Source organism: Coffea arabica, chromosome 4e, assembly GCF_036785885.1.
Source record: "Coffea arabica cultivar ET-39 chromosome 4e, Coffea Arabica ET-39 HiFi, whole genome shotgun sequence".
Classification (NCBI taxonomy): Eukaryota; Viridiplantae; Streptophyta; class Magnoliopsida; order Gentianales; family Rubiaceae; genus Coffea; species Coffea arabica.
In genome coordinates this window covers 39,894,048-40,038,226 of record NC_092317.1, presented here as the reverse complement: position 1 = coordinate 40,038,226, position 144,179 = coordinate 39,894,048, and the positions used below count along the sequence as shown (strand labels likewise).

General features: G+C 36.0%; 5 protein-coding genes, 2 long non-coding RNA genes and 2 pseudogenes across 15 annotated transcripts; 3 read left to right on the top strand and 6 right to left on the bottom strand.

Annotated features, from left to right (window-relative positions):
* Window positions 1-17,641: 17,641 nt before the first annotated feature.
* LOC113740980 (flavonoid 3'-monooxygenase-like) lies at window positions 17,642-26,823 on the bottom strand (annotated as a pseudogene).
* Window positions 26,824-32,891: 6,068 nt separating this feature from the next.
* Window positions 32,892-37,065, top strand: LOC113741665 (flavonoid 3'-monooxygenase-like). Its single transcript, XM_027269249.2, has 3 exons — window positions 32,892-33,373; window positions 34,672-35,127; window positions 36,272-37,065. Exons 1-3 carry the CDS (start codon window positions 32,930-32,932, stop codon window positions 36,920-36,922), a joined length of 1,551 nt encoding a protein of 516 aa, XP_027125050.2. The 5' UTR covers window positions 32,892-32,929; the 3' UTR covers window positions 36,923-37,065.
* A 22,141-nt stretch (window positions 37,066-59,206) lies between these two features.
* On the top strand, window positions 59,207-60,019 carry LOC140005783 (uncharacterized). Its single transcript, XR_011813350.1, has 2 exons — window positions 59,207-59,386; window positions 59,477-60,019. It is a non-coding gene; the product is annotated as an uncharacterized lncRNA (long non-coding RNA).
* Window positions 60,020-61,641: 1,622 nt separating this feature from the next.
* On the top strand, window positions 61,642-62,553 carry LOC140005616 (uncharacterized). The gene is made up of 2 exons (XM_072046628.1): window positions 61,642-62,013; window positions 62,500-62,553. Exons 1-2 carry the CDS (start codon window positions 61,642-61,644, stop codon window positions 62,551-62,553), a joined length of 426 nt encoding a protein of 141 aa, XP_071902729.1.
* Window positions 62,554-65,543: 2,990 nt separating this feature from the next.
* On the bottom strand, window positions 65,544-71,108 carry LOC113740978 (uncharacterized). Its single transcript, XM_072046627.1, has 3 exons — window positions 69,708-71,108; window positions 68,864-69,442; window positions 65,544-68,810 (listed from the first exon to the last, which is right to left on the bottom strand). Exons 1-3 carry the CDS (start codon window positions 71,106-71,108, stop codon window positions 65,544-65,546), a joined length of 5,247 nt encoding a protein of 1,748 aa, XP_071902728.1.
* A 9,301-nt stretch (window positions 71,109-80,409) lies between these two features.
* Window positions 80,410-83,577, bottom strand: LOC113741778 (uncharacterized). The gene is made up of 2 exons (XM_027269397.2): window positions 83,345-83,577; window positions 80,410-81,949 (listed from the first exon to the last, which is right to left on the bottom strand). Exon 2 carries the CDS (start codon window positions 81,942-81,944, stop codon window positions 80,739-80,741), a length of 1,206 nt encoding a protein of 401 aa, XP_027125198.2. The 5' UTR covers window positions 81,945-81,949; window positions 83,345-83,577; the 3' UTR covers window positions 80,410-80,738.
* Window positions 80,625-91,948, bottom strand: LOC113741779 (F-box/kelch-repeat protein At3g06240-like). 7 transcript variants are annotated; one of them, XM_072047863.1, is made up of 4 exons: window positions 90,580-91,948; window positions 86,728-88,459; window positions 85,358-85,684; window positions 80,625-85,166 (listed from the first exon to the last, which is right to left on the bottom strand). In XM_072047863.1, exons 3-4 carry the CDS (start codon window positions 85,364-85,366, stop codon window positions 83,604-83,606), a joined length of 1,572 nt encoding a protein of 523 aa, XP_071903964.1. In that variant the 5' UTR covers window positions 85,367-85,684; window positions 86,728-88,459; window positions 90,580-91,948; the 3' UTR covers window positions 80,625-83,603. The 7 variants fall into 7 exon arrangements, 6 of the variants coding, with proteins under 6 accessions (XP_071903964.1, XP_071903961.1, XP_071903962.1 ...); XM_072047860.1 differs by having other exon boundaries at window positions 80,625-85,684; XM_072047861.1 differs by having other exon boundaries at window positions 80,625-85,684; window positions 86,728-87,578.
* A 4,139-nt stretch (window positions 91,949-96,087) lies between these two features.
* LOC113740975 (C2 and GRAM domain-containing protein At5g50170-like) lies at window positions 96,088-104,469 on the bottom strand (annotated as a pseudogene).
* A 29,290-nt stretch (window positions 104,470-133,759) lies between these two features.
* LOC113743021 (uncharacterized) lies at window positions 133,760-137,868 on the bottom strand. 3 transcript variants are annotated; one of them, XR_003460945.2, is made up of 5 exons: window positions 137,550-137,868; window positions 136,045-136,168; window positions 135,908-135,966; window positions 135,380-135,432; window positions 133,760-134,036 (listed from the first exon to the last, which is right to left on the bottom strand). It is a non-coding gene; the product is annotated as an uncharacterized lncRNA (long non-coding RNA). The 3 variants fall into 3 exon arrangements; XR_011813717.1 differs by having other exon boundaries at window positions 136,045-136,113; window positions 137,550-137,860; XR_003460944.2 differs by having other exon boundaries at window positions 136,045-137,853.
* Between the last annotated feature and the right edge of the window lie 6,311 nt (window positions 137,869-144,179).

Sequence of the window (144,179 nt, the reverse complement as noted above, 5' to 3'; positions counted from 1 at the left end):
AGGAAGTTACAAGCTTCTTTCATTCAAATTCACCTCCTACTAACATGAAGATGTAATCTAGAGTTCATATACTTCGAACTACATATGCAAGGCAAATTAATAGCTCAAACACATGCTTGATGATCTATAGTTGGTGATCAAACAACTATACATATTAGATGCAAATATAAGAACCAACAAGTTCACAAACTGGCCAAGAATCAAGTCAAGTAATCACGTATTTATGAAACTACAAGTTCATCCTACCCCTTGGATAGAAGAGTTTAGCTAAACATGTAGTTAAATACAATAAAGCTCTTAAAATGAAATATGAGTCAAACAAAGAAGTAAAAGGTAAAGATAGAAGAAATTTTATTCAAGTGAATGAAACAAACTCCTCAAGCTTTTCTTTTACAACCTTGATCTTTAAGTTTCCCACAACAACATTGTTGTGTTTTTAAAAAAAACAGAAGGCCTTTTGCTTACTCCTTTTACTCACACAACAAGTTCTTGTTCTAAAACTATTCTAAACTACCTCATAAGACTCCTCTTCCCTTTCTAATCAATAAGATATAATGTGACAGACTCAACTTCCCCTAGGGCGTACCCCAAGGGTTAGCGAACTACCTGCCCAACTCACACTAGGACTACTAAGTCAAAACACACGTAAACCCTACCAAACGCGCAATAGAACTTCGACATACCTTCCAATGGATACAAGAAAAGTACACATAGCCATAGAAACATGCATTTTCAACTAATATACATAACCATACACTTGCATAAATATATATACATTGGAGTTTTCAACAAGTTAACTTGAAGTACAAGCCAGAATAGCCATAAGGTATCAAAGTACACTTCGGGTTTACTATTACAAAGGAGCTTAATCAAAAGAATATCTAGAACTACCTCCACTCTTTTCTCCAAAATCACGATTAAAATATTGTCCCCTGTAAGGAAAACAAAGGTAACGAGGGTGAGCTTTCGCCCAATGAGGTACCAAAAGTTCAAGCAGTCGAGAATCATGGAACTCCACTTTTATGCAATCAAATATAAACACCAACTAGGGAGATGAACAAACACCTCAGTTAGACATAGTAATTCAAATAGAAAGGATACAGATGGCTCTCAAGAGCCAAATTCCCGTTGCAGTATTTGATCCAAACTCGTTGACTCTCCGTCAACGTTTAGAGAAACAACCATGATCGTAAACCCCACTTTACACCAAATTCCGTCCACCAAACATACCCCTTACCGGGCCCGAACGCCAAACAGAAACAGAGGTGATAATACTCAAGTATACCGATTAGTCGAGAAGACAACACTCCATTCGACAAAACTAGAGACCCATGGTTCGTTATCTAATCGATCAGGCCCTTGCCGGCTCGATTCGATTAACTACCAATGAGGTTTGAGCTCAGATGTCACAGTAGAGTCGTTGGATACAAACCTCCAAACGACATCAAATCATGCACAAGCAACAGATTCAAACACTAACCAGTCAAACAGACAAGAGAAATGAGTGTGATAAAGTATATCCTCGTTTCGCCTAGAATAAACAGAAGTCACAGTTATTCAAGTCACAAATTGCAAGTACAAGTAAACCAGTTAAGCAACAAGTCATACGAGTGGTACACTCACCAATCAAATGCAACCCTTCACTTGAACCCTGGTTCGTCCTCTTGAACCATCTCGAGTCCTGTGGTCACATACTATATTAAAAGACTAGCAAAACGAAGCTAAAATACATGAAGAACTTAAGGTTTCTAAGACTTCATTTTCTCTCACTTAAACCTCACTTCCACTCATAAACCATACCCAAAATAATTTACCAACTCCAAACTTAAAGTGGGAAATGAAACTAAGGACGGTTCTAAGAGAACAGAATTTTCCAGTTTTGTGCAGTATTATTTGAAAAATCATATCTCAAGCTTCCTTAGTCCAAAACTGATAAACTTTATACCATCGGAAAACCCATTCAAAGGGTTACAATTTCTCAGAAGACACATTTGTAAGATTCTGTGCCTAAATCAATCAAATTCGAGCCTTAAATTGCTACTTCATCCAGTAAAAGACAGAACAGGTATGCAGTCAAATTTGAAAAATCATAGATATTCATAAAAATTGAGAAAAAGGTTGAAATTTTTACGGTTGATAATACTCTGACTCTAGTTTCAAACGCAAAAAACAGAACTCAATTTTGATTTTTCTACAACAAGATATAGCAGATTTCCTAAGATTGCCCAAGGGTTCCTGCGGACAAATTTTCAGCAGCACTTCCTTTGTGTTTACTAATTTTTCCAGCCAATTCAAGGTTTCATTCTTACCACAAAACAACCTTAACTCAAGCATATATATATAGCATATAACCATCACCTACTCAAGCTAGAAAATGAAACCCTAAGCTGAAATTCCTACTCACAAGCTGAAATTTTCTTTAGGTAAGTCAAACTAACATATAAAAGCTAGATATTTCACATAGCAAAGCTACCAAACCATGGCCAACACTTAAGCATCATATATGGGCAGAAAATTACCATAAAAACTGAAAATTACCACAACACTACTTTAACCATGAAACTTTCTCATAAAACTACCAATTTTGCAACCCTAATCCACTAATATGCAAGTAGTAGAAGTAAAGAGGAGTTTCTTGCCAAAGTTACCTTAGAACCTCAAGAAAGATGGAAGCTTAGTGCTTTTCCTCCAAAAGTCTCTCCACTCAATCCCTTAATCTTCCCTAGTGAACCACTTTTATGGAGTATTTAGCATGAAGTTGAGGTTGAAGATGAAGTTGTTCCCTTGGTTTTTCCTCTCTCATTTTTGGCCAAGAGGTAAGAAAAGGAATGAAATGTGTTGGTCAATTTTGCTTCCAAGATGAAGACTAAAACTAGTCTTGGTCAAAAGTACAACTTCTAACGGTTTTGCGACAAATGGCGCCTTAGGGTTTTGTTCTCATTTTCTTGTCTTTCAAAGCTACTTTATCTAACTAACCTCTAATTATACCCTAGCACCTTGTAAAATAATATCTCTTTATGCAAAAATCCATCTAGTCGTCAAAATTTTATCGCACTTACCGTATTAGCGGGTCCCATGTCCATAATGAGCTAGGAACTTAACATGTACTAACTTATATCAAGTAAATGATTTAAAAACTTGACTCACTTATAAAAATATGGAGGAAATTAAGGCAATAATTTAAAGTAAAGAAAATCCGTTCAAAGAAATAAAATAAAATACAACCTAATTTTCCGAGTCCTCACACTCTCTCCCCCTTAACAGAATTTCTTCCTCAAAATTTTCTTCTTTGCTCACAAAACTCAATTCTATAATATTTTCTTCTACTTCTCAAGAGCTTCTCCTCACTCATGCCGCTACCAGAATCGAACCTAGATAAAAACTTAACAATCGCAATGGCTAAATTAACATGCTAAGAAAGATCAATGAAAGTACCAAAAGGCGAAAAGTAACACAAACTTCAAATTTGATGAGAAGAAGAGTTAAAACTTGGCTACTATTCTTGCTAATTCTAAAACTTATACACTGTATGTTGACAACCACTGATAACGTAAGGCCCCTTTCATCTTTACAAGTGTACCACGAGACCCGTATCACCCTTTCAAACCAAAATTTCTTCCTTTCGAACCACAAAAGAAAAATTCTTGCTTAACTTCAAGACTAAATTATAGTAATAGATTCATGGATAAGGATCCAATACTACCCAACCACCAATATTTAATATCACTCATTAAAACAGCAGGTACCAAGTCCACTGTTTCTCACAGGGATACAACTTACTACATAAAAATTTCACCACGCATAATCCAATGATTACAACTATTTCAGGCAAAACCTCACTAATGACTAACTTTGACTAGGAATGTCTTGAGAGGCTATTCGACTAGGTAAATGCACTAATTCAAACTTATTCCGCACCTCTTCTGGAATCCCTTCGTATTTCTTTTTCAATTCTAGGTTCTTATGCAGTAGCTCAATTTTCTCCGAATAGTCCTGTTTCCATCGCCCTTCCTAGTGCTCAGCTAATTTTTTTTAGAACTCTACTTCCTTTCGAATAATCTCTATTTTCTTATGCAGATCAGTCATATTTGTCATCTCGCCGATTCACTTAACTCGATGATAGCTTGCCAGGTAAATCAAAGGAGCAGAATAAGTAACTAATTACAATTGAAAACTCTAAGCCTATAACTTTTACGTTCATTCACTTCCAATCCAACCACGAGAGATTAAACTTAGCTATTTTCAAATGAAATAGACAAGAAAGTAGAATACAGGTAGGGCAATATCTCAAAATGCTATGCCACTTATTCTTATTTTGGGATTTTAACACAAGAAATATCCTTATCACTTATGTACATAATGAAATCCTAAAGCATATTTCGTATCTCAAAATTTTCACACCCTATCTCAAGTTTTTGCATACAGGTATAGAACTCAAATCTTTTTTTTTTTTAAATCCCTATACCAATTTCTTTTCCACAGAATCTTCACACATGATCCAAAACTCTCAATCTCAGAAAATATACAATTTTACATGTTTATCAAAGTACGAATCACTAACACAAAAATGTCATGTAATTTACAGCCTTCACTACTTGGTCCCTTATTTCGGCCCTGGGTTCTTAATTTGGTCAGTCGCAAATTTTCAATCACCCTTCTTGAATCCCGAGGTTATCTAAACCTATACAGATGCCCAAATATCATTTCCCTAGCTTTCTTTTCCATAAGTCCATATATATATACATAAGAGGATAGGATTCAGTTAGGCATGTAGACAAAGGTAGTCAATCAAGAGTCCAAAATACATTTATCTGATATGTCACAAAATAATTACATATGTAGTTTAAGTTAGTCCATGTCAAAATCAAGTAAACACATAACAAATTTGCACATTCATAGGAGAAATAAAATAGGTTTGCAAAGTTAACACTTTAAACATTCACAGCAACTATTAAAGTCCAAATCTAACCACAATCTATCAAAACCCTAGCCAACCATTTATTGGACTAGTCCAAGATAGCATTCGTCGTTCCAATCTCCTCAGTCGGATAAATTTCAAGTCCAATACAAGAATCCTCCGTACTCTGACCTTTGCCATTATAACTTATCTCAAATTCACTTATGATTTCTAGTCACATCATAATGCACAAGACTATATTCCTTCCGAATTCACAAGTATTCCCTCAGGAAAAGTATTTAGTACTCAAGTACAAGAATCCAAAACTAGGAGAATTTATGACTCAGGTCGTACGCTCCCAAGTGCAAATCAACAAAGTTTAAGATTCCTACCTGACGTACATATCTACCTACCTAAAGTATCATGGTAAAGATTTTACGCTTACCACTTTCATAATTCACAACTTACGCTCAAGAAAAGCACTTAGTCCTTTATACATATTCACATAATTGGGACCATATCACCACTTGGTCCAAACTCACTCCGCGCAGAGACCATACGAAGCAGCGCTGATACCACCTGTGACAGCCCCACCTTCCCCTGGGGCGTATCCCAAGGGTTAGCGAACTGCCTGCCCAACTCTCGTCAGGACTACTAAGTCAAAACACATGTAAACCCTACCGAACGCGCAATAGAACTTCAACATACCTTCCAACGGATACAAGAAAAGTACACATAGCCATAGAAACATGTATTTTCAACTAATATACGTAACCATATACTTGCATAAATATATACATTGGAGTTTTCAACAAGTTAACTTGAAGTACAAGCCACAATAGCCATAAGGTATCAAAGTACACTTAAGGTTTACTATTACAGAGGAGTTTAATGAAAAGATTATCTATAACTAGCTCTACTCTTTTCTTCAAAATCACGGTTCCAAAATATTGTCAGCTGTAAGGAAAACAAAAGTAACGGGGGTGAGTTTTTGCCCAATGAGATACCAAAAGTTCAAGCAGTCGAGAATCATGGAACTCCACTTTTATGCAATCAAATATAAACACCAAATAGGGAGATGAACAAACACCTCAGTCAGACATAGTAATTCAAATAGAAAGGATACAGATGGCTCTCAAGAGCCAAATTCCCGTTGCAGTACTGGATCCAAACTCGTTGACTCTCCGTCAACATTTAGAGAAATAACCATGACCGTAGACCCCACTTTACACCAAATTCCATCCACCAAATATACCCCTTACCGGGCCCGAACACCAAACAGAAATAGAGGTGGTAATACTCGAGTATACCGATTAGTCGAGGAGATAACACTCCACTCGACAAAACTAGAGACCCATGGTTCGTTATCTAATTGACCAGGCGCTTGCCGGCTCAATTCGATTGACTACCAATGAGGTTTGAACTCAGATGTCATAGTAGGGTCGTTGGATACAAGCCTCCAAACGACATCAAATCATATACAAGTAACAGATTCAAATTTATACAGTAACCAGTCAAACAGACAAGAGAAATGAGTGTGATAAAGTACATCCTCGTTTCGCCTAGAATAAACAGAAGTCACAGTTTTTCAAGTCACAAATTGCAAGTACAAGTAAATCAGTTAAGCAACAAGTCATACGAGTGGTACACTCACCAATCAAATGCAACCCTTCACTTTAACCCTGGTTCGTCCTCTTGAACCATCTCGAGTCCAGTGGTCACATACTATATTAAAAGACTAGTAAAACGAAGCTAAAATACATGAAAACTTAGGTTTCTAAGACTTCATTTCCTCTCACTTAAACCTCACTTCCATTCATAAACCATACCCAAAATGATTTACCAACTCCAAACTTAAAGTGGGAAATGAAACTAAGGACGATTCTAAGAGAACAGAATTTTCCAGTTTTGTGCAGTATTATTTGAAAAATCATATCTCAAGCTTCTTTAGTCCAAAATTGATAAATTTTATACCCTCGAAAAATATATTCAAAGGGCTACAATTTCTCAGAAGACACATTTGTAAGATTCTATGCCTAAGTCAATCAAATTCGAGCCTCAAATTGCTGCTTCATCCAGTAAAAGACAGAACAGGTATGCAATTTCAGTCAATTTTGAAAAATCATAGATATTCATAGAAATTGAGAAAAAGGCTAAAATTTTCACGGCTGATAGTACTCTGACTCTAGTTTCAAACACAACAAACAAAACTCAATTCTGGCTTTTCTACAACAAGATATAGCAGATTTCCTAAGATTGCCCAAGGGTTCCTGCGGACAAATTTTCAGCAGCACTTCCTTTGTGTTTACTAATTTTTCCAGCCAATTCAAGGTTTCATTCTTACCACAAAACAACCTTAACTCAAGCATATATATATAGCATATAACCATCACCTACTCAAGCTAGAAAATGAAACCCTAAGCTGAAATTCCTACTCACAAGCTGAAATTTTCTTTAGGTAAGTCAAACTAACATATAAAAGCTAGATATTTCACATAGCAAAGCTACCAAACCATGGCCAACACTTAAGCATCATATATGGGCAGAAAATTACCATAAAAACTGAAAATTACCACAACACTACTTTAACCATGAAACTTTCTCATAAAACTACCAATTTTGCAACCCTAATCCACTAATATGCAAGTAGTAGAAGTAAAGAGGAGTTTCTTGCCAAAGTTACCTTAGAACCTCAAGAAAGATGGAAGCTTAGTGCTTTTCCTCCAAAAGTCTCTCCACTCAATCCCTTAATCTTCCCTAGTGAACCACTTTTATGGAGTATTTAGCATGAAGTTGAGGTTGAAGATGAAGTTGTTCCCTTGGTTTTTCCTCTCTCATTTTTGGCCAAGAGGTAAGAAAAGGAATGAAATGTGTTGGTCAATTTTGCTTCCAAGATGAAGACTAAAACTAGTCTTGGTCAAAGGTATAACTTCTAACGGTTTTGCGACAAATGGCGCCTTAGGGTTTTGTTCTCATTTTCTTGTCTTTCAAAGCTACTTTATCTAACTAACCTCTAATTATACCCTAGCACCTTGTAAAATAATATCCCTTTATGTAAAACTCCATCTAGTCGTTAAAATTTTATAGCACTTACCGTACTAGCGAGTCCCACGTCCATAATGCGCTATGAATTTAACATGTACTAACTTGTATCAAATAAATGTTTTAAAAACTTGACTCACTTATAAAAATATTGAGGAAATTAAGGCAATAATTTAAAGTAAAGAAAATGCGTTCAAAGAAATAAAATAAAATACAACCTAATTTTCCGGGTCCTCACATACAAGGGGTATTTACAGATGTTGTTGAAAGAGAAAATGTGTTAAAAATGTGGTCATAAAGTTGCCATTGACTTTTCCAACTCAAACTAAGTTGGTTCCAGTCGATTTCTGCAAAAAAAAAAGTGTCCAGAAAAGTAGTGTGAAATGAGTGCAAGTTGCAAAACAACTTGCGGAAATGACACAGTGATCCGCGAGGCTATTGATGATCCATGAGGTATTTCAGGCTGTTCAGCTCATGTATCAAGACCTTTTACACTTGATTCATGACTTTGCATTCTCTTTTCCTTATAATTGAATCCCCTTATATGTTTTTCTTTTCATTGCCAATGCTAGAGTGACTTCAAGTACATTTGATTTTAGTCAATTACTTGAATTCCTACAAAAATCATATCAATTGCATGTAAGTGATACAAAATGAAGCTTATAGAAATTAGGAACTTAAAGAGCAAGTTTCATTCTTGAAAACCCTAATGTCCTAACAAAATCAAGCAAATCATTATACTTTAACACATGCAAAGTGAACACTTATCAAATTCCCCCACACTTAAATCATTACTTGTTGTCAAACAATTGGAAAAACCATACCACAATGATTTAAGAGTTGAAATAATAATGTGAACCTGAAAATGCAATATTGCATCATAACTTTGTAAACTATCATTATGCCATTATTCAAATTACCTTAAATACTCATAATTTCACGTAAAAGAAAAATAATTATGCCCTAATCTTATACCAAACTCAATCTCTTGACCTATCTAAATTGTACAAGTAAATGAATCATATAGTTACTTGATTGGCTGATGAATCATATAGTTACAAGTAAATTGTACGAGTAAATGAATCATATGCCCTAAGCTTTATGATTTTCTCATGGTTCACCAAGTTTCTCGACCAATCCCATGCCGGCTCGAGTCACAAAGTTAGCCAATGAGTTTGGGCGTTCCCCACGAGTACAAATATAATAGTTGATGAGCTTCACTCCAATCGACATCCAAGTTCAAGTTTAATATAAATCAAGTTCAAGTAAGTCAAGTAACAAGTTAAATAAAGGAGAGCGAGTGCGATAGGTACACACTCGCTTCACCAATTTATGTTCACATATATAAGTGAGATTAATCAAGTAGAAACAACAATTCATGCACTTGACACTCACCAATTCAAAAGCAAGTGAGCAAATAAGTCCTTTAGTGTTCCTCGCCGGAATTCCTTTCGAATCCCTCTTGAGCACCTGAAGAAATAGTGATCATCCATCACTCACGTATACTCTAGACCACTTAGCATTCAAAGAAGAAAGTCTGTTTACCTAGAACTAGAATAACGCATCAAAAGGTTTATTTCATTGAAAACTAAGATTCACAAATGAATGTTTAAGGTCACAAGTTCGAATCAAGTTAAAGGAGTTTTTCTCGTTAAAACGTTGGAATAATGCTTAAAGAGAGCTCGAGGGTCGTTTTTGATTCAAGTCATGGTAAGTAAATCTTAATCCAAGAGAAAGTACCATTTTCACCCTTGGCACAAAGATCGAGAAAAGGGTAAATGGTTTTCATTTCCTAAAACTTTAAATCTCACGTCCAAACTTTAGAAGGTAAAGAGCATTCATATTTTTTCAAACTAATGGAGTTAAACATATCCAAAACTCCACTCATTTCATAGAAAATTATCAAGCTAAGGTTCCAAGATTCAAGTATAAAATAAGGTCTCATTAACCAAGAAAGTGGAATAACCAAAAAAATGCATTAAGAGAGGTTTAACCTTCGGAAATCAAGATTTGAAATGAAAGTTTAAAGTTCTAAAGGAACCGAGTATTCCATCATGAAATTACACCTAAAACAGTACAACAATTGCAAAGGAGGATGGAAAGTTCTTGAAAGGAATATTTGTTTGAAAACAGGAAATTTCCAGGTTAGTTTGACACTATTTTGAAAAATCGTATCTCGAGTTTCGTAAGTCCAAAAATGGAAAACTTTATACCGTTGAAAACTAGATTCAAAGTATTAAAACTTTACAGAAGACATTTTTCCAAGATTCCAACCAGAAATCATTTGAATTTCAGCTCAAAGTTACAGTTTCATAAAGACAGGACAGAACCAGTCTTGGTTTTTCAGCAATGTTTGGAAATTCGGTAAAATTCACATGAAGTGAATCAGCCTCTGAAATTTATAACACAGCAAGATTCCAAATCAAATTTCAAACACAACAAGCAGAACTAAATTTGGAGTTTTGAGCAACAAGATCTAACAGTTTGAAAACAGCTAGTTTTCGCAACCTGTTCAGAAGATTTCTAGTCACCAAGCTTCAACACAGTTTTGAAATCAGACCATATCTAACTCTATACAAGTCCAAATTGAGAATAGTCTATGGAGTTAGAAACTAGATCCAAAATGCTACAATTCATCAGAAGAAATCATTTTCAAAATTCTTTCACAAAAGGGACAAAATGGAGCCACAAAATGCAGCTTCCCAGTTTCTTTCGAACAAACAGATAAAACAGGTCAGTCCACTTTGCCGATTCGCTACGGTTTAGTCAAAATGAATTAGCAGGGAAATTTTATACTGTTGGAAAGATCTTGATGTCTAGTTTTGAATGCCATAAACGGCACTCAATTTTGACTTTTGTACAAAGAGTTATATTCAGACAAAGTACCCCTGTCCGGCTACCCTGGTAACCAGTTTCCAGATTTCGAACTTCCTCCAAAACTCAAGTTTTATATAACCATTTGAAATGATTTTTGAAAGACACTTTCTACACACATAATACAACATATATCCATCAATTTAGCAGCCAAATAAGTAACAAAATTTTGAATTTAAAGCAGGACATCAAAACAGAAATTTCGGCCAGCTCCCTCTCACGGCTTCTTTCAAATTTCTCTCCACTATCAAACCATAATCAAGCTATAATTCACATAAACAACAACAATCAAGAAATATCCTCAAGTCAGCTATCTCATAGGCCACCTCAAGACCACTAGCTTAGAATATAAAGCAAGATAAAAGTTTCCTCAAGTCCTCTAGCCTAATATCTTGATTAGGGTTTCAAACCCATGAAAACTAACCATCAATCTTTGTATAAATTGAAAGATTAAAGGAGAGATGAAGGGTTACCTTCCAAGAAACTAAACCCTAGGTGTAAGTGATAGTTTCCTCCAAGATATCACCAAGAAACTCCACAAGGTGGCACCTTTCTTCAAGCTAGAGTGAAATTCCAAGTGGTTTGTGAGTTAGATGATGAAAAGCAAGCAAACTTTGAGCTAGAAGATGAAGTTTCTTTCTTCCCTTTTCTTTCCTTTGGTCGGCCGAGAGAGAGAGATATGGTGAGGGTTTCTTGGTTTTGAATTTTTGTGGAAGAAATGTGTTGAGGAAGCTAACTTAAAATTGTACCAAAAGTCAACTCTTAATAGTGCGAAATAGTGCATTATACTACCACTTTCTCCCTTGTTTGTTACACTTATATACTAATCCTCCAAGGTAACTCCTCTAACACTGTAATTACTCACACTTACTACTCTAGTATTAAATTCTCAAATCTCCAATTAGTCGTACCAACGCGACTTTCGAGAAACTATCGACATGCGCGTGGTAAAAGCTTAATTTAACTCACTCATATCTAATCCCTCAATTAACTTTTCTTAGTCTACTATTGAGTATTCTTAATTCTCCAAGATTATTGCACTCTCGGACCAAATATCGCCTTAGAAAAAAATGTGTATTCACTATTCCTTACTAAACGAGTCGCAGAAAAATTAAATTTGCTAACGGGATGTTTTAAAAATATGAGTGAGACATTGTTCCATGAAAATGGATTTAAAATGGTTGAAATAAATTGTTCGGAGAAAACGGGTAAATAAATAATTAAATAAGCCAGTAAGATAAAATAAAAGTAGGTAAAATTTCACATGTATTTCTTTTATACTTATCATAGCTCTTTCACATTATGCAATGCCTTTTGACGTGAAGATCAACATTTTTAGATGAAAATTCCCGATTACTCAACACTTCACTTATTCGAGCTATTATATACTCTTAACCTAAATACCTTTTGACGTGAAAGTTAACATTTATAGATGCTAACCACCGGTTACTCAGTACTTAAATCATAGGAGTAACACAACTTCTTCTTCTCTTTTTTTTAAAAGGGTAAAGATAGATGAATTCCCTCAAGAAATTAAAGTATAGGAAATGAATAACTCTGTTAACTATATCAATCATTTACTTATAAAATCTAGTAAAGCAAGAAATTTTATTTAACCACAAAATTTTAGACATAATTTTTCCTATTTTAACAGATATACTTTCTTAAACATGCAAAAAGTCTAATTTCATAATAATACTTTCCAAGTCAAATGGGAAATTGAATGCCTTAGCCACATAAATCCAATTCAAAGTATAGGAAAAATTGAAGTCTAATAGTAGGAATTAGTGAAATGTTGGGGGTAATTTTTCAATTTGGCACAAGATTTTGAAATATTTTGGCAAAGTTTCGCCTTATATTTGGACGAAACTCCCTGCCAGCAAACCCAAGTTTTTGACAAATAACATGTCCAATATCAAGGCCAACAATAATTCATGAAATAGAGATATCTCCTCCCCTACATTTAGAATACACAGTGTCCTCAATGTGTGGGAAAGATAAAACAACAAAAGGAAAGAAATACTCCCCAAAGGCAAAGCATGAATTCCAGTGCAACCATGATTTCATGAATATCCAGTCTACTACTTAATAAATACTACAGATAGTTCAGAAGTAGCACAGCATGAGTTCCTACTATCATTAGTCCATAAAGCAAAAGAAATATGAGTAAGAGTTAAACAAGGATAAGAGCAAATGAGAGAGGGCAAAGTCGAGGCAAATGTCTCCAGAAGGGGTTGGGATGTCTTGACATTCCTTCAATCCTCACTAGAAGGTGCGCGAGTGGATGGTTGTTATTGAAAAATACCCAATTGATCTTCGATGCGGCATACTCGAATGTCTTGACGTTCCATACTGGCATCGATCTGATCAAAGCGTTCCTCCACTCGAGTTTGGCAATAATTAATCATATCAAAGAGGCACTGCCAATTTGATTAGGAAGATGGTGGTGCAGATGTTAAAGGGCCAGCTTCATCTTCATTTCTTGGAGTAGGCAATGAAGATTGTTGATCTCTAGCTTGGCCAACTCCTCTAGACCACGGTGGACAAGGAATATTAGCAACCCTTATGCTCAATTCATGTAGAGTATACTCATTAAATTCATAAATTGCCTTCACTTGCACCCTTTCCATGTCTTCTAGATTAACTCCATCATGTTCAATTAGCAATGATAAGAGACGAGGGAATCCAAACCTACACTTGGCAGTATGATGTCTTATGCCGTCCTTATATAGCTAATAATTATATTTGGGAGTGGAATCTGAGCATATGGAGAAGTCCTATTATGGAACATTTGGTCCAAGAAGTAAAGATCACTATTTAAGGCTGCTCTTCTTGGGGATCACATTCCTCGAAAACAAATATAAGATCAGTCGGTGGCATGGTTCGAATGCACTAGCTTTTAGTGTAGATCTCTGGGAAGTTCTAGTATAATCCAAACCTTGATTAAAGCTCACCATGGCTAAAGCAGGATCCCAATGTTCATCCAGTGAGTGAAACTCTCTTTTCAAGTCAATGAACGGACCTTCATCATTGCACCCAAGATGAGCCACCAAAGTATCACGAGTGTTGTTAATTGCTTGCCACAGACATAAGACTTGATGACTTCTCCACTATGTCCATCTTTGTTCACTATATTGGCATAGAACTCTTTGACCAACGTGGGATAGATATGACCCGGAAAAGATAAATTAAAGTATAGGAAGAGAATAACTCTATTAACTACATCAATCATTTACTTATAAAATCTAATAAAGCAAGAAATCTTATTTAACCACTAAATTTTAGGCATAATTTTTCCTATTTTACCAGATATACTTTCTTAAACATGCAAAAAGTCTAACTTCATAATAATTCTTTCCAAGTCAAATGGGAAATTGAATGCCAAGTGGCTGACATTTTCTCCAAGGCATTAAAGATGGAGATTTTTGTCAAGTTGAAGAAGAAGTTAGGTATGTCCAGGTTAGAGGAGCTTGGTTTAAGGGATGCAATGTAGAAATACAAACCAAGCCTTTATAATTTTTTATGTTACCATGTGACGTTAGTGGATTGGTAGTAGTATTGTTGGCTGGTGGGGTGGTCACATGGGATTCAATCTCTTATGACCAATAGAGTTAGTAATAGAAGTTAGCCGCTAAGGGGTTTTGATATATAGCCTATGCATCTGTCTTTTAGTCTTAAAAAGTAGTAGTAGCATCTATTGTGTTTTGTATGGTGTATCTAGAGTTTCATTTGATTAATAGAAAATTTCCCTTTGCCTCAATATCATTTTTTTCTTGATTGTTCCTGTGGGTTTATGTATAATTACCAATTTGGGTCTATCAAGAAAGGATAAACTGGTTAAAACTAAACTATCCTACACTACCTAAACTAAAGGGTTAAGACACTACATTTTTGTGGTGTTTCTTCACCCCTCTCTCAGTCTCCAAAATGAAGACACAAGCTCCTATTTATAGAGAAATTTTCAAGTCCTTCACTTGCATCTTCAATGTGAACACAACTCCATAAAAGTAATTTTGGCTCCAAGTTATATCCCATTATTATAGAAGAAACGAAGTCAATAATTGATGGTAGAATCTTTATTTTACAGCTGCAAATCTTGTACAATTTGTCCCTCAAAAGTTGTGAAAGAATGGAGTAGAAAACAAGTTGCGCAAGTGGAAGCTGTCAAGTTTGATCGGAATCCCTCCAGGCAATTCCTCCAGGTAATTCCTCCAAGTTTCGGCTGGATTCCTTGAAGGGATTCATCCCCTGCTTCACCAAAAATTCTCTGCCTCGAATCCCTCCGTTTTTGACAAGTTTCTTCATTTTCTTCTTCTAGCGAGTCGAACCACTTTTGAAACTCATCATCCTTGCGAATTTTAGGACTTCAATCATCATATTGTAACCCTATTTCTTGTCCAAGATGAAGTCCATTTTCAACTCCTACCAAAATAACCAAAAATATGCAAATAAAAGGGACAAATATCTCATTTAAGCATTGGATTGCACTTAAAACCAATTCTAGCAAATATTGACCATTTTCTTTCTATAATATCGCAAAAGTGACTAAAAGTAGAATAAAATATCATCCAAATATAGCACAAAATAGTCACTTATCACTTATGATGTAAGTTCCAAATAGTTGTAGTTAAAAGATGTGTTTAAAATCATAACTAGTGAAGGTAAGCACCAATACTAAGTGCTTTCTAGAGATTTTTGAAAAAAAAAATAATTTCCTTTTTCTTTTCTTGTCTTTCCTTTCTATTAAAACATAATGTTCTAGATAAACTTTTAAAGCAATTATTTTAATGTTCATATTCGTTTACAATTTTATTGAATAATCCAAATAGGTTTAAAAGATTCCTTTTTCATTTGAAACTTAATTGATAATATGTTGAAATGTAGAAAGCAAAAATAAATAAAAAAATTTTAGATTATCGACTTAATTACTATATAATATATATATATTGTTAAAGGAATATTTATTTGAGTGTTTAATAACCAATATAAGTGAAAAATGATAGAAGTCATGATCAATCAATTACTCGTAGTGACAAGTAATAAATACATATAGAATGCCCAGGACCAACTATACATCCAAAAGAGAAGAAAGACATGAAAAACTAATGGCATAAATAAATGAAATGAAGAAAATAAAAAAATAAAGTTTAGTTAGAATTTCTAATACAGATATAAAGTAATTTCGAGCTAATACGTATGTCATGTTATTCTAAAACCCTCAATAATAATTACTTGAAATTTAAGAAACTACAATGATTCAAAATCCAAATAATGGGGATACAAAATGCAAAGTCAAATCTATTGGATAACGACAATTTGATTTTAACCATTAGAATTATTAAATTTTCATCAATTATCCGATATTTAAACAATATGAAAAACTTTGGGAGTCAAATTTGTTTTGATTGAAATATCAAGAATCAATTTGACACAAAGACCAAATATTAGGAGTAAAACTACAGTAAAATCTCTATAAATTAATACCCTTGAGACCATACAAATTTTACATCTTGCCCATATTTTTGTGGTATGATCCCTTCTGGCTGCTGGGATAAATTAATTCTATTTACATTAATAAATTATTAATTTATTGAGTGTACTTAAAATTCTATTTAAGGAATATAAACCAATCCATATCTACTTGATTTGTAAGTATAATTTAATTCTATTAATATCTTCAATTACGTAGTAATTGATATCATTTTGCTGTTATCAAGATGTCAACAAAATTTAGGAATAATAAATGATAGATATAAAAAAGATAGATGTCAATATGCGTGTGGGATGTTTTCTATTATACTCACTCACATAATGTTTTGTGCATTTGTGATCAGTCATAATTGATTTTGGATGAAATTCAGTTAGATTTAAGTTTTAAGAAAAACAAACAACAATAAACTCATATTTTAGAAAAATATAATATGTAATTTTAGTGAATTAATTTATTATATGAATGGGACCAAAGGACTATATAAAGTTTTTTTAAAAAATTATTATCTCATTATTTTATCAAAATTATTAATTTAACTCGTTAATCCAAGTCAGAACTAGAAAAAAAATTATTATTTAATGGAAGTTATTAATTTATTGAGGTTTTACTATACAGTTCTTTCAGCAAAAGAACTTCTTGAGTTATAGCGGCTGCTTCATATTTAGTTGTTGTCATGAAGGTAATATTTGATTCGTAAAAGACCTGTCCAACACTAGTCAGCCACAAAGATGCTATTATTACAATTTTGAAGCTAATGCCGGTGGATTAATCTAGTTGACCATCTGGCTCTCTATAGCTTTTCTTTCTTCCTTTTTCCTGGGAGGATTTCTAAGGAATGTCAACTAGTCTGGTAGCTTGCAATGGACAGGATGTGGACATGATACATAAGTCAAATTAATTTAAAAAAGGCGAATAATTATGTGCCCTTTAATAATCGAACTCTTTTTTTTTTTCTATTTTTACAAAATGACAGCAACTACTAACTCACTCTTATCTTATACAACACGTGAATGAAAAATCTAATTGTACCATTTGAAATTAGAGTTTGAGAGTTCACCTTTAGGCCAAATGGGTGCAACATTGCACCGTAGAAATTTTATCCACAGGTAAACAGGATTCCAACTTTGACATAGTTCAAGGTTTAGGATATAGAGACCCTCCATGACCATCGGAACAAAAGCCCTTTGATGATTGAACATCTATCACATATTTTTTATACTTCAAAGGTTCTTATTAAAATAATAAAACAAGAAATTACCAATGATACGTAAAACAACACCTAACTCCACGCGAGACCCAACATCTTATTTTGCAGGCTCTTCAGCCATATGATTTATTCAAATACAGTACACAGAGGGTGCAAGTTTGGGCTTTGGATGACCGTTAGGAGTGAGGCCCGTTGTTAAGTGAGCCTATAAGCTTCTTCCATATTGAGTTTCTCGGCAGCTTGTCCATTGGGCAAATCCCAATCCAATGCATGGATCAAACTTGCAGTCAATAACTGAACCAATACCCAAACTCATTCCAGCGCAAACTCTGCACCCAGCACCAAATGGTATGACCTCAAAATCATTTCCCCTAAAATCACTATTGGGCTTTTCTCCTCCTGGTAAAAATCTTTCAGGTCTGAACTCCAGTGGATCAGCCCATACATCTGGATCCCGAGCTATAGCCCAAACATTAACCAAAGAGTTGAACCTTTAGGAATGAAGTATCCATTGATTTCACAATTCTCAGTTGCCATTCTTGGCAGAGACAGTGGAGTAGATGGGTGAAGCCTAAGGTCTCCTTGACGATAGCTTGGACAAAGGTTAATTTGGGCAGATCAGCATCGGCTATGAGCCAATTTGATCTGATAACTGTGTCAAGTTCTTGTTGGGCTTGGGCCAACAATTTCGGATTGCGAATAAGTTCTGCAATGACCCATTCCACAGTAATTGATGATATGTCTATCCCAACTGTAAACAAATGATATTTCTAATTTAACTCTTAGCAATCCTTTTGTCTTTTCTTTTTTGAAGTTTAGAATCTCTCTTGAATTGAAAAAAGAGAAAACAAACAAGAAAAGTAAATTACGAGGGTGCAACCAATAATTACACTTTTGCATTAAGGTCCAACCACGTACCGAAAAAGTAGAGGTATCTATATCTATATCTATATGTATTAGAGGGTAGGTTTTTGATGAGGAGCTTCCAAAAGCGTTAGAAATCCAAATCGTTTTTAATACAATTTTAGATTTTTTAGTTTAGTAATCTTTATCCTATAATTAACGGATAATAATCACAACTACAAATCACGTTTGCAAATCACAAGCCACATCTCACACTCACAAACCATGTCTCACACTTTTTTTTTACTACAATTTTAGATTTTTTAATTTAGTAATCTTTATCCTTAACTAACGGGTAATAACCACCCCTACGAATAATGTCCCTTGCAAATCGTGTTTGCAAATTACAAATCATGTCTGACACTTTATCACACAACTAATAGTAACAACTAACTAATAAGAAATTCACCACTACCAAAATCACATATCAAAAATTGAGGAGCCCATTTGAATTACAATTTCCATAATTCCCACAATTCTACTTATATGACATATCTTACTTTCATAATTATTCACCAAAATTGACGATTGCTAACACATTTTATTTTCATTTTTCATCCACACAAACCAAATACAATAAGAAAAAACACTACCTATCATACTCTCATCATGGACGAATCTCACCTACAAACACTTCAACGGCACATAAATTCAAAATCATGCCTATGGTAAAATTATTCCACTTTAAATAATTACTGAACAAATTTGTCAATTCATAATTATAACCTATATCTTCTTTCATTCTTACTAGGTTAAATATTTCTGAATACTTGCTTACATTCAGAGTATTAACATAGAAAATATGTTCTATGAGCTATGCAAAAATTGTGGACAACCATGTGAGGGTCATTCTGCAAAAAATAATGTATATGCATTGTAATGATGTGGTCGAAACTATTGTCAGGTAATTAATTTCATGTACCTTTAATTTCAAGATGTTTTTCTATACTGTATATAACATTTTCTTTTCAAATAGGTACAATATTAATATACAAATCCGAGATTCCAGTGGTAACTTGCATCTTAATCTACAAGACAAACATGCACAATTCGTATTTTGTAGTGATGTTTTTTATTTTAGAGAATTGCAAAGAATGGTAGTATTTCTTGATACATATTTATTTTTTTATAATACTATTTATAAACTATGTAAAAAATACACTAATTTCATATTCCATATGCTCTTAATTCTCAGGAAAATAGAGGTGGGCTATTCAACCAATGGATCAATTCATGCAAAGACCGTGCCTTCTTATTTATAGTACAAACTCCACAAAATTCAATAGAGTTAATTAAACCACCAATATTGATTTTCATACTAAAGGTTAATTGGTGTGAAAAATGTTCACACTTTCATACAAGATTATCAAATTGAATGCATAATGTTTGTAAGTATTTCATTTTGAAATCAAACAAACCATGCGATTACATTCATTTCTATTCATATATTATTCATTTTCTAATATAAAATTCTATTATTCTTTCAGGATCCATCTTCTGAAAGAAGGCAATTCCTGACTGATGCACACATTTTATCATATTTCAAACTATTGCTAGAGAAATCTTACATTTTAATTTTATTGGTACGATTTTTTTAATTTTTTTAATTTACTCTTTCTTAATTTCCTTCAATGATGTCAATATCATGCGTAACACGGATATTCACACTAGTACATTTTGTATCTGAGAGGCCTTGTTAATGACATTCTACTTTATCCCTTTTGTAATGTTTGCAAAAGCACATAAACTAATAAAGCTTCATTAATAAAAAGTAAAGTGTCAATAAAATTAGTTATGAATAGGCGACTCTTATATATTTTGTCCAAACACAAGGCTTCCCTAGAACCTGATATATTTCTCCCTCACACGTGTTACTGGATGCGCCGGTTTTTTCTTTTTCTTCTTTTTTATGATTACACTTTTTAAGTATAAGTATGAAGACTTTAAATTGGGCGTTTCTAACATACATTCCCCTTCCCAAACCACTCAATCTGTCCCATGTCCCCCTTTTGCTGATTACTTAATGCATTGTTACATGCGACTACATCCTCATGTTGTCATCTAAGCCATCGGATAGTGACTGAGGTTATATTGGACATTTCCGGATATCTCAAGTCTTAAAAATATGGACGACTAGGCCATCAAACTCGAGGATGTAACTAAGGTCTTGTTTGAATTATTTTTTGGAGATCATATTTTTCCTTTTCTGTAAATATTCCTTTTATGTATCTTTTGATTATATTTTTATCTCATATACATCACATGTTCAAGCAGTGTTCAAGTAATTTTTTCTAAAAATTCTCTAGAAAATGCAATCCAAATGAGCTCTAAGGTTTTAGACTTAGTGGGGGATACTTTTAAGAACTCCAGTCCCCATGAATAACATGCGAACGACAACTTTTATTCTGACATAGAATTGAGTGCGATTTGATGAGGTACATCAAGTATGTAGATAATTAGCTAATCTAACATACACACAATTAAGTTAATTAAAGAATGAGTTATTCTTTAATTGTTTTTTCTTAATTCACAAGGTAAGGTGGACAAAGGTGTTTTAAGAGTCGAATAAAAGATCTTATAATTATCTAATTAAAATCTCTACAATGGGACAATTATAATGTATTCTACTAGTGTTCAATTCCACTAAATCAAGAAAAACCTAAATTCAAATAAAAAAATGAAAAGCTCAAAGATAAAAATGATAACTAAAAAAAAAGACACAAGGTAAAATCGAAAAACAATTTAAACGTATCTCATACCTAAAAATATTAAGAAATAGTGTAATGGTAACCAATGGTTAAGAGAGGCTACAGATGCTAATTTGTTTAAAAAATAAAATTAAATGGAAAAAATATTTAAATGTGACAGGGACAATATGTGTGAGATTAACATTTAATTAATAAATTGGGTATTATATATTTAAATGGAAAAAATATTTAAATGTGACAGGATATTAGTAGTGCCAGTAAGAGGGCTCATTACTCAAAATATAGCCGAAAAAATAAAAATTCTGAATAGTGTTGGCTTTGTTTGAAAGGTGAGTTTTTTGGGTGTTTGTCTAAAACTCTACCGTAACTTATTGTAGAAGTTTTTAAAAAAAATTTTGAAGTGTGTTTTTTTTTTTAGAATATTTTGAAGTGTATAGTTTAAAAATTTTGAAAATTTTTTTGAGATTACTGTAATTAAAATTTTTTAAAAACTTGTAGCAGATAAACTTGATAAAAAATTTGCCTTTCAAACAAGGCCGTTGTTCTGACAGGGTATAAGAACAAAACTAGTCAGCCGGGCAGAAAAAAATTATTTATTTTTTTAAAACAAATGCGTCGGCTGCCAGCGTCAAGTCTGATGCTGCCGGGCTAAGCGTCAGGAAAAAGTAAAAAAAAAAAAAAAAAAAAAATTGCCCGGCACAAGTAAAAAACAAAGGCTGCCAATGGGCAAATTGGTAGATTCCAACTTTCTGGTCACAATACCTCAGTCACAGAGGGAAAACAAAGGGTTCTTTGGGTTTTTCATTTTGAACATCGCCTTGAAAAAAGGTTGGAAAAAAAGGCTTATAAAAAATCATTTTTAAGTATATAATTGCTGCTAATATATTTATTTATAAATATATTGTCAAAAATGGAGTATAACTATGTGATGTGATGGTGTAACTAGAGATTGCCTTTTAGGTGGTGATTTTTTTTTTTCTGGAGTAAACAAGTGGTTTAGGAACATTTTTATTTAGCAAAATGAGCAAAGGGGTTGTTTGGAATTTTTATTAATTTTGTTACTCAAATAACAAAAATAAGGAAGATAAGCGATATTAAGAGAAATCTCAAAGGAGGTTTATGATATTATCCCTTATACTTAACTTTGAATGGCAAGACAATTGTAAAAGCAAGCTGGCCGGATGTAACAGGTTGAGATATAAAATGGATGTCCCCTAAAATATGGGCGAATTACTCAAATTATTGGGAAAAAAAAGAGTCGGAAGAATGTTAGTTTGACAAGGGTTGGGTATAAAACTATTGCTGCCGAGCCGACTAAACCCATTGCGTATATTTATTGGCGTTCTCTTTTTTAATGAAGCATCAGCCTGCATTATTGGAAAGTTAGAGAATTTAGACTTCTGAAGGAAGGTTTCTGATATTATTATCCTTTTTTCTTTAATTTTTTAGAGGTAAAATTTTTTGTTTAATTAAAAACTTAAGATTTCAGCTTGGCTGACTAAGCTCGACAGTCTTTTTGATTAAAAATTATTTCAAAGTTGAAACGCAAAAAAAAAAGATCAAGACAGATTTGGTAAATCAATTATTTTTAGCTTATGTTAAACCCGAAAAAAAAGGTTTTTTAAACAAAAAAGCTCATTCAATTTACAATAAGATGCATTGTCCAAATCATTGAAAAATAATAGTTGAAATTATTATGTATAAGATATGATTTTAAATTTTTTATAAAATGTATATAAAATTGATATTTATATAAATAAAATATACCAATAAATTATAATTTCATAGTGAATTTTTAAAAGAATAGAAGTAGAAGTATATATGACAATGGGTAGTTAAACATAAAAGAATTATTTAAGGATGGGTCACATCTTGTAGTTTTCTTGTAGTTTTGAGATTCCAGTCAAAGCAGAAATCTACCAATTTGACCGCTGGCAGCCTTTTTTTTCTCTTTTTTTACTTCTGCCAGGCAGCATTTTTTTTTTCTTATATGATAGCATTTTTTTCTGGTAGCATTTTTCTTATAAGCCTTATTTTTTTTTTTCAACCTTTTTTCAAGGCGATGTTCAAAATGAAAAACCCAAAGAACCCTTTATTTTCCCTTTGTGAATGAGGCATTGTGACCAGAAAGTTGGAATCTACCAATTTGACCATTGGCAGCCTTTGTTTTTTGCTTGTGCCGGGCAACTTTTTTTTTTTTTACTTTTTCCTGAAAAAATATATATAATTTTTTTCTGTTGAAGTTAGTCAGCCCGAGCACCAATAATTTTATATTTGTACCCGGTCATACTGTTCCGAAGTTTTATTTTTTCGACTATATTCCTAGTAATTAGCCCAGTAAGAGGAGAGACATACCAAAAGCAAAGCTTTGATTTCTGTATCCGATACGGTACCTCCGTCGCCATCAATGTTGTCCTTGAGCGAGATCAACGTACTCAACAAGTCCACGTGTTTTTTCATTCCACTAGAGCCGTTGATCTTATGCTCCTCAAGGGTTGTGTTCCAGCACGAGTCGAAACGCGCGTGGAATTTCTTCATCTTCCCAGCCACGCCTTGCAAATCTAGCCAATCAAGAACGGGGATAAATAAAAACAAAAAGAACGGGGATAAAATCAACCAGGTTAAAAACACCAGCCAACACCGTCAGCTAAACCACCATTGATTTGAACTCGTCGGCTTTCGGATCACCGCCGCCGCTTCCATCACCGAAAGCTCTCCTTTCAAGCATCACTCGCCCTAGCGTATTCGTGGTCCACGCTCAATAACTGCCCAAAATTTACTGGAGTCTTCCCTGCACTTGCTAATAGAGCGCGTGTGAGAGTTCCCACCTCTTCCCGTAAAAGTAATTCCTGTTAAAGTACCTAAAATATATTTTAGGAAAATAATTTTTTTGAGGAGTGCTAGTATTATTTTCCTTATTTTATATTAGTTTAGAAATTTACTGACACATAATTAGGGTAAAAGTTTTTGTATTAGTAGGTTAGATGCACAAAGCACAAAAATTATTAAATTTCTTTGTTATATATGCAGTATATATCTAAATCTGTTGATGTAAAATAAAAAAATTCCTTACATAACTAATGGATAAAAGATTAATCTTAAGAAAAATAGACTATCTATTTGCCTTTGTTCTTCTGATAAAAATTACCAATTTTTACAAAAGAAACAAGAGCAACTGCGAAATGAATTTTCTTGGCTTCTACCGCAAGATATTTGCAGATGTGCACGCATGTTAATTGAAGAATCATTTTACAACACTAGCAATGAATGTTACTCGCCCATGTTTAAAGTTGAAACTACAAAAAAAAAAAAAAAGAATTGCAGTACTAAGCACATTTTACAGTACCCTGTTCCCAATTTTCTGAAGTTTGTTGTATGGCTGGATATTTTGTAGTAATAATGGTACTCAATTTTTTTTTCTTTTCACGGATATCTTTCTTTTTTTCATATTCATGTACATAAAATTCCTTAGATAATAGAGTGTCCATCACATAAAATAGGCCAATCTCCCCAGTTTCTACAAAGTCCGGCAACCACATACATAACCTCACCACGGACCTTTCCATCTTAGAAAAGTGCTTTTAAGCGTACTATTTCTAGTATATTGATTTTTGGGAGATTTTTTATGGCTTGGTTTGAGATTTTCTGGAGACCGCTATATATATATATATATATATATCTTACATATATAAAGCGTCCAACGCCTTGTGAACAGTGCAGGATGAGCCGTTATGCCGTGATTTGTCTGGCTTTGAGGGGCCTTTTGGTCCTTTGATGATGGGTGTCAGTGGCTCTGTTGGCATTTTGCTTCTGTCCGCTGGCTCTTTTCGATTGTAACTTTGCAAGTCCACGTGGCTTTCGATTTTGGTAGTCAGCAATTACTATTAGTTAGAGCATCTCCAATGGGGGTGTAATGGCTCCCCATTACACCCCTCCATGACACGGCTCCCCATTGGAGCCGTGTCATGCGGATTACACGCATCATACATATGATGCGTGTAATCCGTTGATTTTTCTTCCCATGGCAAATATTTGAAGTATCAAATATTTGTTTAATTTCCTACATAATTATTTTTTAAAAAATAACAATATATTATTTTTGAAACATAGAAAAATATATATTATTCAAACTTAAAAATTAATAATATCATTTTTAGAAAATAAAAAAATTCAAAATGTACAAAATTTAACGAAAGTTAGTACTTTATTTTTTAAAAATAACAAAATTAGTTTTAAAAATTACTTTATTTATTTATGGGATATGAGTTATGCATTATTAAAATAAATATTTGATTAATTGTGGACCCATGCTATTACACCTTGTGGAGTGTAATCCATTGTGAGTGAAAGTGTAATAAAAGAGGAGAAAGTGGAATGCTGACGTGGCATGTGGATTACACTCCACAAAGTGTAATCCATTGTGGATGCTTGCGGTCAGCAATATGCTTTCTTTTCTCTTAGCTTTTTTCTTCTTCTTAGTTTTCTTTGGCAGCTTAAGAAATGTCTTGAAAAGTTTCTTTCTCAAAAAAAAAAATGCAATTTAAAAAATGGATTATAATTTTTGAACTTTTACAGTAGGTCCAATTTTTTTTCTTTTGAGCATGAAAAAAATGATTCAATAAATACAAATTATCAAAACCAAAATCATCAAAATCTCCAAAAAAAAAAAAAGAAATAGACAGCCTAAAAAAGGGAAGAAAGAAAGAAAAATAAGAAAATATGTATATTCACCCTTGCAAGTTATACTTGTTCAATATTGAGAGTTAAGAAATGGATTATAATTTTTGAACTTTTACAGTAGGTCCAATTTTTTTTCTTTTGAGCATGAAAAAAAAGATTCAATAAATACAAATTATCAAAACCAAAATCATTAAAATCTCAAAAAAAAAAAAAAGGAAATAGACAGCCTAAAAAAGGGAAGAAAGAAGAAAAATAAAAAAATATGTATATTCACCCTTGCAAGTTAAACTTGTTCAATATTGAGAGTCCTATGCTCATTTTCAATAGATGATGTCTTGTCCAAAAAAACCATTGTCGCTCCCTCCACTCTTAAACACTTTTAATCTATTAATCAAACAATCATCTGAATTGCAACAAAAAGAATAAGATCCAATATGAAACCCTGATTAGGAGACATGGTAGTATATATAAACCGAGATCATGGAGGGATAGAGTTGAATAAAAATTATGTGTCATGAATATAGACCTATTAATGTAAAAGAAAAAAGCCACTGAATATACAAAAAATATTAATTCAATTTTACATTGGTGTGAAAATATTTTTAAATATGTTTGAATGCTCATTCAAGTCTAGCAAACAAAAGAAAATGACAAACCCATTTTATAATTGCCTTGCTTTATTTCTTTCTTCTAAAAGATTGTTAAATGTGAAGTACTAACAAATAGAAAGTGTCAAAAAAAATGGAAATTGTCAAATTGCTTGTCGTAGAGAAGCAACGTAACTAATAAGCAAGGCTACACATTACATGTATAGTCATATGCCTTTTAGTTCTACCTAATATTAGGCATTACTTACTGATTAATGCTATATTAAGAATGTTAGATAACCTGATTTCAAAGCCATATTTATTTGTGTAATTAGGAAAAAACATACACTCACACACATGACTATTGTATCTAACAAATAAAAAAAACACACAAACATAACAGTAAAATAATGAGTCTCAGCTACCTGACGCATGGCGTCAGGGCTAAAAAACTAGTATATATATAAGAGAGGAAAGCTGATTCATTGCATGGTACATAATTTAACCGGCAGGATTAGTGTTGAAGACTTTTTTTTTGTTGGTGTTTGTTAGTATATTGTGGGGGTGGTAGTCAGGTAGGTGTGTGCTGAAGGGAAAAGATTGATTGGCTGACGATTTTGAACGTTTGGTAGCAAGCACATGCAGCAAGAAATGTGCCGCTACAAGTAATTTGTAATACAAAAGTGATACAACGTTCCACAATTAGGGCCATATATACAACTCAGGTTCAAAAAGTTGGAGCACTTTATTCTTTATAGACATATTAGATAATCCATCCTAAAAGTTGAATTTCTGATGGTAAGCGATGGCCAAGTTTTTGCCGTTAAGTATGAATGGAGGGCATTACATATTTTAAGCTGAACGAAAGAGAGGTATGGTAGTATCAAATATATTTGCTGTAAACCTAAACTTAGTGGGTTTAGTGCATGTCAGCATGGACAGGGGCAGGACCAGGAACGCAAGGCATTGAAATTCAAACAGTTTATTGACCCGTAAAAATTATTGTGTTGAGGGTCAATAATTATTCAATCATGGAATTAATTATAATCAACCTATGTTTTTAAATTCGGATCGGTCTGACCGATCGAACCAGTAACCGGCCAACCATCCAGTCCGAATCTCTTTAATAAACCGCTAATCCAAGACTCTGTCAAACTTGGTCAAAGTTGGGTTTGACCAAAAACCGTTAAAACCGGTTAAAATCGATTTTTTTCTCAAATTTTCCATTCTAATTTTTTTTTTAAATAACAACCACCACCAAATAACAAAGTAGAATCCAGTCAATAAGAAAGCATTGTGTTTTTGTCAGAATCTCATGCAACATCCTTTATACTAAATTGAGGGAATTTTTCTTAAAAAAGGTAGTATAACTTAAAATATCCAAACTTAAAAAAAGAAAAGAAAAGAAGAAACCGGACTCATTGCCATTGTGATGGCTTCTTCTTCTTCTTCCCTTTTTTCCAACTCCTTTGATCTGTGAATAGCACCAAGAATTACTGTCTAACAAAGTTAGAAATCTAGATTAGGAGAAAATTTTCATTCTCTAAATTCACTAAACCCCATTTCATGCAACTAAGTTTTCAAAGATTTGAAATCAAATTGGAGGAAAACAAAAAAGGAAAAGAGCAAAGAAGGGAAGAGAACAGATAAGAGGGAAAAAGGAAAATAATGAAGAAAAGGAAAGTTTGCATATGTGTTTGATGTGTTTAGTTTGTGTGGGATAAAAGAAAAGGAGAGAATTACTGGCCTTATGGTGGAGAGACAAGAAGGAACAAAGAAGAAGAAACAAAAACAAGATGAGAAGGAAAGGAAGAGGCGGCTGACAAAAATGAAGCATTTGGTTTAGCATTTATTAGATTTAGATGCCCCCAAAATTTTTTATAATTTTATTTTGACTCCATATTGTTTTAGTAAAGTATAAAATTAACCTATTACGTTTTTTAAATTACACTTTTCACCTATAGCTTTAAAATTTTTTAAGTGGAATCCTTTTGGGTTAAATCTAAACTCATCAAATATGTATGTAAAGTTATAAACCACCAATTTCAGGGGAGTTTTTATATATTATATTGATTATATATTATTTATATATATTTATGGCGTCATCTAATTTAACCCTCAGGCTAATCGATTGAACCCATCGACTCCTGACCCCTGACCTCTACCGAGTCACTACCTCATCCAAGTTTTAAAATATAGCAATCAACCCGTGACATCATAAACACTTAACAAATAATAGTAATAATTATCAAATATTTCAAATATGCACATACTTGTAGAAATTTCTCTCTAATGCTAAAAATAATCGCTTTAATCCTCATACTAATCTTCTCAGTGTAGCTTGTTTTAGAGACCAAAATTACTTTTTCTATATACAAGTATATATTTACTACATTCCTGGTTTGTTACATTTGAAAGTTTCAAAAATTGTTATGAATTGTAATTTATAAGATTGGTACTACATTCCTGGCTGCTGCCCCTTTTGTAATTAATCCTTGTTTTATCAAGTGTTAATATTTATAAAGCTAATATCGTTTGTTGAAAAAAAAAAGATAGGTATGAAAGAAAATAAAAGGCAATGACAAAGAAAATTAAAGTACATTAAAGAGTTCAAAAAATTACAATATATACTCCATGTTATACGTGTTGGACAAGATTTAAGATGTAAATATAACAGAGAGAGAGGATTGGAATTAGATCGCAAATGGGATTGTCTAATTAGTAGAGATAAAAAAGCATTGGTAATTGATAAAGATTTAAATTGCTATGTCATATAATTAAATTAGTTAACCAATTTTAAAAATGTTTAGGCTTTATTGTAGTTGCTCAATGAACTGGTCGGTTCAGTGAAAACCGTTGTTCTGTGGTATGTCAATATGAAGTGCTTTACGGGATTTTTACAGAGATATAGGGATACATTTTTCATATAATTAGTTCAGTTCACGTTTATTTCATTTTAAAACCCCAATAATAACAATTTGAAATCTAAGTGGCTATATTGATCAAAATTTTAAACATTAAGAACAAAAAATGAAAATTTAAAATTTTTGACAAAAACCAATTTGATTTTGAGTGTCACTTAATATGATTTTTCATTGGTTTTTCTACAATTTCCTAAAATCAAAAGATTTCAAAGACTACGTTTGTTTGAGTCAAAAAATTAGGAATTAATTTGACACAGGCACATTATGGACCAAAATAGTATTTCAACCATTGTAAAACTAATTATGGACAAACGCTTCTCAAAAATTTCTTGTTTTAACAAGACAGTAATATATCTGTTAGTATGTGCCACAAATACATATCCTACTTTTTTTAGTAGTTGTACTTTTAAAAGTGCGGCTTAGCTCAAAAGTTGAAATCCATTCTGTTTCTTTTTTTGGTGAGTGAGAGATCTTGAACCAAAACCTCTTATTTCCAATTAATTCCATTTTATCACGCAATCCAACCCTTCCCCAATCCATCATGCTTAATGCGTCAATGTTATGTACTTATAATTTAAATAACATTGACTTTATAACAAAATCAACTCTATATTCCCAATGATTGTACAATTTATCCACATGAAAACTCATATACCAGTGTTTCTGCTCCATCATCTTTTTTAGTGCAATATTTTTTTTATTTTGTTTTTGGTGCAATATTAAATGACCTCAACATGTAAATCAGACTTTGCTAGTGTACTTTTTTTTTTTTTTTTTGTCAGCAACGATAGATTTGTATAACCTACTCTATCCTAATCTAGGGGGGAGGGAGCCTAAGGAGGCTGTGGTAGGGGACTAGTGGGTATACAGACCCAACTAGATCAAGGAAATGTTATGACACAAGTTTTAGATTTTTTTTTGCTGCAGGTGAGGGTTCAGGTGAGGTTTGAATCCTCACCTACAACCCAAAGAGGAACTTAAACCCCTTCCTGGTGGCCACCGAGCCATTGGCCCAGTGGTTGACTTTGCTAGTGTACTTATTCTGGGAGTCCCGAGAATAAGTACACTAGAAACCAGAAAGGGCAAAGCAAAGTCTGACTTACATGTTGTGCAATAGTGATTCCCAACTGTATATAATGTTTTAATCACAGGTTGTAATTCATGTTTTAATCATAGGTTGTAATTCATTATCAATTATTTGTATGATCTTGGAATATAAATGTGAGACTAATTATTGTTCCTACAGAACTGGAACATCTCAATTTTGTCAAAATTACATGTGATCGGGTCTTAATTTATCAATTTTTTTTTTTTTTGGGTTCGTGGCCCAACCATACAAGAAATTTATCATTAATGACTGTCGTTGCAATGTTTTAAAACTCAACCCAGACCGGACAATCAAGATTGGTTAATCGTTGACAAGCTAGCATTCCTATAGGAAAAGCCCTAAAACCCAGCGGCGGTTAAAAACTACCAATTTAGATTAAATTGGCAAAATAGTCCGGTTCAAAGCTTAAACCATTGCAGAACAATGGTTTTCACTGAACCGACAAGTTCATTGAGCAACTACAATAAAGCCTAATCGCTTTTGAAAATTGGTTAACTAATTTCATTATATGACATAGCAATTTAAATCTTATCAATTACCACTGCATATTTATCTCTACTAATTAGACAATCCCATTTGCGATCTAATTCCAATCCTCTCTCTCTCTCTCTCTATTATATTTACATCTTAAATCTTGTCCAACACGTATAACATGGAGTATATATTGTAATTTTTTAACTCTTTATTTTCTTTCATACCTATCTTATAAATTACAATTCATAATAATTTTTGAAACTTCAAAATGTAACACACCAAAAATGTAGTAAATAATACTTTTATATAGAAAAAGTAATTTTGCTGTCTAAAACAAGCAATATTGAGAAGATTGGTATGAGGATTAAAGCGATTATTTTTGGCATTAGAGCAAAATTTCTACAAGTATGTGCATATTTGAAATATTTGATAATTATTAATATTATTTGTTAAGTGTTTATGATGTCACGGGTTGATTATGATTAATTCAAGGATTGAATAATTATTGACCTTCAACACAATAATTTTTACAGGTCAATAAACTGTTTGAATTACAAAGCCTTGAGTTCCTGGCCCTGCCCTTGTCCATGCTGACATGCAGTTACCCTCTAGGTTTAGGTTTACAGCAAATATATTTGATACTACCTCCCTTTCGTTCAGCTAAAAATATGCAATTCCCATTCATATTTAATGGCCAAAAAGTTGGCCATCGCTTACCATCAAGATACAACTTATAGGATGGGTTATCTAATAAGTCTATATAAAAATAAGGGATAATTTGACAAACCTCCCTGAGGTTTCTGACAATTTTACTGAGCTCTCTTGAAATTTAAAAAATTACACATACCTCCCTTGTTATTTAAAATGACAATACTACCCTTAAATATTTTAATGAAATTCCCTTGTTTGGTATGCTTATATTTAAAATGACTTTTAAAATTATTTTTTCATTCTTTTTCCTTCTTATTCCTTTTTATTTTAAATTTTTTGCCAACAAAATTATATAATTACCACTATTATTTCTAGTTTCTATTGTAACCAAATGTCGAACAATTGATTTTTTTTGATAAGTTAAATTTATTCGTAATCTAATGTTTTTTGCTAATCTTTGTTTTCTATTTTTTGGTATCAAAATTAACAATAAATCAAAAAGAAATTGCCCAAAATCACTACTCGAAAAATTCATAAATTTTGAATCAATTATTTCAACGTTTTATTTTCTATCTTATAAATCTAAATCCATAATAAAATATTACCGAAAGTATCGTATCATAGTGATAAAATTATTATTATAATTGTTTATCAAATACTAGATATGAACATGAAATATTCGGCACCTTTTTCTTATAATTACACAAGATAATCTTACAATTCTATAGGAAAGTAAATTAAAACTCATTACACAAGGATAGTTTTTGGGTATTCATTTAAAAATTTGACCAAGTCAATATTATTTTAAGATTTTGTTACTAAAACTATCAAATTAAGGAAGGTATGCGTAATTTTTCAAATTTCAAGGGAACTCAGTGAAATTGTTAGAAACCTCATGGGAGGTTTTTCTGAAATTATCCCTAGAAATAAATTACTCCAACTTTTGAATGTGGGCTATATATATGGCCCTAATTGTGGAACGTTTTATTACTTTGCAGTACAAATTACTTGTCGTGGCGCATCTACTGCTGCATGTGCTTGCTAGTTGCTACCAAACGTTCAAAATCATCAGCCAATCAATCTTTTCCCTTCAGCACACGCCTACCTGACTAAAAATCTACCACCCCACAATATACCGACGAACACCAAAAAAAAAAAAAAAAAAAAAAAAAAGCTACCAATCCACAATATGCCAACAAACACTAAAAATCTACCACCCCACAATATACCAACAAACACAAAAAAAAAAAAAAAAGTCTTCCAACACCAATACTGCCGTTTAAATTAGGTACCATGCAATGAATCAGCTTTCCTCTCTTATATATATATTGTGGTCTCCAGAAAATCTCAAACCAAGCCAAAAATATTCTCCCAAAAGTCAACATGTCCACCTTAACCCTCATTTTCATCAGCTCCCTCTTGGCCTTTCTTCTCTACTCTATACTCAAAAAATCAGGTAATCCCTCAAAGACACTTCCACCGGGTCCAAAACCATGGCCAATTGTAGGAAACCTCCCACATTTGGGCACAAAACCACACCATTCACTTGCAGCCATGGCCAAGACTTATGGTCCACTGATGCACCTCAGGCTTGGTTTTGTGCATGTGGTGGTGGCAGCCTCGGCCTCTGTTGCTGCACAGTTCTTGAAAACCCACGACGCCAATTTCTCCAGCCGGCCACCAAACTCTGGTGCCAAACATATTGCTTATAACTATCAAGACCTTGTTTTTGCACCTTATGGACCTCGATGGAGGTTGCTAAGGAAAATTTGTTCCATCCACCTTTTCTCTGCCAAGGCTTTGGATGACTTCCACCTCGTCCGACAGGTGAAAATCTAGTCGTAAATATTTCTACAAATTAGTACGGACGAACTAACAGAAATAGTTTATTCTTGATGATACATCTATTTTGTATTAGTGTGTTTGTCTATATATAGATATCTATATATAATCTTTTATATTGTTATAACCATATTTGGGCTATAGGTGAGATCATAGGCTGATACAGAATTAATATCAGATGAACTGTACAGCTTAAAATGAAAATGTTATTTGATCAAAATCTCTTCTAAAACTCTTCACTTTCTGAATTTTTAGTTCTTGATTATGGACACAATTGATTAGATTCGTATGTATCTTGATTTTCCTTACGATATATTCTAGTGTTTCTTGTCATTTTCATGACGTCTATACAGCTCACCCAAACAAAACCCGTGGAACGACTAGTGAAAAAGTTGGCTTATGTGTGTGTGATTTAATTATCAATGTACTAGCAATAGTACACTTAAAAGGATAGCACTTTTCTACCGTAGGTCGGAGAAGATGGAAAGGTCAGTGGAGAGGCTATGTATGTGGTTTCCGGACTTTTTAGAAACTGTGGAGATTAGTCTGTTTTTTGTGATTGACAATCTATTATCTTAGTAAACCGCTGACTTGGCTAAGTGTCCACCAAGAAGGATATTAAGTCCCTGGAGTGTAGGTGGGGATTCAAATCCCATCTGTAGTAAAAGAAAAATTCAAGAGTTGTATAAAACACTCATTTGATCTAGTAAAATCTGTGTACCTGCTAGATAAGTTATACAATAATAGTCTTTTTTCTCTGGAAAAAAAAAATCTATTATCTTAGTAATTTTATGTACATGAATATAATAAAAAGAAAGATATCCATAAAAAGAAAAAAAAAGTTGAGTCCCATTCTTACTACTCTAAAATTTCCAGCCATACAACAAACTACAGAAAATTGGGAACAGGGTATGTAAAATGTGCTTGTTTCTTTTGTAAAAATTGGTAATTTGTATCCGGAGAACAAAGGCAAATAGAAAGCCCATTTTTCTTAAGATTAATCTTTTATCCATTAGTCATGTTTACATTAACGGGTTTAGATATATATTGCATATATAATAAAAAATGTAATAATTTTTGTGCTTTGTGCATCTAACCTACTAATACAAAAACTTTTAAAATAAGGAAAATAATATTAGCACTCCTCAAAAAAATTTCAGGCGCGCCTTTTCTTCTTTTACATTGAATGAAATTCAAGAAGTGCCTGAAATTTTTGAGGAGTGCTAATATGTTATTTTCCAAAAATATATTTTAGATTTTTTAACGGTGAATTACTTTTACAGGAAGAGGTGGGAACTCTCACACGCGCTCTGTTAGCTAGTGCAGGGAAGACTCCAGTAAATTTGGGGCAGTTATTGAACGTGTGCACAACGAATGCGCTAGGGCGAGTGATGCTAGGGAGGAGAGTTTTCGGTGATGGAAGCGGCGGCGGAGATCCGAAAGCCGACGAGTTCAAATCAATGGTGGTTGAGCTCATGGTGCTGGCTGGTGTTTTTAACCTGGGTGATTTTATCCCAATTCTTGATTGGCTAGATTTGCAAGGCGTTGCTGAGAAGATGAAGAAACGCCACGCGCGTTTCGACGCGTTCTTGAACACAATCCTTGAAGAGCATAAGATCAACGGCTCTAGTGGAATGGAAAAACACGTGGACTTGTTAAGTACGTTGATCTCGCTTAAAGACAATGTCGATGGCGAGGGAGGCACCCTATCGGATACAGAAATCAAAGCTTTGCTTTTGGTATGCTCTCCTCTTACTACTACTAGCACAACTAATTTCCTATTTTTAATTTTTTTTACAGGTGTCCATATTATACCCAATTTATTAATTAGATGTGAATCTAACATATATTGCCCCTGTCACATTCAAATACATTTTCTACTTAATTTTATACTTTTAACAGTCTCAACCCCTGTCACTTTTGCGTAGTGCACCCGTCTGATCCGGTAGTGGTTCTGTCTCAATCGGTCCCCCGTAAGTTCAGTTGAGCCTTCCCCTAGTTAGAGTAGGAGTAGGAGTAGAAATAGGGATGACAATTGACAAAAAAAAAAAAAAAAAACCATTGGTCACCGTTACACTATTCCTTAAACAATTTAAACGTATGAGATAAGTTTAAATTGTTTTTGGGTTTTAGCTTGCAGTATCACGTGTTTTTTGGGTTTATCTAACTGATGCCTAATGTTAAAATATATTTCAGTTATTATATTTTTTAAAATGTAAGCTTAATTAGAAAAAATAAATAAACATAAAGGAGGGTAGGTTAAATAGAAAAAGCACATAAATATAAGAAAGATAATAATTATTAGTATATGTATATATATATATAGCGGATTCGGTGAATTTGAGCATGTTAACTAGGGTTTTAAGTGAGAGATCTCAAATTTAAACCTTTCTACTTATATTAAATAAAAGTAATTTTAAAAAAACGATGCATCAAGTAATAAGTGTGAGGAGAAATATATCAAGTTTTAGGGAAGTCTTTTGTTTTGAAAAATATTTAAGAGTAGACTATTAATAACTAATTTTATTGACACTTTACTTTTTCTTTTTAATGACGCTTTATTTGTTTATGCGGTTTTGCAAGCATTACAAAAGTGATGAAGTATCATTAACAATAATTTGAATGTCATTAATGATGCCCCTCAGATACAAAATGTACACCTCTACTTTTTCCGTACGTGGCTGGACCAAAAGTGTAATTATAGGTTGCACCCTCATTATTTACTTTGCTTTTTGTTTTTGCTCTTTTTTTCAATTCAAGAGAGATTCTAAACTTTAAAAAGACAAGAAAAAAGGATAGCTAAGAGTTAAATTAGAAATCTCGTAATTAGTAATTAATAATTAAACCAAAAAAGTTTCTTATGCTTCATTTATTTTGTTGTAGGATTTGTTTACAGCTGGGACAGACACATCATCAAGCACTGTGGAATGGGCCATTGCAGAACTTATTCGCAATCCGAAATTGTTGGCCCAAGCCCAACAAGAGCTTGATGCAGTTATCGGATCAAATCGGCTCGTAACAGACGCTGATCTCCCCAAGTTAACATTTATCCAAGCCATTGTCAAGGAGGCCTTTAGACTTCACCCGTCTACTCCACTGTCTCTGCCAAGAATGGCGACTGAGAATTGCGAAATCAATGGATACTTCATTCCTAAAGGTTCAACACTTTTGGTTAACGTTTGGGCCATAGCTCGGGATCCAGATATATGGGCTGATCCACTAGAGTTTAGACCTGAAAGATTTTTACCAGGAGGCGAAAAGCCCAATGTTGATATTAAGGGAAATGATTTTGAAGTCATACCATTTGGTGCTGGGCGTCGAATTTGTGCTGGAATGAGTTTGGGCGTTCGTATGGTTCAGTTATTGACTGCAACTTTAATCCATGCATTCGATTGGGATTTGCCCAATGGACAAGGTGCAGAGAAACTCAATATGGAGGAAGCTTATGGGCTCACTTTACAACGGGCTTCACCATTAATGGTTCATCCAAAGCCCAGACTTGCCCCATATATACTGAATTTGAATAACTCATAAGGCCAGAAAGCCTGCAAAATAAGATATTGGGCCTTGGGTGGACTTAGGTGTTGTCTTAATTATCCTTAGTAATTTCTTGTTTTATTATTTTAATAAGAACCTTTGAAGTCTATAAAATATGTGATACATGTTCCATCATCAAAGGGCAATCATTGGCTTTTGTTCCGGTGGCCATGGAAAGATCCCTATAGCCCAATCCTGAAGGAGGTCAAAGTTAGTATCCCGTTTACTAGCAGGAAAAATCTTTGATGGTGTAATGTTTCACCCGTTTGGTCTAAAGGTGAACTCTCAAACTCTAGCTTCAAATGGTACAACTAGATTTTTGATTCACGCATTATAGAAGAGTGAGTGAGTATTGCTGTCATTTTGTAAAAATAGAAAAAAAATAAAAAGGGAAAGAGTTCAATTATTAAAGGGCACATGGTTATTCACCTTTGTTAAATTAATTTGACTTATTTATCATGTCCACATCATGTCCATTGCAAGCTACTAAAACTTGTTGACATTCCTTAGAGAAATCCTCCCAGGAAAAAGGAAGAAAGAAAAGCTATAGAGAGTAAGATGGTCAACTAGATTAATCCACCGGCACTAGCTTTTTTTTTTTGGTTAGATAGGAGGGCTTTAGACCCATTACAAGGTAACTAATCTAGGCCACTACATCATATGCTAACCACTTCCTCAACTCCTCAGGTGGGGACACAATCTTCAGAACTCCCGGCTCCAAACTCAAGCTTCTCTTGGTTAACCAATCTGCACACAGATTACCTTCCCTCCACTGGTGTATCACCTCACATTCCCATCGTCGCTCCTTTAACCCTCTAATTTGGTTGATCTGCGCCAAGAGCGGGCTCTCATTTGGATCCCCGTCAATAAGCTTTAAACTAACTTTAGAATCCGTTTCAATGACTACTTTATTATACCCCTTGTCCCAGACTGTCTTCAAAACTGTAATAATAGCATCTTGTGGCTGATTAGTGTCCGACGGATCTTTCATGATTACCTTCAAGTGTGAGAACCCAAAAAATTTTCACATTTTCTCAGCATTATTTTATTTCTTTGCCTACATTTTATACTTTCCTTGGAAATATTAAAATTTCTATGCATTTTTACAAGAAAGTACAGTTTTAAATTCATTTTCCTAGTAGGAGTTAGTGTACGTTAATTTGAAGTGCATTATAGACGTGGGACCCGCTAGTGCGATATAAGTTTGGTGACTAAGTGATTTTTGTGCTAAGTGTTATTATTTTACAAGGTGCTAGGAGATAATTAGAGGTTAGCTAGATAGATGAACCATTGGAAGAAAGAAGATAAGCTTGAACCATTAAAAGTGCCAAGTGTCGCGACACGATTGGAAGTTGGACTTGCCTAATTTTCTTTACCTTTACTAAAACCTTAATTTTGACCAATTTTTGTTTCATTCTTTCCCTTCTTGGCCGAGCTTCTTGAAGAGAAAAACCAAGGGAGAAAACTTCATTTGCCAACTTCAATTTGCTTCAATCTTGAGTTCTAACCAAGTAAGTTGCAAAATACACCATCAAAGTTGCTAGATAAGGAGGATTAAAGTTTCTAGTGGAGGGATTTGTGAAAGGAAAACCCTAAGTTATCATCTTTCTTGAGGTGTTAAGGTACTTTGCTTACAAACTTCCTCTTTGTTCATGCTAATGTCAAATTAGTGGTTTGTGGTGGTTAAATATGTTATTGTATGGAAGATTTTATGGTTTGAGGTAGAGTTAGATAAATTTCTATTTTTTTTGAGAATTTTTCTGTTTTTATATGATAGTTATTGGTTGGCCATGAATGATGGCTTGATATGGTGTAAAATGAAGCTTTTATATGTTAGTTGTGGTTGTTTGTGGAAAATTTCAGTTTTGTGCGGAAATTCCAGTTTTAGGGTTCCAATTTGCCCTATTTTTCCTGATCTTTTTTTGACCATGTTATAGGCCGAATCAGGCTTAGGTTAAAACATGAAAGTTGTAACAAATGATGTTAACTAGCTTCCTACAAAATTTCAGCTCAATCGGAGTAACGTAGCCTGTGAAAAGATCGAAATACCCTGACTGCCCTAGGTGAATCCAGTGATCAGTTTTGAATATTTCACTAATTTGGTCGTGCCTTTTCACCATGATATGTACTGACCTAGTATTTAGCCAAAACATGAAAGTTGTAGTACTATGTCTTAGCTATCCAACGCCCCTGAGAACGCCTTAATCGAACTTTGGTAGCTTGAGTTATGGCCATTTGAATGTAGTGTAATTAACTAGCCTCCGGTTCTGTAAATTGGGAATATGACTTGGATACACTAGAAACTGGACTAAGTGGTCTTCATCAAAATTGTAGCCCTCTGTCTTAGCTTTGAAACAGTATATATTGCACCTCAATCTGATAAGCGTAGCCTCGGTTGTGTCCGTTACGCAAAACAACGTCAAATCTGTCTTTTGTTTCTTGACTCAACCTTCATTTCCGCACATGTTCCTAGCTTAATTTTGTACTTGTATGACTTGGAGCCTATGGAATGGCTATTGAAATGATATGATTTTGTGTGTGACTTTGGGATTGATTGAGGAAAAGAATGAAGCCATAAATGGCTGGAAAATAGGTAAATACAAAGGGCGTGCTGCCCAAATTTACGCTCGAGAACTAGGTCGATTTACTTGCGACTTGAGTAAGGCTTGAGAGCGAAGACCACGTGAACCATCTGGGTATTTAAAGTTAGAATTTGGCCGAAACTTGTACCCTTGAAAAAATAAACTTTTCGACTAATAGAAATACGTTTTCTTTGTCATTTCGACTCAAATGGAGATTTTAAAGTTTTACGAGTGAGCATAAGTTTTACAAATATTTTACTTATGTCCTTTGGTTCCAATGTACTATTTTCACTACCAAAACCATATTTATACTTTGTACTAGTACGTATTCGAATTTTCTTTGAATCACTTAAATCTTTGATGGTTGAAACATAATGTGTTCTTTTGATTATATTAGGGTTCCTTGGTGATTGAGGGTGTTATCCGAAAGGATACTTTGGACGTTATTTTGCGTAAATAGGTGAGTGTTCCTTGTTTGTTATATTCTCCTTGACTTCATGGCTTGCTATTATTGTTGGATAATGTGCTAAGTGCCCTTAATGATTGCCAAAACGAGTTTTCCAGGCAAGTGTGTACTTTATCGCACTCGACCTAAACGAATGTGAAATTTTCAATGATTGAATGATTGAAACGTTACTTGTGCATGAATGTAAGCCTTATGGCTGAACTGGGCCCTGCCCTTCGTTACCGATCGACTCGAGCCAGAAGCGGACTCGGTCGGGCGATATGGTGACCCTGGGTGAATGTTTGGTATACTCGAATATTACTTTGTAGTCTGGTGGAGCCTGGCCAACGTCCAGGAGGGGGTGACTGAAATGAATGAACGAATGTCAATGCAAATGAGGGGTTTTACTTACAAAAATGCATTTTCAAATGATTGGAGGAATAAGGGAATGAAAGGAGAATGAATGAACGAATGAATGAATGGCTCCCTGTGAGCACGTATCCTTTTAATGAATGTGTTATTATCGCTTTCCATTGTAAATGTTTCTTGAATTATTGGTTATCTATGGTTAATACATTGGCTTTATTGTTTGATTATGTGTTCGGAACCTTACTGAGTTTTTAACTCATCCCTTTAGTTGTTTTCCTTAACAGGGGAAGGCGAGCCAAAACAGGAGCTTTGTGTAGACTAGCTTAGTCTAGATCTCTGAATTTTGTAATGGTTCTCGCCTTAGTGCTTGGCACGGGCTGGATTTATGACGAATTGAGAACCTTTGTATATTTGATATTTGTACTTCCTTTTGAGATAGAAATGTATATAAGTTTCGCTTTAAGTTTTGGATTGTTGCTATATTTATTCCTGTGATTTTATTCCGGTTTGAATTGAGGACTGAAGTGAACGACTGAGTCCCGGGAGAGTTGGGCAGGCGGTCCGCCAAACCCTTTGGTTCGCCTTAGGGGGAGGTGCGGCTGTCACATCAAGACAATAGCTAAATAATAAGCAGGCGGTATAACTTAAGAAGTTATTTTGCTGGAAAGAATTGTACAATAAAACCTCCATAAAATGATACTGGATAAATTAATAATCTCTATTAAATAATAATATTTTTTGTTTCAACTTGGACTAACGAGCTAAATTAATAATTTCAATAAAATAATAAGATAATAATTTTTTTGAAAACTTTATATAGTCATTTTGGTCCCATTCATATAATAAATTGATAATTCACTAAAATTACATATTATATTTTTTCTAAAATATGAGTTTATTGTTGTTTGTTTTTGCTTAAAACTTAAATCTAACTGAATTTCATCAAAAATCAATCATGACTGATCACAAATGCGTAAAGCATTATGTGAGTGAATATAATAGAAAACATCCCACATGCATATCGACATTTATCTTTTTTTTTTATATCAATCATTTAGTATTCCTATATTTTTTTGAAATCTTGATAACAACAAAATGATATCAATTACACATAATTGAAGATATTAATAGAATTAAATTATACTTACAAATCAAGTAGAGATGGATTGGTTTATATTCCTTAGATAGAATTTTAAGTACACTCAATAAATTAATAAATTATTAATTTATTGATTAATTAAGACCTCTTTAAATTAATAGAATTTGTATGGTCTCAAGGGTATTAATTTATAGAGATTTTACTATAGTTTTGGTTCCTAATATTTGGTCAACATGTCAAATTGATTCTTAATATTTCAATCAAAACAAATATTGCTCAAATTTAGGATAATTGATGAAAATTTATTAATTCTAACGGTCAAAATCAATTTGTCGTTAGGCAATAATTTTGACTTTACATTTTTTACCCCCATTATTTGGATTTTGAATCACTATAGTTACAAGTAATGATTATTGAGGGTTTTAGAATAACATGACATACGGATTAGATTGAAATTACTTTATATCTATATTAAAAATTCTAACTAAACTTCATTTTTTCATTCTATTCATTTCATTTATTTATGCCATTAGTTTTTCATGTCTTTCTTCTCTTTTGGATATATAGTTGGTCCTAGCCATTCTACATGTATTTATTACTTGTCACTACGAGTAATTGATTGATCATGAGTTCTATTATGTTTTACTTATATTGGTTATTAAACACCCAAATAAATATTCCTTTAAAATGTGATCAATATATATTATATATTAATTAAGTTGATAATATAAAAAAATTTTATTTATTTTTGTTTTATGCATTTCAACATATTATCAATTAAGTTTCAAATGAAATAGGTATCTTTTAAAACTATTTGGATTATTCAATAAAATTGTGAACGAATATGAACATTAACATAATTGCTTTAAAACTTTATCTAGCACATTATGTTTTAATAGAAAGGAAAGACAAGAAAAGAAAAAGGAAATTATTTTTTTTCAAAAATCTCTAGAAAGAACTTAGTATTGGTATTTAGCTTCATTAGTTATTTTAATCACAATTTAGTATTGGTACTTACCTTCACTAGTTATTTTAATCACAACTTTTAACTACAACTATTTGAAACCTACATCACAAGCATTGCAAGAATTTGTATAATAGTAATTAGAGAAAGCTATGTGTCAAAATTAGAGTTCTCATTTGCTTCCACTAATATTTATTTTATACATTATCTATGTATACTTATTCAATTGCAAGTAATCTAGCAAAGACTTGCACTCTAAGTTTTAGGATGTTATTAATATGAAGCGCTTTTAGGAACATTTTTATAGGGATTTAGGAACACGCCTCTCATATATTTAATTAGATTCATATTTTATTTCATTTTAAACCATAACCATGCTTGTTTAAAACCTAAAGGATAGAAATTCCAAATCTCAAGGACTAAAAATATAAAGTTAAAATTTTTAACTAAAATCAATTTGATTTTGGCTGTTAGTTATTGTGATTTTTTGTTAGTTGCCCTAAATTTGCCTAAAATCCCAAATTTTGTGGACCAAATTTGTTTTTGTTAAAACATTAGGGATGAGTTTAACACATTGGCCTGATATTAGAGACCAAACTATATTTCTCCCCTCTTTTTATTTAGATAATCATGGACATATCCATTGGCAGTCCTAGAATTTTTGGGTTGGGGGTAAAATTACAAGTGTAGGTAAATATTTTTGTTATGAGTTGAATTTTGAAAATTGTAGATAGTGTGTTAATTTTTTATGTTTCTTTATTTAAAGATTCAATTCTAATATCTAATTATAACTTCGCTAAAATTTTTAGAAAAAATTCTCTAATAACAAGTTCTTTATGATCAAGATGACTTTTATATAGTGGTAGTACAAATAAGGTCAACAAAGCGTCATAGAAAAAGCTATATGAATAGTAATGGAATTAAATATGTGTAAGTGCATCAAATTTATATAATTATTTATGTCTCTGTCTTCTCTTCCTTGCCATCCTATGCACCATTATACATTACCAACTTATCCACAATACACGTATTGCAAAGTTCTAGTCCAAAGTACATAAATAGAATAACCAATTAGCTACAGATGTTTATTGTACATGTTTACAAAATGTTTCTTGCAGAGACAATACATTAATGTATAAGTAGATAACATGTAATGCTAAAGCATTTAATTAAGAAGTTAGAAATTTTGGATAACTGTTTGGTTAGCAGTCTAAAACTATTTTAAAAAGTTAATATTTTTTGCCAAGGCAAAATTTAGGTAAAAGGGAGAAAATCAAAATTTTCTAAAATTCTAGAGTCAAAAGAGTGATTATGAATGAAAATTCCTCTAAGGTTAAAAAGGTTTAGCCTAGATTAGGGATGGCAATTTTAGTACTATGTGTAACGCCCCGAGGCAGAAGAAAAGGGAAAAATTTCTGGTGAATAGTGTTTTGTGGGGAATCCGGCCAGAAGCCGTGCAAATTCCTTATATTTTTCTTAAAATTCCCTTTTCTCTGACAACTACCACTTTATAATGGCCCTACTACTCAATCACCCCACAATAAGTGCCAATGAACCTAGAAAGTAGGGTTTCACGCTTCGGTTTCAAGTTTAGAGCAAAATTAGGGTTTTCGCGATTTTTCGCCGGATGAATTTTCGGTACAGAGTAAGGATTAAATTTGGAGAGTAAAAGTGACTTTTAAGTGAGAAATAATATGTGATTAGTAGCAATGATATAAGGTTAGTGAATGGGAAGTAAAAACCCTAGTACGTGAGTTTTTAAGAAAAACGGCGCGAACCGGCGGGTCCCGCGCACTACCGATTGAACGCACCACTTGACCACCATTTTTCTTACCAAACAAGCTTATTGACTTTGAGCAAAATATCTTCTTAAATTACAGCTAAGGCTGACCGAAATTGGTGGCTAAAATGACAAGGAAAAGAAAGAGAAAAAAAAAGAAAGGTGGTGGTGGCGACAAGTGTTGCCACCTAAGAGCATTTTGACCAAGACACTTTGCCTTCTTACTTAACCAATTTTCTGCACTTTCCCCTTCATTTTTCCAGTAGCTGCCGACCAAAAGAGAGAGAGAAAGTGAGAGCAAGAAAACAATTCCATCTTCTTGATTTGCTTCAACTAAGTGAGGAATTCCAATTCCAAACCGATTAAAGGGTAGGTTGTGAGTTGGGAAGCTTGAGGAACCAAGAAATTTCAAAGGGAGTGAACTATCACTCATCCAAGCCTTGCTTTTGAGGTATAAACATCTGATCATGATCCTTGTTGCTTTAAATCTTGCTTTAAGATGTTTTTTTTTAGCTTAAGTTTTGGCTTGATTTCATGATTATGCAAGTGGGTGTGATGAATATGGGATGAATAAGCAAGTTAGGGTTTCATAGTTTTCTGCCTAAACTTGCTGTATGATTGCACATGTTGTAAATAAGGTTATAAAAGGGGCTTTGGTAGTGATTAGAACAAGAAAATTGAGAAAGTTCCATTAAATACCAAAAATTCCAGAATCTGGAAAATTTGCCCCATCATTCTGTCCGGTTTTGTAGCCCTATGTTAGAGGCCGAATTGGCCTTAGGTCAAAGAATGAAAGTTGTAGAGAATGGTATTTTATAGGTGTCTACAAAATTTCAACTCAATCGGAGCAACGTAGGTCGTGAAAAGTCTAAAATACCCTTACTGTTTTAAGTTTTTCCCCAGCAGTCCGTTTCGTCAGTTTGTCCAGTTTATCACGTTTTTTCACTAGGATCCGTACTGATTTAGCTTTTTTCCAAAACATCAAAGTTATAGTATTCTGACTTAGCTTTTAAATGCCTCTAAGAACACCTGAATCGGACTTTTATAACCTGAGATATGACCATTACAGTACAATGTGGTTAAATAGCAGACGAGTTAGATTTTGGTTCTGTAATTTGAGGATTTGACTAAGTTGCATTAGAAACTGGACTAGGTGACCTTCATAAACATTGTAGCCCTGTGTCTTAGCTTCGAAATGGCATAGGTTGCGCCTTAATCCGATAAGTGTAGCCTCGGATATGTTATTTCCGCATTCACACGTCAAATCTGTCTTTTGCTAGATTGAATTTCTGCACTTGTTATTATTGTGATTCTTATTCTTATGATATTATGAGCCTATGGAACGGCTTTTGACCTGAATTATGATATGCGTGACTTTGGGTTGTGGCTGAGGAAAAATAATGAAGCTTAAATGGCTGGAAAATTAGGTAAACACAAAGGGCATGCTGCCCGAAATTACGCTCGAGAACTAGAAAACTATACTTGTAACTTGTGTAAAGGTTAAGTGATTATCACTTAAACTAGCGAGCACCTTTACTACTTTGTTATCGAGGGTTATACGTTAAAAACCTAAACGAACTTGTACCCTTGAGGAAAAGATATAATGGCCAATGTAAACTTGTATTTCTTTGTACTTTCAACTCAAGTGTTGTTTTCCAAGTATATATACTACAAAAACCTTACGATTTGAAAAGCGAGCAAGTGTTTCACGAATGTCTTTCAAATGAATTTCAATTGGTTGATTCTTAATGAACGGAACGTTTAAGTTTCGAATCTTACTCGTGTTTCAAAGTTCTCAAATTGGATTTCTATCGCAGATCTGGACTTCAAACCTGGAGTATAGTTGAACGTGAATACTTGAAGCACTATAATTGGAGTGAGTGATCCCTCGACTGTTCCCAAAGTTACTTTTGAACTAATTCTTGCATTTATTATTCCATTGCATATCATTTGGGTTTGGGTGTGTGCCATGACATAATTTGGCTCCAATGAGTTCCTGAAAAGTCTTGTGCTTAGAACCAATGTCTCCACTATTGTTTACATATTCTTTGGAGCCCGATGGCTCCTTACTTCTGTTTCACGGTTACCTGATCTAAACGAGCATTGGATATTTAAGTACAAGAACTTCACTGGCTCACATGAGCAATAAATGAACATTTGATTACTGCATCATGACATCATATCAATGCTTTATTGTGAAATATACTTGGCTGTTGATTTTACTGGTCACTCGCTGAGCTTCTAGCTCACCCCCTACTATCTTCTTCTCCCCACAGGGATCGAAGTAAAGGAAGAACTTGTTTTTGGATCTTTGTGTGGCTGGATGGCATACATCTTGTATAGTTTAGTTTTGGTTTTGGTTTATGTACTTTTGGGCTTGTATAAATATTTGGAATTGAATCGGATGTAAATCTACATTTTACGCTTAGAACTAGTTTCCGCTTTGCTTATGATATGTAATTTTGGAGAATTGGATGTATTATTTGAGTTGTCCCTTGTAATTTACTTGAGGAATGTAGTAAGTGAATGAGTCCCGGCGAGAGCTGGGCAAACGGTCCGCTAAACCCTTTGGTTCGCCTTAGGGGGAGGTGGGGTCGTTACACTATGTGGTAAGAACTTGAGCGTGACTCGAAATTAGTAGGTTTAATATGACTTAAACATCAGGAGGTTGTTGAATTTTGGGTTATTGGCTTAAGAGGGTTTTGCAGCACTAGGGTTTTGCAGCACTGCACGAGGGTTCCATGTTAGGATTTAGAGGCCATGGCGGCTTTACAGCCGCCGGAACAGCCACCTGGTGGAGAAGGCCCCTCTCTTCCAGGACTGACTCGGAGCTTTGTGGCAGTAACTGCATCATTATTTGTTCCGCCGTTAGGCCAGGGGTTGGATATTGGAGTTGTTTCGCTGTTCCGGGGAGAGCCAGCACTTTGTATGACCCGGGAAGAGATGCTTCGCTTGGCTGAACCGTTCCATAATGCACTGGTTGGGAGGTTCGCATTTAGCCGTCCACCAATGGAGTTAATCCGGAAGTTCGTTACTTTTGTGAGTCTAAAGAGGGAATGCTCCGTGGGATTACTTGATTCGAATCATGTGTTGATTCGACGATCGACAGAAGAGGACTACACACAGTTGTTAGGAGAACTTGGTACGCCCACGGCTCACCTATGACAATCTCTAAGTAGACTATGGAGTTCAAAGTGAATCAGGAAGTGTCCATTGCCCCTGTGTGGATTACGTTCCCTGAATTGCCTCTCCTCTTTTTTCACAAATCACAGCTTTCCAAATTGGCCTCAACGTTGGGGCGCTTACTGAGGATTGATGCGGCAACGAATGATTTACGTGGGCCTTCGATGGCTAGAATTCTGGTGGAAATCGATATCTCAAAGCCTCCAACCTGGAGGATATGGATTGGTGATGAAAATTTCGAATTTTGGCAGCCTGTTGTGTTTGAGACTTGGCCTGCCTTTTGCTCTTTTTGTTCTAGGTTTGGTCATGAGGAGGACGATTGCTTCAAGACAAATCCATCACAATGGCAACCGAGGTTACAAATTGATTGCGTTACTTCTGGTGCGGCTCCAGTTGGCACTTCTATGGTCTGGAAAACTTATGTTCTGAAGTCACAACTTACAACAGGTGCAGACCACCCACAAGCCCCTTGGTGCAGCCTTAGGGGAACAACCCCAATCACACACCCACGGAGGTGGTGTTGAGGGATGCAACCGCAGGTCCTTCAGAGACAGAACTGGAATGGGAACAACAGATTGCGGTGGAGACAATCCAAGCAAGTAGAAGCATGGAAAAAAAATTCAAAGGAGGAGGATGCTGAGCCACTACCGTAGCGGAGTGGTGAGGCAGTGATTGTCCAACAGGAAACTTCCTCTAAAGTGCAGCGTACACAGGAGATGGGAGTGAGACAGTTGGGTCTGCTTGCATCACTGCCAACAAAGTCCCCAGATTTTGAGAACGCACTGGCAGGCCCAGGAGCAGACATGGGAGGGGAGCTGGTGGCGAAGAACAGTAATCGATTTGAAGTTCTGGTGAAACTGGCGAATAGCGACGAAATAGCGTTATTGGGGTTTTATCCTGAGCCTAGCAGAATCGCGTTGCCGTTATCTTCCCCTCATCATTCACGGGCTACAAAATTACGATGGAGATTGTCTGTTGGAAGCTTAACGGAAATGGATATTTCGTTGCAGGAGCTATAACAGGTTCATAAAGAATTGAAATAGCAAGGGCAGATTCATCATCACTTACCATGTCCAGACCTCATGGACGTAAGTGATGTAGAGTTAATTGATGGCCTGAGCCCTGAAAATCAAAGTGTAGCGAGCAAGAAGAATGTTGGTAGGTCCAAAAGGAAGCGGAATCAGGTGATGTCATCATCTCAAGCTACTTATCATTTGCGGTCCCATGTTAAATCCAATTAACTATATTGTCTGGAATATTAGGTGTGCTTCTCGTTCAGATTCTCTAAAATATTTGCAAAAGATTTGCTCTGACAATGCGATTTCCTTAGTTATTCTTTTAGAGCCTATGTCTGATAATAATCAACTTGAAGTGGTTAGGAGAAGGCGTTGACTGGACCATGGGGGTTCTTTTTTGAATGGCAAGGTGTGGTTTTTATGGAGTAGTATTTTCAAATTTTCCTTTGCTGAGTACACGAAGCAAGTGGTTATGCGCGGCTCACTTTTCAGTCTGGGGTTGATATCAACTTGACTACAGTTTATGCTAAGTGCTCTCGAGTAGGTAGGCATCCACTTTGGAGAGCCCTAGAGGGTCTCAGTGAGGGGATGGCTGAACCGTGGATTGTAGCTGGAGACATTAATGTGGTTTCGTCAGCAGAGGAGCGCAGCGAGGGCTCCCCAGTTAATGTTACAAACATGGAGGAGTTCAATTCCTCAATGTTTGTCTGTGGGTTGTCCTCTGTTGATTTTGATGGATGCTAATTCACTTGGACTAACAGTTCCATCTGGCAGCGTTTGGACAGGGCTTCAATTAATTCTTGATGGGCGAAGGTATACGACTTTACCAAGGTCTCTCATCTTCATCGAGGTTGATCAGATCATGCTCCACTGCTAATTCGGGTGGGGTCGGTTTCAGCTTCTCCTTCTCTCTCATTTCGATTCCTCAATGTGTGGCAGAACCATTCCTCTTTTCTCTAGACTGTCTCACTAGATTGGCAAAATTCTGGCTCGGGGATGGGGATGAGTAAATTTCATCCTAAGCTAGTATCCCTGCAGGGAAAGCTTAAAGGGTGGAGTAATGGTGTATTTGGCAATATTTACTCCGGGGTCATATCAACAGAGATTGTTTATAAGCAGCGAGAGCTAGAGTTCAATTCTTTTTGTGATGAATCTTCTAAACTTCACCTTAATGGAGCGAGAGCTTTGTATTTAAGGCATTGTCTGTCGAGTGTGAGTTCTGGAGACAAAAGGCTACCGTTAAGTGGCTTAAAGAAGGCAATGCAAACACTTCCTTTTTTCACTCGGTGGTGAGACAGAAGAGGAGTTCCAATTTCATTTCGAGAATTAAAGATGATTCCTTAGGTTGGTTACATGGTGTGGAGGAAATAAAGGAATCGGTGGTGTAATTTTTCTCGTCTCTTTTTAGGTCGGATGGTTTTGTAACATCTCCCGTACTGCCTTTTGAGTTGCCCAGGGTGGACCCTTCGGATAATGACACACTTCAGAAACTCCCTGATATGGACGAGCTTCGATCGGTGGTATTCTCTATGGATGCTAATAGTGCTTGCGGACTGAATGGATTTGGGGCTGGGTTTTATCAGCAATGCTAGGATGTCATTAAAGATGACTTATTATTGGCGGTTCAGGACTTTTTCGAGGTGCTGGGCAATCTAGGAGTTTTTCAAGTGATTTGATAGTATTAATACCAAAGGTTGAGAGTGCATCACAATGGAAGGAATTTAGGCCCATCAGCTTATGTAATGTTAGCTCCAAAATTATTTCTCAAATATTGGCAAATAGGCTAGGGAGGTTGCTACCCAAACTTATTCCTCCTTGGCAAACAGGCTTTGTACCTGGGAAGGGTATAATGGACAATGTTCTGCTGGCCCAAGAGCTGGTATTAGATCTGGATAGGCGCTTGTCTGTTCCGAATTTGATTCTCAAGCTTGACATGGAGAAAGCATACGATAGAGTGGAATGGCCGTTCCTGTTATTCATGCTTTGCATTTTTGGTTTTTCTGAAGTTATGGTGGATTTACTCTTTCAAACCTTCTCCAATTCTTGGTTTTCAATACTTGTTAATGGGCAGCCGGTCGGATTTTTTAAATCTAGTCGGGGTGTTAGGCTGGGTGATCCGCTATCCTCGGCATTACTTCTTTTTGTGGATGAATTCCTAGGTCGGGGACTTTAGGAGTTTTGCCGTACTCAGATGGACAGTTGTTATATTTTGGCTGGTATCAGGGTGCCATATCTTGGCTTTGCTGATGACACGATAATCTTTACTCGCTTTTGGATAGTTGTTTATTGCGGTTAAGGGACTTTCTGCTCCTTTATCAAAAACATTCGGGCCAAAAGGTGAATGTGGATAAGAGCTCTTTCCTTGCTTCCTCCAGAATGACAGAAAACCAGTGCAGATTGGTAGTGTTGATGCTAGGCTTCCATAAACAGTCCTTTCCCATGAACTTCCCAACTTCCTATGAACTAGAGGAATCCCTAGATACTTCATGGGAAGTTGGGGACAGTGGTCTTTGATAGTCTGTTGACTAAACTCAGAGCAAGGTTGTTCCATTGGAGCTCGAAGTTATTAAGCATGGGTGGCAAGATAATTTTGCTTAGGCATGTGCTTTGCTCGATTCCATTATATTTGTTACAGGTAGTCTGCCCTTCGAAATTGGTGCTCGTCACTTGGGTTGGATTTGCAATTCCTTCCTTTGGGACTTCAATGCCGACTCGAAGCGATTGCACTAGGCGGCGTGGGAGAAGCTATGCTTTCTAGTTCAGGAAGGTAGCTTGGGGGTTCGCTCCTTGCTTGATACCACTCGAGCATTTGCTTGCAAGTCATGGTGGCAGCTGCTCAAGAACGATTCGATGTGGGCAATCTTCATGCATGAGAAATACGTTAAGGGGGTGCATTTTTTGCCGGTTAAGGTAGATCGCCCCCCGGCTACATGGCGGAGATTGCTTGATGTTAGGGATTTTGTTGAGTCGAGAATCAGATGGAGTTTAGGTAGGGGGCCAGTTGATTTTTGGCATTGCATCTGGTATGGCGAAATATCATTGGCTTGCAAACTGGAGCGGCACAACCCCTCGTATTTCCTTGTGGGAGAGTTCTTTACCGATCAGGATTGGAATGGACCTCGTCTTCGACAGTGGGTGCCAGAACTCGTTGTTAAAAGGATCACACAGTTGCAGTTTTACTTGGATCAAGGTGATGACATGGTGTGGCTACCATCCTCTACTGGAAATTTCTAGGTGTCGTCGCCATGTGAGGACATTCGCCAGAAACGAAACCTTTCCATGGTTGATAGATATGTATGGAGTCCATTAGTCCTTTTGAAAATGTCCTTTTTTGTTTGGCGCTTGTTGAGACGGTGGCTCCCACTTGACGGAATCCTACAGGGCAAGGGATTGGCGTTATGCTCTATGTGTAACTGTTGTCGGATGGCACAGAAAACACGGAATCACCTGATTTTGTATGGTCCATTGGCTATGGCGGTTTGGAGGCATTTTTCTAGGATTTTTGGCTTGCTCTCTAGCAATGTGTCTGGCATGTCCTCGATGTTGAATCATTGGTTCCTTTCTCATTCTGGTGTATCAGTGTCACATGTATGCGTTCTTATTCTGATGTTAGTTCTGTGGTTTATATGGTAAGGTAGGAACATGGCTAGGTTTCAAGCGAGCTCCTTCACTGCGGATCAAGTGATATTTCAAATTGAGCAGTTTTTGGGTCAAATGTCGAGGGGGTTTGCTTTCTACAATTTCTTATGTAGGTGATTCGGATTGCTCATGGGCAAGGTTTGCTCGTACACGATATCTGAAAACACAGATTGACTTAGTGTCTTGGCGTCGACCTTCAAGGGGATGGCTAAAGTTGAACTCTGATGCCAGCGTGGTGCATGGCAGGGCGTCGGGAGGAGAGGTCTTGCGAGACCACGTTGGAAAAGCCTTTTTCACTTATTACAAGGAGTTCAGGGAGCTAGATGTTTTATCGGCAGAGGCAATGTCTTTGCTGGAGGGGTTAAGTTATGTGCTAATCAGGGGTATAACTGTTTAGTTGTGGAATTAGATTCAAAGGTGTTGGTTAATATGGTTTGTTCTGGTGCTCTGTCTAAATGGCCTTTGTGTAATTTGCTGAGAGAGATTCGGCATTGGCTCGAAAGGCTGAACGGAATCGCTACATCATGTGTATAGGGAAGATAACTTGGTGGCGGATGCCTTAGCTTCTTTGAAACTGAGGTTCCAGATACATTATGATTTGTTGGCCACCATGCCGGTTGAGGTTAGGGCTGCCGTCCATTTAGATAGTCGGGAGGTGCCTAAGATTAGGGTATCAATTGTACAAGGGTAGCGCTGCCTTTTATTCTCTAAAACCATGTATTCTTTGGAATGTATCAATAAAATATAGGGCTGGCCCTTTTTTTTGAAAAAAAAAAAAGAACATTATTGGGTTTATCAGATCTCAATACTAAGGAAGTGAATACAATAATAAACATACACGCGTATCATTATTTGTAACCATTGAATCTTGATGAAATCAAGTGATACGTTCCTAGGTTAGATGCTCTCTCTCTCTCATTTTTGTATGGTGGCTTTCAATGAGGCAATCACTCCTAATAGCCTATATTTATGAGTTGTAGTATTATAGACGGGAGAGAGGGATCTAACCATAATATTTTAATTGGATCCTTTTATTAAGGAACATTGAATGCAGATCCTACACTTTATATACCACACCTTGATAGTTTCACTTTGATAAACCTACACTCACACAATATGTTTGTCTCAATCAATAGTGGATACAATGGGTTTGGTCTTATTTAAACCTGTTTTAAAAATAAATAGCTAGTGACAACCTAAATAAAGAAAATATTTCTAGCATTCTCTCACTTGGACAACACTAATTAATTTAAGTTTGATAAAAAAAAGGGTTAAAAACAAAAAAGCCCCCTGTGATAAGCCTAATACACAGAAAAGCCCCCCATGGTTTCAAAATATACAACACGACCCCTCATGCTTTGAACTAAATTGTAAAGGTGACGGAATCCGTTAAACTTAACGGAAATGACTTATTGGAACCTAAAAAAAATTTTTTATACCTAATTTTTATCAAATATACCTATTCTACCCCTTAACTCTCAATTTTCTCTACTTAAAAAATAAAACAAATGATTTTTTTGAGCTGTCTTTTGTTTAATTATATAAGGGTATTTTGGTCATTTTGACCATTTCCGTTAAGTTTAACGGATTCCGTCACCTTTACAATTTAGTTCAAAGCATAAGGGGTCGTGTTGTATATTTTGAAACCATGGGGGGCTTTTCTGTGTATTAGGCTTATCACAGGGGGCTTTTTTGTTTTTAACCCTAAAAAAAATAATAAAAAGACTCTTTGGGTTAAACATTATTATAGCGGCCACTAAAAAACATCTTAGTCGAGAATTTCGTATAATAAAAAGACTTATATCAAACCATAGACATCTTTACATTATCTTTTTTTTTATTTAAACTGCCAGCAACACTGGTGGGGGGAGGGGGGCAAAGCACCCATATTATTGAAACAAAAATCCAAGATTATACGGAGAGGATAGGGCACACCCTACCTTCTTCTCTGGTGAAAATTACAAACACCCAATCTATCTAAATGCACTAACGCCCTAGACAACTTAGGCAGACCCTGTTGTGCCTGAAATAGCATAAAGGAGCCAGAAAAAATTGAGAATGATGCCAGGGAGTCAGCCACCATATTCACTTCCCGAAAGCAGTGTATGACTGAAATGACAAGAGGATCAAAACAACGGATCTTCTGAATCACCGAACGAATAGAAGAAGGACCTATAGATTTAGAAACCAGAATACCCCATAGAAGTTTAGAATCAGTCTCCACCACTATCCCAGAGAGACCCTTTGAGGCACAAATTTCAAGCCCGGTATAGAGAGCCCGAGCCTCCACCTGTAGGGAAGAAGTAGAACCATAGTACTTTGCAAATGCAAACACCACATCACCATTTGAATCTCTGAGAATCCCTCCGCCACCTCTTAGCCTTGGATTCCCATGCGAGGAGCCATCTGTATTTAGCTTAACATACCCATCTAATGGCCGTAACCAAACAACCAAGATTGAAATAAAACCTTCTTGGCAAGTCTTGCAACTGACGCACTAAATCTTTACATTATCTAATAGTATAGAATTTCTACAATTACAGATACTAATAGTTCATTGACATGAATATCATGGTACGATAAAATGTACGGTGGTTTGATTCACATGATCCAAAAGTAAAGTGTACAAGTCAAAACCACAATCAATCCACTTTATAGTCTCATAAAAACTCTTGATAACCATAAATATTAGGTATTTGTTCTAATGGAAGGAGAAGAAGAGCATGATATGAAGCAAGTCTCATCGATAGACTCTATACCTAAAAGTGGATAGGTTATGTAAGAAAATTCAATCAAGCAAATTAGGAGGTAAGCATCAATTGTTTGGGATGGTTTTGATACTTTAGCAATGACTACTGATGGAAAAGGAAAAGAGTTAAGTGTAAATGGTGTGTATGAACATATTTTTTGAAAGGTAATTTTGAAACATCGAATATGCTCAAGCATTTTTAATCTTGCAAGTGGAAAGAGCTAAAAAATACAAATTTGGGGGCTCCTTTAGATCAACCTGTGTATTGTGAAAAGATTGTAGTTGCTATTATAAAACACAAATTACCATTTTGAATTTATGGAACATGAGGGCATCCAAGATCTACATAACTTTTTAATTGAAGAGGCAAAATCTGTATCAAGAAACACAATCAAAGCTGATGTGGTGAGAATGTGTATGCAAGTGAAAAAAAAATCTTAAACATGCCTTAGAGAATATAAAGAGTAGAATATGTTTGACATTTGATCTATGGAGTTCCTACACTACAGATGGTTATCTAGTACTCACAACTCATTATGTTGATAAAGATTGGGTGCTCCAAAAATGGATATTGAAATTCCGCCATATGATATCTCTTTGACAATTGGGTAAATTTACTCAGAGAATGGGGAATTGAAAAGAAAATTTTCTTATCAACTATGGATAATGCAGTCCACAACAATATTTTGGTGAATATTTTAAAACATCATTTGAAGATTGCTGGTCCATTGGTGTGTGATGGAGAATTTTTTCATGTGCATTATGGAACACACATTTTAAATTTGATAGTAAAAGTAGGTTTAGAAACAATTGAGGAACCTCTTTGAAAAATTCGAGAATCTGTCAAGTATGCTCGATCAAGAGAAGCAAGGAAAGTCAAATTTGCTGAATGCATTGCTAGAGAGTCTATGAATTGCAAAAACAAAGTTCGACAGGATATTCCAACAAGATGAAATTCAACATATCTTATGTCTGAATCTGCTTTGAAGCATCGAGCAACATTTCAAGAGTTGCAATTAGTTGATTCAAATTATAAATGTTTCTATCAGATGAAGTCATATATCTATTTTTGAAATCATCTTCTGATGTCATTATATTATTTTCTGGATCTCATTATCCTATTGCTAATTTATGTTTTTCATAGGGTTTAGAAAATTCAGCAGCTAATTTGTGAAGAAATGCATAGTCTAGATCGATGATGATTTTGTGCAAATGGCTATAAAAATGCATGATAAGTTTAACAAATATTGGGATTGGTATAGTTTTGTATCGAGTTCTACTGTGATATTGGATCCATGTTTTTAAATTGCAATGGGTAGAATTTTGTTTAACAAAAATATACCCAAGGACTTTTTCTACATATGTAAGGGAGATTCGTGAGAAACTACATTTGATGTTTGATGATTATATGCAATTATATCCCTCAATTATGACAGATTCATCATAAGTAGCATCTTCTGGTGAGGAAGTTAAGAGTCAACACTATAACTCAAATAGGAATACATCACAGTTGGATTTGTATTTAAATGAGAACAAACTTCTAACAAAAGAAGATTTGGATATACTTCAATTTTGGAAAGAAAATAAAAGTCAGTATTTAGTGATTTCATTGATGGCACGTGACATTTTGAGTATTCCTATTACTACAGTGGTTTAGAGTCCACTTTCAGTATTGGTGATCGGATTGTCAATAAATATCATAGTACTATCTTGTTAGAGAATGTAGAGGCTTTGATATGCACTGAGGATTGGTTATATGATAAAAAATGTAAGTAATTTGTATATTAGTAATTTTTTTAAAAATTACTTTCACTGTACATAATATTTAGGGCAGTTAAATTATTATTTTTCTTTACTTAGAAATGAGGTATTTGCTATTCTGTGATATTAATATAGTTTCACAAGAAAATGCCGAGCAAGAAGCTGCATTAATTATAGATTTTGCTCCATTAGTTACAAAACTTCTTGGCTCCAATAGAGAAGTTCACAAAGAGGAAGCCTAGTCATGTGACTTATTGGATTGCTCAGAGTTGACATAGCTTTTAGTTGATGATTGGATTGGTCAAAGGTGATATAGTTATTGATTTATGGAGCATGTTCTACACTTTCATACTTGGTGGTCTTTGTAATTAAGATATAGTTGGTAGTCATGTATGTGTGTAAGGAAATTCACAAACATATATAGTTAAACATATATTTCATTTGTGGAAAATATCTAATTCTTTGAGTCTACCTTTACCTTTTTCTAGTTTCTGTATTGCAAGATTGCATTTATATATAGTTGTGCTTCAAACCCTGATAATTGGACCTCTAATTTCTTATGCAATTGCAATGTCCATGGTACAGGGTGTTTACTATTATTTCTGTTAAACATTTAGGAGTAAGACTGAAACTGCAACACTTAAACAAATGAAAAATGGTGTCAGTGATGTTCTCACCACTTGTGGAGGCTGCTTTATCTGGGTAATTTACTTCTATAGGATAGATTGAGTTAATTCCTGTTGGATACACTTGATTGATCATTTCATTTATTTCAGCTCTATTAACAACAATAGGAGACTTTCTTGGTCTTGATCTGAAATGTTCTTCATGCTTCATTGGGCAGCAAAACGTATATGAATGCACCAAAGTGAAATGGATATTATAGAATAAATAATTACCCAATAGATTTAGAATGTTTCATATGTTTTTACACCTATCTTGTACCTGTGTCTTTGAACTATTGGTGCAACCTCTTCTTTCTTGCTAGGACCATAATTCATAATGTAAATTGCTAAAATGATGCAGTTCAATAGTTTTTACTTCAAAATGGTCATTAACTATAACACATACTGATCTTTACATTGTAATTTTTTATCAACTAATATATTTTTAACTACATGTCTCTATGAATTTCTTTGTCAACTAATTCTTTATCAACTTATAAAGTAGACCATTTGGATTGATTCAACACTCTGAGTTCGAGTGTAACAATGAAATTTGTATGTAGTGGTGCTGCTGAAATTGTTGGCCAAATAATGCCTTTGCATCTATAATGTATGAAGTTGTAAATGATATTCTTGGAGTTGAGATGAAGATATCATATTGAAACAAATGGAGGATTCAGAATATGCTTTTGTAGTGTCATACTGATTGTGTGAGTTAGAGAAATGTAGAGGGTATTGAATAGGCATTGTGGCCTTTTCCTTTTTGACCCTTCATAGAGTCTATTTCCCTCATTCTTTCACATGGTGCCCCTGATACGATTAGATAGATGGTATTTCAATGTATGCATTAGGAATTTAGTTTGCCATCTGTTATTATCTTTGTGTAATTGATTATTTGAGTAGAAATGAGTTTGGGTTTCTATTATTGCTCATCCATCCATTCCACTAAATCATGGCAACGCTATAATTTGTTGTAAATAATAGAGTGCTTCACTAGTTTATACTTATTATTTTTCATGTGAAATTTTTCTTTGAAATTATATAGAAACAGGAGGTATTTAACAATATTTTTTTGGTAAGATGGTATATTAATCATATGAGTTCTTACAACTATGAAACTGTAGCTTTTGGCTACTCATATTTGTACTAAACTAAGAATGAATTTTTTTTGGGAAAATTGTGAGCTAACAAATGAAAAATTATTTTACAACTATTCTAATTTTTTTTTTATATAAAACCTAAGTACTTTGTTCTCTTTCTCACCCAAATGCACCTAAAATTCGCATGTGCGTAAAAAAGTATCTTCCATATTACAAGAAATAGTAAAACAAAAAAAAACTAAAATATTTAAATGGGTTATAAATGAATAATTGGTTATCATTTAATCCATTTAGATTCATTTATTAAAAGGATCTAAATAGATTGGATAAATTTCATCCACCATCCATTAAATCTAAACCAATTATGAACCATTTATCTATATTGCCACATCTATTTTAGAGTATTGGTCAGGTTTTATTCCCGATAGACTCATTACTGAGAATATTATTGTTTCTTATGAACTTCACCACTATCTTAAAAATAAGATTTAGGGCAAGGAGGGTCTTAAATCTCTTAAGTTAGATATGATTAAGGCATTTGATCAACTTTAGTGGTCATTTCTTGTGAAAGTCATGCGTAAATCACTTTATCCCTCTGCATCAGATCTCCATTGGTTCAAGAAGATGTCCATAGATTGAGATAATCTTCTTGAATGACTATATGTCACATGGATTTAATCAAAGGTCGGTCTACTAAAGGAATCAAGATTTTTAAAATTTTTCGTTGTGCATGTCTCTATGATTCCTTACCTTGGAAACATTGATGTGTACTTGCACTTGGTTATGGAATGAAATAAATGGTAAATCAAAGTTTTGATTTCTAATTTGAAATAGTACAACTTTCTTAGTGTTTCTTAAATATGTGACTATTTCTTTGTGACTAAGAAATATGTGACTTAAATGAAATAAATGAAATAAATATATGAAATAAATGGTAAATCAAAGTTTTGATTTCTAATTTGAAATAGTACAACTTTCTTAGTGTTTCTTAAATATGTGACTATTTCTTTATTTTGGTCTAGCTACTTGTTCTACTTCGGAAGGGGGATCATGTGCTACATTGCTTGATGAAGAAGAAGATGTTGATTGTGTCGCAGAATAAGTAAATGGTAACTTACTCTCTCTTTTCTTTTTCCTTTGTCTATGGTTTTTACTGTTTGATATTATTGATGTCTTTATTTTGGTGTCATATTTACGAGATGTCAAATGTGGGGGCTGTTTTAACATGTGAGTTACCACATCCTTGGGTTAATACTAGTCTTATTTATTTCTTTGGCTGGTCTTTTTATAGCTTAATTCCTCTACTTGATTTTTTTGAATTTGGTATGTTCCATCTTTATGCATATGTAGAATAACTATGTTCAGCCATTCCCAAATAGTAATGGTCTGTGGTAACTGCCAGATAGTGTTGTCCAAGCCCATTAATGGGCATGCCAGCCTCACTAAGACCTATTCTCTTTGAAGAAAGGGTGACTGGTTCCTTTTTTTGTTGTTCAAGGGAGTATCTAAATATTTGCAATCAGAAATGTTTGTTGGCTTTGTTGGATGTTCTGACTTTTGAGCTTGTTGAATCATGAATGTGAGAAAGTAACTAGTCAACATTGTAGTTGCATTTTTAATATTTTGATGGCGTGTTAATGTATTTTAGTATTGTAATAGGTAGCAGTAATATTTGAGGACTTGATTCACTTGAAGTAGTAGTAGTATTTGTTGAAATGGTTACTTGAATTTTTTTTTTATTTTTTTTTTTACTTGTGGGTTCACGTAACCAGATTATGAAGTTATTGAAAAAGGACAATCTTCTCTTTTTGAGAAGTTCATGAACTTGATTTGAAGTGCTGTAACAAGTTGTTGAAAAATTCTGGTTGTTTTCACTCATCTTGGTGGTTGTATTTCCTTCTCCCGTGGGCATTTGCAAGCAATGACAGAGCCAAGGGGCCAATAGGGGCCATGGCCCCCTCTAAGTTTTGAAAATTTTAATTTATAGTGTGTAAATATATGTGTAAAACAAAGTTAGCTGCCATTTTTTACAATTTTAGTTTATATTGTGAGAGTTTATACATATATATAATTATTTTTAAATGCCTTTATAATTAAAGTTAATATTTAATGTTTTTAGATGTCATATATTTAAATGGATGGAAATTATTTTAAACTTAGCATATTAAGAAAATTTTGTTAGAAAGATTTTGACTCCCCTAGAAAAAAAATCCCACTATTTGCAAGGAAGTGTTGGGGGGGGGGGGGGCAAGGAGGTAGCAGGGCGGGGGCAGTGGGGAAATTTTTATAATGTTCCCCCGCCCCAAACACGCCCGTTGCCATTTTGATTCCTAAGAATTTTGGAGGGCTGGGTTTTAGGAACTTAAAAGCTTTCAACTGTGCTATGCTTGCTAAACAAGCATGGAGGCTTTTAATTAATCCTGGTTCACTTCTGTACAAAATTCTCAAGGCCAAATGTTTTCATGATGTTGATTTTTGCAAGCTCAGTTAGTAACTTGTCCATCTCTTACATAGCGAAGTATTCTCGAGGGTCGAAAGGCTGAAATATAGGTTGTCGACTATGAGTAGGCTCGGGTGATAACATACAAATTTGGATAGATCAGTAGCTACCTAGGTCCTAGATCTTTTCGTGTTTGTTCTCCAACAAATACTTTACCATCTGATGCAAAGGTGGCTAATCTGATTGATTGTTCATTCTAACGTTGGAATACTCCCTTAATTGACAAAAGTTTTCGGGAAGAGGAGGCACAGCTCATAAAGAACATTCCTCTTAGTCAAACTATTTCAAGAGACCACTGGATTTGCACTATTCAAAAAGTGTTAAATTCATAGTCAAGAGCGGATATGATATCATCAGGGAATTAGATGTGGTTCAAATACAGAATCTGGATCAAGGCAACTACGAGTACGGGTCATGATAAGATTTGGAAGAAGCTTTGGTCACTTTGTTTGCCGAATAAAATTAAGCATTTTTTATGGAAAGCTTGCCATGATTCTCCACCAACAACAGATAATCTTCAAAGATTAGGGTTGCTTGTTGATCTGACCTATCCGTTGTGCAATGACACAGATGGCAATCTCCTCCACACATTTTTCCTTTGTTCAATATGCACACAAATCTGGGCACTTGCTAGAGGAAGATCAATAATGTCATCATAGTAGTGTCACTCTTTGGATCAAGGAAATTATTAGAATTTTGCCTGCTGCGGACTCTGGTTTTTTTTGCTGTTCTGTGTCATGAGATTTGGAGCAATAGAAATTCCACTCTGTTTGATTTCGGAAAAGACATGATACGCTATCAATAGTTTATTTCTCGTCCAACTATCTTGCTGCATTTAAAGATGCCAATACTCATGGTTCACAAATGTTCGAGCAATCATCAACAATACGCTGGTCAGCACCACCTTCAAACCAGTATAAGGTCAACTTCGACGGTGCAATCTCCAGAGCGAAGCAAGTTTATGATATTGGGATAGTAATTCGTGATCATACAGGCTGTTTTATGGCTGAGTTGTCAAAACAATTCCATGGAATTGTAGAATCTAACGTGACAGAAGCTATTGCAGCAAAGGAAAATTTAATCTTTGCAAATAACCTGCTCATTCCAAGTTTTGTCCTCGAAGGAGATGTATTATCAGTCATTCAACCTATTAAGTCTGAAGATGATGTTTTCTATGATATTGGACCAATTATTGACAATTTGCCCATAGTTTTGTCTGATTTTAATGATATTGATGTAAATTGGGTTCCAAAAAAAGCGAGCAAAGTTGCACATGAATTGAGACATTATGTCAAAATCTTGTTCACACAATCTTTTTGGACCATTTTTCTAATCAAATTTTGGTGGAAACTGCCTAAGAAAACATTGAGACTTGTAGAATCAACTTATGGTCATTTCAAGAAGTAATTTGCATAAACTTCAGCAAGTTGTTTTGGACCTTGATTCTTCTATAAATAGGTCATTCAAGAAACGTTTTTGCTTAACTTTGGAGTCTAGATAAACTATACAAAATGTGGTGTTTTACTAAAATTTCCTAGTTCATTAGTATAGTATAATTTAGTACAGTTAGTTTCATCCAATCCTTGTATGTAGTTAGACATAGATGAAGTTGAGAATAAAAATAGAGAGTTTGGAATTCGATGACATAGGTGGCTTTTTTCTATTACTTTATTTCTTGTATTGATTCTCATGCTTAGTTATAATGAATGTTTTGAAAATCAGGCAGAACTGGCCAAGTCAGCGATTCGATTCACTACTAGTGTTGACTTATCATAAAAATCTGTCAAAACTAAAAAAAATTGATTGGACCGTTCAACCCGGATTGACTCGTGAGCCACAATTTGCCATTTTTCCCATCTTTTTTTTTTAATGAACCCAAATTTTTAAACATAAAACTTATCTGTCAAATCTTTTGTTCCCAACCCTAATTTCTAAAAGAGTAACCAAACTCTCTCTATTTCTCATCTTCAAACTCAAAGATCACCATTTTCTTTTGTAGTTCTATTAGATTTTGTTTAATTTCAGAAGTTCCAATGCATTTTGTTTAATTTCAGAATATGGTTTGAATTTACAATTTTAAAAATTAATTAGTGTTTAAAAAATATTTAACTTTTTTTAGGTGATGTCTTAAATTGGTCCATGGGATATCTTATTATATGCACTAGTCTGTGTGTGTGTGTCTATATATATAGAATCGAGGTTGAACCAGTCCGATTGGTTGAACCTCGATTTGGTCACTTCACCAATTTAATTAATGGTCAGAGTTTCAAAACATTAGTTATAATACATGTTTGGTTCTTGTTTTCTTAACTTCTATATTTTGGTTGTTTGTAAGCCAAGGGAGTGGATCAACTTCGATGATTGTTAAGTGAAGTTTTCATGGTTATTTGAGTTTATTTTCTTGATTGTATTTATTTCTTGAACACGTTATTTAGCACTTTTGTTATTACAATTATGATTAATTGGCTGTAGTTGTGATTATCTAGAGGTGTTGTTTCATCAATAATTATTGTGATTCAATACTAGTTCATGGAAGTGTTCAACCCAGAAAATTAACTCACTAATGTAGGGTTATACCTTTGCGGCTTTAATTGTTTGTTGCATGTAATTTTATGGAATTTAATGAATCTATAACTAATTTCATATCATAGTAATAGGTGTTAAGTAGTTATAGATATGGTTGATATATCGACAAAAACGTGTATTACATGTATTTGAAAATTATGTTATAACTAGTCAAGATAATAAACTTAATTTTTTTCAACAATAGACATTTATAGGGGAAAAGCTAAACTACACTCAGGGCACACCAAAGAGAGTCTCACTCAACCTAAGGAGGGGACCCACAGAATTTCACCATCCAGGCAATTGCTAGATAATAAACTTAATTGACCAATAATTTTCACTTGCAAGTGTGGTTCGGAATTTCGTAATGCCAAGAACCATAATTTTATCATTTTTATTACTTTTGTTACAAGTTAGTGGTATATATTTCCTTGCTTTACTTGTGATAGTCTAAATAATAAAGAAGTTCAAATGCCACTAATAGTTAACAATCATTTCTTTGGAATCAACACCTAATATCTCCAAATGCTCGATAAAAGATTTGTATACTTATAAAAAACAGGGTGTTTAGCTTTTTTTTTTTTTTTTTCAGATTTGGTGAAGTAAAAACCTTGTCAACAACGAAAATCATACTAACTAAAAGTTTAAAACTATTTCTTGGAACCGGAGATGGAGAGAAATTTGGTACTTTAACAAGCTCTAAGTTACAGAGTTTATGAAAAAACTTATTATGTCCTATGATTTACAACTAAAACCAACCATTACAGGAATTGACCATATTGGCACAACTTGTCTCGGTTCAGCAGAAAAAATCAGCTCTTTCAGGGAAGGGACCATTGTCGCTCTTGGTGTAGACAGTGAAGGTTACGGTAAGAAGAGTAATCTGAGTAACGAAGAGCTTTTTTGGATCATGTATGCCGTGATCTTTCTTTTTCTTTTTTTGTTTTTTCTTCTCTTGATGAAGTAGGGGTCTGACACCAGAGAGCACCGTGCCTCTAAAACACACTACATTGGCGGCTGGATTTTGCAGTGAACCGTAATAGTGCTTTGGTTATAAGTTGTTAGTGAAGACATGGAGCCATGCTCACGAAACTTTTTGACTCGACAGTTTTCCCTGATGGACAGAGAATCACACGATGTATTGTTGTCCAGGCACAATTAACTAATTTTTAATACTTGAAATGCTAGTAAAAACTACGACTTACAACCAGAATTGCATATGGGCGGTGATGGATGTCATGTCACACTCCAAAATCGGGGCATAATGCCGTCCTATATAGAATTAAAATCAAAATAACTAAAATTTTGTATATATTAATTTCTAAATCTTCCCATCATTTATATTTGTAAGTGATTGGTAATAACCAAAATCATTTCCAAATTTAACCTCTTATACAAAATACAGTCATTCATTGTCATAATCTAATTTTATATACGAAAGTTAACCTAAAAAACAACCGAAGTAAGGTTGATCTAAACAAGTCTTTAGTCTTTTCTAGAAGTCCTCAAACTTGATCAAATGCCTCTTCATAAAATGCATCCTCCTCTGAAAATATTAACAAATGCAGTGAGCAAATAAGTTGTCCAATGCAATAAGTAGCTCAGGTACTTCTCTGCCGGCATGAGCAAGTTAATATCACAATAAATTTTAAAACACATCTATCAGAAGAGTACATAATTATACCAATTCAATAATTAACAATTTATCACAATAAACTCATGAAGCTTTAATCTCTATCAATAACTAGGGGAAGGGTTGGGTTGGATGGTACGGGGGAAGGAGTGTAAGCAAGAGACCTCGGATTCGAGCCCTCCCGGTTACAAAAAAAAAAAAATCTCTATCAATAACTAGATATCCAGTCCTGACTATTTATCTCGTCAGATAGGTCAGACAAAGGTTTTTTAACTTTTTTTTTTTTATTTATTTATTATTTTATAAAAATTTCGGCAGAGTTTCCCCTTAAAAAAGGACGAAACTCCCTGCCATCAAACCACAATTTGACAATAAATTTACAAGCTAGTGAAAGTTTAAGCATTTAAAAACTGAAATTAAGATTAAATCTTCATTTTTCCATATCAGGATGTCTTCCAGTGAATCTGAAGGATGATCTTTGAAGATTTTAGCAGTCAATCTTCCTCCCTTGATGTCCTTCTAACCGCCATTTTCACCTTCATTGGCCTTTTCTGCTTCTTATTCCAATTCATGCCAGACACCGTGTACGAAACGTAGGAAATCCTAATCGATCTAATCTAATAGCCCCCCTAACCAATTGCGGCAATTCTGAGAATGTATTAAACACATGACCTGCACTAGAATCAGCACCAAAATTTGCCAAATGATCTGCAGGTGCGTTTGCTTCCCTGTAGCAGTGTGTGATCGATGTGAAATATTGCTTGAACATCATCAACTCATCCAGATCTCTCTGTAAACGCCAAGGACAAGCACTAGTCCCTTGAACAATGTGAACCAGGGTGAGAGAATCCGCCTCTAAGTGTAACTCCAAGCACCCTCGAATCACACAATGTCTAACGCCCCATAGCAACGCTCGAAGTTCCGCCTGCATGCTGGTTATCACCCCGAAGGGCTCCGCGTAGCCGAATACAAAATTTCCTCGACTATCCCGCACAAGCCCACCCCCCCCACTCCTTCCTGGGTTCCCCCGAGAACATCCATCTGAATTCAACTTATAGCCTCTACGTGGAGTTACCCAGTAAACTGGCCTAATAACCATCCGCCTTTGATGACTACCTAATTCGAGAAGCAACCCTTCCCATGTAGGGGCAGAAGGCTGCACCCCCGGGAACCGTGACTGAAGGAAATCATGCAGAAACTGAACAATCCGATTCACCGTAGGCCTGATCCTCATCTTCCGACCTTCAAACACCCCTTCATTCCTAGCCTTCCATAAAACCCAGCATACCACCGAAGGAAGTATATTATGCAAAAACTTTACACGATCATTAGTCCCCCTCCTTAACCAACAAGACCACACCATATGACGCACCGTATGCACCCCACTAAACTCACCAGCAGTACTCTCGAAGTGTCGCCAGACCAATCGTGCCCCTTCTCCTGAGCAAAACACATGATTCAAATCCTCCTCCTGGGGATTCTGACAACACAAGCATCTAGATGGGCCACAAACCCCAAACCTCTTTAGGCGATCCATAAGAGGGAGCCTCCCCTGTAGTAGTCGCAGCATAAAGAAAGAAACCTTGACTGGAAGACCCTGCTGCCATATACGACCAAAAAGCCAAGAATTGTCATTGGATTGACGGATCAATGAGTAAGCCGATGCAGTGGAAAAAACACCCGAGTTCGTCAATGCCCATACCATTGTATCATTTCCCCTATCGGTAGGAGGGTCAATCTCCAAAACCTGCGTAACCAATTCTCCATCCAAGAATTGATGGAGCATGTCCACATTCCAAGCCCGCCGATCTACAAAATCAACCACCGAATGATCATGGAAGACCTCAACCTTGTCACAAAGCGCACCTGACCCCATCCAATTATCATGCCAAAAGTCCAAAGCCCCCTCCCGAACTACCCAGCTAATATTATCCTCCCCAAAACGCTGCATTGTAACCATCCTCTGCCAAACTTGGGATCCCGGATGCCCAATATCAGCAAGACAAGGGTGATGACCTGCACAATACTTCTGGGACATAAACTTTGCCCATAATGATTGTTGTTGTCGAAATTTCCACCAGAGTTTAATGGAAAATGAGTCGTAGGCCTGTTTCAAACCCCGCAGGCCTACACCCCCTTCATCCTTCGGCCGACACAAATCTGCCCAACGTATCCAATGGAATTTATCCCCGAAATTCGAAGATCCCCACAAGAACTTGGCGAACAATTTCTCTATGACCATCAACATCCCTTTTGGAGGGGACGCGGCTGCCAGCAAGTGAATTGGCATAGAGGATAACACGCTCTGAATCAACACCACCCTGCCTCCTAGCGATAATATCTGGTTTTTCCAACTCAAAATCCGATTCGCCACCGCATTGTATATATCCGTATAGTAAACCTTCTTGCTCCTTCCGGTATACAAGGGACAACCAAGGTACCGTATTGGAAAGTCGCGTTTATTATACCCTAGTATCTGGTTAACAACCGCTGCCCTCTGAGATGGTGCCCGTGGATGAGTAAGGAAACAACTCTTCTGAGGGTTGATTCGCTGACCTGATGCCTCATTATAATCATCCAAAACCCGTTTAATCAGACGTAGGGATGACTTGGCCCCACTGGAAAAGATAATCACGTCATCGGCGAATGCCAAATGCGTAATTATAGAACAATGAGGAGGAACTTTGAACGGAGTAAATCCTCTTTGTGTGGGTAGCGTGTTGAGGGTTCTAGACAGCACCTCAGCTCCGATAACGAATAAGGCTGGTGAAATTGGATCCCCTTGCCGTAAACCCCGTGAAGATCTGAAAAAGCCGTTTGAACCACCATTAACAAGTACCGAGAACCACACATTCGATATTAAGCGCCAAATCATGTCTATCCAGGTCTCACTGAATCCGAAATATCGTAGCACCTGTAGGAGAAAGGGCCATGAGACTTTATCATAAGCCTTCATCATGTCTAACTTGATGACCACATTGCCACCCCGATTTGATTTCCCGATATCGGCTACTAACTCCTGAGCTAACAAGAAATTATCTGTAATCTGCCTCCCTTGGACAAACCCGCTTTGCTGTGGAGATATAATCCGGGGTAATATCATCGCCAACCTTGCCGATAACAGCTTGGAGATGATTTTGTTAGTAAAGTTGCACAGACTGATTGGACGAAAATGCTTAAAATCTTGGGGGTTCTCCACTTTTGGCAGCAACACAATTGAGGTAGCCGTGATACTCCTAGGTAGTTCAGCACCGCAGAAAAAGCTGACAACCGCCCGGTATAAATCCGATGCCACTACCTCCCAAGCAAAGGTAAAGAATTTCCCTGTAAACCCGTCCGGGCCGGCTGCGCTCTCTCCATCCATAGCAAAGACTATGTCTTTAACTTCTGTAAGAGATGGAATGTCCGTTAACCGTGAGTTTTCCTGGTCTGTTATCAGTTTAGGTATGATCTCCAGACCGGTAAGGGAGGGAAGATCCCCCTCTGCCGTGAAAAGATCCTTAAAGAAACCCACCGCTGCCTCCCCAATTTGGCATTCCCCCTCGATCCACTCTCCAGCAGTACCCCTGACTCGATGAATTACTGCCCTACGTCTCCTTTCCGTAACCAAGGAGTGGAAATATTTGGTGTTCCTATCTCCGTCCGAAAGCCACTTAACCCGCGCCTTTTGTCTCCAAAAACCCTCCTCAACTACAAGCGCTTGGCGCAATCGAGCCCGAGCATGATGTAACTCGCTCCGTCGCTGCTCAGTAGGATCGAGGTCGTATGCTGTCTCAGACTCGGTTACCACACGCTCTGCACTACGTACCCCTTCAAAATATCCCCAAATGTCGTCCTAGACCACTGCTTGAGGGCATTTTTAACATTCCTCAACTTCGATGCCAATACTTGCAAAGGAGAGCCATTGACTGGATGAACCCAACAGTCCTTGATAACCCCCAGAAAATCAGGATGAGTGGTCCAGATGTTTAAGAAACGAAACGGCTTGGGTTTATTGTCTAGCCTCGTATCCACCGATAGCAACAAGGGAGCATGATCCGACGGGTCACGGCCTAAATGTTGCACCATGAATTGGTACGGTAGCTCCATTGCACTCCCACACAGAAGTAAGCGATCCAGACGCTTCCAGATCCGCGCCGTTCCCGAACGATTATTACACCATGTAAACCTTGACCCAGAGAATCCCGCATCACTGACACCAGCTAGCGCCATAAAATTCAGAAAGTCTGATCCCTCCGACGGTCTAAATGGCAATCCACCCCTCTTCTCCTCTGTATTTGTGACCACATTGAAATCCCCCACCAAAAACCAAGGATTGAAGGCGGGTTTATCCTGCAAAAGTGCATTCCACAAATCCTCTCTGTCCTGCTGCGTACACTTCGCGTGTATACAAGACAAAATAATGGAGTCTTGGAAAAGATGAGATTGTACTCTAATAGTTATATGTTGGGGAGACTCCCCTGTAATCTGACACGTAAACAATGACCGGTAGAAAATCCAAACAGAACCCCAATGATTGAACATGCAACAATCCATCCCCAATTTAATTCTAATATCAGTAATTGACTCCACCCTCAACTTAGGTTCAACAACAACCACCAATTGAAGATCATACAATTTAATAAGTTTCCTTAACCGCCTTAAATTAGGAGCACGAGCTACCCCTCTTATATTCCAAAAAAGTAACTTAATCATCAGAAAGGACAGAAAAAGAATTTGTTGAAGAACTAACCATGGAGCGTAGTGTTCTATCTGACGGGAGACCAACCCGGAGACCACGCGACCTTGCATCCATTCGCTCCTTACGAACAACTTCTTCTAGTTCCAGGGTACCCCCCGTGTCTATATGCCCGGTCTCTAGTGATGACTCTTCTTGTCGGATAAGATCCTTGCCCCTAGGGGAGAGGGTACCGACCCTTCGTTGAGTATCTTGTATGTCTTCAACTTGCCCCTCAGCAGAACGTACGACCACCCTCGCGGGCAACCCACTCCCCACATCTTCAGAACGTTCCTCTCCTTTGTCATGTGGCAGCACCACCTCGATACCTTCTACCGCCACCGTCCCATAATCCTCCTCCATTTTCCTCTCCTGCTGCGCTGGTATAGTAGCACAGGACTGCTGCACCTGGTCACCTTGCTCAGCTTCGTGAGGCGTACCACCTATTAACTGATCGTGAGCAACTAGCGCTTTGCCAGTCACAGTCTCATTAACTTCTCCCTTTGCCCCATCAATTACTGCCGCATCTTGTATCAATACCGATGGCCTTTCTCCATTACCCTCCAAAGGGCCATCAGGCATGTCTGTATTCGACGTCTCTGCCAACCGTAGTTGTGTTGTTCCAGTAGTCTTGGTATGGTGACCAGATGCTCCTCGCAACTCGGGCTTTAAAACATGACAAGTCTCCACATCGTGACCTTGGCGGAAACAATATGAGCAGTACCTTGGAAGGTTCTCCACCACCAGCTCTTGCCAAAAACCAGCATGATTTCCATTGCCAATCCAAACCCGCGACGGTGTCGAACGCAACAAATCCATCTCAACACACACCCGTGCAACACTTGGCCGTGACACTGCAAGGGTAGCCGCATCAACTAGCAAAGGGTTACCTACCATAGACGCAATCTGGAAAATCACCTCCTTATTGAAAAAGTGCAGCGGGAGTTTTGGTAATTGAAGCCAGAGCGGAACCACCGACGACTCCCTGTCAACATGGAAGTCCGTGGTCCATTTGAATACTCTCATGGGGAAGGAAGACACATACCAGATCCTCCTAAACCATACACGATGGAAATCAGCTTCATTGTTCAACTGAATTAACACATGTCTTACGTCCAACAAGCCCACCACCGGGTTCTCACGTAAATCCAGCGATGCAATGAACTTCCTCACCTCCTCCAACTTCGGTCTACGTCTAGAGAATTTCCCAATCAATGCGAAACGAAATGGACTGGCTAGAGCTTCGACCGCTGCCTGTGGGAAAATCAACGCAGGTTCCCCTTTGTGTGTAGCCTCCTGTGCCGCAAAGGATAGCGTCGGCTGCTGTGAATTCTTCGTGAACAACTCTGAAAAGGATTTGCATTGAAAGGTAGGAGGGGCAGGCTGCCCTCCATCAGGTGGGCAGATGGCAGCCATGGACTGCCGCACCACTACCCAAGCCGTTCCTTGGAATTAGCACAAAATCCTTAAAGAATGTAGAACTTTTTTCTATTGAACCGGAATGGATTTCACCTTTGGCAGAAAGTTAAATCTCATTGACAAAGATATTTAACTGTCTAGTTGGGTGCAAATTGGGCATTGCTAGTTTCGAGAGTGCAATTGAAATTCTCTTCCTTTGGAGGTACACGTGAGATGCGGACATGAACTTAGTTAAACAAATATCACTTAAGCTATTGACGGGTATTTTACATACGTGCAAGCTAAAAAATACCGAATTACACCCGTTCACTGCAAGTATACAGATCAACTAGTAGTTTAGGGTATATATCGGGTCGATCCCACAGGGAAGAGTGAACAATTACCGGTATTACTAAAGTTTCTTTATTATTTAGACTATCAATTAATGATAAGAAATTTAACCTACTGCACTTATACAAGAAATTAACAAATAAAAGCTCCTTAGGTTGTGGTATGCCTAACTACTCATGCAAGTGTTATATTTGAATCATTGAATACTACATCTAGGCTAATTATGGTGTAATTTCCTTATGCATTTGAATCCTACTTTCGTAGTGAATCAATTATACTTATAACTAATCCATACCTATTCTCATGGTTATGAAATTAGCTACAAGTTCATTTCTTCAGTGAAATTACATGAAATAAATCACTAAAAACCACATAGGTGCACCTCTACTTTCGTGAGTGTACTCCCTATGTTTAGCACTTCTTGAACTAGTGTTAAATCTCAATTTTCATTGCAGAAACAACACCTTAGATAATCAGAATTAATGGTACCAGATTAATCATGATTTAAAGAGCCAAAGTGCTAAATAACTTGCTCAAAACATAGCAGTTAAATAGCCAAATGATTAACACTAACAATCATAGAAAGTTCAACCAAACCCAAGGTATAAACTTTAAAGACACATATTAAACACAAAATCCAGAACTTGTATATTAGCTAAACTTGGAATCAAATACAAAAGATAAAGAGTTGGAAAGGAAAAATAACCCTTGTCACATGAGCTCTTTCCTTGCCTTCTTCATCTCCTTCTTCATCTTTGCCTAGCTAATAAACAAGAAGGATGAACTACTACTCTATACTAAACTAATCTAACAATAAGAGAATGGAAAAACTACATTTTTGCAGACTCCAAGCTTCTCCCGTCTATTTCTCAATGTCCTGGTTGCTCCCTATATAAACTGCTCCAAAAGCTCCTTTTCCATTGGTCCAAATTTGCTGCATTTGTTTTCCAAATCTGAAATTGTTAAGATAGTCAATAGCCATTATTTTTGACTTGAAAATATGCCAACTTTCTTGCCCTTTTGTCTTCTAAAGCATGTGCACCGAATTCTCTTGCAACTTATAGATGGAAAGTAGTCAGAGCACAAGAGAATTGACTGAGCAAATTGCAGAATTGCGGCCAGAAAACGCGCCTACACAAAACGCGGTTACAAGTCACGTTTTGTGTACTCGCGTATTCACTTTGTCCTTACTTCAACTGCAATTTTCTCTATCATAAAGGCTGAACTGGCTTTTGTGAAAAACATCAAAGTTGTAGCCCTTTGAGTTAGTTTTCCAATGCTCTAAAAATCATCCAGATCGGAGCTTTTTAGCCTGAGATATGACCAAAATACTAAAGACTGGTCAGAACTCTGTTTTCCACTTTGGACAGCTGAGTTGAATTTCGGTATTTCAACTTTTGGACTATGAAAACGGCTGAATTGGACTTTGATGTCTTCATACCAAATGTAGATATATCTCTTAGCTTCAAAATGGTACCAAGATCACCTTGATCCGATCAGTGTAGCTCCATATATAGTCAAAATACCAAAACGTGTCAGAGTTGTCAAAACCTGACTTTTCTTGATTCAAATTGCATTTTTCCTTTTTACACTTCATATTTTATTTTCACCACTTTAATCCATCTTCAATCATCCAAATATCTTCTCAATGCACTTCATTTGATGATTGAATCATTAAACCTACAAAATATGAAGTTTTTACCATAAAAATCCATAAAATGCAATGTTTAGCCATTTTAACATAAAATGTAGTTTTTTACCAAAACCTTAGTTATTTTAGTTATTAAACTAAATAATCAAACCAAAATTAACTAATAAAACACACTAAAAATACGTAAAATATACTCTTATCAAATACCCCCACACTTGAACCATTGCTTGTCCTCAAGCAATAAGAAATACAAACCGACAATGATCCAAAATTTGAAAATAAGCATATGTAGCATTTCAACTTCATTTCCTCAAAACAAAGTAAATAACCATTATGCAATTATTCAATTAAGTTCAAGTACTCATAATATCAAGTAAATGAGAGCCAATTATACCATAATTATAACAAGTTTAATTCCATTTCTCATCCTTTCCCAATTTCACAAGCAAGTAATTCATATGGTCAATAATAATGCTTCCTAAACTCATGATCATCTCTTTATTCTACTTAAAAGGATATTTATTCATATAACGTAGCTAAATATTACTTAAGATGTGAGAATGCCTTTTGACGCGAGAATCGACATTTTTAGATGAAGATCACCGGTTACTCAACACTTCACATACTCAAGTTGCTTTGCATACTCTTAATTCAAGTACCGTTTTACGCGAAAGTCGACATTTGTAGATGAAGACTCCCGGTTACTAAGTACAAGAATCATTGGAGTAGAATAAATCTTTTTTTTTTCTCTTTTTTTTTTTAACATAAATTCCTCAAAAGAATAATCATGAGAAGAGTATTGCACCTATTGACCATATTGATCACTTAACTATATAAAATCAAGTAAAAAAAAGAAATTTCATTAAATATGCAAAAAAAAAAAAAAAAAAAATAGGCATAATTTTCTCCACTTCACAAGATATATTTTCCTACAAATGCAAAATTATAATCACATAATAGTCATTTCCAAGTTAAATGAGAAAAGAAGTTTCCAAATCACATATATTTATCTCAAATGTAGAAGAAATTTGAACTACTAATGGTATGAAACTTGTTACCCCTTTGGATAAAATCGAAAAAATTGAAACTTTTTTTGGGGCAAGTTTGCAATTTTGGACAAGATTGTAGAAAAATTTTGAATTTTAACACAAGTCCAATATTTGCAACTAATAAGTCAATCACATACAATATATAAAATCTCAATTCTCCCCCCACACTTAACATGCACATTGTCCTCAATGTGTAAAAAGGAAAATGAAAATAAAGAAAAATAATACTCCCCTATTGTTGTGATTGAATATGAAGCTTCAAGGTACGTTGTTCGCTTGTCTTCATCGCTTCATGAGTTCCATTTGGTAACCATTAGTGATATAAACCTAAAAATGGAAAATGAGAAACAAAAGTGATAACAAAGGCTTAAGAAAACAAAATGGGGATCCGTAACTTCAAGCCCTTGTTTTGGTGATGTACCTATAAAAAATACACAATAAGAAACTGAAGGTACAAGAAAATATATAAGGAAAAGAAGAAAAAAGAGAATCAAGGAATGTGCATTTTTTTTTTTTTTTGCTCCGAAAACGCGACTCATCAAAACGCGCCATCAAGCCGCGTTTTGTGAAGTCGCGTTTCTTCACATATCTTGCAGGATCTAAAACGCGACTGTGTTATAAAACGCGACTTGGAGTCGCGTATTTAAAGTCGCGTTTTCAATTTTTGATCAGGCTGTAAAACGCGACTTGTTAGAAAACGCGACTTCCTGTCGCGTTTTGAAGGCGCGTTTTCTTCAGTATAGGCGCAGAATTGAAAACGCGATTATGGAAAACGCGATTCTAAGGCGCGTTTTCAGCCAAAATGCGTTTTCTTCTGCGAAATTTTTGCAGAAAGCCAACTTTGAAAAATTACAAATGATACCCCAATCACTCAAAATGCATCATAGATCATTTGTTTGTTAAAATACTCAATACATGCACATGTAAAATGATCAAAATATGCATTTTAACCCCTTCTAACAAATCAAAAACAACAATTACTCAAATTGAGGGGTTGAGTTCCTTGATCAAAATTCGCCTTTTTAACCTCATTTGGTCACTTTTGCTTCCATTTCCAATACCTACAAATGAAAAATAACAAAATAACTCAAACATATACTTTAAACATAAAATCACCCCAAAATAACATAAACTTAAACAAACATTGGGTTGCCTCCCAATAAGCGCTTCTTTAAAGTCAATAGCTTGACTACCTCATTTTTCAAGGAGGCTTAGTTAACGAATAATCCACCATTTTTTGTCGTGGTGGATCATTAAATGGTGGCTTTATCGCGAAAGCCACATAATCTAATGATGTGAGAAATGGAAGTGGCTTACCTATTCCAAGTGTTTCATAAATATTACCTTGAATATGCACCACTTGAGAACTTACCAACGGGAATGCCATGAGAGTATCTTGGGCAGCAATACCCTTAGAACCTACACTTTCAATGCACTCCTCAAGAGGGGTGAAAAATGAGTCATTAAAACTCACCTCTTGAGCCTCAAAGTTAGTTCCAAAGATATTATCTTGTGAAATGGACATTTGCTCATTGAAACACAATTGAGATTCATCATTTTCATCAACATGCAATCCATTTTCACATACAACATTCTTACCATTCATGCTAGGATCATTTTGCAATTTATTAGAAGAAATAACCTCACACAATGCATTCAATTGCTCATTTATTCTGCCAAAGTGAGAAGTTAATTCATCTATTCTTTCCTCAATCCTATCAAAACGGTTGGAAGTTGCATTAGCTAATTTTTCTAAAGCTAACTCCCAAGATGGCTTAGAATCATTAGCTACCATTTCAATTGCCAACTCCCAAGATGGTTTTGATTCATATTGGACACATTCAGGTTGGTAATCATAAAAATATGAAGAATTACTATAAGTACATTGATTATTCCAACCATAAGCAGGAGAATTGCTCAAATTAGCACTATATCGATCAAAACAAGGATTGTAATGCTCTAATTCATCATAATAATCCATATTTTGTGCTTGTCTACATGTATTAGAAGCATGATAATCTCCACACAAGTCACAAATCACATGATAAGAATTAAAAACATTTGCATTCCTCCTTTGTTCAATTTCCTGCACAATTTTGTCCATTTGAACTTGTAGCATCATAACATCAAATTTAGCCTTTAAGCACCTTATACCATCTTCAAAAAACATACCTTCAGTAATTTCTTGGTTACCTCTGTTGAAGGAGCTTTGCACTAGGTAACCATCCATTGCCAATCTTTCATTTCTCAAGCTTTGTCCTCCCAGTTCACCTACCCTCCTCATTATCTAAAATTACTTTTAAACAATCTCAAAAGTAAGATTAGTTAAGAAGGATAGATTCCAAGACACAAACTAAAACAGAAAAAAATAATAATAATAATAATAAAAGTTGACTAAAAAAAAAATGACATAAAACACACAAGATACAACAAAAATAACAAAAATAAGAAAAATTGTCTAAATTAATAAAGTTGCTCTTCACACCGATATTGCCAAATCTTCCCCGGCAACGCTCCTTAGGTTGTGGTATCCCTAACTACTCATGCAAGTGTTATATTTGGATCATTGAATACTACATCTAGGCTAATTATGGTGTAATTTCCTTATGCATTTGAATCCTACTTTCGTAGTGAATCAATTATACTTATAACTAATCCATACCTATTCTCATGGTTATGAAATTAGCTACAAGTTCATTTCTTCAGTGAAATTACATGAAATAAATCACTAAAAACCACATAGGTGCACCTCTACTTTCGTGAGTGTACTCCCTATGTTTAGCACTTCTTGAACTAGTGTTAAATCTCAATTTTCATTGCAGAAACAACACCTTAGATAATCAGAATTAATGGTACCAGATTAATCATGATTTAAAGAGCCAAAGTGCTAAATAACTTGCTCAAAACATAGCAGTTAAATAGCCAAATGATTAACACTAACAATCATAGAAAGTTCAACCAAACCCAAGGTATAAACTTTAAAGACACATATTAAACATAAAATCCAGAACTTGTATATTAGCTAAACTTGGAATCAAATACAAAAGATAAAGAGTTGGAAAGGAAAAATAACCCTTGTCACATGAGCTCTTTCCTTGCCTTCTTCATCTCCTTCTTCATCTTTGCCTAGCTAATAAACAAGAAGGATGAACTACTACTCTATACTAAACTAATCTAACAATAAGAGAATGGAAAAGCTACATTTTTGCAGACTCCAAGCTTCTCCCGTCTATTTCTCAATGTCCTGGTTGCTCCCTATATAAACTGCTCCAAAAGCTCCTTTTCCATTGGTCCAAATTTGCTGCATTTGTTTTCCAAATCTGAAATTGTTAAGATAGTCAATAGCTGACGGGTTTTTACTTTAAGTGCAAGTTTAATTCCGAATTTACACCCGTTGGACTGCAAGTATACAGGTCGCAATTGTAGTACGAGATGTGTATCGGGTCGATCCCACGAGGAGCAATTTAAAACAATTATTAGATACTAATTTACTCTATTATTTAGACTTACAATTAATTTGAGCAGAAACTTCAGATTTTAATTCAACTACAAAAATTCTTAAATAGATAAATGCAATTTCACAATAGGAGTAGAATTCACTAAATATTAAGATCTAGGGATGTAGATTCCACTTATAACACAAAAGATCTAAAATGAATTAATTCAACACTTGTTACTGCTCTTGTTTAACCAAGGATTCATTTCCAGAAATACCAAAATCACATTCTCATGATAATAATGGGTTAAAACAGATTAGTTTTTCCTAATCTCTTGGTAAATACTAAATCTGTTCTTATTCACACATGAAATGCAGATTTCATCCACTTGAATGTATTTCTATTCTCATGAATATACTACTCAAGCTCTACTTATGTCATTCCATTATTTTTACCATTTCTCAATGAGTAAAAACAACTATAAACCTGCTATTGGTGATCAAGCAACAACAAGTAATCCAACATACACAAGTAGATAAGTTAATACAAGACATAACAAGCATAAATCACAATCACTTCATATCATTTGGCCATAAGCTTCATCTACTCCCTAGATAAAGGAAATTAGCTACTCATGAATGATGAAACACTCATAACTTCATTAATGTAAATCATCATGAATTTACAAATACAAAAAGAGTAAAGAAAGTCTTAGCCAAGATATGGTGAAGCCTTCCAAAAATCTCCTTGTCTTGAACTTAGATGATTACAAGATGAAACCTCAATTGTCCTTTGCAAGTACCTAGCTAGAGAGACTATGTTTTTCTGTAAGAAGCTAAGCTACGAATGGTTCCCAGATCTCTCCCCATATCTCTGCATAAAAAACACTCAAATGCTCCATTTTTCCAAGTCAAATTCTATCCTTTGATTCCCAAATCTCCACTTTGTTAGCATAGTCAAAAACCAATATTTTTGACTTGAAAATAAGCCACTTTTCTTGCCCTTTTGTCTTCTGAAGCATGTGCACCGAATTCCCTTGCATCTTATAGCTGGAAAGTGGTATGAACACAAGAGAATTGGCTGAGTCAAATTGCAGAATTTCGGCTATAAAACGCGCCTACACAAAACGCGGTTACAAGTCACGTTTTGTGTACTCGCGTATTCACTTTGGCCTTATTTCATCTGCGATTTTCTCTATCATAAAGGCCGAACTAGCTTTTGTGCAAAACACAAAAGTTGTAGCCCTTTGAGTTAGCTTTCCAATGCTTCAAGAATCATCCAAATCGGAGCTTTGTAGCCTGAGATATGATCGAAATACTGTCACCTGTTCAAACCTCTGTTTTAACTTCCGACCACAGGGTGCAGCTTCTGTATTCCAACGTTTTGCCCATGAAGATGGCAGAAATGGATTTCGATGTCTTCATACGAATTGTAGGTCTCTTTCTTAGCTTTAAAATGGTATAAAAAATCACCTCAATCCGATAAGTGTAGCTCCAGATATGGTCAAAATACTGAAAAGTGTCAAAACTGACTTGTATTGCATTTTCTCACTTGAACGTTTTTCACTTCATTCTTCTTGTTGCCACTTAAATTCATCACCAAATCTCTATTTTTCACCTCAATTGACCTCCTTTGGTGATTGATTCATTATTCCTGCATAAAAATGAAGTTTTTACTATTAAAATCAATAGAAATGCAATATTATCCACTTTTACCAAAAATATATAATTTTACCAAAAACCTCTTTATTTTAATTATAAAACTAAATAATCAACTCAAAATTAACTAATAAAATGCACTTAAAAATACGTAAAATAAACTCTTATCAAATACCCCCACACTTGAATCATTGCTTGTCCTCAAGCAATATAAAATTCCAACCATCAATGATCCAAAAATTTAAAATAAACATATGTAGTATTTCAACTCCATTTCCTTGAATCAAGGTAAATAACCCTTATGTGATCTTTCCATTAAGTTCAAGTACTCATAATATCAAGCAAAGAAGAGCCAAGTATACCATAATTTTACCAATTCAACTCAACTTCTTATTTTTATCCAATTTCGCAAGCAAGCAACTCCTATAGTCAATAAAGATGCTAACTAATCTCATGATCAACTTCTTATTTTTCTTAAAGAGGGATTTATTTTACTTTTATATATATATATATATATATATATATATATATATATATATATATTTTTTTTTTTTTTTTTTTAAGGATTAAATATTACTTAAGTTGTGAAAAATGCCTTTTGACGCGAAGATCAACATTTTTAGATGCAGATCCCCGGTTACTCAACATTTCACATACTCAAGTTGCTTTGCATACTCTTAATTCAAGTACCTTTTTACGCGAATGTCGACATTTGTAGATGCCAACCCCCGGTTACTCGGTACGAGAATCATTGGAGTAGAATAACCATTTTTTTTTTTTTTTTTTTTTAACAATATATAATAAAATTCCCTCTAAGAGTAATCATGAGAAGAGTATGACACTTATTAACCATATTAATTTCTTATCTTATAAAATTAGATAAAAAGAAGAATTTTCATCAAATATACAAAATGTAGGCATAATTTTCTCCACTTTACTAGATATACTTTCCTATAGATGTAAAAATTATAATCACATAAAAATCATTTCCAAATTTCATGAGAAAAGAAGTATCAAAACCGCATATATTTATTTCAAAAGGATAAGTGACAAAATTTTATTTATTTATTATAGTTAATAACATATATATGTATAAGGTTTTGGAAAAATTTTGACAGAGTCTCCCCTTAAAAGTGGACTAAATCTCCCTGCCAGCAACCACAAGAAACACCATTTAAGCACAAGAATTATATCAAACACAACTAAAATCACAAGTACCACACATTTCTTCCCCCACACTTAGAATACACATTGTCCTCAATGTGTAGGGAAAGAAAAGAAAAGAAACAAAAGAAAGGAACAAGTGACTCCCCAAGTGAGATGACTGCAGTCCAGTGAAGCCTTGAATCATGAGTCATCGACCGCTCAACCATCCACAGTCAACGATCTACTAGTTACTGCCACAAGTTCCAATATTCAAAATAAGGAATGTAAGTTAACATTTTTCAAACAAAAGATAAAAATAACAAGCAAACAAAAGAAAAGCCAGCCAAAGGGCAGCCTCAATGATCCTCTTCATCGTCATCTTCATCATCATCGATGGGAGGTGGGCGTGTGCCTAAATGATCTTCAATTCGGTCCAGGCGAGTATCCATTCTGGCTAAATGATGGTCGATGTCGTCCAAGCGACCGAAAAGCCGCTGCCAGTTGGTCTGTGGCGGAGGAGGAGGTGGTGCTGCAGTAGATGGTCCAGCTCCATCGCGACCATGTCTAGCCTTTTGTCTCCGCTCCTGAACAGGGCGTGGAATGTCTCCCGTGCCAATACCAAGGCGGCGAAGAGTAGTGATAGTCATCTCAGCACGTGGTGGAACATACTCCCGCCGCATGCCTTCCAAGGGAACTTCAAAACGGGGGAAGATTAAAGTCAGTAGACGAGGAAATGAAAGTTTGAAAGAAGTTGTCTTACGCCTCGCCGTAGACCTAATGTGGCTGATGATGATGTTCGGCAATGAAATTCGAGCATACGGGGAAGTTCGGTTGTGGAACATGTAATCAAGGAAGTAAATATCGCTCTTGCGAACCTCCGTGTGCCCCGTCTTCTTTGGGATGACATTGTGAGCCATCATGTAAATGATAAGCCGATGACGAGGTTCGAATACATTTGCCAATATAGTCTCCTTTCTGGTAGAGCGAAAAGGTTGGTACTCGAGACCAAACCTAGCCATGGCCAATGATGGATCCCACCTCCTATTCGGGGGAACAAACTCCTTCTTCAAGTCTACTGGACGTCCGTCATCCATACACCCCAAAATAGCAGCCAAATCTTGCCGTGACAAGGTGATTCGTCTTCCACGCACCCAGGACTCAATTATTTCTCCACTATGGCGCGCCTTACTTTCAATGTTGGCGTAAAACTCGCGCACCAGGTCTGGGTAGTAATGGTTTGGAAGGGTGAGAATCGGAGCCCATCCTAGCTGAGCAAAAGCTTCTGAGATGTTGTACATCATCTCAACTGGTGGACTGACGTGCATCTCAAACAAAAACTCCAAATTAGCACGCGCCTCATGCCACTCCTGATTCCTGCGAGTGTTGAACCTAGCACTGTCAAATACCGATCTTCCCGCTCCACGGGAGGTGCCCTCACCAGGTCGACGGTTAATTGGTGGAGGAGAAGGTGAATTCTCCTCTTCAGTCACCTCCATCTCTTCATTAACCTCCCTCTCCTCACTACTAGAGGATGAAAGTACCGCTCTTCTTCCTCTTGGCATAGTACCTAAAAAATATTTCAATTATTCACATGTACTACAACTCATTTTTTTGGCAACAAAAGTTCAGCATTAATCCAAATAACCTCAAATACAATTGCTCAAGTTCTAATCATTCAATGATCGTACAAGACATATTTTCTGCCTAAAGTTGCCCAAAATCACCAAATTACACAAGATATGTATCAATTATAATTTAATTAGTGAAAATAGGAACAATTATGATTATAACTATTTAGAATTAACAATAATAATATGCTTTTAGCTATAATCATGTTTAGGCAAAAATTAAACTAATTAACTCCCCAAATCAACCAAATTACTCACTATACACAATGCACATGCTTAAACATCATCAACTAACCATTTTTAACCATAATTTAACATCACCAATGGCTCGAAAACATCCTAGTTCCTTTTTCCAATTTCATCTAAATATAGCAATTGTGAATTTTAAAGTACTTGAAAACCAATAAATTGCTACATTTAAACATTTAAACATGCTTAAACAATCATAATAATCATGAATAAAATCAAAAATAGCCATGAACCTCATCAAATTTTCGAAATTAAAAGATGTCAGATAGCTCAGGATAAAAAATATGAACTTCTAAAATCAAAAGATTTGATGAAGAAACTTACCTCAGTCACGTAGAAGGATGTTTGGTGATGCTAAAAATGCAAAAAGCCCTATGAAACAACCTCCAATTGACCTCCAATTGAAGAAATTGGAGTTTAAGAACCCTAACCTTCAATGCTTCAAAAACCTGATTTTAAGTGTTTTTCTTGAATTTTAATCGGTTAAAAAGGTTGTATGAAGCTCAAAAGGTGTTGGGGTGATGATTTCTAGCAAGATTATGGAGTAAAAATGAAGATTTGTGAGTTGGGTAGAAGGAAGAGGGAAAAACGCGGCTGGAAAAATTGGAGAAGTGAAGAAGAAAGGCTGAAATCGCGTTTCTGAAGGCTATATTCAGATACGGAAAACGCGACTAAAAACGCGCCTTCAACTCGCGTTTTTCAAGTCGCGTTTTCTGCACAAATCTTGCAGGAATGAAAACGCGACTGTGATGGAAAACGCGACTTCGAGTCGCGTTTCTGAAGTCGCGTTTTTGAGTCTTGATCCAGGCTTGAAAACGCGACTTCCATTAAAACGCGACTTTAGGTCGCGTTTTGAAGGCGCGTTTTCTGTTCTGCAGGTGCAGAATTGAAAACGCGATTCTGAGAAACGCGACTTTTAGTCGCGTTTTATTTGCAAACGCGTTTTCTGCTTCGATTTTTAGCAGAATTTCAACTTTTGAAAAATTACAAAAGGTACCCCAATGACTCAAAATGCATCATAGATCATTTGTTTGCCAATTTTAATGACTGGAACAAATGTAAAACATTAAAAACATGCATTTTACCCCTTTATAATGAATCAAAAACACCTTTAACGCAAATCGAGGGGTTGAGTTGTTTGATCAAAGTTCGCCCTTTTCACCTCAAATGGTCATTCTTGCTTCCATTTGCCAACCCTATCACACAAAAACAACAAATTAACTAAAACACTTATTCAAGTCTAAAAATCACAAAAATTTAACACAAATAACATAAACATTGGGTTGCCTCCCAATTAGCGCTTTTGTTTATAGTCGTTGGCTCGACGGAAAGAGTTGAATCACTTTAGAGCATTAGGGAGCGATTTTCTCCCCATGGGTCGAAACTCCCGAGCCAATCCACCATGTGGTGAACCATGCATTGATCTTCATAGTCCAATTTCCTCAAATGCCAAGGAGGAATATTAGACTTGTCATAGAGAGGCTCAACTTCACCTTGGAGTGGATTTTGCTTGTCTTTTCTGAATTGGCTCAACTTTTCACCATTTTCTTCATGGAATGGCGAATTTATTAAGCCAACTTCCATCCTTATCTTCTCCTCCTTTGTTCCTACACCATGAAAGTTAGTACCAAGGACATTTATAAATTTAACTTCTTCGGTCCTTTCTTGGTTAACCTTTTCATCATATGGCATATTAGACACAAGAGCAGTAGGCTCTATACTCCCTTCTTTATTATCCAAATTGAATTCCAATTCCTCACCATTAACCCGTAATATAAGCTTACCTTTTTCTACATCAATCATAGTTCGTGCAGTGGCTAAAAACGGTCGTCCTAGAATAATTGGCATTCTCACATCTTCTTCAATATCTAAGACAACAAAATCCACAGGTATTATAGATTGTCTTACCTTTATGAGCACATTTTCCAAAATACCCGTGGGACGTGTGATTGACCGATCCGCCAATTGCAATGTAATATTGGTAGCTTTTAGCTCTTGAAGTCCCAATCTCCGGGCAACCGATAACGGCATAAGTGACACACTTGCACCTAAATCACATAAAGCATTAGAAAAATGCAATTGACCAATAGTGCAAGGAATAGAAAAGCTTCCCGGATCTTTCAATTTAGGAGGGAGTTTATTCTTAATCAATGCACTACACTCTTCCGTTAATGCTATCATCTCATTATCTACAATTTTCCTCTTCTTTGACATGATGTCTTTCAAGAAACGTGCATAAGAGGGAATCTGTGTTATAGCATCAATGAAAGGAATGTTAATGTGCAATTGTTTAAACATTTTGAAGAACTTTTCAAACTCCCGATCCTGTCCATCTTTCTTCAACCTGTGAGGAAAAGGTATCACATTAGAATTTAAATGAGAATTTAATTTGGGATGAAGTGCATCAATATCAATGATAACATGATCATTTTGACTTTCTTGCTCCCCTTCAATTGCATGCATCTTGTCTTTTTCACCACCTGAATTTTCAAAATCGAATCCCTCAACCGTTTTACCGCTTCTAAGAATGATTGCATTGACATGCTCTCTCGGATTCACTTCGGTTTTACTTGGTAATTCACCAGGGTTTCTATTGTTGATCACATTGGCAATTTGACCAATTTGAACCTCCAAGTTTCTGTACATCCCAGCTAATTGGTCCAACCGCCCCTCAACTCGCTCGAATCTATCCGAAGTCACCTTAGCAAGTTTTTCCACCGCGATCTCCCAACTTGGTTTAGTTTCAGCCTGTGGTTGCCTTGGTTGAAATCCCGGCGGATTGGTTGGCCTTTGTTGATTGCCTTGATCTTTCCATCCAAAGTTTGGATGATTTCTCCACCCCGGATTGTAAGTATTCGAGTAGGGATTATTTGGAGCATTTCGGTTGTAATTATTAACAAATTGTACCTGCTCAGAATCAACACACTCATTAATATCATGTTCACCTCCACAGAAAGAGCAACAAGCTACGTGAGCATTAGATGAACTTGGACTAACTCCACCTTGTCTACTCAATAACTTCATCACATTATTCATTTGAGCACTCAGCATATTGAGAGTGTCCATTTCTATCATACCTGCGTGACGTCTTGTATTACCTCTCTCATTGGCCCATTGGTAGTTATTTGCTGCCATTTCTTCTATCAAATTATGAGCCTCTTGGGGTGATTTACCCATTAAAGCTCCACCTGCAGTATGCTTGTTTGAGATCCTTGTGTTCCCGGTAGAGTATAATCTCGTAGAACTCGCCTATTTGGGTCATTTTCGGCCATCTCTTCCGCAAATGGTAGTTCTATCAAAATTTCCTCTATCGGTTGCCAAATCTCTTGTTCCTCTTGCTGTTGTGTGTGCCTCCTTTGTCTACGTAGTGTCCTCTCAATTTCTGGATCGACAGGTACGACTTCTCGAGACTCCCGGTGCATACACTACAAACAGAAATAAGGGATATTATGCAACTTCAATTGTCAAAAACTGATTACAAAATAAGATTAAATATAAAAAAAATAATACTGTCTAAATTAATAAAGATGATTAGGCTCTAATATTGCCGCTCCCCGGCAACGGCGCCAAAAACTTGACGGGTTTTTACTTTAAGTGCAAGTTTAATTCCGAATTTACACCCGTTGGACTGCAAGTATACAGGTCGCAATTGTAGTACGAGATGTGTATCGGGTCGATCCCACGAGGAGCAATTTAAAACAATTATTAGATACTAATTTACTCTATTATTTAGACTTACAATTAATTTGAGCAGAAACTTCAGATTTTAATTCAACTACAAAAATTCTTAAATAGATAAATGCAATTTCACAATAGGAGTAGAATTCACTAAATATTAAGATCTAGGGATGTAGATTCCACTTATAACACAAAAGATCTAAAATGAATTAATTCAACACTTGTTACTGCTCTTGTTTAACCAAGGATTCATTTCCAGAAATACCAAAATCACATTCTCATGATAATAATGGGTTAAAACAGATTAGTTTTTCCTAATCTCTTGGTAAATACTAAATCTGTTCTTATTCACACATGAAATGCAGATTTCATCCACTTGAATGTATTTCTATTCTCATGAATATACTACTCAAGCTCTACTTATGTCATTCCATTATTTTTACCATTTCTCAATGAGTAAAAACAACTATAAACCTGCTATTGGTGATCAAGCAACAACAAGTAATCCAACATACACAAGTAGATAAGTTAATACAAGACATAACAAGCATAAATCACAATCACTTCATATCATTTGGCCATAAGCTTCATCTACTCCCTAGATAAAGGAAATTAGCTACTCATGAATGATGAAACACTCATAACTTCATTAATGCAAATCATCATGAATTTACAAATACAAAAAGAGTAAAGAAAGTCTTAGCCAAGATATGGTGAAGCTTTCCAAAAATCTCCTTGTCTTGAACTTAGATGATTACAAGATGAAACCTCAATTGTCCTTTGCAAGTACCTAGCTAGAGAGACTATGTTTTTCTGTAAGAAGCTAAGCTACGAATGGTTCCCAGATCTCTCCCCATATCTCTGCATAAAAAACACTCAAATGCTCCATTTTTCCAAGTCAAATTCTATCCTTTGATTCCCAAATCTCCACTTTGTTAGCATAGTCAAAAACCAATATTTTTGACTTGAAAATAAGCCACTTTTCTTGCCCTTTTGTCTTCTGAAGCATGTGCACCGAATTCCCTTGCATCTTATAGCTGGAAAGTGGTATGAACACAAGAGAATTGGCTGAGTCAAATTGCAGAATTTCGGCTATAAAACGCGCCTACACAAAACGCGGTTACAAGTCACGTTTTGTGTACTCGCGTATTCACTTTGGCCTTATTTCATCTGCGATTTTCTCTATCATAAAGGCCGAACTAGCTTTTGTGCAAAACACAAAAGTTGTAGCCCTTTGAGTTAGCTTTCCAATGCTTCAAGAATCATCCAAATCGGAGCTTTGTAGCCTGAGATATGATCGAAATACTGTCACCTGTTCAAACCTCTGTTTTAACTTCCGACCACAGGGTGCAGCTTCTGTATTCCAACGTTTTGCCCATGAAGATGGCAGAAATGGATTTCGATGTCTTCATACGAATTGTAGGTCTCTTTCTTAGCTTTAAAATGGTATAAAAAATCACCTCAATCCGATAAGTGTAGCTCCAGATATGGTCAAAATACTGAAAAGTGTCAAAACTGACTTGTATTGCATTTCCTCACTTGAACGTTTTTCACTTCATTCTTCTTGTTGCCACTTAAATTTATCACCAAATCTCTATTTTTCACCTCAATTGTCCTCCTTTGGTGATTGATTCATTATTCCTGCATAAAAATGAAGTTTTTACTATTAAAATCAATAGAAATGCAATATTATCCACTTTTACCAAAAATATATAATTTTACCAAAAACCTCTTTATTTTAATTATAAAACTAAATAATCAACTCAAAATTAACTAATAAAATGCACTTAAAAATACGTAAAATAAACTCTTATCAATAGCCATTGTTTTTGACTTGAAAATATGCCAACTTTCTTGCCCTTTTGTCTTCTAAAGCATGTGCACCGAATTCTCTTGCAACTTATAGATGGAAAGTAGTCAGAGCACAAGAGAATTGACTGAGCAAATTGCAGAATTGCGGCCAGAAAACGCGCCTACACAAAACGCGGTTACAAGTCACGTTTTGTGTACTCGCGTATTCACTTTGTCCTTACTTCAACTGCAATTTTCTCTATCATAAAGGCTGAAATGGCTTTTGTGAAAAACATCAAAGTTGTAGCCCTTTGAGTTAGCTTTCCAATGCTATTAAAATCATCCAGATCGGAGCTTTTTAGCCTGAGATATGACCAAAATACTAAAGACTGGTCAGAACTCTGTTTTCCACTTTGGACAGCTGAGTTGAATTTCGGTATTTCAACTTTTGGACTATGAAAACGGCTGAATTGGACTTTGATGTCTTCATACCAAATGTAGATATATCTCTTAGCTTCAAAATGGTACCAAGATCACCTTGATCCGATCAGTGTAGCTCCATATATAGTCAAAATACCAAAACGTGTCAGAGTTGTCAAAACCTGACTTTTCTTGATTCAAATTGCATTTTTCCTTTTTACACTTCATATTTTATTTTCACCACTTTAATCCATCTTCAATCATCCAAATATCTTCTCAATGCACTTCATTTGATGATTGAATCATTAAACCTACAAAATATGAAGTTTTTACCATAAAAATCCATAAAATGCAATGTTTAGCCATTTTAACATAAAATGTAGTTTTTTACCAAAACCTTAGTTATTTTAGTTATTAAACTAAATAATCAAACCAAAATTAACTAATAAAACACACTAAAAATACGTAAAATATACTCTTATCAGCTATACTCATCGAAAGTTACAAAATTAGTACCGTTAAAATTAGATTCCTAATACTAATAATCGCTAAAAGACAATATTATGTGACTCGAAATGTAAACTGACCTATTTTTTGCTCGAGTCAGGACATTTCTAGTACTGTACTGAGCAGAACCAGAATTTTAGTCAAATTTCCAAATTTTCTGGTATCAATAGGGAAAGAATCAAAATCAGAATTTTATATTGTTGGAAAGATCTAATTTCAAATGCAACCAAAATCACTCAGTTTTGACATTTCTACACCAAGTTATGATCAGTTGTTTAAGATTGTACAAGGCTGACTGTTATCGCGAAATTATTGAAATCCAAGTTTTTCTTAGATGTGAATTATCTAGAATCCAATCTATCTGCCATGTCTAATCCTTAATTACAAGTTCAATACCAAGATACGCAGCGATTATTCCAGCCCCAAACCACGCAACCTTAATTTCCATTTCAAATGACAACAATAACTTAAGACCAACATGTAACAAAGCCAATTACATAAACCAATTCAAATTTTCAGAATATATCTCATAGCCGGACATTCAGGGAACCAACCAATGCTTTAATTATAACCAACTCCACAATCACACCTTAATCTTACAAATTTAATAATGTAGAGAAATATTCATTCCCAACTACATCAAAACCATATGCAACTAAGCCATATACTTGAAACCCAAATAAGGATCTAAACACAAAACTCGCTTTTTATCCATCAAACTTTCATCAAATAAAGCTATAACAACTTAAACATGAAAGGGATTACCTTAAATAGTAAACAAAGAAGAGTTCCCAATGTCCTCACCAGTCACTTGACTGTTATCCTCCAAAAACCCTCTTTGATTGGAAGAAAGAAGAAGAATATGAGAGTGAATCAGAAGAAGAAGAAGGAAAGAATTAAGGAAATGGTAATAAGTTTCTTGAATGGTAGAATCCCACTACCAACTTACGTCTTCCAATACTTTATTTAACTACACTCCAATCCCACTTCCCTAACCTTCTCAATTCCACCCCAAACTTCTTAATTCTTTACTTGAGACTCCAAATAGAAAACTTCTGTATCACAATGGGTGGCATGGAGATGCTGTGCCAGCGGTGATGTTAGAGTTCAGAGGGTTAAGGTTGGTGTGGGGCTGAAATAAGGCCACCAGCACAAATAGGAATGACAGGCTGTATCCATTACCATAAGAAAATGATTGTTAGGTGAATAACTCAGATTCTACTTTCATTCTTAGAGATCTACCATCTGTTGTCCAGGAATAGCAGTACATTTGTACCACATCGAAAGACATATGAAGGTTATGGTTGAAATCAGACAAAGAATATACTGAGATGTGGAAACTCGATTACGAGTGTCTCTGACTAATTGGATTTTACTTATGCAGCATAAGTGACATACAGTGAAGATTACCTATGAAATCCTAATTTGCGGCTTCATGCTTTGTGGTTTCTCCAGACAAATTTGATCATCTTCTCAGTACCCATTTGTTCTCAAGCTTTCTTTTTCAAGTTTAGCATTAAAGCATCAGCGATTAGCAAATGGCCTTGCTTAACATGCACCAGCCTCACAAAGAAACCAATAGTCTTCCAAATCTGTATGCTAATCAATTGGTCCTCCATAAAATGATTAATTCATTATAGTATCACCAAACTGTATAACCTCAAAGCCAAATAGGATATTCACATGTACAAGCAGAACTTCTATCAAGTACTTCTATATTAATTTCCTTTCTCCTTTTCAGAGTGCTATACATGAATGATCTAAAGTGGAGTTAATTTGATTGCAACTATTAGTAAAAGTTTAACCAATACATATCCAAGCTCTCCTCAGTAGGGCATTGGACAACTATCAAGTCATTAACGTACTGCTAATCCTTCATGACAAATCTAGGATAAAAGCAAGTCATAGAAGTTGAAAGTTTTACCTTGTACAGCATCAAGCTTCAATTTGGCCCTCAGAATTATGCATTTCTGCATTCAGACTATAGAAATTTGGTGACAGAAGGGTCTCCGAAAAGGTCATCACTCCATGTTCAAACGTATCTGGAAGACCAGCAACCACCATTTCCCTTGAAGTCCCGTCTCTCAAACTATGCAAAACCAACTTCTCCTCATCCTTCTCCGAAACAATCTCCTCGTCCCGCAATTTACATATAGGTTTAAGCATATCAGTATCTTCATGTACATTAATAGTAAACTTTGTCCAGGATTCTTGGACACGATACTGTTTCATTACCCAAACATCTACCTGATCATTATAATTATCGACAACAATTCCAAGACATCCTTCAAGAACCACGAGCTTGTTAAACACAAATTTACCTCTATCAAGACTACTAGGAGGTGGCACTTCCTCAAAATCCTCGCCATCCAAAAGGAAAACAGCAATAACAGATGGATAGCCTTCAGATCTATCAGAAGCCAACCAATGAAGACCCCCATTGAGGAATACCCCTGAGGCAAGATCAGGAACAGCATGATCACAAGGAGATGGATCAAATCTCTTCCAAGTTCTTGTCTTTACACTATAAACATCAACAAAAGTATCAGCACAATCAGGCTCGTGTTCATTGTCCGTGTCATAGTATGAAAGCGTAACAATCTTATAATCATCGGTCCAATCATCATAGCCAAATCCGTGCATGCTAAAACTAGCAGAAGGGTCCAAAGCCAAAGGAAAACTTGGGATTTTTACTCTCTCCAAAGTTGTGGGGTTGATCAAATACAAGCTACGTTCATCAGTTCGTACTAAGACCAAACCATGGCATGAACCCACCACTGTTTCCCACTTGTCTGGGCACTGTGGAAAACTGATCTTTCTTGCAACGGCATCTTGGCGGCTGCTGCTGGTGTTGCTGCTGGTGCTGGTGCTGGGAGTTAAAGTTATTGTGTGAAGGGTGTGATCAGAGTCAGAAACGAGGATGAACTTTCCCGGGTCATGGCTGCTCAGGAGTGTTGAATGGGATTTGATGAAATGTGAGTCGGAGAGTAAAGAGAGCCATGGCCTAGAAACACACCTGAACTGGCCTATGGATTTTCCAGGGAGGCGCAAGAGTATGTCGGTGATGAGTTCTTGGGGCAAAATTGGAGTATAATCCGACATAGCTGCTGTGTTTTTCCTTTTTCTTTGAGATCTTGACAGAATTTCTGGTGAGATAGAGATGCAGTAATTCCTTTCTAAAGTGCTTTATAATCAGATTGTAGATACTCATGTATCACGCCTACACATCAAAGTCAGATGTAATTTAATTTACTGATAAAGGGTGGTCCTTGAAAGCCAGATGTCCAAAGCTTCAAAGGGGACAAAATTGCTTGTGACCTTTCTTAAAAGTGCAGCTTAAATAGCATACTCTTGAAATTCAGATTAGGGCGCAAAGTTGGGACGACGTGTAAGATATGGCTATTATGAGCACATTTTTGTAGTTCAGTCAAAGATAGCAGGTTAGAGATAATGAGCGATAGAACTGTGGACTCGGTTTTTTATTTGTTTAAGGTGCATCTGATTTGGTAATTTTTATTTATTTTAGTGTAGCAACATATAGGATTATGCCACATTTTCCACTTGGGGGGCACAGACAAGATGGATTAGATGAATCCTTCGAATTCACGAGTACAAACGCCCCCACGTATAAAGAGTGGTCAATTGGTGAGCATTAGCCGTGTAATATTACATTCTGTCCCAATCAAGTTTTTATCTGGTGGCTGTATGCTAGCTATGGTTGAATGCTACTGCAGCATAAATTTGCCAAGTTTACTACTAGGATATGTGGGCATGTTAGTCTGTTGAGCACAGTACTAGGTCCCAAGTTTCCTACTGGTGGTTGAATGCTACTGCAGCATAAATTTGCCAAGTTTACTACTAGGATATGTGGGCATGTTAGTCTGTTGAGCACAGTACTAGGTCCCAAGTTTCCTACTGGAGGGTTAATGCAGCATAAATTTGCCGTTCTACAAAAGAGTTGAGAGTGACGAAAACATCAAATTCAAGTGCAAACAGAAAAAGTATTGTGGAAGAAGTTGACGGACGTTGTGACTCGATTATCAAGTTCCCGCACAAGTGTTACTACAAAGTAGCATTGTTCATTCTTTTAAGTTTCGGTCAATGTAAATCCACATCTGCAGCACGCATGGTGAATCTCCATATACTTCATAATCAGGACATTGAAGCAATTTGTAGTTCTGTCCCTGCTTCATAATGTTTCTCTGTAGGATGTGCTGACCAATGCAGCTGCATCAAAGCAAACATGTACGGTGCTTTCTCATCTGGTCATACATACAATGCAAAATGGAAGCAAGCAAATGCTGCAGAGCTTTATAAGTCGGTGAAATCTCATAAAGGAACCTGATAACTGAGGAAAGAAGGAAAAGCAATTCTATGTATAAATTTCTTGCAAGTACCTGCCATAAAGGTTACGACCATCATACATTACACTGAATGAGGGCAAAACCCATGGAAATGCATATTTCACCAACTTGCCATAGTAAAAGATTCATATCCATGGACGGGTAAACCAATTAGTTTTAGTGCGGAGCTGTGCTGATTGAAATCATGAATCTCTTAGATACATAAGAAAACTCAAGCATATGAAAATAATGAGAAAATCTGAATGCAAAAGGAAAAAATAGGACACTGGATTTAAAAGATACATCAAGGAGTAAAATGCTCGATTTGCTGGCATAAGAAAGTTGTTCAGCGTGTTTGATTAGTGAACGCATTCTAATGCCAGACACAACCTAGGTTACTGACTTGCCTTCAACTTGACCAGCATACAGTAGAAGCCATCTTATTTGAGCTATTATGCACTCTTTCAAGGGTGGCTGCTTCTAGGCAAACCTCCTGGCTATCTGACTCTGCACCCGTGCCTCCTTTATCACTAAGCAGTCATTTAGGGGCCTTAGCTGGTGATCCGAGCTATTTCCCTCTCGACGACAAAGCTTATCCCCCATCGTCTTACTGGCCGACCTTGACCGCTATTATTTTGAGGTCATATCTAGTATTCAGAGTTTGCTTTGAACTCATTTTCTTTCAATAACATCCGTTAAAACTGGCATATGCTGCATCACCAAATAAAGGAAATCTGAAGGAGAGATAATAACTTGGACATCAACAGAAAAGAAAGAGATAAAAGAACATTAACTTTGACATTAGTAAGTCATTCAATTTCTTTATAGGCCAAATGCATTCTCAACAGCAAGTCATTCAATTTCTAGAACCCCTTTATGTGACCTTCATCTCCTAAACTCTTCAATACTATCTCAATAAAAAATCAGCAAAATATTCTTTTGCATGCTGAATTGAAAGTCTTTATTTCGACTGAGTCAATCAATTAAAACACCAAGAAATGCTTCAGAGATGCTTACGAAGTTAATGTTCAGACATGCTTACGAAGTTAATGTTCAGATATGCTTACAAAGTTAATGTTATCAGGAAGATTAAAATGAAATGGAAACCCCCATTCAGAAACTGAACCTCTGTATTCTGCAAGACAAATTCTCGTGGTTATTTGCACTCTTTAGTCAGGCATATCTTGACATTCAGGAAGTCAGGCAAGATATTCACCTAATCTAGAGCAGCTCAAACTTGGTTCAAGGATGCACCTTGATACTACTTTTGAGCTGATTGAATATCCAAAAACAGGAGAAATTAAGTAAAACAGATGCTTCTATAATTCAACCTGAAATATAAAAAAAAAAGTGCGAAAACATCTGGTAGAATGACTTCTACACGAAGATGAATCTGCAAATGGACATGGTCCCATCAATCCAAGATAGAAAAACAACTTTTAGCTTTCTTTTCGTCTTTTGGGGCAAAGCATTGAGAGATAGCAATCACCTTGATAACTTGAAGTGGCTACAAAAAGAATCTAATTGTCCTCCAATGAAACAGCAATTAAAATATTCACCTGACTGAGAGCCAAAATGCTAAGTAGGCATTTCGCTGTTAAAATACTTTTGGTTCAATGAATTTAGCTGAAATGCAGTAGATCTACTTTAATTTGTCTATGTGTTTGGATCTACCATAACTTAAATCAATACGATATCCAAGCTTTTCTGAAGAAGTGTATGAGATAACTATGTAGTCATCTATACATATAATGCCTAATATTTGATGACTACTCCAGATAAAAGCAAGGTCACATGAATCAATAGACTTGAAAGTTTTACCTCATCGAGCATCAAAATTTAACTTTTATCCTCCTGGTTGTTGCTTTCCATCCCAGCCAGAGCAACTGGGTGAAACAAGGTTCTCAGAAAAGTTCATTATTTTATTTGGAAGTGCATCCAGCATGCCAGCAACCACCATATCCCTCGAAGTTTCCTTCTTCAAATTATGCAAAATCAATTTCAGGCTATCCTTTAGCAAAACAACCCCCTGATTCCCGAATTGACAATTAGGTACAAATGAATATGTATCTTGAGGTATGGCAACACGATATTTAGTCCAAGATTCCGGCATTCCATACTCTTTCAGCACCCAAACGTCAGTGTGATGATAGTTACCCCAAAATGCATGGCAAACCATTCCAAGACATCCTCCAAGAACAACTAGTATGTTATAACGAAATTCACAGTTACAACGGGATTCACAGCTAAGGCTGATCCTCACCACCCCCCCTTCCCAAAACACCGTCTCTGCATTGTGTTCCCAACTTAGAGGCTCTGGAGTTTTGCACTTCTTAAACACTTGAGTGCTAGGTTCAACATCCGCCATCTTCTAATCTCTGAGCATGAGTTTCCTCTTTATCTTAGCATCCTGGTCACTAATTTTCCCAGTAATGTCCTTCAATAGCTGCCTCCCTCTAGATTGAATTTCCCTCCTCTCCTATTTTCCCCCTCTGGTTTCTTGATAGGGTCTCCTACATTGCCACTGATCATGATATCAATCTGCATCTCTACAGGCACTGATCATGACTTTACTGTTTACGTGTCAGGTACTCGGGAGCCTGGCCTCTCAGTTTGCCCTCCTATTGTTAAGCAAGAGGTTCAGAAATCAGTGAGTGAGGTTGATCCACTTTGATAGATTCTGTGTCTGTCCCTTGGGTGACTCGCTTATCTATCTTCCGCAGCAGCCCCATTTCAAGTTCACTACTCCATGCAGCTACCTCAGCTTGAAGATTATGTTCAGAACATTTTCCTAAGGCTTCTTTGTTGAGCTGGTTTCTGAAGAAGGTTATCAGTTGGATCTGCCAAGAGAGAGGTTGCGAAATAATATTGTAACTTAGACACTTTCAAGGACCAGTTATGGCATTGGGGGAGCAGTTTTGTTGCCACATATTGAGGAACTTGTTTCTTGTTGCAAACATTTTTTTATTACTTTCCAGCTTCAAGTACTATTGGAACAACTTACAAAGTTTAACAATGATTAACATATATAATCTTGCCACAGGGCTGATATACATATACAAATTCAACAGAATCTCATGACACTCTATGAACTTTTATCTAATAAATCTTATTAAGCAAAAAGAACAAAATTTTAATATAAGCACCTGCGATGGATTATATGGTTTTAAGCACAAAGAATGAGATACATACATTCACAGGAAGTTCCACACTTAAAACCTTGGCCAATCTAGCATCTTGGACAATCAAATAGGATCGAAGTCTTCAAGCAAACTAAGCTTCTAATCTCTGTCCTGCTGTTCCTCTGCAATCTGTGCTCTCTGATCAGGACCTAATTTTCTCTTTGTCCACACAACCATTACTGTCCTGTTAGCGTTCACTCAATTTTGATCACTGGATCTGGTTCGTAACAAAGAAAGATCAAAACAATCCACTATGAAAATTCACAAGAGCACATGCACTGCCTATACCTGCTGGCAACGTTGAAGGAAATGAATGAATGAAAATAGAAATGCAGCCTGCCTTCTAGCATCATTACCACGACGCATAGACAAGATTATGACAAGTGAAGGACTTTCTACTGTTCCTAGTGATGGGAAAAGCTCATGAATATGTTCAATGTTCTCCCATGGAATGAAAAGGAATGAAAAACTAGGTTTTATGCCCAAACAAGTTGGCATAGAATCCAACAATTCTCGCTGATAGAAAGAGCTGTCCCTGGACCAAGTATTGGTCTTGCTCAGAATAGAGGTAGAGACAGGCAAAAACTGAGAAAATGTAGAGTGAGATGGCCTGCCGCAATGGAAATAAGAGAAGAAGAAAAAATACAGCTATTTAACATTTAGGATCTCCATCAGGATTTTTCACCACCATTTCCTCAACAATGAATATTTACGACCTCCATCATGGCTAACATGGATCAGAAACCACAGAACCATCAAAGCCAAAACTTCTACATTTTATTGGGAGCAGTCCAATAAAGTAAAAATAAAAGCTAATTCTAAAACTGCAAGACATCATTATAGACATCACTTTTATCAATTAGAAAATTTACATCCACTAATCCATAAAGTATAATGTTAGATGCATTTGCATTTCCTTTTGTGTCTTGTCAAACTAAAAATGGCGAGGAGATTAAGATAAATATTTCAGAAATCAACCAGACGTCCACCAATAAAACTTTGTCTCCTGTATAAATATTTATTAGTTCTCCGTCCTACTAATGGTAATGAAAGAAAAAAAAAAAATTTGATGAAAGCAATATAAACAAGATCCTTGCAACCTTACCTGCAATGGCATCTTTCTCTTAAGGGAGCGTGAAAAATCACTAATGAGATACTCTTTAGGTGGCAATCCAAAAATCTTTTGGAATGCTGAATTTCTGTGTGGTGATTGGAGGTTTAACTGCCACAGACAGATCATGTAGACAACTGTCAAAGATATTATCTCCTATGATTATGGGAGATATTATCTTCCATAATTATCTCCCATGATTATGAGAGATATTACCTCCCATGATTATGGGATTTTATTGCTTATGATCAATCAAGTTTGAATAGATAGGATATGAGTTGATTATGTAATCCCTAAAATCATGGTTCTATTACCTTAAGTGGTGGCAGAACTATGATAGGGTTGTCCTATAAATGCTTACCTTGTAAGCATATTTTAGGGTGTGGGAAAATAAAGAAAAGTAGAGTTTTTTGTTCATTTTCCTTTTCTTTTAAAATTTACATGGTATCAGAGCTCCGGCTCTGTACCAATTCCTGCCATGAACTACCGAGCAGCCATGACTGGATCGACTGCTCACACAAGAGAAGACTCATCCTCGTCTTCAGTAGTTATCCAAACTACAGATTACTCCGCTTCAAATTCTTCTTCCCTACAAATAACCGTTCATAAATTAAATGGTTCCAATTATCTGGAATGGGCTCAATCCGTAAAACTGGCTATCGATGGCAGAGGTAAACTCGGCCACCTTACTGGAGAAATTCAACAACCAGCTGCTGAAGATCCCAATTTGAAGAGATGGCATTCAGAGAACTCTCTAGTTATCGCTTGGTTGATAAACTCTATGGAACCAGCGATAGGAAAGCCACACTTATTTCTGCCCACAGCCAAGGATGTGTGGGACGCTGTCCGGGACATGTATTCCGATATAGAGAATTCGTCTCAAATTTTCAATCTCAAGACGAAATTGTGGAAATCAAGACAAGAAGATAGAGATGTTACAACCTATTACAATCAGATGGTAACTTTATGGCGGGAATTGGATCTTTGTTATGAGGATGAATGGGATTGCCGTGTAGACAGTGTTCGATACAAGAAACGGGAGGAGAACGACAGAGTCTATGTCTTCTTGGCCGAACTAAATCAAGAACTTGATGAGGTGCGAGGTCGTATTTTGGGCAGGAAGCCTCTCCCCTCCATTCGTGAAGTATTTTCTGAGGTCAGAAGAGAAGAATCAAGGCGTAAGGTGATGCTAAAGTCCAAGGCAGAGGATGAAGTTGAGACTTCATCATTGGTTTCGAAGGGGACAGATTTGGATGGAGATAAAAGAAGGAAGCCTTGGTGTGAACACTGTAAAAAGTCGTGGCACACAAAGGACACGTGCTGGAAATTACATGGGAAACCATCGAATTTCAAGAAGAAAAATGGAGGTGATAGCAAGGTATTGCAGACTGTGAATGAGGATTCTCAAAAGCAACAAACTGACTCTGAGACACCAGCCTTCACAAAGGAACAATTAAGCCAACTGTACAAACTCTTTAAGTCTCCACAATTTTCAGTCACTGAGACAAAAAGCTTCACTCCTTTTTGTTCTTTTGCTAAAAATGGTAATCGTTTTACTATTGCTCTTTCATGTAATACATCAAATGCATCTTGTCCACAGATTGTATGGGTTATTGATTCTGGAGCCACTGACCATATGACTAGTTTGTCACAATTATTTTCTACCTACAGTCCATGTGCAGGCAATAAAAGGGTCAAGGTTGCTGACGGATCATTATCCGTCATAGCTGGCATAGGTTCCGTTGTCATCTCTCCTACTATAACACTTCATAGAGTTCTTCATGTTCCAAAGTTATCATGCAATTTGCTGTCCATAAGTAAATTAACTAGGGATCTCAAGTGTCGGATTAATTTTTTCCCCTCTTTTTGTGAGTTTCAGGAACTGACCACGGGGAGGATGATTGGATGTGCTAGAGAAAATGGGGGACTTTACCTCCTTGAAGATGGATCAAATATGACAACACCAATCAAAAACACATGTTACGGGTCCGTCTCTATTACTAGTAATAAAGAGATTATGTTATGGCACTTTAGACTAGGACATCCTAGTTTTTATTACATGAAATACTTATTTCCAGATTTGTTTAAGAATAAAGATTCATCTTCCTTTCAATGTGAAATCTGCGAATTGGCTAAACATCATCGGTCTACATTTTCTATACATCCTTATCAACCCTCAAAACCGTTTTTTCTATTACATACTGATGTTTGGGGTCCCTCTAGAATTTCAACTTCATTTGGAAAAAAATGGTTTGTTACATTCATCGATGATCACACAAGAGTTTGTTGGGTGTATTTGTTAAGAGAGAAATCAGAGGATGCAAGTGTGTTTCAAAAATTCTACAGCATGGTTTTGACACAATTTCAAGAAAAAATCAAAATTGTTCGGAGTGACAATGGAAAAGAATATTTCAATAAAATTTTAGGAAGTTTTTTTCTTGAAAAAGGGATTGTGCATCAAAGCTCCTGCAATGATACCCCACAACAGAATGGGGTAGCTGAAAGAAAAAATAAACATCTTTTAGAAGTGGCGAGGGCATTACTTTTTTCAAGAAATGTTCCTAAATATCTATGGGGCGAAGCAATTTTAACTGCTACATATCTCATAAACAGAATGCCCTCAAGAACCTTGAATTTCCAAACTCCTCTGAATTTTTTCAAAACAATTTATCCCATGTCTCGATTAACATATGAAGTCTCATTAAAGGTGTTTGGGTGCATAGCCTTTGTTCACAATCATGAACAAGGTCGAAGCAAGTTAGACCCTCGAGCAAGGAAATGCATTTTTGTTGGATATGCACCCACGCAAAAGGGGTATAAATGCTTTGACCCCATTTCGAAAAAAATGTTTGTAACCATGGATGTAACATTTTTTGAAGATAAACCTTTCTTTAGAGATCCTCTTCAGGGGGGGGGGACTCGGCATGTAGAAGAACTTGTAGAAGATGATGATGTTTTTCGTATTGAAAATCAAATTCCTGATCAAAATTTTTCTGATTTTTTAGAAGAATCTACAGCACAATTTCCTCAACAAGAATCTTTTCAAGATAATAATCTTGAAAAATCAAATGACACTCTTCAATTTGCCCGTCAAAAGGATTTTGAAAAACGTGAAAAAATTGATCAGGGATTTGAAGAGGATCTCTTGTTTATAGTGCCAATAACAGAGTCGAATTCTCTTAGTGAAAGAGATGGGAATATAACTGAAAAAACCCTGAAAACCTATGTCAGGAAAAATCATCGAGGAAAAGATAAAGCTCCCCCTTCTCTTCACAACAAGGAATCCGAACCGAGGGCAGAATTTGATGTTTTTGAGTCATCAGATAAAGTTTCCTCTGATTCAAAGATTGCTGATTTGGATCTTCCTATTGCACTTCTAAAGGGAGCGCGTTCTTGTATCAAACACCCTATGACTAACTATGTCTCTTATGAAAAGTTATCCCCTACTTTCTTGACATTTACTTCACAACTTTCTTCTGTGGAAATTCCAAAGAATGTACAGGAAGCATTACAAGTTCCAGAGTGGAGAAAGGCTATTGAAGAAGAGATGTATGCTCTTGAGAAGAATCAAACATGGGAAGTAACAAACCTGCCACAAGGGAAAAAAACAGTAGGGTGTAAATGGGTCTTTACCATCAAGTATAATTCCGATGGGACATTGGAACGGTACAAAACTCGATTGGTGGCTAAAGGATTTACTCAAACCTACGGGATCGATTATCTTGAAACTTTTGCTCCAGTGGCAAAATTAAACACTATTAGGGTGCTTCTCTCAATAGCAGTAAACCTTGATTGGCCACTCCAACAACTTGATGTCAAAAATGCATTTTTAAATGGTGATCTGGAGGAAGAGGTGTGCATGGATTCTCCCCCTGGATTTGAAGGGAAGTTTCAGTCTAGAGTTTGAAAGCTAAAAAAATCGTTATATGGTCTCAAACAATCTCCTAGGGCCTGGTTTGAAAAATTTACTAGGTCGGTAAAGGATCAAGGCTATACCCAAGCTCAGAGTGATCACACCATGTTTGTTAAACACTCCAAGGACGGCAAGATAGCAGTACTCATTGTGTATGTGGATGATATCATCCTCACAGGAGATGACTTAATTGAGATGGAACGGCTGAAGAAAAGTCTTTTTTCTAGCTTTGAAATCAAAGATTTGGGAACACTACGATATTTCTTAGGGATGGAGGTAGCTCGGTCCAAGAAGGGCATGGTTGTGTCCCAACGCAAGTATGTTTTGGATCTTTTAAAGGAAACAGGGATGAGTGGATGTCGACCTGCAGACACTCCTATGGATCCGAATCACAAGTTAGCAGATATAAAAGATGGAACACCAGTTGATACTGCTCGATACCAAAAGTTAGTAGGCAAGCTAATTTACTTGGCTCACACTCGTCCTGATATAGCTTTTTCAGTGAGTGTTGTGAGCCAGTTTATGCATTCTCCATATGAAGAGCACCTTGATGCAGTATATCGAATTCTGAGGTACTTAAAAAGTACTCCAGGAAAGGGATTGTTCTTTAAAAGAGGAGATCGAAAGACCATTGAAGCTTATACAGATGCTGATTGGGTAGGATCAGTCATTGATAGAAGATCAACCTCGGGGTATTGTACCTTTGTATAGGGCAATTTGGTTACTTGGAGAAGTAAGAAACAAAGTGTTGTAGCTCGTAGTAGTGCAGAGGCAGAGTACCGAGCTATGGCTCATGGTGTGTGTGAGATGTTATGGCTGAAGAGAGTTTTAGAGGAGCTAAAAAGACCTATTGAACTACCAATGAGGCTCTATTGTGATAACCAGGCGGCAATTAGCATAGCTCATAATCCTGTGCAACATGATAGAACCAAACATATTGAGATTGACCGCCACTTCATAAAAAAGAAACTTGAAGGAGGAATTATCTGCATGCCATTCGTTCCATCAGCTCAGCAGATAGCTGACATTCTCACCAAAGGACTCCTCAGACCAAACTTTGAACTTCTTACAAGCAAGTTGGACATGATAAATATATATGCACCAACTTGAGGGGGGGTGTCGAAGATATTATCTCCTATGATTATGGGAGATATTATCTTCCATAATTATCTCCCATGATTATGAGAGATATTACCTCCCATGATTATGGGATTTTATTGCTTATGATCAATCAAGTTTGAATAGATAGGATATGAGTTGATTATGTAATCCCTAAAATCATGGTTCTATTACCTTAAGTGGTGGCAGAACTATGATAGGGTTGTCCTATAAATGCTTACCTTGTAAGCATATTTTAGGGTGTGGGAAAATAAAGAAAAGTAGAGTTTTTTGTTCATTTTCCTTTTCTTTTAAAATTTACAACAACATATAATTTCAAAAGGTCTAGAAGATGAAATCTGTGACACTATGAAACCTTATTACCTTCTTTCCTACTTGCTTTTCCATCTTGTTTAAATAGTCTCTTATTGTTTTAGCTCCATTAGTATTGTCCAAAAAATTCTCAGGTGCAACTTTGACTGAGAAGATTGAGCAAGTTTTGCATCTAGGAGAATCCATATGTCTGCTAATTCTGTAGACGTATGCTTCAAAAAATTAATTTCAGCATGGCCAAGAGAGGAAGCTTGATCAAATGGACCATCAAAATAAAAAACTTCCACATCCAGCACTGAAGGTGGTTCTTCTGAAACATCAAACTCATGTATTTCTGCACATTGTATCAGATGAAAGGTTGTCACAGTACCATGATTTGATTACTAGTTAGAGTACACAATAACGAGATTTAGTAGAGGATCAAACCATTCCACTGAGGATCGACAGTTTGCAGCTGCACAGAGTCTGTCCTTATTTTGCCATTACAGGTAAATAACACATAAGGATCTGGTAATTCAGTTGAATCTAAAGAAGCTAGATCCACACCCTCAATCAAAGCTATTATAAGCACCCAACCATCCCCTTGCATTTTGACTCCACGATTACTTCCTGTTAATCATGTGATTTTCAGTTAAACTACTAAACATGATATACATTTGATATAAAGTGATATGCTTTGTGAACTGTTACCTCATTTTAGCCTTGCTTGCACAAAAATGTGATACCATGTTATAAGCATTCTCAAGTTGGATGACTAAAATTGCAAAGTTAATAATTTGCCCCACACTATCAGGTAAATCAAGACCATCAAATTCTAAGCCTTGGAGCTAGAGCTCTCCACAAAGCCAGATGTGAAAACCAATATATAGAACCATGAATATGCCTAAACCATAGTACAATTCCAAAAAATATTCAGCTGCCAGTTCCCAATTTGACTGGTGCTCCTGCAAAGTTGCTATCGTATGCAATCTGATACATTTATAGGATTAATCACTTTGAGAATTTTAGCTAGCAAGTCAGATAATTGTTCAAAACTCTCCTTCCATCCTTGCCTGGCTCCTCCTTCAATCATGCCTTTCATCATAGTGTTTTGATGGAAGTTTATGGCCCAGGATACGACAAGATGAGCAGATTTTTCTGTACAAGATAGCTTCGGCCCTGGAGTTATCTTGTAAAGTAGATCAACCTTAAATGTATTTCCATATGGAACTTCAGGAGTATTAACATCTACAAAGACAATGAATTCTTTCCCATTGGCCTTTATATAAGTTTGCTCTTCAGTAGCTTTCACAGCCTTTACTAATTTTGTTACTGCTTTGGTGTACGTAATAACTCGCACTAAACATGATTTGTCTGCTGATTTCCATGTCCAAGGGCCCTCTTGAACATCTGTTGTTCCCTGCAATTCTGCAAGATCTCTCATTAATTGTGACTTAGGAGTAAACAGAAGCATGTTGAGATCTTCAGGTGGCATTGCATATGGTTGATCCAAAAGGTTGCCACCCTCTGGGTTCTTTGGTATGTCTTTTTCATCATTGCTTAACTTTAGCATTTTAATCAGCTCTTCAAAGCTACTGTTACTGTTCGGCTGAGCCAAGTTATCTTTTTTAACAGAAATGGTAGTTGACAGCTCAGAAGAATTGTCAGTCCCTGATGCTTCTTCATTTTTATTGAAAAGCCTCTGTAAGCGACCAGCAATAACCTTCACTAGATGTTTCCCTTCTAATATCTTCCTTGTCGGAGTACACCTAAAAACATCTTCAGATGAAACACATTTATCTCCATACTCATCGGTGTTTTCAGCTCTGCAACTTTGATGACATACAAGAGATGGTCACCGCATACTTGCACACCTCTCCTATACAGTGCCAGTATCAGAAGAAATTTACCTGCATTCATAAGGTAAAGTCAAATACAACTGTATAATTGGTGTATAAAATGTTATTATGTTCAATGGGAGAGGCAATTAAATCGACTCAATCTCCTTTTTACTGCCCATTAAGCATTCCTAAGCAAGACATTGCCAAATAATTCTATGAAAAAATTACTTCCCCTTATTTATCGGTACTGCTTAGAAGCATCAAATCTTTGAAAATCATTTAAACAGATATGACAGGAGACACTAGGAGAACTGCAATGAAGTTGCTATTGCAGGACATTTATCTGTAATATTAAGAAAACAAATATGTGTAAAGGAAACATTTCAAATAAACAGACTATTAAGCAGAACGCAGAAACAGCTAGAAAATGGAAAAGCAAACAAAAGGGTCATATGCATTTTAAATGGTTTTGCAGAATGTCTATGGGACCATGATACTCAGCTAATATAAGGATTACAAGCTCCTCTTATCTGATCACCATGCAGTCCATCCATTTCAAAATGACCATTGATCATAAAAGATCATTACTTCCAGCTCCAGGCAGAGAGAGAAAATATCACAGAGTTGAACCTACAACAAGGCCTATAATGTGCAACAGTATCCATATACTTGTATCACAACAACTGCTTTAGGGATTTTGCTACTCAAACTGCACACATTTGCTGAATTCCTGATATGAAAGGCTAAGAAGGCCAAGAGTCATCAACATCAGTTCTGTTTATGGAGATGATTCCTATCCAATCTAAAAGAACTTGGTGAGAGTTGGTTCAGAGCTTGAATAATGCTACTTCTGCTAAAAGGAACTTTGCACATGGTCTAGTACAGCTACAAGCTAGATGAAGGCAGAGAGCCAGTTCAATGCCTGCTGCAGCCTGCTCATATCAGGAGGTCTCAATGAACCTACCAGGTCATAAGATGGCAACACTGACCTTCAAGGAATGGACTGAATGGGACAGGAGTAGAGGAAAACTTAGATTCTGTATTAAGCACAAAGAAGTGCATTTTGCACCATCATATTCTCCAAAGAATCAACTAACTACAGCTAGAAAGCATATCACGTTTGGACCTCTTTTTTAAACATTCTGAAAAGCTGGGGAGCCTAGAAAAAATAAGCCCCCACGCTGTAGTTATTTGCGCAGACTGATAATATTGACTAACACTTTTTCTCAGCTATCTGCATTGAGCTCTCTTAATAACCACTCAACCTTTAGTATCACAAGGGCAATTGTAATTCTTAACTCTGTAATCTAACCTTTCCCAAACTCACTTGTTCCCTCGTACAAATCAAGAAAAAGAGAACTATATCAAGAAAAAGTACCTCCTTTAATCTCTTTTATACTGCAGCCAAACATGTTACTAGTCAACAAGGTAGCTCAACCAAACAAGAAGGAAAAAAAAAAGCCACCTTGCCTGAGTATTGCAGAAAATCTCACTTTAATATTTAAGATATACCCAATCTGTCATTGGGTATTCTGACTCTCGTCAAATTCATCACAAATAAACTTGAATACCCTATTATCGAATTTCATAAATCTGAGTACAGCTGGAAACAAACCATGCAGAATTGAGGACGAGGCCATTTTACTTATCTTAACTTTTCTAATCGATATTCTAATTAACCAATTCGTCAAAACCAAATTGACACCTCAAAAGGGGTAAAAATGTGAGCAAGCCATCTAAGGCCTCCTAATTCTTGTAAATATAGAACCACACATGAAAGTGGACTCCTCGAACTGGTCCTAACATTCCTAAAGGCCATTTTCAAGTTTCATTTATGCAAACTGACCTAAAAAATTCAACACAGGAAGCACCAAAATTCTTCTATAGGAAAGAAATGCCACTTAGAAATCCTCTCATTATTTCAATCATTATTTGTCATCATGTAGTTAACTATAGCTATTATCCAAAAATTCAAGTTCTTGGCTCTTGAGGTCCAGATCAAGAAGCCATAACCATTAAATGACTCCGGATTAGGCAGTATGTCTACTTCACGTAATTTAAACATAAACAAATCCATAAAAACACCAATGACAAAAGCATTAGTACAAATTATCAAATAAAACTAACAAAACATACAAAGCTATACCATAGTCTTTGTTGGTGGTTGATTTCAAGATCGCGCTTTTGAAAAGAGAACCAAGTGGGAGGCAAGTTGTGGTTTTCATCTGAAGTTGTGGTTTTCCTCTACAACAATAGACCAAACTGGAATCATAACCTTGCCCCACCAAATCTCCAGCAACATTAAAGAATCCAGAGTCTTTCATTAAACTGATACACAGACAAAATAAATTCATCCTCCAAGTAATGCATTCTGAATGCAAACTCTTCATTCCAAATAGGATTTCGTGTTCTTCAATACCCTTGTCTTGGACTTAAGACTTACCAACTTTTAATTACACATATGAATCCTTCACTACCAAGTCCCTCGCCTCCAACAAATATACAAAGGGCCTCACCTCATCATTTACTTCTTGTTTTATACTAATTCAAATGTACTAACAAACGGTTGGCTAGCAATCGCGTTTTGAAAACCGGACCGGACCGACCGGTTCATCTGGTTATACCTCAGGTCCGGTTCAATGAATAGCCCAAACAATCAATTGAATCAATCAAACCTGATTAAACCGATAAAAGCCAACAAATATACAAAGGGCCTCACCTCATCATTTACTTCTTGTTTTATACTAATTCAAATGTACTAACAAACGGTTGGCTAGCAATCGCGTTTTGAAAACCGGACCGGACCGACCGGTTCGTCTGGTTATACCTCAGGTCCGGTTCAATGAATAGCCCAAACAATCAATTGAATCAATCAAACCTGATTAAACCGATAAAAGCTGATAAAAATTGGGTTTATTAAATTTTTATTTTCTAAAATAAATATTTTAGTTTTACTCAAAAAATTTAATACTAAAATAAATAAAAAATTATTAAACCTTTAAATGGGGGTTGAATCGGTCGAATTGTAAATCGAAAGATTTTCGGTTCACTCTCCAATTCGAATTTAAAAACATTGAGCAAAACTAAAAGTTGGTTGTTAATAGCTAAATGGTTAATGGAATTGATGAAAACTAGAGGAAAAAAAAAAGAAAAAGAAGTGTCAAGCAAACAAATGGTCTTATTGGTCTTGCTATTCTTACTCTTGAGGGGCTGAGGCCAGTTCGGTTGAGGATCTATGCACTTTTATAAACGGTTGCAGCTTAGATTTATACACATTGCCGCATTTGAAAAGGAAATCTAAGATAGAGCAACGTTTTATTTCCTAAGAGGAAAAAAAGTTTCAATGGGTTTCGAACTTTTAATTGCATAAAATTTTAATTTTTTAACAATTATGAGAAAAGTTGCGTAAAGTTTTAATTTTTTAACAATTACAAGAAAATTTTTGGCCATCGATCTAGTAAAAGCAAAAATTCTTGACCCTTTTGTGAATTTCAATAGTTATAAGTGACGGAGACGATCATCATGTGCAACGCACGAGATAATAACAAGGGCATTCTTGTTCATGCGGCTGTATTAATCGAGTAAAATTTACTTGCTTCTTCTCCTATCCATCTTCAATCCCTAGGGATTTGGGAAATGCCATCCTTGCATAATTCGATTTGGGACTTTTCCGTTCAAGAATAGTACAAAACAGACAAATTCCTATTGGCATGAGAAAGAGATCATAGTAATGGTTTTCTATCCCACTAAAGTATCTTGTTCTAACATAAAAGGACAAAAATTCTTCGTTGAAAGCGAAAAGAAACAGCAAATTGAGGATCGCTGAAGGAAATTGAAACAAACTCTTGATATGCATGAACAAATCCAGAGTTGAGTTGAGGAAAAAAGGGAGAGCGATTACTATTACAACCTAAAGGGAAGGCAAAACCGATGTGGTCTTTGGAGTTGAGGGCGTGGGAGATGGAGATGAGAGAGTTTAGAATGAAGAGGAAAGAAAAGATAAAGATTGATAAGCATGTTATCGATGATAAGCAGGTAGAACCTTTTTCATTTGAGTGCTGTTGTTGTTCATAGCCTAAGGAGAAGAAATGGTGGCGTATTTTGGATACATTTATAGGAAGATACAAATGATTTCCAAGACCAATCAAGATGAAACAATCGCCTGCTATTGGTGTGGGTGAAAAGTCCAATTCTTGGTTCTTGATTTCTGCTTTCTAGTTTACTTTTCTTCCCTTTCCCTTATTAAGAATTGAACTATGAGCGTGTAAATTGAGTTTTTGGGAAATGCTATTTCCTCTACTGCAGCTAGGTAGGGGTGAGCAATTACGGTAATTACCGAATTACCGACCGAATTCGATTTGAATTTGGTAATTCGAATTTGGTAATTAGATAATTCGGTCGGTAATTCGGTAATATCGAATTAATTAGAATCGAATTAGGGTCGAAAATGGTTTTATAGTTTTTGAATTTGGATTTACCGAATTCGAATTTATTTCGGTAAAACGGTAAATTATTACCGTTTTCAATTTTGAAATTCCGAATTAAGTTAATTAGGAAATAATATCCTTATGTCCAGATGTTCCAATTTCAGACTTTTGCCCTAAATTAGCATTCGTTCCCATCAGGTAAAATCGTTCCCATTGGCTCAAATCCATCTGCCCAGACGGTGCAATCTGTGCATAACCTATGGTGTCTCCACAATCCAAATGCATCTTGGTTAAGCGAGGATACTGCACCAGATTGCTCAACCCAAAGGGGTACTGTGCATGCTTTGACCATTCCCTGCAATCTCCTTCAACCTTGATTTGGATCTCCTCCAGGTTGGGACAATCCTCAAGACCAGCAGCAGTCAATGGGGTTAGAAGCTCACCCATGCCAATCCAGAGTGAAAGACATTGCAGTCTGTCCCATGAGTTGCTACAAAATCCATTGCCGCTGCTATTAAATTGCAGAGCAGAGCAATTCAGATCGTAGGAGTGTCTGCACCTCTTCTTCTTGCTGCACATGATATCACTGTCATAATCTCCAAAGTAGTTAACAGATCCATCCGACTGGTTCGATGCCCTAAGAAGCAGTTTTCATGAATTTGGTTAAATCGGTAAATTTTCGTTTACCGAATTCAATTCGGATTGAATTCGAATTCGATATTTTCTATTTCAAATGCGAATTAGGTCAAATATTTCCAGAACCATTTACCGAAAATTACCGATTTCAACCTACCGAATTACCGACTTCGAATTCGATGCTTACCCCTACAGCTAGGGATTGAAGATGAACGGGAGAAGCAGCAGCTTTTGGACAAGAATGCCCTTGCAATTTCCTGGTGCATCGCACGTGATGCTATTCTCTGTTACTCATAATTGGTAAAATTGACAGAAGGGCCAAAAATTTGTACTTTTAATAGATTGGGAGTTAAAAATTTTCTCATAATTATTGGAGGTAGGACTGCAAATGAATCGGCTCGCGAGCGGCTCGAGTCAAGCTTGACTCGAGTTCGATATCTAGTTGGCTCGAGTCGAATTCGAGTTCAAGATATTTGTGAGAACCCAAAAATTTTCACATTTTCTCAACATTATTTTATTTCTTTGCCTACATTTTATACTTTCCTTGGAAATATTAAAATTTCTATGCATTTTTACAAGCAAGTACAGTTTTAAATTCATTTTCCTAGTATGAGTTAGTGTACGTTAAATTTGAAACGCATTATCGATGTGGGACCCGCTAGTGCGATAAATGTGATGATTAAAAGTGAGTTTTAGATGAAATTAAGTGTGGGATTAGAGGTGATAATAATAAGTTAGTGAATTGTAAGTTAAAACCCTAGTATACGCAATTTAAGGAAAAATGACTAGAACCGACGGGTAACGTTCGCTACCAATTGGCTATCAATTGAACACACCATTTGACCACCATTTTATCAAGTTAATCTCCTTATTATTAGAGCCTAAAAATCAGCCAAAATCTGATTATGTTGGCCGAATTTATTGACCAAGAAAACAAGAAAAAGAAAAAAAAATTTTGGATGCACCAAAGTGTGACACTTGTTGGTCACTTAGAGACTTTTGACCAGGCTAATTTTCTTTGCTTCTTATCTTCACTTGGACTCCACTTCTTCACCATTTTTCTTGGTTTGGCCGAGAGCAAGAGAGGGAGAAAGAGTGAAGAGAGCTTTCAATTTCCAACCTTGAATCCAACATTTTGAGTGAAAACAAGAAAAACTAAACCGATTAATCACTAGTTTGGGAGTTTGGGAAGCTTAAGGAACCAAAAATTTCAAGGGGAAGTGGAGGATAACTCTAGCAAGCTTTGTTTTGAGGTAATATGGCTGCCCACACTTTTCTTTGTCCTTTAATCATGTTGGAGTTGCTTAGTAGCTTGTATTTGTGGTTATAATAATGCTTATATCAAGTGATTTTGGATTATTGGAATGATGCAATTGAGTTAGGGTTTGAATGATACCCTCCTCATACTTGTTGTATGGATGGTGTATGATGTATATATGTTGGTATAAGAGGTGGTAGTGATGGTTTCAAGCTAAAAATGAGATTTATATCTTGATTGTAGCAAATTTCCAGAATTGAAGTTAGTATGCACCCTGTTCTGCCGGTTCTAGTTCATCATGTTAGAGGCCAAATTAGGCTTAACATAAAACATAAAAGTTGTAGATAATGATGTTTTATAGGTTCCTGTAAAATTTCAACTCAATCCGAGCAACGTAACCTGTGAAAAGATAAAAATACCCCTGACTACCATAAGTTTAGTCCAATGGACAGTTTTGACATTTTATCAATCTGATCGTGTCTTTTCACCTTGATACATACTGAACTAGCATTTATCCAAAACACAAAAGTTGTAGTGCTATGTCTTATCTTTCCAACGCCCCTAGAATCATCTCGTTTGGACTTCGGTAGCCTGAGTTATTGTTGTTTAAACATAGCACGGTTAACTGACCCGTTTGTGCGCTTCTGGTTTAGTAATTCAAAACTTTGACCTAGATACACTACAAACTGGACTAGGTGGTCTTTATCAAAATTTTAGCCCACTGTCTTAGCTTCGAAACGGTATAGATTACACCTCAATCTGATAAGCGTAGCATCAGTTGTGTCCGTTACGCAAAACAACGTCAAATCTGTCTTTTGTTTCTTGACTCAACCTTCATTTCCGCACATGCTCCTAGCTTGATTTTGTACTTGTATGACTTGGAGCCTATGGAATGGTTATTGAAATGAGATGATTTTGTGTATGATTTTGGGATTGATTGAGGAAAAGAATGAAGCCATAAATGGCTGGAAAATAGGTAAATACAAAGGGCGTGCTGCCCAAATTTACGCTCGAGAACTAGATCGATATACTTGCGACTTGAGTAAAGCTTGAGAGCGAATACCACGTAAACCATCTAGGGTATTTACGTCTTCTTTTATCGAGGTATATAAGTTAGAATTCGGCCGAAACTTGTACCCTTGGAAAAATGAAATTTACGACTAATAGAAATACGTTTTTTTTGCCACTTCGACTCAAATAGCGATTTTAAAGTTTTACAAGTGAGCATAAGTTTTACAAATAATTTACTTATGTTCTTTGGTTTAAATGTACTCTTTTCACTACCAAAATCATATTTATACTTTGTACTAGCACGTATTCGAATTTTCTTTGAATCACTTACATCTTTGATGGTTGAAGCATAATGTGTTCTTTTGATTATATTAGGATTCCTGGGTGATTGAGGGTGTTATCCGGAAGGATATTTTAGACGTTATTTTGCCTAAATAGGTGAGTGTTTCTTGTTTGTTATATTTTCATTAACTATGTGGCTTGTTCTTGATTATATGACTTGTTATGAACAAATGATAACATGTTAAATGTTTTCAATGATTGCTTAAAATGAGTTTTCTAGGCGAGTGTTGTGATGACCCCATTTCTCCCTAAGGCGAACCAGAGGGTTGGCGGGTCGTCTGACTGGCTCTCGCCAGGACTCACGCAAGTAAACTAGCTAAACCTTCCCGACGTATAGCTTAAACAATTACTAAACTCGTCACCCGAACAAGCCAATCCTTAAAACAACCAAAAATACTAGAAACACATTAACTTCAGAGATAACATTACCACTGGACGACTGAACATCCACTCTTAAGTACACCTCCAATCAGTTTACAACACAACTACATTCACACGTTACAAACCACAAAGTGAAATCATAGAATTCAAATACAATCCTACAAGCCAAACAAAACTCAAGTTTTGCACTTTTCCAGTTTCAAGTGGCAACCCAAAACGAAAGATACATAGTCCGATTCAAAACAACATTCATAAAAGGTAAATGCAAACTTCAGGTCTCTCAAATGCCGGAACCTGTTAAGGAAAACAAGTAACATGGGGTGAACTAAAGCTCAGTGGTGCCCCGAACATGCAATCATATAAACAAATAGCGAATAATAACTCCAAACTAAAATTCAACAAGTAGGAAAACGTATAACAGCACAGGGTAGGATACAGGGCTCTCAGGAGCCATTTTCCACGAACTTGATCAAAATTAACCGCAGTTGACCCTCCGTCAACTCTCACTATCTAAAGTCCACGTAGAACTTTTTTTTTTTATCTTAACACGCTCCAACCAACTTACTCCCACCGGGCCCGTTCTTCTCACTAGGAAGTTTGGTATTACTCGAATATACCTTTTAATAGCCTAGTCGAGGGATTCACCCAATGACGTCACAACAAGTGGTTATCAAGTCACGATAAGAGGCCCTCCCACCCTAAGGTGTGGTACATTCCCCTGCCTAGTGATTTAGTTGACGAGTCCACGCTCCAGTCAACAGTTGCAAGGTTTTTTTGGTGCTTGAGTTAGGATAAGAGGCCCTCACACCCTCAGGTGTGGTACATTCCCCCACTCAGTACTTAACTAGTGCGAGCAAGATATTCGAGAAAATATTTCAAGTAAGTCACCACTCGAAAGGCTAGCGCGATAAAGTACACACTGCCCATTTCGATGGATCAGGAAAACCACTATCCGATTATCACATAACAAGTCAAGAAAGTGCCTTAACAAGATAAACATAGAACAAGCAAGGACACTCACCAAAAGTGAAGCTCAAAAGTCCAGTTGGGAATCGAAACCCACGTCCTCGCTAAACCCTAAAAGACCAAGTTTTAAAACTATAAGTTTTACTATACAAATTCTTGGTTTATATATAAAAGATTATCCGGTATATAACTAGTTTATCTTCTCAAAATAAATCCTCAATTCTCTTAGAATTAAAACTAGTAAAAGTGATAAAGTATTTCATATGGTTTCTTTGAAGGTACTTTCTTTCTAGAGGTGCAAACCAGAACCAACTTACTTCAAATAAGTTTTCTTGCCGAATAAGTTTTCTCCGCCTTTCATTTAATGTTATTAACATCTCGTGTTTTTGACAATTTTCCTCAAAAACAACTAGCCAGGGTCAGTTTTACGAAAAATTTTAGAGTTTGAAAGTTAGTGCAATCATTTCCTAAAAGTAATAAGGCTAGTTTAAGCAAAGTAAAGAATTAACTAGTTGGCAAGGTTTTAAAAGTCTCGACACTCGAATTTTAGCATTATCGCGCTATACACAAATTCCATATCTTGATACTAGGACACTATATTCCAACAAAGCTTGGTTAACAATTACTCGAATTCAAAGGACCAAAACGGATTTCACGATTCCAATTCACTTGTACATTATATTCCAATTTGCCAATATAGAAAAATCACAATTCAAACATCAATTTCACTAGGGTTTCATCAATCATTAGCCCTAGGTCTCAACAAGTTCAATTCTAATCAAAATTAAACAAAGGAAGTCCAAGACATCAAAACCATTCCAAACCACAATTCATGGACTTTCCAAGCGCATTTCGGCCAAATCACTTAAACAATTCCACCAAAAATTTAACTCTTGCAAAAATTACTCAAATGGCCAAGAGCTTCATCAATCATTAGCTCTTGGCATCAAACAATCACTCCTTACATCAAATCAACCAGAAATTTAACCCAAAACAAATAGGAAAGTCACGGCTCAATCAGCAACATGCATGACCAATTAATTAATTGACTATCAGTTTTAATCCAAAGCCAGGTTCGGACATCATCAAAGGTCACCAGCCAACCAGAATTTCATCCAAGTCTTCTCGGTTGGCTTGCATGCAAGCAGATTCTGTATCACTTTGATTTTCTTGCTTAATCAAGACTGATTAACCTCATGCAATGCTTAATCATCCAATTTTTAGTTAGCTAAGCACACATCTAGGCTCAGATCCCCTCAAATTAACAAATTAAAGCTGCATTTCCCAGCTCAAGCTCTCGGCAATTCCCATCCTCTTCATAATCAGATTTCCTGTGACTTAATTCATCATCCAACTGCACAACCATCACATGCATGCCCATAAACAACATCATCTACCTATAATTAACTGGTCTAAGTCCAGATTTTACCTCAACTTGAAGCTCAACACACGCGACAAGCAGCTGCAATTTTTCTCTCCTTTCGGCTTGCTAAGGAACTCGGGTATAACTGGCTGAGCTCAGTTTGGGCAGGCTGTGGTGTTGGTTGTTGGGCTGATCGCATCTGGTTGAAGATGAGGAAGGAAATGAACAGCTCGGCAGTGATGGAGGAGATGAAGACAGATAGATCGCACACTACCTCTTGCTCTCTCTCTCTCTCTCTCGGACAGTTCAGAAATGCAGCTCACCGACTCTCTCCCTTGCTCAAGCTTACAAACGAAATGATGGAAGTGTTGGCTCTCGGTCCTCTTCACCAGCTCACGGATGAAATGAAGGAAGAACGGCAGGTCTCTCTTTTTTTCTTTCTAGCTTACGGACAGAGAGAAAGGAAAGAAAATAAAGAGCTCGGCTCCCTCTCTCTCTCACTTCACTCTCGGTTCAAGGCAGGAGAAGGAAATGGAAATGGAGTGTTGTGGTGAATTTGAAGCTGATGTAGTGGAGTGTGTGTAGTGAGGGTGAGCCGGCAAAGATGGAAGGTTGAGTGTTGATGTGGAGAATGGAACCGGCAAGATGGAAATGCTTGGATTTGAAGCTTACCCAAGGAGGTTCCATGGCTGCATGGTTAATTTGAGATGGAGGAAGGCTAAATTGGTCTTTTAACATCTTGTCCGACCTTCCACTTAAGTTCTCACTCGTAATCAAATTCTAAAATTTTACCCCAAATGAAATTTGATAGCCTACTAGTATACTAATCTCGCCAAAAATTCAATTATCGAGATTTTAGCGTCCTAAGTGAAATTATAAAGGGTTTTGACCTAAAATCGATTTCGTCTTAATTCAACGTTCCCGTTGACACTTAACATTATTAACACTTAATATTAGCTATCGAAATTCAAAGAATTAATATTAAAGCAATAAAATAATCTACAACAAGAAATATTAATTTAACTTGGCAAAAATCAAATAATTTAATATTTTGTACAATTAAATTAGTTGTAATCTAAAAATTATTTTTACATACTTATTTAAGAACAACTAATAATAAAATTTATTAAAAGTCTAAAATGCAGTTGCAACATGTATATATGTATATATATATATTTTTTTTTTCAAGGCTCTCACATCCTCCCCCACTTAAATGAATTTTGTCCTCAAAATTCTTACCTTTTAAAGAAATAAATTGGGGTATTTTCTCTGCATATCCTCTTCTAGTTCCCAAGTTGCCTCCTCTATTCCATGATTTTTTCATAGAATCTTTACCAAAGGAATTTTCTTACTTCTCAATTCTTTCACTTCTCATTCCAAAATCTTAACTGGTTCTTCTTCATAAGTTAACGACTCATCCACCTCAATTCCTTCCAATTGCAACACATGGCTTGGGTTGGGGTGATATTTCTTGAGCATAGAAACATGAAATACATTGTGAATCTTGGCCATGCTCAAAGGCAACCTCAACTGATACGCCACTTTACCGATTCGTTTCAAAATTTCAAAAGGTCCAATATACCTTGGCTTTAGCTTCTTACTTTGTTTGGACACTACTCCGCCCTTCAAGGGTTTAACTCTTAGGAAAACCTTGTCTCCTACTTCGAATTCCAAATCTTTTCTCCTTGTGTCGGCGTAGCTCTTTTGTCGACTCTGGACAGTTTGAAGCCTTTCCCTAATTAGTTTCACTTTCTCATGAGCTTCTTTTATCCAAGGTATAGCCGTTGGGTCTAAAATTTTCTTCTCTCCCACTTCATCCCAATGAATCGGAGATCGACACCTTCTCCCATACAATGCCTCATAAGGTGCCATTTGAATTGAAGTGTGATAGCTGTTATTATAGGCAAATTATACTAAGGTCATATACTGACTCCATTTACCTCCAAAATCCAATATACACGACCTCAGCATATCCTCCAAAGTCTGAATTGTCCTTTCTGACTGTCCGTCTGTTTGGGGATGATAAGCAGTACTAAATCTTAACTTGGTCCCCAATGTCTCTTGAAATTTCTGCCAGAACCGTGAAACAAATCTTGGATCTCGATAAGACACAATACTTATAGGGATACCATGCAATCTCATGATCTCTTCTGAGTACAACTTGGCCAGCTTCTCCAAAAAAAAACTCATACTCACAGGTAGAAAATGTGCGGACTTGGTAAGCCTGTCAACTATCACCCAAATCGCATCAAATCCTTTTTGACTTCGAGGCAATCCCGTTACAAAATCTATGGTTACGTGTTCCCATTTCCATTCAGAAATTTCTAGTGGCTGCAATAGACCAGAGGGTTTCTGATGTTCAGCTTTTACTTGTTGGCATATCAGACATTTTTGTACAAATTCTGCCACGTCCCTTTTCAAACCGTCCCACCAATATAACTCTTTCACATCGTGATACATTTTGTTCACTCCTGAGTGTATAGTATACCTTGATCGATGTGATTTTTCTAGAATTTCTTTCCTTAACCCTTCATCAACTGGAACCACAATTCGATCTCGAAACCTTAACACTCCTTCAGACCCTAATTTAAAGTCTAGGGTTTCTCTTTTTTGCACTTTCTCCAACTTTTTCTGGATTATAGAGTCCGTTTTCTGTGCCTCCTTAATACGCTCCAATAATGGTGACTTCAACGACAAGTTCCTAAATAAAATCTTCAATCTCTCCAAGCGAGGGTTCCAAATACTAACCTCTTCCAACATGTCCCATTCTTTTACCATTAACCCCGCTACTTGGGCCTTTCTATTTAGAGCGTCTGCTACCACGTTGGCTTTTCCTGGGTGGTAGTTGATAGAACAATCATAATCTTCTAAAAATTCTACCCACCGCCTCTGTCTCAAATTCAATTTCTTTTGGGAGAACAAGTACTTAAGGCTCTTGTGGTCCGTATAAACTTCAAAGGTCACACCATACAAGTAATGCCTCCATTTCTTTAAGGCAAAGACCACTGCTGCCAATTCTAGGTCATGCGTTGGGTAATTTTGTTCGTGAGGTTTCAATTTTCTAGAGGCATAGGCCACTACCTTACTCTTTTGCATTAGTACGCATCCTAGACCTTTCCTAGAGGCATCGGAGTGTACGACATAACTTTCTACTCCGTCAGGCAATGCCAAAACAGGAGCTGATGTTAAGCGCTTTTTTAACTCCTGAAAGCTTGACTCGCACTTTGGAGTCCAAATGAACTTATTATTTTTCTTTGTCAGCTTTGTCATAGGTCCAGCAATCTTCGAAAAGTCCTTGATGAACCGCCTGTAATAACTTGCTAAGCCCAAGAAACTTCTAACCTCAGTTGAAGTTTCTGGCTACTTCCACATTGTGACCGCCTCAACTTTTGCCGGATCCACGACAATTCCATCTTTAGAAACTTTGTGCCATAGAAAAGAAATTTCTTCCAGCCAAAACTCACACTTGCTAAATTTAGCATACAACTTATGCTCTCTTAAGATCTGCAGAACTATCCCCAGGTGTTTAGCATGTTCTTCTCGAGTCTTAGAATATATTAGGATATCATCAATAAAAACTACTACAAACTGATCCAAATACTTTTTAAAGACTCTCTGCATTAAGTCCATGAAGGCAGCTGGTGCATTGGTTAATCCAAATGGCATGACTGCAAACTCAAAATGTCCATATCTTGTATTAAAAGCAGTTTTAGGTATGTCTTCCTTCTTAATTTTCAACTGATAATACCCTTGCCTCAAATCCAGCTTGGAGAAAACTACTGATCCTTGCAGCTGGTCGAATAAGCTGTCAATCAATGGTAGAGGGTATTTATTTTTAATTGTACCTTCATTTAATCCTCGATAATCAATACATAATCTCAAACTCCCATCCTTTTTCTTAACAAATAGAACAGGTGCTCCCCATGGCGAATCACTTTCTCTAACAAAACCTCTCTCCAATAAATCCTGTAATTGAATTTTCAATTCTTTTAACTCTGCAGGAGCCATTCGGTACGGAGTCTTAGAAATCGGAGCCGTTCCCCGCACTAGTTCAATCTTGAACTCCACTTCTCTCTCGGGAGGTAATGTTTTTAATTCTTCGGAAAACACATCTGAAAATTCTCTCACCACTGGTACATCTTTCAACTTTACTTGGTCACCGGGAGCATTAATCAGGAAGGCTAAGAAACCTTGCGCTCCTTTATTCAACATTTTCCTTGTCCGAATTCCCGAAATCATAGCAGACGATGCTAACCTGCCTTTCACATCCAATTTCAAGGTTGTTTCCCCGAGAATCCAAAATTCTAACACTTTTGCTCTACAATCAAGCTTAGCATGGTAATGAGTTAGAAAATCCATTCCTATAATAACATCATAACCTTTTATGTCCAAACTGACTAGATCTACTAGCATCCTACGCTCTCCAATCCAGAATTCGCAGTTCTTATAGGCCAGGCTAGTGATTATACTTTTATTACCCATTGGTGTCCTAACTTCAAGATCAAAGGGTAATCTAACAGGTTTTACATCAATTCCGGACATAAAAGTTGGATTCACAAATGAATGAGTTGCGCCAGGATCAAATAGTACTCTAACTAATCGGTGAAAGATTGGAAGAGTATCTTTCACGACTTCCGAGGAATCAGGTACGGGTTGGTCGTTTATGGCGTACATCCTGGCAGGAACTTTCGGCCTACTTTCTCCAAAAGTGACTTGTCTAGCACTCGGGGTACCACCTTCTAGGGTTTTTTGACAACCGGCAATCTGGTGCTCGCTGCTTCCGCACCTCAAGCACTTTCCTTCTTTCCTCCAGCATCCGTCCTCAGTATGGCCAGCTTTCCTGGAATACCCACAAGTTACCTGAGGGGTTGTCACACGACCTCCTTGCGAGGCGTTCCTAGGTTGACCCCTTCCACTTGGTCTTCCTCTAGCCCCGATATCTCTTTCCCCGACACCTCTTGCCCCAGCTCCTCTCGCTAGAGCGCCTCGTGGTGCTCCATGACTATTTATTCCACCCGTTCCTCGACCCACTTTGGCCGGTGGAGCATTTGCATAAGTCGGCTCCCAACTGCTGCTAGGGGCAAATCTTTTCTTGGCCTGGAAAGATTTTACTTGAGCTCTGGCAACTTCAACCCTTTGAGCTCTCTCTACAACATCAGCAAATGTGTCTATCCGAACAGCAGCTAATCCCTCCTGGATCTCCACTTTTAATCCCTGCACAAACTTCCTTATACATCTTTGCTCCGTGGCTACCAATTCAGGAGCAAAACGGGACAATTTTGTGAATTGAATCTCATATTCGGCGACACTCACCGCCCCCTGCCTACATTTGATGAAGTCATCCTCTCTTTTCTCTTGAATGAGAGGGGGAAGAAACTTGGCGTTGAACTCCCTTGTGAAGTTCGCCCAGGTCCTAGGAATATGGTTCCTGTCCCAATTAACCCTAACTAGGTTCCACCAGGAACGAGCAGCTCCCTCAAACTGGAATGCTGCGAAAGTCACTTGTCTCTCCTCCGCATAATTTAGAGCTGCAAAAATGTCAAATATCCTCTCCCACCAACCTTCTGCTACCTCAGGTTCTGGTCCTCCATAAAACTTAGGAGGTCCAAACTTCAAGAATCTCTCTAATGCCCGATCCTCAGTATCGATTGGGCCTCCTTGGTGATGCACTGGTCCAAGGGCTTGGTGCTCAGTCATGCGCTCTAAGACATCAGTTATTCTATTGATCGCGATGGCCACTGGGTCTCCAGCCGCGCCCTATTGACCATGGTCTTGATTGACTTCAGGTTCCCTATCACCACCAACCTCGGGGTGTTGTCTAGTTGATCTCCCACGTTCTCTACCTCTAATTTGTCGATCCATAGCCTAGTTATGCCTAGTGATAAAAAAATAAAGCAATTAAGCGAGGATATTTTAATTAATTAATTTAATCTTTTTTTTCTTTTTGTAAATAAAATCAACATGAATATTAAGGAAAAAGAAAATAGAACACTTCACACATATTCACATACCGAGGTTCATACAAATAGCAAGTTAGGGTGCTCTCCAAAAGTATGACACATAAGTTTAACAAATATATACAAACAGTCCCTTAAACCAAAAATAGGGATGTAGTGCCTCAAAAGTAGACCATCAAGTTAGACAAAATGTTATGACCTAAACTAGTGTCACCCTATCTAACTCCGAATACTTAGTTACAAGCAAATCAAACCTAGTCTAACCCTCAGCAGAGCTGCCAGGGGCAACATCCTTCTCAGGGTCCTCCTCCGGATCCTCCTCCCCAACACCCGCCTGAGCAGTACTCTGAATGATACCCATGACCTCGTCTATCATCATAGTGACGTCAGCCGTGATACCAGCACTCCTATCTCGTACCTCCTCAGCTACTCGAGTCAACCAAGACCTCTGTCTCTGTAACTCCTCACGAGCAACCTCTGACCTAGCCCTCTCGGCTGCTAACCTCTGCTCTAGATCAGCTATGCGGTCAAGCTGAGTATTAACCATGATGCTCAACTCCTCAACGTCCTGGGTCAAAGTATGATTAGCGTCCCTCAGCTGGCGACGCTCGTCATCTAAAGACAGTACTAACTCGTTAGGGTAGGCATATGTGACCCTACACTGACATCAGGGGTACCTATCAGCTGGTGTATAACGTATACGAGATCCTCCGCCTCGTGGTCTATAGGAGATGGACCTAAGAGGCTCTACATGTCCATTAGCCAATCCGTTACCATTAGTATGTCCGTTTCCGTTTTTCATACCTGCAAAATAACCAAAATCCAAAAGTTAATGCTTAAATAGCTAACTTGCTCAAGTACTACTTAAGATGTGTCTAATTATCTCACTTCTTAACTCTAAACAGGTTCAGGGTTTCTATCACATCTAATATATCTTTCAAATAATTTTTCTAACATAAACTCTGATACCAACTGTGACGACCCCACTTCTCCCTAAGGTGAACCAAAGGGTTGGCGGGTCGTCTGCCTGGCTCTCGCCAGGACTCACACAAGTAAACTGGCTAAACCTTCCCGACGTATAGCTTAAACCATTACTAAACTCGTCACCCGAACAAGCCAATCCTTAAAACAACCAAAACTACTAGAAACACATTAACTTCAGAGATAATATTACCACTGGACGACTGAACATCCACTCTTAAGTACACCTCCAATCAGTTTACAACACAACTACATTCACACGTTACAAACCACAAAGTGAAATCATAGAATTCAAATACAATCCTACAAGCCAAACAAAACTCAGGTTTTGCACTTTTCCAGCTTCAAGTGGCAACCCAAAACGAAAGATACATAGTCTGATTCAAAACAACATTCATAAAAGGTAAAGGCAGACTTCAGGTCTCTCAAATGTCGGAACCTGTTAAGGAAAACAAGTAACATGGGGTGAACTAAAACTCAGTGGTGCCCCGAACATGCAATCATATAAAAAAATAGCGAATAATAACTCCAAACTAAAATTCAACAAGTAGGAAAGCGTATAACAGCACAGGGTAGGATACAGGGCTCTCAGGAGCCATTTTCCACGAACTTGATCAAAATTAACCGCAGTTGACCCTCCGTCAACTCTCACTATCTAAAGTCCACGTAGAACTTTTTTTTTTTATCTTAACATGCTCCAACCAACTTACTCCCACCGGGCCCGTTCTTCTCACTAGGAAGTTTGGTATTACTCGAGTATACCTTTTAATAGTCTAGTCGAGGGATTCACCCAACGACGTCACAACAAGGGGTTACCAAGTCAGGATAAGAGACCCTCCCACCTTAAGGTGTGGTACATTCCCCTGCCTGGTGGTTTAGTTGACGAGTCCACGCTCCAGTCAACAGTTGCAAGGTTTTTTTGATGCTTGAGTTAGGATAAGAGGCCCTCCCACCCTCAGGTGTGGTACATTCCCCCACTCAGTACTTAACTAGTGCGAGCAAGATATTCGAGAAAACATTTCAAGTAAGTCACCACTCGAAAGGCTAGCGCGATAAAGTACACACTACCCATTTCGATGGATCAGGAAAATCACTATCCGATTATCACATAACAAGTCAAGAAAGCGCCTTAACAAGATAAACATAGAACAAGCAAGGACACTCACCAAAAGTGAAGCTCAAAAGTCCAGTTGGGAATCGAAACCCACGTCCTCGCTAAACCCTAAAAGACCAAGTTTTAAAACTATAAGTTTTACTATACAAATTCTTGGTTTATATATAAAAGATTATCCGGTATATAACTAGTTTATCTTCTCAAAATAAATCCTCAATTCTCTTAGAATTAAAACTAGTAAAAGTGATAAAGTATTTCATATGGTTTCTTTGAAGGTACTTTCTTTCTAGAGGTGCAAACCAGAACCAACTTACTTCAAATAAGTTTTCTTGCCGAATAAGTTTTCTCCGCCTTTCATTTAATGTTATTAACATCTCGTGTTTTTGACAATTTTCCTCAAAAACAACTAGCCAGGGTCAGTTTTACGAAAAATTTTAGAGTTTGAAAGTTAGTGCAATCATTTCCTAAAAGTAATAAGGCTAGTTTAAGCAAAGTAAAGAATTAACTAGTTGGCAAGGTTTTAAAAGTCTCGACACTCGAATTTTAGCATTATCGCGCTATACACAAATTCCATATCTTGATACTAGGACACTATATTCCAACAAAGCTTGGTTAACAATTACTCGAATTCAAAGGACCAAAACGGATTTCACGATTCCAATTCACTTGTACATTATATTCCAATTTGCCAATATAGAAAAATCATAATTCAAACATCAATTTCACTAGGGTTTCATCAATCATTAGCCCTAGGTCTCAACAAGTTCAATTCTAATCAAAATTAAACAAAGGAAGTCCAAGACATCAAAACCATTCCAAACCACAATTCATGGACTTTCCAAGCGCATTTCGGCCAAATCACTTAAACAATTCCACCAAAAATTTAACTCTTGCAAAAATTACTCAAATGGCCAAGAGCTTCATCAATCATTAGCTCTTGGCATCAAACAATCACTCCTTACATCAAATCAACCAGAAATTTAACCCAAAACAAATAGGAAAGTCACGGCTCAATCAGCAACATGCATGACCAATTAATTAATTGACTATCAGTTTTAATCCAAAGCCAGGTTCGGACATCATCAAAGGTCACCAGCCAACCAGAATTTCATCCAAGTCTTCTCGGTTGGCTTGCATGCAAGCAGATTCTGTATCACTTTGATTTTCTTGCTTAATCAAGACTGATTAACCTCATGCAATGCTTAATCATCCAATTTTTAGTTAGCTAAGCACACATCTAGGCTCAGATCACCTCAAATTAACAAATTAAAGCTGCATTTCCCAGCTCAAGCTCTCGGCAATTCCCATCCTCTTCATAATCAGATTTCCTGTGACTTAATTCATCATCCAACTGCACAACCATCACATGCATGCCCATAAACAACATCATCTACCTATAATTAACTGGTCTAAGTCCAGATTTTACCTCAACTTGAAGCTCAACACACGCGACAAGCAGCTGCAATTTTTCTCTCCTTTCGGCTTGCTAAGGAACTCGGGTATAACTGGCTGAGCTCAGTTTGGGCAGGCTGTGGTGTTGGTTGTTGGGCTGATCGCATCTGGTTGAAGATGAGGAAGGAAATGAACAGCTCGGCAGTGATGGAGGAGATGAAGACAGATAGCTCGCACACTACCTCTTGCTCTCTCTCTCTCTCTCTCTCGGACAGTTCAGAAATGCAGCTCACCGACTCTCTCCCCCTTGCTCAAGCTTACAAACGAAATGATGGAAGTGTTGGCTCTCGGTGCTCTTCACCAGCTCACGGATGAAATGAAGGAAGAACGGCAGGTCTCTCTTTTTTTCTTTCTAGCTTACGGACAGAGAGAAAGGAAAGAAAATAAAGAGCTCGGCTCCCTCTCTCTCTCACTTCACTCTCGGTTCACGGCAGGAGAAGGAAATGGAAATGGAGTGTTGTGGTGAATTGAAGCTGATGTAGTGGAGTGTGTGTAGTGAGGGTGAGTCGGCAAAGATGGAAGGTTGAGTGTTGATGTGGAGAATGGAACCGGCAAGATGGAAATGCTTGGATTTGAAGCTTACCCAAGGAGGTTCCATGGCTGCATGGTTAATTTGCGATGGAGGAAGGCTAAATTGGTCGTTTAACATCTTGTCCGACCTTCCACTTAAGTCCTTACTCGTAATCAAATTCTAAAATTTTACCCCAAATGAAATTTGATAGCCTACTAGTATACTAATCTGGCCAAAAATTCAATTATCGAGATTTTAACGTCCTAAGTGAAATTATAAAGGGTTTTGACCTAAAATCGATTTCGTCTTAATTCTAGGTTCCCGTTGACACTTAACATTATTAACACTTAATATTAGCTATCGGAATTCAAAGAATTAATATTAAAGCAATAAAATAATCTACAACAAGAAATATTAATTTAACTTGGCAAAAATCAAATAATTTAATATTTTACACAATTAAATTAGTTGTAATCTAAAAATTATTTTTACATACTTATTTAAGAACAACTAATAATAAAATTTATTAAAAGTCTAAAATGCAGTTGCAACATGTATATATGTATATATATATATATATTTTTTTTCAAGACTCTCACAAGTGTGTACTTTATCGCACTCGACCTAAATGAATGTGAAATTTTCAATGATTAAATAATTAAATGCTAGTTGCGCATGAATGTAAGCCGTTTGGCTAAACTGAGCCCTTGCCCTTCGTTGCCGGTCGACTCGAGCCAGAAGCTGACTCGGTCGGGCGATTTGGTGACTCTGGGTGAACGTTTGGTATACTCGAGTATTACCGTGTAGTCTGGTGGAGCCTGGCCAACGTCCAGGAGGGAGTGGAATAAAATGAATGAACGAATGTCAATATAAATGAAGGGTTTTACTTATCAAAATGCATTTGCAAACGAATGGAGAAATAAGGAAATGAAAGGAGAATGAATGAATGAATGAATGGCTTCATGTGAGCACGTATCCTTTTATTGAATGTTATTATTGCTTTATATTGTCATGTTTCTGGAATTACTTGCTATCTATGGTTAATGTATTGAACTCATTGTTTGTTTATGTGTCTGAAACCTCACTGGGTTTTTAGCTCATTCCGTTAGTTTTGTTTTCCTTACAGGGGATACGAGCAAGGGCGAGAGACTTGTATAGAATAGCATAACCTAGTCCTTTTGAAGATATCTTTTGCAATTGTACTCGCTCTAGTGCTTGGTTAGGGTTGGAAGTATTGGGAATCTAAAGCTTTTCTACATTTGGGATTGTATTACTTTTGAGATAGAAATGAATGTAAGTAAGCGTTTCAAGTCTGGGAATTGGTTTTGTTTTACTTTTCCTCGAGATTTTGTAATATTTATCTGAATAGAGTGCTCGAGCCCTGGCGAGAGTTGGGCAAGTGGTCCGCTGAACCCTTTGATTCGCTTTAGGGGAAGGTGGGGCTGTCACAATATTAAGCTCGTTAGACTCGCGAACTCGAGCATAAATATATATATATTATTTTAAGTATATATATATTTTTTATTTTTTATTTTAATAGTAAAATTACATATATATCCTTAATATTTTATTATTTATTTAAAAAAATATTATTTTATTTATTTGTTAAAAATAAAAATAATTATTTTTAATTTTTTTCGAGCTCGAGGTTGAAATTTTCGACTCGTCGAGCTCGAGTTCGAATTCGAGTTCACTAAAATTATGTGAAGACTCGATTCGATTAGGCCAAAATTCGACTCGACTCGACTCGTTTGCAGCTCTAGTTGGAGAGCTAAAACTTTACACGGCTGAAAGTTTCAGGGCCACTGGTTTTTTTTTTCCTTCCTAAAATATCATAGAAAAGTATTGGATGATAAATTCTAAACTCCTCTGCAAAAATAAATTCATTGACACCGTTGGCTTCCATCCAATGAAGTTTTGAAATCTCAAAATTTTCAATTGTCTTACTTCCAAGTTTTTCCTTTTATCTTCCTCACACATTGAAGAAACTCTAACAAAAGAATGATGTATTGTTAGCCTCTCTATGTTACTCCGAACACCAACAATGAATAGAAAGGGCAATAAAAAAAAGAAAGTCATGAATCAATTAGGCAATCTTAAAGCAGGATGACAGTCGCAATTCCATTACAGATTGGTTGGTTATCATCTGATTGATGTAAGCCCCTTGATCTTTTAATTATGTACTATTTTTTTCATTTTTATATGCGGATTGTTTTCTGAAGGTTGTGTTTGGGATATTTGGATCCTTTTGTTTATCATAACTCGAGAGTACGGAGTATAACATGTGATGATCATTTAATTATTATATTTGTGGATGCTCCCCTAGTGTTTGATTAAATGTCAGGTAGATTTTTTGTTCTACTCTTAAACTTTCAAGTTGTAAATTTTAATCAGGAACAATTTTTTCTCCTTTATAATGAGCCTATATTTAATCTTCGTTGTTGTTTTTATGTCCATTTACATTGATTTTTGGCTTCAAAGGTTAATTTTTTGAGGTAGTATGTGTGTTTGATTTAATACCCATGAGGAAGGTTTGCAAGTTATTCCCGCTAATTTACTTTGAAGTGAACTTTTCATGTTTTCTAAAGTTCAACTAGAATTTATTTATGTTAATTTCAACTTTATTCTACATTGCTCAGTTCCAAAATTTGACTCTTGCTATGTGATTTCTTGAGATATTGTGGGGTTGTTAATGCTCATGTCAAAGCCTTTGAGAAGGCAAAGTAAGGACGAAATGTTGGAACAGGGAGAAATAGGGCATATCTTGTTATCACCTAGTAATTTCATTGACCGTATTTGCCGCGGTCATTTTCCAATTCTGAGTTCAAGGCAATCTATAAAGAAGTTTGTGGATCCTTGCAAGAACGCCATAGGAGTATCTCTCAGGGTTGATTGCCTTCCTCGTCGACCTAGTGACCAAGCTGAAGTAAAAATTGTTGTCTTACTAAACCGTTTTGATGTTTTTGATCTTTATCTATTTAATTTGGCTGGTTTATGAGTTTTAGCTAAGCCCATTTGCATTGTTTTCCCTTGGAAAACATGTTATAACTAGCACTGTATTTAGCAAATTCTTTCTGGTTGCATTTAAGGATGATTAATAAATGGCTCGGTTCTACAAATCAACTTGTTCAAAGTTCAAGATGATGAAGTGAATGAACTTAAAATTCAATCGCATAAAATATTATTGTGTGAATGAAAGTCTTTGGAAAGTTTATGAGTAGTTCATTCTCCTTCAATTCGGTGTAGACTAAATTTCAAATAAGTGGTTGTTTTTTCTTGCCAAAAATCTGTCTCTAGTTATTGGTTTAATCTATTTTCACAGGATTCATCTTACATGGTAATGATTTTTGTGCAATATTGTGGAATTTACTTGAAAATTCTTCTAGTAATACTTTGATGATGATGTGTTCGTTTTGCAGATAAAGCATCTACCTGACTTTATAGTTAAACGATAGCAAAGCAATGGGCTTTTTAAGTTGCTTTTTATGGTCAAGTAAATTTTCCAGACCTGCAATTGCAATGCACTTCATATGTGCTCAAGATCCTAGTATCATGTTGACTTCATAGCCAAACTCTAGTGGCACAAGCAATGAGAAACCAGAAGTTAGGGGGATCGGGGTAGGTACGGTAAGCTTAGGTTTGGTTAGATAATGATGATGTATTTCATCTACAATTTGATATACACTTACAAATGTAGTTGTATTTATACATTGATTTGGTGTAAACAAATAAAATTTATGGATACAACAAAGTTATATAAATGTGCACTATATTATGTAAAAGGTGCAATAACCGACTGATAAGAGTTTATTTTACGTATTTTTTAGTGTGTTTTATTAGTTAATTTTGGTTTGATTATTTAGTTTTATAACTAAAATAACTAAGGTTTTGGTAAAAAACTACATTTTATGTTAAAGTGGCTAAACATTGCATTTTATGGATTTTTATGGTAAAAACTTCATATTTTGTAGGTTTAATGATTCAATCATCAAATGAAGTGCATTGAGAAGATATTTGGATAATTGAAGATGGATTAAAGTGGGGAAAATAAAATATGAAGTGTAAAAGGAAGAAATGCAATTTGAGGACAAAAATCAAGAAAAGTCAGCTTTGACAACTCAGACACATTTTCGTATTTTCACTATATCAGGAGCTACAATGATCAGATCAAGGTGATCTTGGTACCATTTTGAAGCTAAGAGATATATCTACATTTGGTATGAAGACATCAAAATCCAATTCAGCCGTTTTCTTGGTCAAAAGGTCGAAACACAGAAACTTATCTGGATGGTCGAAAGCTGAAGCCCAGAATTGACCAGTCTATGGTATTTTGACCATATCTCCGTCCACCGATCTCCAAATTAGATGATTCTTGAAGCATTGGATCTCTAATTCAAAGGGCTACAACTTTTGTGTTTCGCACAAAAGCCAGTTCGGCCTTCATCATGGAGAAAAATGCAGTTGAAGTGAGGTCAAAAGTAAAAACGTGTATGGCAGCCGAATTTCTGTAATTTGCTCAGCCATTTTTCTCATCTTCACACTACTTTCCAGCTAGAGTTGGAGAGAAAACGTAGGCTGCACATGCTTCAGAAGACATAAGGAAGAGATATAGCCAAGGTTCCAAGTCAAAAGCCATTATTTTTGACTCCCTTAACAAATTCAGATTTGGAGAATCATAGCAGAAATTTTTGACTGGTAAGGGAAGGACTTTTCATCAGCTTATATGCAGAGACATTTGAGGACATTGGAAAATATACAGGAGAAGCTTGAAGAGTGCAGAAATGTAGTTCTTCCATTTCCTTAGTGTAGGATAGTGTAGTAAGTGTAGTTCATCCATTCTTGTATAATGGCTAGATTAGGATGAAAATGGAGATGAAGAAAGAGAAGTTGAAGCTCAAGTGACATGGGTTATCTCTTCTCCAACTCTTTATCTTTTGTATTGGATTCTTAAATATAGTTAATATGCAAGTTCTGGAATTTATGTCTATTATGTGTTTCTAAAGTTTATGCCTTGGGTTTGGTTGAACTTTCTATGATTGTTAGTGTTTATCATTTGGCTATTTAACTGCTATGATTTGAGCAAGTTATTTAGCACTTTGGCTCTTTAAATCATGATTAATCTGGTACCATTAATTCTGATTATCTAAGGTGTTATTTCTGCAATGAAAATTGAGATTTAACATTAGTTCAAGAAGTGCTAAACATAGGGAGTACACTCACGAGAGTAGAGGTGCACCTATGTGGTTTTTAGTGATTCATTTCATGTAATTTCACTGAAGAAATGAACTTGTAACTAATTTCATAACCATGAGAATAGGTATGGATTAGTTATAAGTATAATTGATTCACTACGAAAGTAGGATTCAAATGCATAAGGAAATTACACCATAATTAGCCTAGATGTAGTATTCAATGATCCAAATATAGCACTTGCATGAGTAGTTAGGGATACCATAACCTAAGGAGCTTTCATTTGCTATTTTCTTGTATAATTTCAGTAGGTTAAATTTGTTATAATTTATTGATAGTCTAAATAATAGAGAAGCTTTAGTAATACCGGTAATTGTTCACTCTTCCTTGTGGGATCGACCCGATATATACCCTAAACTACTAGTTGATCTGTATACTTGCAGTGAACGGGTGTAATTCGGTATTTTTTAGCTTGCACGTATGTAAAATACCCGTCACCGACAATTGTACACAAATACCAACTGTACTTGCCCCTAATATGAAGTTAGGATAAATTGGATTTAGCTCATGTCAAATAAATTTTGATGCTTAACAACTTATTTTTGTTTTGAAGATATAATTTTGTACTTTTTAGTCTTTTTTTGTTTTCTAAGATTAAAAGAATATTTTGTCGATTATGTATTTCCAACTTTTGGGACTTTGAAATACCTTCATCGATGATGGCATTTTAATTTGTGTCATGCTTTGTTTGTTGTCTTTTCGTTCTAATCCATGCTGTTTTGGCATCATTCTCTAAATATTTATACACAGAGAGAAAATTACACTAACATGACCAAAATGCTAATTTAGTATCATACCTAGGACCAAAAAAAGGCTAATAATACGAATTTATAATTTTCGTAAACTAATGTTACTGGATTATTACTTTATCCATCGATCCCTTACAACAAAGATTCTAATGCGTAATTAAGACCATTATAGAGTAATAATCAAAACTACCATTATACACTACTAGTGATTCATAATATTTAATTTTTGGCAACCATGATTTACAATTTCATCAGAACACATGTTCAAAATATTAAGAAGGATCTTGGTTATTCGTCTGATTAATCTTCTCACATCGTACATATTGTGAGACTAAGTCAAATACGATTGCGAAAGAGTACTTCGTTGAATTTCTACTAAGTTGGTGTTCATCTTTATCATAATAGTGTACTTTACTGCATTATACGGTGTATTGATATTCATATCTACCAAAAATACTAAACGGTAGAAAATTAAAAGAAAAATATGTGTGTGATTCCAATAAGGTACTTTTTTGATGAGTAATTAATTCAACTTTATAATATATTTGATGTGAGAAGATCAACCACACGCATAACCAAGAGGTCCCTAAATACTTTTAATTGGTCCTAACTTTTTCTCTTAATTGGGATGCATTTCATATCAAACAAGTTGGTATTTTCTTCTATCAAAGTGGTGTATATTACTATTATATCTACCAAAAGCTATTAGGCTAATTCCTCTGTTTATTGTTTAAAAAACCAAATCGTGCAAGTATTGATCTGACAAAGAGGAAATATTGAACTATTCCTGTGGGCTTACTAAGCCGGGTAGCCACCTGAATTTAAAAAAAAATACAAAAAAAGCTGATGGCTATACAGCCCGGTAGCGATCGTCAAAAGGAAAAAAGAAAAAAAGTTCGATGGGATGTCCACAAGAGATGTGCCCACCTGGAATGCCTTGATCGTTGGTCACCCAAAGAGTGGGATATGAGGGAAGCTTCTCGCTTGTTTTCTCATATGCTTTCCAGGAATGTGATTTCTTGGACGACAATGATATCGGGCTACTTGCAAAACGGTGAGTACGCAGATGCATTGGCGTTGTATCTGGAAATGGAGAAAGAGAAAGGATTGAGGCTCAACCAAATGATTATAGCTATACTCCGTTATAGGATCAACTGCTACTTCCGAATCTTTTAGCCGGATATTCACATCTTTCCTGCCTAATTGTAATTGCTGCTGCAGGGGAAGGCATTTCACCCGATGACATCAACATTTGTTGGGGCAATCTAGGCATGCCCACATGGCGGCATAAAGGACAATACTGGGGCCACGCAGGCTTTTTTTTTTGGGCCTTTTGATGACGGCTGCCGGGCTGAGCACAGCAATTTTTAAAAAATAAAATTTTGTAGCCTGTCAGATCAATACTTACACGATTTTTTTTTTTGAACAATAAATGGAGGAATTAGCCAAGATATTAAGTGGTACAACAACTAAAATAAAAAAATAAGTGTGAAATGCAACATGGTACCCTTTTACATGAATAATTGATTTAACCTCTTAATATATTTAATGTAAGAAGGTCACCGCATGCATAACCAAATAGCCTTGAAATACTTTGAAGTCACGCTAAATTGCCTTCCTTAGATAGGGTGCAATTCATATCAATGAAGTTGATGTTCTTCTCTAGCAGAGTAGTGTACTTTACCATATTCTGTGGTGTACCGATAATTATATCTACCAAAAGATACTGATCGTTACAACAACTAAAAGAAAGAAGATAAGATGAACATGAAATGCAACAAAATACTTTTTTACATAAGTAATTAACTTAGTCTTATAATATATTGGAGGTAAGAAAGTCAAGCACACGCATAACCAAGAGGCTTCTAAATGTTTTGGACTCGTACTAGATTGGCCCTTTAGTTGGGATGCCATTTATATTAACCAGGTTAGTATTCTTCTCCAACATACTTTATTGCATTTTATGATGTACCAATAGTTATGAAAAGTGGTTAAAGAGAATAATCATAACCAGTAAAAACTACTCTTTGCTTAATTATGGATTTTAACTTTTTTGATATTAATAAATCTATAATTTGAATACAAAAGAAAATGACAACATCACAAAATAATTATGCCGGTGGGACAGAAATGGGGCGGGGGCAGCAGCTTTGCTTCTCTCAAACGGGTAAACACTACATTCATTTGGGATCCTAAATCTGTAAGTTTTTCTCACTTAATTCTTTAATTAATGGGGGAAGATGAACCATGTGTTCATAGTCTTGGTTGCTAAAGTATAAGTTTTATACATATGGGGTCAATCTTCTTATCTAGAAATTGTTTGGATAAAAATGTAGGAATAATTTAAAAAATTGCAGCTGTTCATTGGCCAAATTTGGGGTTAAATCTGTTGGGTGGATTTGAAATTTTGAAATAACATAAAATAGCACTATATGCCACTACAAAAAAAAAGATTTCTAGTGACAACAATTTTTGTCGAGAAAAGGTACGCGTTTCGTCAGGAAAAGTTTTCGTGACACCAACATCGTCAGAGAAGATTGGTCACCTATACACCGTCGGCAAATGGTTTTCCTGACAACTATTGAAATTTTCGTCAAGAAAAGTTTTATTTTTTGTGACGCATCATCAGGAAAGGTAATAGTGATGATTTGGTCATCAGGAAAAGACCTCATATTGTTGACGAGCCTTTGTCAAGAAAGACCCTGAACTTTGTTACTAAATTTTCAATTGTCAAGAATAGTCACACATTGAAACTTGTCAGGAAACTTTAACGACAATACAATGTCATTTTTCCTGACGACAGCTGCATCACTTTTAAGCCCAACAATTTTAGTGCCAACAAAGTGACCATATCATCTATTTAGACACTCCATCCAATCAAAATATAAAAGTATGCAAGCAAAATATCAACCAAAACTTCACAAATTATCATTAGTAGGCAACCATAATATGTCAAACCACAAAAGTTAACCATGTCAAACATTTACATATCATCCCATTCCACGATTTGAAACCAATATAAATATTGCTATTTCTCCCTAGATAACTGCCATATACCTAACATATGCTAAAACCAAAAGATGGACTTCAATTCCATGGTCAACAAAAACTAGAGATGGATGATATCAAAATAGAGGAGTTCTTCAGCATGAGCCAAAATCAATCCACAAGTTCATCCCAAACCTGTACAATAAAACCAAGAAAAATTTGAAATCAGAGAAATAATAGAATGGCATGCACAACATGTATTTTTGTTATTAGGTGGTATTGAGGCTCCAAAGTTGAGTTTGAAAATTATGGTTCAGATTGCAAGTTGGTATTAGTTGGGTAGGTTTGCAAGTGAGAGTGCAGGTCTGCTCTGCTAAATATGAAGAAATACAAAATTAGATATTTTAAGATAATCATCATATGTAACCGACTATAAAGAGTTTGAAAACAGCAGTGTTGATATAATAAATATGTTGCGCCATGTTATGGACCATGTGCCTATATCTAGTTTGTAGAATAGATTATGAAAAATCATTCGATGGCACATCTAATGCATAATCAACAACAAATTTTGAAGATAATGCCACATCAATAGCATTTGAATTTCTTTATTCTCAAATTCTCGTGTCTAATCTTTATAGCCAAAAGACAGATGGGTGTTGAAGGCAATTCAAAGGTACAGAAAGTTGAGACGTGGACATAAACTTGGGAGAATCAACATAAAGCAACTTTGCATACTAATCTTGAGGAGAAAGAGTACAAACACTTCCAAGTAAATTCATAAAAATAATATGTTAGCAAAGGAATGCACATAAGAATAGATTTAGAGGCAATTAAAGACTAGGAAAAGTAAACTGTAATCTTAAAATCCGAATATGTGGATAATCTCTTAATACTTTTAGGAAATTGAGGATAGTAATAACGGGACAACAGCCTCTAGTCTAACCCTACTGACATTTAATAAGATTTTATTGTTGCAAACAGGGGGAAAATATACTGGGAGAACAATCATAGGATGGCCACAGTAAAAGAGCAAACATTTGTGGTAAGACAAATATTTAGGAGGTCAACCACTCACCATTTATTGCCCAAGGCTTATAAATAATTGAGGATAGGGGGCAAGCAAACGATTTTGGAGATAAGAATGAAGCAGAGTGGCACAAAAATTTAGAGCCTTCAGTGTTCCAATGGCTCCGACGAACAAGCCTAAAGGAACTTTTGATGAACATAAAGAATACAGAGGCAAGAATATGAAATTGACACACATGCAAATCAACTATGTCCCCCATTCCTCTTCCCATTTCTTTAAGAATCAAAATTTTCAGTACACATTTTACTTATTACGAATAACACAATTAGATAATTGCTGAGGAGGTTAAAGTTCAATTAGAATTTTGTTTCATAGTTATCTTAAAAGTTGTATTAAACTTAGCATGCCCAGTGTCAACTTAAGTAAAAAAAAAAAAAATTTAAGCAACAGACAACATGGATACAAGATGTCATTCAATTACAATCAATTCATGAACAGCAGCCCTTACTTTGGAGGATTAAAAGATTCTCCAACTTGCCGCCACAGCTTGCAAGCAGTCACCTGCAATCCCAAAAAAAGAGACACCATTGATAATGTAGTCATCTTACCAATGGGAACTAACTTAAGCTGAAAATGCAGCTAAACTTTCAGGTAACAAAACCATATGATACATTTATTTAACTCCTCAAGAGTGAAGAAACTCTGAACTAAAGAAATGTCAAGAAATATGGTCTATAGTATCAAAGCTTTAAATCTCAAGCAATAATGGATTTTTTGTTTGAAACGGGTACGAGTCGGAAAACAAGCACAGCAAAACATACTTTTCATACATGTTATACATGCATAATCATGTAATATGTATCACAAAACCATTCCAACTATCCCTCCTAAAACATGTAGAAAGAATATTATACTTGGCATTCAAAGTTGTTTTAGGGGTGATCATATCACAAGTTCAATGTTCTAACCACCCCTGGCACTCAAATAGGCAATGGCAATAGTTTCAAGCAAAATGATAATGGGTTTTGGTTGAAACCTGCTCAATGATAATTTCTAAGTTTCTTTCCATGATTCAAGGTCAGTAATTCCTTTCTCCTGCAAAAGGAATTAAAGTTAGAAAGTTAAATGAGTGCAGAAATTCCTCTCCAACTATCAGTCTGTAGCCGTGCTTACCATGGTTCCCTTCCATTCCAAGAGATATTTTATCTCCAATTTACTGCTCTCCAGAAGCAGTGAAATTTGCTGCAAGGGCATGACTCATAACTTCATATACAGGAATAAAGGACCAGAAACAAATCTAGAGGAAATAAAAAGAGGAAACCAAAACCAGTTACATGTCAAACAATATCAGTATATTAGCCATAGATATACGCATGGGAATCAGGAGAAAACTTAAATTCCAGGAAAGCAAGCAAAACAGATATTACAAAGTACTTATTCTTACTCGAACTAGAAAACTAGTACAAAGATCACCATTGTGCAAGTTGATTGAGACTTACTTAAATCACAAATAATATAGCAGTATCCTCTTGCACTAAGTTCTAGCACTGAAGCATCATCCTCTCTAGTCTAATTACTGAGCACATAGCATAGCCTTTTAAAATGGTATATAATTGTGAATCAAATTCTCCCAACTCCTGAAGACACACCCACTACCATCTGCAAATGCCAACTTATAGCTCTAGTTCATAATTTGGCATGTGATTGGCAATTTGGCCGCATGTTTACCATTCAAAATTGCACCTTTCCTCATTTAGTCGGAAACTTATCTCAAAGCCATATCTACATGTGAAAGAAGATCTAGAACATATACCATAGAAAACGAGAAAACAAGTAATTGCTATGCTTATTACAAGCATTTCACCAAGACAACACCAAAAAGATACATAAATCACTGCCAATTACATGAATCAATTTTTTTAGCAACAGCTGCAAATACAGAATATGAGCACAAAAGCAAAACAAAAGGTCCATTGTTAATTTACAACAAAACTAAAACGTCAATTTTCCTTTTCTAAAACACTGACAAAAACTAACACGGTAGAACAAACTAAAATCAAGAAACCAGAAATCCGACAAGAATGGGCATAAAAAGCATGATCAAGCAGAGCCGAAGTTCAAAAATCCGAAACTACGAGCGAACATGAAAAATAATGAAACACAAAGTTCAATCGAAGCTTCCCAAATTGCTTTTGCGAACGAACATGAAAAAGAATCCTTTTCACCAAAAATCAACATTAAGATCAACAAAAGCATCACACCCACAAATGAAATCCTAAAAGCACACAACAGTCCAAAAGAAATTCGAACAAAGCAAATAATGCGCCTACGCATTGAACTTCCCTACTAGCAGCCTTGAAACCCCTAAAATCGTTACTAGAATCAGCCATATCATTAGCATCCCCAATTGAACTCAATCGTATAGTGAAGCATCCCCAATTAGCATCCCCAAATCATTACCAGAACCAGAATCACCAAATTTTATACTGATTATATCCCCGGGCACAAGAACTGAAGCATCTTCCTAGGTTTCGACGAACAGAGAAAGGGAGAGATAAATAAAATACCCACTATAAAAATTAAAAAAAGGAACCAATTAAAGACAAAATTGAAAGGGGATTTGGAGAAAGGGAACCGATTCAAGACAAAATTGAAGGATTATTTGATGTTTACATCACCTTAGACCATCGTGTTGTCTCTCTTATTGAAATAGATGAAGATGAGTTACAGATTTGGAGAAGTGCTTCTTTGTCGTTGTTGTTCCAAAAGAAAGAGAGATGGAACAAGTGTTTTCTGTTTCCCGGTTTCTATGTCATAAGTTGATGTCCTTCTAAATTCTTTTTTGGTCCAAAAAAGGGAAAAAAACTGGTGGGAAAAACTGGTGGGAGAATGAAAACTTTTCCTGACGAATTGACGTGAGCAAAAGTAGAAAAATATGTTTAAAGTAGTTGTGCCTTTTGAAGGATATTTGCCTGACGAAGCGTCATAAAAGGTATGGTTTTCCTGACAAATAAGTTGGTTGTCATGAAAATTTTGTCACGAAAGAAATAATTTTTTGTAGTGTGCTTCTTATGTATTGGGCAACTTGAATCTTTAACAATTTTATTCCATGCAGTCCAAATTTGATGGAATTCAAATATTAGTCAAGTTGACATCAATTCCAGTAACTACAGTTGATATCAAGTCCTCAAAAGGGTCTTATTCCCTAGATATACATTATATTTCATATGTTATGCTGGACATTAGAGTGTTTAGTTGCCATAGGATTCCAATCCGTAGCTTTAGTAGTAAAATCAGTATGGCATTTGGACTCTGCATTTGTCTAGCTTAGATTTATTTAAAAGGATTAGACCGCTAGTCTATATACAAAATAGCAATCAAGTTCTTGATCAATGAAAGATTGATTAGTTTTGCTCCCCATCATCGGTCTAGTTCGATCTTTGCTTCGTTTTTGGACTTTCTTCTACAAATTGTGAGTCATTTAATGAATCTCATCCGATTGGCCAAATTTGATGTTTATTAATGATTTTGCTCTATTATATGATTTATTTAAAATTCATCATTGTGAGCAGTCCATTTATTGTGGTATTTGCTTTCTTGCCTTTGTAGAATTGTTATCACAATGAATCAGTCAAAAATCTAATTTCATCTGAACAAGGGATAATTCACCAACTCCACAATCAATGAATGTTGAATCAATTGACTTGACTAATGCAGTAGAAGAAGATGAATATGAAATTGAAGGAGGAAAAAATTAAAATAAAAAATGTGGGCACATTTTGATAGAGAGAAAGGTGAAGATGGCATTTTTTTTATAGTGTGTGCAATTATTGTAAAAAAAAAAAAAAAAAGATAGGTAGCACTCATGGGACGAGTAATTTGCATGATCATTACAAAAGGTGTGCTAAAAAGCCTAAACATGATGTTAGGCAAATGTTACTCTAAAGTGGTAGTAAAAAGAATGATGGCAAACAAGAATTGCACAATCATGTGTTCGATCAACAACAGTCACGCCATGAGTTTGCATCTACAATTGTATTGCATGAGTATCCATTATCTATTGTGGATCACATTGCCTTTCGAAAATTTGTTAAGATTTTGCAGCCATGTTTTAAACTTGTTTCAAGAAATACAATTAAAGGAGATTATGAAGATCTATGAATTGCAAAGATTAAAGAATTGTAATATCTTGGAGAAGCTTGGAAGTAAGCAATTATAACCGATATATGGACTTCTAGCAACACAAAGAGAGGATTCATGGCCATCACTGTGCATTATATAGATCTTACAAAGTTAAATTTTGAGGTATGTTTCCAAAAGTTAATAACTTGAATTATGTTAATTGTTTGTTATACATGAGCAACTTTTTTTTTTTTTTTTGTATTTAGGTTTATTTATGTTCCTACTCCACATACCAAAAAAGTGTTAAGTGATATGCTTTTTAGTTCATTGATGGATTGTAATATTGATCGTAAGATATCTATGATTACCTTATATAACAGTTCCACCAATCATGGTATGATCAATTGTTTGTTGAAAAAGTTGAATGTGAGTGATTTGTTGACAGATGGTCTAGTGCTTCAAATTCATTGTACTGCCCATATCTTAAATTGGGTTGTCAAAGATGGTTTAGAAATGATATCGGGTGCTATTGAAAGAATTTGTAATAGTGTAGTGTATTGGACTGCTTCTGTTACTAGAATTGAAAATTTTGAAGAAGCTGCTCGCCAATTGCGCATTTCTTCTACTAAAAAGATGTGTTTGGATTGTAAAACCCATTGGAATTTGACTTTTCTAATGTTACAAACAGCTGCAATTTATAAAGACGTATTTCCACAGGTTAAAGTGTGTGAGAAACACTACACTAATTTGCCAAATGACGACGATTGGGTAGCTTGTAATGCCATTTGTGAGAAGCTAAAATTATTCTACCAAGTAACTGAAATGTTCTCTGGTACTCGATATCCTACATCAAATGAATTTTTTGTAAAAGTTTGTGATTTTAAGGTATCATTGATTCAGTGGATAAAAAGTCCAATTTGTTTAATTAGAGTAATGGCAGAAAAGATGATGGCAAAGTACCAAAAATATTAGGAAGATTGTAATGTGATACTTGGCATTGCTGCAACTTTGGATCCTAGATACAAAATGAAGTTGATTGAGTATTATTTTTCCATCATTTGTGGTGATGAATTATTCATGAAAATTGAAGCAATTCATCAAAATTGTTATTCTTTGTTGCATGATTATCAATATCGATCTAGTTTGGACGGAAATAGAGTTGATAGTTAGTGCATGGCTTCACATAGTAAGTCTGTTATTGGGAGTCATAATAAGAACGAAGTTGAAATGGATCCCCTTGCTAATTTTGATAAGTTTGTAGTTTCTAACTCTAGTGATGTTACTTCTAAGTCGGAATTGGATTTTTATCTTGAGGAAAATGTGTTACCAATAGTTTCAACTTTTGACATACTTAGTTGGTGGAAAACACATGGGCTTAAATACCCCACCTTACAAAAAAAATGGCTAAGGATATTCTAACTGTACCTGTCTTAAGTGTGGCATCCGAATCTGCATTTAGTACTTGTGGAAGAGTAATTAGTCCTCATTAATGTATACTTCACCCCAATACCTTTGAAGCATTGACGTGTACTCACATTTGGCTATGGAATGAAATAAATGGTATACAAAAGATTTAACTTCTACTTTTAAAATTATACAAAATTTTTTGCATTCTTTATTTATTAAATCTGCGGCTATTTTTTATTTTGGTGCAGCTACTTGCTCTACTTCGGAAGAGATATTATGTAATACATTGTTTGATGAAGAAGATTATGTTGATTATGTTATTGAATAGGTATTAAAGAAATTTGATTCATCTAAATTAATTTTCTCCAATTGTGTGTTATACACTATAGCTTTCTTCTTTTATTTTGGCATCAAATGTCAGGATTGTTGTATCAAGTGAGTTATCACATCTTGAGGTTGATGAAGAGCAAATGTTTTGAAGTTGTTGAGCTAGGTCGATGAAGAGAAAAGCTGGACTTATTGTTGAGTGTCTTTAGTTTATTGAATATGAGAAATTAACGTGACTGAGTTTGTTGAATACAGGAATGTAACTTGACTTGTTGTGTTATGTTTCCATGTTGACAACTTGTTAATCTCATTTAGCATTGTTTACAATTGTGTTATTGTAAGTGAACATACAATTGTGATTTGGTCCTATTACATCTTAGTCAGATATTTTAATGTTATTTTCATGGTATTGACAGGTTGCTAATGTTCTTTAGTTATTAATATTTGCAACTTGTTGAATGGTCTAAGGTTGAGTACTTGAGCATGTCTTTATTGAATATTTTGAGATAGAATGAATGATAAAATTGTTCTGTAGATGAGCAGATTGTTAAATATGGTAGGTTGATTTCTTTCCCGTGGGGAACTGCAGGGAAAATGGGCTGGGGGGCAGGGGGTAGGGGATTGGGGGGAGTTATTTGACGGATCCGTCCCCAACCTCACCTCATTGGCACCCTTAGTTAATATAATCAGTCAAGAAGAAGTTTAAGGCCATGTTTGATGATCCAGTTCAACACTTAAATTTAATAAATTTAGATTTTAACATATTCAAACCGTTTGATAACCAAAAATTGAGCATCTGAATTAATTAAGTAGCATTGAATTTTCTAGGCAAAACTTACTCCCAAAATTAAGTGATAAGCTATTCACTTATCACTGAATGTGATATGCACTCAAATGTATTAGATTTAATACTTAACAATTTAATAATTTAATGGATTCAGACTTCAGATTTCAGACTTTTTTATCAAACGCAGCCTAAGTGTTACTCATTCCGCCCTATTAAAAGTGTCATGCTTTCCATTTTTGGATGTCTCAAAATGTTTATCATCTTACCAATGTCAAAGTTACTTTTGATCATTTTTTTGCAATGTTATCCCCACCTTTATCTATATTTCATACTAAGTTCAAATTTGAAATTTGAATTTTTAGAGGGCAACTTTGCACACAAATTTGCTTACATTACCATCAAACCACTATTCTTGAAAAGTTAAATTTTCAAAACACGACAAACAATTTGGGATTGAGGGAGTACACAACTAAAAGAAAGAAGATAACATGAATATGACATGCAATAAGGTACTTTTTTGCATAAATAATTGACCCAACCTCATCATAGTTTTTCATATGAGAAGGTCAACCACAAGCTCACAATGAAGAGCCCCTAAATACTTTGATATGGTACTAAACTATGAGCCTGATGCTAAGATTTCTAGAAGTCCTAAATGATCCTAAGGATTCTAGGCAAAAGTCCACAAGTCCTAATGTGCATTAGAGGTGTTTTAACTTTTTTCAATTTCTTCTTCTTGGATCCAGATGGCTCATTCATGGTTTTGATATCATCCAAAACTTGCTGAGTAATAGTAATAGTGTGACGCCCCCACTTCTCCCAAGGGCGAACCCGAGGGTATAGGCGGGACGCCTGCCTAGCTCGCGCCAGGACTCGAAAATACAAAACAATAAAAACTAAAGAAACCAAAAGAACATTATTCACAATATACAATCCCAAAAGATTTCTATTTACATCCTCCAAAAGTAACTACCCATACCATTACATTCGTATGATTATAACCAAAACCAAAGAGTAGACCCTAAGAAGGGTCCTTACACGGATCACTATAACAAGGAAAAACATATTAACTAGTCGGTTATTACAAGCAAAACCCAACTATACTAGTGACGGTGCCAAAATTTCCCCGCGTCGGCCCCTGCTAAAGAAAACAAAAGAAAAGGGGGTAAGCTATAAGTTTAGTGACTAACCAGGGGTAAAATTTAATTTTTACATGTCAACATTTGCACAGTGAGAGCAAAGCAAAAGCATAAAAGTAACACCACATGGTAAGGATACGGGTGGCTCCAAAGCCAACTCATTTGTCGAGCTTGATCACTGGTTGACCCTTGAGATCCTGAGCCACACAGCTCGCTTCTCTTAAAGGATCCCACATAGAGAGACTATGAGCCTCAGCTCAAGTCACGAGCAATAAATGCTCTAAAATATTTTTCAAACAATAAATGCTCTAAAATCGTAGTTCAAGCAATAAATGCTCTGGTTCAAGCAATAAATGCTCTAGTTCAAGCAATAAATGCTCTGGTTCAAGCAATAAATGCTCCCAAATTGTGTCACAAGCAATAATTGCTCCGCAAATGTTTCACAACCAATAAATGCTCCATAACAAATCACAAGATCATATTTCACAGGTATCAATAGCAACTAATAGGGTTTAGGTCGAGTGCGATAAAGTACACCCTCGCCTAAGTGCCCATTCATAGTAAACTCATATTAGTATTGAGTTACACAGAAACCCTGATTACTCACCTAAAGAGCAAGTATAACGAGAGAAAGTACGGAAATGAATTCAAGTCGTCAGCTAGTGGGCCCCACCGGCTCCGTCTAGCCCGTCACCGCCTGTAGTAGAAGGTTGAGCCATATTATCACACAAACAACTACTAAAGTGCGTAAATTAAGCAAAACGGCAAAATTGGCCCATGCATGTGCGGAATCGGCAAACGGAAATGGAAACGGGCGGCAAACGGAAATGGGCATAGTTACTATCCCAAACTGTTTTGACCATAAGTTGGGCTAGGAATGTCGGATTAAAGTGTATGAGATACTGTTCCGAAGCTAAGAGAAAGGGCTACAATTTTCATGAAGACACCTTAATCTCGATCTGAATGGAAGCAGGTCGAAATCATGGAAAAAAGTACCAGAAGTTTACACTTCAGGGTGACGGACCGGGTATGTTTGCCAGGCCATAACTCACAGCTCACAAACCCAAATGAAGAAATTTCAAAGGCATTGGAAAGCTAAGACATAAGGCTAAAAATTTTATGTTTTGGCCAAAATCTGAATCAATACAGAACAGGGTGAAAAATGGGTCCAAAGTTCCTATCAGAACTGTCCAAATTCAAAGGCAGTTCTGACAACCATTCTTGTTTTGGTCATAACTGGAACTACAAAACTCGGATTTGGATGTACTTTATACTGTTTCGAAGCTAAAACTAAGATATACATTTCTTATGAAGGTGTCAACACCCAGTTCGCACGTTATCCAGGCGAACCGAGCATGGTCAGAGGCTAAATCCAAAAGCGTAACACAATCTAGTGTTCAAAACAGGTGCAAGTGTTTTGGCTATAACTCGGGCTACACTGATCCGTTTGACCTGAAATTTTGTAGGCACATTAAGGACTTAAGAAGCTACAACTTTCATGTTTTGAGAAACCTTTGAATCTTCAC

What these genes read in the sequence shown, in the direction of transcription:
- LOC113741665 (XM_027269249.2), top strand. Translation starts at nt 32,930, where the DNA reads ATGTCCACCTTAACCCTCATTTTCATCAGCTCCCTCTTGGCCTTTCTT. An exon ending in ACTTCCACCTCGTCCGACAG is followed by an intron (nt 33,374 to 34,671) that starts GTGAAAATCTAG and finishes TTACTTTTACAG; the next exon opens with GAAGAGGTGGGAACTCTCAC. An exon ending in AAATCAAAGCTTTGCTTTTG is followed by an intron (nt 35,128 to 36,271) that starts GTATGCTCTCCT and finishes ATTTTGTTGTAG; the next exon opens with GATTTGTTTACAGCTGGGAC.
- LOC113740978 (XM_072046627.1), bottom strand. Translation starts at nt 71,108, where the DNA reads ATGGCTGCCATCTGCCCACCTGATGGAGGGCAGCCTGCCCCTCCTACC. An exon ending in ATAGAACACTACGCTCCATG is followed by an intron (nt 69,443 to 69,707) that starts GTTAGTTCTTCA and finishes TTTACGTGTCAG; the next exon opens with ATTACAGGGGAGTCTCCCCA. An exon ending in TCAATGGCTCTCCTTTGCAA is followed by an intron (nt 68,811 to 68,863) that starts GTATTGGCATCG and finishes GCAGTGGTCTAG; the next exon opens with GACGACATTTGGGGATATTT.
- LOC140005616 (XM_072046628.1), top strand. Translation starts at nt 61,642, where the DNA reads ATGTTCGAGCAATCATCAACAATACGCTGGTCAGCACCACCTTCAAAC. An exon ending in CTGATTTTAATGATATTGAT is followed by an intron (nt 62,014 to 62,499) that starts GTAAATTGGGTT and finishes TTTGAAAATCAG; the next exon opens with GCAGAACTGGCCAAGTCAGC.
- LOC113741778 (XM_027269397.2), bottom strand. Translation starts at nt 81,944, where the DNA reads ATGCCAAGAGGAAGAAGAGCGGTACTTTCATCCTCTAGTAGTGAGGAG.
- LOC113741779 (XM_072047860.1), bottom strand. Translation starts at nt 85,436, where the DNA reads ATGGGTAAATCACCCCAAGAGGCTCATAATTTGATAGAAGAAATGGCA.